The 121,896-nt window shown below is 38.7% G+C and overlaps 7 protein-coding genes and 2 long non-coding RNA genes across 32 annotated transcripts in view; 5 read left to right on the forward strand and 4 right to left on the reverse strand.

Annotated features, from left to right (window-relative positions):
• CFLAR (CASP8 and FADD like apoptosis regulator) overlaps window positions 1-17,290 on the forward strand; it is a 26,767-nt gene extending 9,477 nt beyond the window's left edge. For 3 of the 6 annotated variants that reach the window (XM_062579252.1, XM_062579253.1, XM_062579258.1), the window contains 5 exons: window positions 574-625; window positions 1,463-1,512; window positions 2,757-2,835; window positions 7,220-7,730; window positions 8,653-11,669. In XM_062579252.1, the coding sequence (XP_062435236.1) occupies window positions 574-625; window positions 1,463-1,512; window positions 2,757-2,835; window positions 7,220-7,730; window positions 8,653-8,791 (831 nt within the window). In that variant the 3' untranslated portion in view covers window positions 8,792-11,669. Of the gene's footprint in view, window positions 1-573; window positions 626-1,462; window positions 1,513-2,756; window positions 2,836-7,219; window positions 7,731-8,652; window positions 11,670-11,700; window positions 12,089-17,234 lie in introns of those variants that run through there. The other 3 variants (XM_062579255.1, XM_062579254.1, XM_062579256.1) reach the window with 3 other exon arrangements.
• On the forward strand, window positions 8,741-25,931 carry CASP10 (caspase 10). 4 transcript variants are annotated; one of them, XM_062579240.1, is made up of 11 exons: window positions 8,741-8,804; window positions 17,235-17,574; window positions 17,718-17,817; window positions 18,406-18,541; window positions 19,228-19,316; window positions 20,636-20,669; window positions 21,167-21,238; window positions 22,348-22,436; window positions 23,819-23,930; window positions 24,714-25,218; window positions 25,761-25,931. In XM_062579240.1, the coding sequence occupies exons 2-11, from the start codon at window positions 17,261-17,263 to the stop codon at window positions 25,921-25,923; spliced, it is 1,614 nt and encodes a 537-aa protein (XP_062435224.1). In that variant the 5' UTR covers window positions 8,741-8,804; window positions 17,235-17,260; the 3' UTR covers window positions 25,924-25,931. The 4 variants fall into 4 exon arrangements, with proteins under 4 accessions (XP_062435224.1, XP_062435225.1, XP_062435223.1 ...); XM_062579241.1 differs by lacking the exon at window positions 8,741-8,804 and adding an exon at window positions 11,868-11,935; XM_062579239.1 differs by lacking the exon at window positions 8,741-8,804 and adding an exon at window positions 14,680-14,739.
• A 4,267-nt stretch (window positions 25,932-30,198) lies between these two features.
• Window positions 30,199-38,844, forward strand: LOC134142320 (caspase-8-like). Its single transcript, XM_062579259.1, has 8 exons — window positions 30,199-30,290; window positions 31,653-31,982; window positions 32,606-32,711; window positions 33,702-33,840; window positions 35,435-35,526; window positions 36,177-36,288; window positions 37,369-37,855; window positions 38,691-38,844. The coding sequence occupies exons 2-8, from the start codon at window positions 31,672-31,674 to the stop codon at window positions 38,842-38,844; spliced, it is 1,401 nt and encodes a 466-aa protein (XP_062435243.1). The 5' UTR covers window positions 30,199-30,290; window positions 31,653-31,671.
• LOC134142322 (uncharacterized) lies at window positions 37,234-44,511 on the reverse strand. Of its 2 annotated transcripts, XR_009958826.1 has the most exons (4): window positions 44,284-44,511; window positions 43,432-43,483; window positions 41,900-42,089; window positions 37,234-37,424 (listed from the first exon to the last, which is right to left on the reverse strand). It is a non-coding gene; the product is annotated as an uncharacterized LOC134142322 (long non-coding RNA). The 2 variants fall into 2 exon arrangements; XR_009958827.1 differs by lacking the exon at window positions 43,432-43,483.
• On the forward strand, window positions 39,032-50,168 carry LOC134142318 (caspase-8-like). 8 transcript variants are annotated; one of them, XM_062579245.1, is made up of 10 exons: window positions 39,032-39,107; window positions 44,044-44,204; window positions 44,624-44,949; window positions 45,762-45,867; window positions 47,099-47,237; window positions 47,336-47,392; window positions 47,723-47,790; window positions 48,269-48,404; window positions 49,008-49,509; window positions 49,792-50,168. In XM_062579245.1, exons 2-10 carry the CDS (start codon window positions 44,148-44,150, stop codon window positions 49,925-49,927), a joined length of 1,527 nt encoding a protein of 508 aa, XP_062435229.1. In that variant the 5' UTR covers window positions 39,032-39,107; window positions 44,044-44,147; the 3' UTR covers window positions 49,928-50,168. The 8 variants fall into 8 exon arrangements, with proteins under 8 accessions (XP_062435229.1, XP_062435227.1, XP_062435228.1 ...); XM_062579243.1 differs by lacking the exon at window positions 39,032-39,107 and adding an exon at window positions 39,220-39,305 and having other exon boundaries at window positions 44,049-44,204; XM_062579244.1 differs by lacking the exon at window positions 39,032-39,107 and adding an exon at window positions 42,023-43,439.
• Window positions 50,169-50,772: 604 nt separating this feature from the next.
• On the reverse strand, window positions 50,773-61,904 carry FLACC1 (flagellum associated containing coiled-coil domains 1). Of its 4 annotated transcripts, none has more exons than XR_009958825.1 (9): window positions 61,765-61,904; window positions 61,047-61,067; window positions 56,715-56,767; window positions 56,109-56,208; window positions 55,408-55,511; window positions 55,043-55,105; window positions 54,035-54,124; window positions 52,778-52,933; window positions 50,773-51,115 (listed from the first exon to the last, which is right to left on the reverse strand). XR_009958825.1 is itself a non-coding variant. In XM_062579260.1 (9 exons), the coding sequence occupies exons 1-9, from the start codon at window positions 61,790-61,792 to the stop codon at window positions 51,055-51,057; spliced, it is 630 nt and encodes a 209-aa protein (XP_062435244.1). In that variant the 5' UTR covers window positions 61,793-61,904; the 3' UTR covers window positions 50,773-51,054. The 4 variants fall into 4 exon arrangements, 3 of the variants coding, with proteins under 3 accessions (XP_062435244.1, XP_062435245.1, XP_062435246.1); XM_062579260.1 differs by having other exon boundaries at window positions 52,778-52,887; XM_062579261.1 differs by adding an exon at window positions 57,617-57,897 and having other exon boundaries at window positions 52,778-52,887; window positions 56,109-56,767; window positions 61,765-61,775.
• Window positions 61,905-64,359: 2,455 nt separating this feature from the next.
• LOC134142272 (uncharacterized) lies at window positions 64,360-66,170 on the reverse strand. Its single transcript, XR_009958811.1, has 3 exons — window positions 66,065-66,170; window positions 65,013-65,091; window positions 64,360-64,425 (listed from the first exon to the last, which is right to left on the reverse strand). It is a non-coding gene; the product is annotated as an uncharacterized LOC134142272 (long non-coding RNA).
• A 2,114-nt stretch (window positions 66,171-68,284) lies between these two features.
• On the reverse strand, window positions 68,285-104,000 carry TRAK2 (trafficking kinesin protein 2). 3 transcript variants are annotated; one of them, XM_062578347.1, is made up of 16 exons: window positions 103,917-104,000; window positions 91,712-92,037; window positions 90,482-90,676; window positions 85,532-85,608; window positions 84,686-84,802; window positions 83,649-83,858; window positions 81,437-81,515; window positions 79,280-79,410; window positions 79,000-79,074; window positions 78,229-78,345; window positions 77,161-77,240; window positions 76,272-76,475; window positions 75,834-76,132; window positions 75,218-75,496; window positions 73,920-74,019; window positions 68,285-72,502 (listed from the first exon to the last, which is right to left on the reverse strand). In XM_062578347.1, exons 2-16 carry the CDS (start codon window positions 91,746-91,748, stop codon window positions 71,824-71,826), a joined length of 2,679 nt encoding a protein of 892 aa, XP_062434331.1. In that variant the 5' UTR covers window positions 91,749-92,037; window positions 103,917-104,000; the 3' UTR covers window positions 68,285-71,823. The 3 variants fall into 3 exon arrangements, with proteins under 3 accessions (XP_062434331.1, XP_062434332.1, XP_062434330.1); XM_062578348.1 differs by having other exon boundaries at window positions 76,272-76,367; window positions 78,208-78,345; XM_062578346.1 differs by having other exon boundaries at window positions 78,208-78,345.
• A 116-nt stretch (window positions 104,001-104,116) lies between these two features.
• STRADB (STE20 related adaptor beta) lies at window positions 104,117-113,559 on the forward strand. Of its 3 annotated transcripts, none has more exons than XM_062578983.1 (13): window positions 104,117-104,171; window positions 104,989-105,085; window positions 106,302-106,358; window positions 106,671-106,751; window positions 107,079-107,178; window positions 107,831-107,952; window positions 108,398-108,506; window positions 108,970-109,093; window positions 109,654-109,825; window positions 110,220-110,324; window positions 110,552-110,775; window positions 111,368-111,410; window positions 111,879-113,559. In XM_062578983.1, the coding sequence occupies exons 3-13, from the start codon at window positions 106,347-106,349 to the stop codon at window positions 112,029-112,031; spliced, it is 1,245 nt and encodes a 414-aa protein (XP_062434967.1). In that variant the 5' UTR covers window positions 104,117-104,171; window positions 104,989-105,085; window positions 106,302-106,346; the 3' UTR covers window positions 112,032-113,559. The 3 variants fall into 3 exon arrangements, with proteins under 3 accessions (XP_062434967.1, XP_062434966.1, XP_062434968.1); XM_062578982.1 differs by lacking the exon at window positions 104,117-104,171 and adding an exon at window positions 104,271-104,385; XM_062578984.1 differs by lacking the exon at window positions 104,117-104,171 and adding an exon at window positions 104,271-104,385 and having other exon boundaries at window positions 108,428-108,506.
• The last annotated feature ends 8,337 nt before the right edge of the window (window positions 113,560-121,896 follow it).

The following is a 121,896-nucleotide window of genomic DNA, read 5'->3' on the forward strand; positions in this document are numbered from 1 at the left end:
TGTATTTTTCTTCTTTGTACTTGTGAACTTTGCAAAATCTAGGGAAAGCAGCATTTCCATTTTGGAAGTTGAAAGTTATGATTTACTTTTTTAGGAAAGATTTTCTGGTTTTGTTTTAATCTCATTTTAGCAATGATCTCTGAATATGTCAAAAGTCATCTTCTAAACTATTCTGAATCAAATGCAAAAATTCCTATGTTTGGGTTAAGTTTGATGTTTTGAAATACGACCTTTCTTAAAGTCTTCAGCCTTGCAGAGAAATTTTTTGTCATGTTTACAGTATATATATACACGTGCAGAGCTTACATACAAAACATATTGCTCAATTTGTCTCTACTAACACAGTCACAACAGCTTTATTTTCCAAACTAGTGTTAGGAAAAAGTTTGTATTGGCTTTCTGCAGTATCATAATATTGTTATAACTTCCTTTTGAATTCAGTGAAAATTTGTCCTTGCTGGTATATATGAAACAAAATATGTAATCTTTTTATTGAGGAATAAAAGTATTAATTTTTGGTATTTTACAATACATAATACTAGTTTCTGAAAGTTTTTTTTTTCTTTATTTTAGATCCAAAATGTGAACCAGGAGAATATGCAAAACAGACAAAGCCTTATTCAGGGTAAGAATAATCTGTCAGAGTTTTGATTATCATAAAAAGCCAAATGGTGTATTCCATTGTATTGAAAGGACTGTTATTTAATGGTTGTGTTTATGGATATCAGCTGGAGATTCTGAATTTTTGGTGCATCTGAAAATTGAGCCCTGTCTTGATATTTCTGTTGTATTTGTTTTGCTGGTGCTGTCATATCTTAAAAATTTCTTGAAATAGGTAGAGGCTTCCATTTTCACAACTACTTACATGAATAATCAGATTATTCGTAGGAAAAGTTATGGAGGATAACTAGTGAGGATAACTAGTTATGGAGGATAACTATGCCAGTCCTAGTGGCCAGCATAGCACAGCTGTGGTTTTTTTCTCTCTCTTTCCCCCTTTCTCCCAACCCAGTGTGTAGCTGTGTCCATTTTGTGTGCCGTAAGATTGTTTGGACTAGGAAGTTTTTGTGGAGGCTTTTCTGTCAGTTTAATTTTCACCAGGCCAGCCAACATGTTGTCTAGTTAATACCAGCTTCCTAACATGACTGTTGTGTTCTTTCTGGAAATCCACTATACCTGTCAAATACGGTGATTTTTTAAAAAAGTAGTTGGCTGAATTTTCTCAGCATAGGGGAGAGTTTGTTTTTGTTGTCACAAGTAAGGTAGACTGTATTCTAGATAACATTTAATGTGAAAGTAAAGTTTTATTATTTGCTGAACTTCGGTAGCATGTATAGAAATCAGAAGATCTAGATGAGAGAACTTGGCCAAACTGAATGGATTTCTTTCTAAATTATTTGGTCTCAAAGAAGTGTCACTGATGCCTGCATGTTGAGATTACTTATATATGTTTTAACCACAGCAGAACCAGTCCGTATATCAATTCAGGAATCAGGACCAATGTCACAAAAGGTATGTAGTTGTGCTTATGTATATTTATAAATCTCCCTATATATTTACATTAATTTTCTTTTAGTTTGAGGTTTTCTGTAATTGCATGCAAACCAAATCTGTACATCTCTATCTTCCTGTGCCATAAGCAGGTCCTATGAATTGCTCTTAGAGAAGAGACTTTTAATATGAAATATTAGCTCCTAACATGCAATCAGCAGTGTGCAAAAAGCATGTATATATGATGTGCTTGCAGAACATGTATATTCATGAGTAGAGGCTAGGTCAAAACCTGATGAAAGTCAGATCTCTTGCATCTATGTTAGAAATAGTAAGGCTTCTTGGAGGGTGAGGAAGTGAGGGAAGAAATTACTGTTTTTCCCCTGGCCCTCAAACAGGGAAAAGACATGCTTTTGGCATTAACAGTAAGCATGGACTTATTGTAGCTTTTTCTAGCCCTGCTATGGGCCAAGAGCTGGGAGTTAACCAAACTCGGAGCAAATTGATTATCTTTTTTAAAGAGACAACGGATTGTAATAGACCCAGTCATTGCAGACTTTCTAGGAATGAGGAGGTTTTACATTGTCCAGGTAGACAAGGAAAAACTGTTCTGATGAATGGTACCAGCTGAAGACCTGAAAACACACAGGTTTTTATTGTGTTAACAGTATGAAAGCTTATACCTCCTAACATTACACTTAAGGAAATTAATTTCAAGGTACAATAGAAGGATAATATTTTTCATGGGCCACGTCTTTAAAAAGCCCGCCAATCCGTCTCTCTCGCTCCGTCTCTCTCGCTCCGTCTCTCTCGCTCCGTCTTTTTTTTTTTTTTTTCCCTCCCCTCTATTTCGTGACCCCATTTTATGTTCGGGCCCTGGAGTTAAGATTCAGTGTCAAACATGTTTCTCTGTTTCCTGATTCAGTCTTAGCACTTTAATCAAAGTAGTGAGACTGCATGATAAGAGGATGCCAGACTTACTTAAGTCTGTAATAGAATTAGGGGAAAAATCGTGACTGTATCCATGTTTTTTTAACTTTTTTTTTCTTGCACAAATAATACGCATTATATCCCAATACTTACTTAGTTGGGGTTTTTTTGGGTTTTTTTTTTTGTTTGTTTGTTTTTGTTTTTTCTAGCTTCTCTATGGGAAAACAGCAGAATAAGAGAATAAGTAGGTTTGGAGTGATTAAATTTGAGAAAAGAAGCAAGTCTGTGAGCTGAAGGAATGACACTAACTTTGTTTGCCCTTTCACTTTCCTCAGATTTCTGATGATCAATACAGAATGCAAAGTCAACCTTTAGGAATATGCCTGATCATAGACTGTATTGGCAATGACTCAGGTAAGTCTCTAGAAATTGAAGTTCCTTGTGTTGTTAATTACAGATAATTAAAATAACTTTATATAAAGAATATGATGTAAATCCACCAGTCAGATTGGTGTCATGTTGTCTTAGTCCGCTAGTCTATTATTTATAGTAAGTCTTCTAAAGTAGAGAGTTGAAAGGCCCAACCTGGAATTAAAACCAGCTGTGCTAACTACTGCAAGAAGTGTTTGTTTTTTAGGTTCGGAGTTTCTGAACAAAAGAATTTATAAGGGGATGGACTGATGTTCAGGGAAGGGGGAAAAACTGGTGTTCAGAGAGATCAACAAAGTAGTTTAACTACAGTCATACAGCAGGTTTTTGGAAGGTATGGTAAACAAGATGTTTCACACCTTTCCAAAAAAACGCAGTTGTTGATTTAAAGTATAATCATACTAGTTACCAAAGGTTTTGCATAGCTGACAATACCTGATCATGATCATACAGCAGCTAGGCCTCTGTTGTATGTTGCATGGTTTAATTGAAACTGTCGGGGAAGGAAAAGGTTTAGTTTCTTTCTTCTTGATTTAGTTAAAAATTGCATGTATAATTCAACGTAGTTAGTGCTGTGGTTAACGTTTGAAATTTTTTTGCTTGCCTTTGTAGAATCCAAAGCATTAGTTTTTTGCGTAAGCGGAAACGTCTTTAGTCAGTGGAGCACATGAGGCTAAAAATAAAAATGGAGAGAATGAGTGTTTGCAGTCAGTTCTGTAATAGGCTAGAAGATGTGTGGGAAGAGGGTTTGGGGCATATCTTTTCTGTTTCTTGTAACTAATGTCCCAGACAGACCAACTTACAGTTCTTAATATCATAGTTGGAGAACAGTAGATGCAGAGCACAGACACAACAAGGAAACCTTTGCCATTTGTTTCACAATAGTATTTAAGAGAAATATATGAAACAAGATACTTTAGCTTTCTAGTAGGGTACCAGCAACCAGACAAATTCACAGTCCTGCTATAAATAGAGAAGGAGAGAGGGAAGGATTGAAGTCAGCTACATGCAGTTCTCTGGCAGCATTCTCTGGGATCCCCTTTTCTCTCTGTTCTGTCAGATTCATGAACTACCTCTGGCAAAAGTAAAATAAAAAATACATTGAAAAAACAAAAAGGGTGTAGAAATTAAATTATTCAAGCTAATATATGACTCCTACTGTCAGTAAAACTATGCCTTTTTTTTTTTCATTTTCATCTTGAGATCAAAAAATCTCTGAACTGTTGCCTCCTGGTTTACCTCCCAGTTCTTCTCTTTCATGTAAGGTTAGAGCATAAATGGCTTTTTGACACAAGAAACGTATTATATAGTCTTTATCTGGAAGGCAGCATTATAGGATCTGGTTCAGTACCAAAATACTTGCACAGGTCTACTGCTGCAAAGAAAGCAAATGCAAAAAGCTTTGCTAGAGAAATTTCGGTGTGGAGAGTTGAAGAGTACACAAGGCTTGAAAATGGCCTGGTCTTTAATGGATTAGATGTGAGCATGTGCTGACCAACTTTATTGAACAGGAGTGTTCAGCTGAGCCAAGCCTGAGTGTTTGAATGAAACAGTAAATATAAAAAGCAAGCAAAGCACGTGTACTTGAGTAAACAAGAAGTAAGAGGGAAGAAATTGTCATGTCAGTTCAGTCAGAACTGCACAGATTTAGATGTGTTCTTCCTTAAAATGCACAGGATCCTCTGCACAAGCAATACACTGTACTCACTGTTTTGTAATAGTAATTGCTTCTAAACACAAAGATGAACACACAATATTAAAAAATATGTGTGTGTGTTCTTTACGTGCTCATATGGGTGCTTCAGCATTTGCACGAGAACAGGAAGAATAAATGTGATTGTGGAAGATTCTGTTGACTGGAAAGGACAAAAATGGGTTGAATATTCAGCCTCTGGCATGTCAGATATACATGTAGATTATGGCCCTGCAGCTGGTGTGCTTGCTTGAACCCAAGGCAAGTCTTAGTGTGTCTCAGTCCCTATGTATGTCTGCATTGCATGAAGAACTGAGTACAGCATGCACGTATCTCAGATATTAATGTCACCAGTGCGTTGTCAGCATTTTAACCTTCTGATAGAAAGCCAGACTCACTGAAATATATTACTGTTCTAGTGAGACTGAAGCAGCATATCACATTATTTAAAAAGATTTTTAAAAAGCCATTGTCTATTTTAGAGTTGTGCCACACAACTTCTGAGTTCTGAAAATACCAAAGATAAAGAAGAGGACAGGCAGAATACGTTAGGAGTCATATCTGCAATGTGTGGAGAAGTAATCAGTAATCTGCACTAAGTCTATAGCTGTCTCAAGACTTAATCTGAGGAAGCTGAACCAATGTTAGATGATGTAGGATCAAGGATTGCCACGTTTGAAAATCATGCCCAGTACAAACAATGCAAATTCATCAGATATTGATAAAGTTCAAACTGAAACTGTGCTTGCTGTTTTGCAAGATGAGTTATTGGCTGCTCTTGACTCTGATTTCCACTTGGAAGCCAGTTTTTATCCTGTGTTGGAAATCCGTCTAAACAATCGGAGGGAGAGAAGGGGAATTTTCAGGTAAAGATGAGAAAATGCTTATAAGCCTGCAATGATTTGTAGGGGGATGATTGCTGTTGAAGAAATGGGTATTTTCTTATCTCAGGTTGCTGTATGTTGAGCTTTATTTTGTTGCATCTTAACATAAATTGCTGTATCCAAAATTTACAGTGTATAACTTCTGATTCATTGCTAAACAAAGATGTCAGCTGTAAGAGTTTGTTTGCATTTATTTCTTTGTCATATAATGTGTGATGGTTGTAAGTCGACACAGAGGTTTGTAATTTTGTAACTTCATGTACATAATACATGCACCAGTGATGTAAGTAACAAAAAGCAGTCTTGTTTCTGTAACTCTCACTTTTACATATGCACGACTGCCCTCTGATGGATGAAGTGCTTCAGCCAAGTATGTAACTGTTGAATGGTACTAATACTAGGTCACTCTTTTACACTAGGTAAAAATATCTTGATACCAGATCCCATCTTCCACATGAATTTTGAAGACATATTTTATTGTCATAAATAGAGGAGATTTTCCTGTATAATTACAAACCAAAAAATGTCCGGAAAAACTTTTGAATTACTTTACAAGATCTAATCAAACTAACAAATCAAGAAGAAAATCCTATAATCTTCATTTATCACCTCACTTTAGTGGTACAATTTGTAAAATTGCTGTCTATCTTGTTTTTGCTGCGGAAGTTTGAGTTCTGTTCTCCATTTTCACTGTTGGTGTTTCTTGAGGAGAACACCGTAGTAGTAGAGCGCTTATTTAGCTGCCAATTATCTCTGAAATAGCTCTGTCCTTTTTCCCTGCTAATTAGGGATTGTTAAGCTTCTAGAGTCTTGCTTCCTGTGTCTATAATGACATGCATTTTCTCCTGTCCTTATATTAGAAACTCTATAGGCAGCATATGTGTGTATATATATATATATATATATATATGTAAGTTTATAAGAAAGATGTGATGCTGCAGCTATAAGGCTGTAAGTCACAGTGGTAGCTGGTTGTTCACAGAACACTTAAATACCTGTGGTTCTGACCACCACGAATCTGGTTTCACTCTCATATTAGTAAACATTCAGAGTAGTTGCTCAGAGCATAACACGCTTTTCTGCAGTATAGGCTAACACAAATACAACTGTGTTAAATCTTGATCTACAGTTTTAATTTCTAACACATTTGAAATGGCTCATCAACAATGTTCAGCTTTTCATTGCTAAAAATATAATTCTGTCACCAGGCTTGTCACAGTCTGGACTCGAGTGTCCATTCTCCATCTATTCTTTCACTTAATGTCCACTTTATATAAGAGCAAGTATGAATGAGTGCTGCAGGTTCCTTTTTGACTGATGAAAGTTTTTTTCCTATCAGTTTCTGAATATCTGCATTAATAAGCGTTCAGAGTAATTTTGACAAATCAAACAGACTCCTGTACTACCCAGCTCATTCCTCACCATTACAAACCTGTTCTCTGAAACATTTTCTAATGTCTTCTCCTACCTGATATTTTAAGTCCTAAGAACAGTTTCTTGGGATACTGGCTGTAAACAAAAGTGTGCAAAAATTGGTGGAATTAGAAACTCATTATGTGCCACATATTAGTGTCTTTGTTGTCATGAAGTACATAACTGTTATTAAAGATAACATGCATGTAGCAGTGTGTGTACTATGTGATTAACATCAAGACTCCTGATTTTTCAGTTGTTATGATTAAATGAACATCTTGTTTCCATTAGTCAGCTATTGTAAATACTGTAGTCCTTCAGGATAGTTGAGATTGAGTCTTGCTGTGCCTTGATTTAATTATGTCTTGCTTTTTTCCAGATGTGTTGGAAGAGACCTTCAGAGACTTAGGCTATGATGTCCATTGTTACAGATATTTAAATATGGACGCCATGAATCAAACATTGCGTGAAATTGCAAGGTTGCAGAAGCACAGAAACTGTGATAGTTTCATCTGCGTATTGATCAGCCGTGGTAGCCCTCAGAGCGTGTTCTGTACAGACCAGACCTTTTCTGGATTTCCTTTGGAACGAATAAAAAAATACTTTACTGCAGACTCATGTCCTGAGCTCCTAGGAAAACCAAAGCTCTTCTTCATTCAGAGCTACATTGTGCCAGAAAGCGAGCAAGAATGTAGTAGTCTGGAAGTAGATGGGAATGATGAGAAGATCATTTCTAACGCAAAAATCCCATGGAAAATCACTATTCCCCAAGTAGCAGATATCTTTTGGAGTCAATGCAAGGTTGATGTGTCTACACTAGAAAGGTCTCCAAACTCATCCTCATATTATCTGCATTGTCTGGCTGAGCTACTCCGCAATCCCCATAAAAGGTAAATAAAAGAGGAAATTCAAGAACCTTTTTTCTAGGGCAGCCTACTGTCCTAGAGGAAGAGCTGTGTAAACTTTCATCCCTTTTGGTCTGGAGAGGTGTCTTCATGCTGCGTTGTAAGATAAAAGGCAAATGTACTTCATCCTGGAATGATGGCACAGGAAGGTGCTCTAGGAGTGAAGCTTCTGATTCTGGATGGTGAAATGAAAGTGTGTTATGAGACTGGGGCTTGCAGAACATGAGGAGAAGGAGCCTAAAGCAAGCACTGAAACTTTCTTCTCCAAAATAAAAGGTGCACATCAGGCAATCGTCAAATTGAGGTTTGCTTTTAAAGCCATTAAGAAGGGCTCTGTTTGCAAATACAAAAAGCCAGTGCCTGAGTCTGAAGGAAAAAGACAGTTGAGAGGGAAGGATTTTTTCTTTTCTTTTCTTGAGATATAATTCACCCTCCTTTCAGGATCCACAAGATTGCCAATTTATAATCTTGAGTTGAAACTATCGAAAGTGGTTAGTCTGTCCAAAGATAACAAAAGAAATGTGAGTAAAAATCAGACATACTTGCATATATAACTTTACCAGCAAAGCTTTTCATTGTATACTTGTTCTACCAGGCAGCTAGCAGGTAGACCAAGTGTACAATGGTTTTCCAAGGTAGCTGCAGGTCAGCAGTTGGTACCTTTTCACAAATCCTAAAACCACAGATGACTGTGAATGGAGAGCATAACAAGTATCATAATGATTTGGAATATAACATATACTCTCCAAAATGCATATTCACCCTTGGGTTTTAAAGATGTAATCTCTGTACTAAAGACTGAAACTTGAAACTTTCTTCATACTGAGTTTGAAGGTGTCTTTCATCTTGTGGGTTCTTAAGTTGTGTTCTGCTTCATTCTCTAAAGTGTTTATTTCTCTTGCTGCAGGAAACTCTGTATATTAGACCTCCATACAGAACTGAACAGAGAAGTCTATGAGTGGAACAAGACCATTCACCCAAGCCAGCAATACTCACTTCTGCTCCAGCACACATTGAGGAAAAAACTTTTTCTTTCTCCTACATAACTGCTGGTGGAAAGTACGTGTCTGAAATGGCTAAAAGAAATACTAAGGTCCATACACATTCCTACACACTTCAAGCACTGTTGTTGCCTGCATACCTCAAGTGCCAGCTGTTTCTAAACCTGGGGATTTAGAAGCATTTTTCAGGGTTGAAGGGACTAGATTTAGGTTTTTAATACAGAAGTTTCAGAAAACTTGGATAAGAATGGCAGCTATTGTATAAAAGTGCAACAGATCTTGCAACCAAGTGCAACAGGTAAACAGCATGGAAAGAGCTCTAAACTATAGCTATTGGATTTTTCAAGGTTCTGAGTTTTTGTTACTTTTTTTTTAAGTATACCTACTAGCAGTGCTCTGATCTAGGCTCTTTTGATCTTTAAGGCAAGGAAAAATCAGTGCGACGAGTCACTGATGCACACTCAGTACTTTCCCCAGCACCTAATAATGGAGAACTGGCAGCAGAGAAAGCCTTCCCAACAGCTCCGCTTTCCCTATAATAAAGTAGTTCTGGCTTGGCATGCCTCTGCACCCTGTAACAAAGCAGAAAGAAGAGAAAAACAATATTGTAAATAATTTGGATTCCATCTGCTTGGTGCATTAGAGCTTGTAATTCATCCAGAACCCTCTGTGACCTCAGTACCCTCTGCAGCATCTAAGGGTTGCATGTTTTTAAATCAGCCCAAGACATGGCAGACTGTCGAACTTTGCAGTCTGTGGGTATAAATATACAAAAAAATGAGTCTCCACATGGCAGGGCCTTAGAGTAATGAAGTTGTACAGTTTAAGAATGAGGGGTTTGGCAGATAATCTGTGAAAGCTGAAGCTTGATTCATACTTGCCACATCAGACATAGCTATAAAAATAAGCTGTTTATCACATCTGAACCTGAATGTCTTGTAGCAGCCACTGGCTCTTTAGACCAGATTGCATTCCCTTGCTCCTTTTGCTTATGAAAGAGGGTATATCTTTTATATATATATATTTTTTTAAGTTGCCTCTGTTCTTTTGAAAAAGACATGACAGAAATTTGCCTGAAATGTAGCAGTCTTTTCTCCAATGAGGCAGATGCCTAGCATCAAGAGTTCAGTTGATCTGGATGCTGTATAACACTACAATCTGGATGAGGTGTATTGAGATGTATTCTTGCTGAATTTATGGCATTCTCCTCCTTCCTAAAATAAGCCACTTGCGATCTTTCAGTATTCTTAATATAGTCTCCTGTCCAGGAAGAAAATTCAAGACTTTGGCTTGCCTTGCTTGGTTCCTGATGTAGTTATGCCATACATCCCTGTGGCTCATACATATTTTATGCGAGCAAAAAGAGAAGTATTTTTGCTTGTATACTATAGGCTAGTTTCTTGGGGGTGGGGGGAAGCAAAAAGACTTCTCCTAGTGTAGCTGCATTGGATTTGAGCAAAAATCAGATGTGCTTACCTGCATAATTTTGCCAACAATGCTTTTCATTGTCGGCCAGGTCTCACAGGCAGCTACCTGTAGTATATTGCTACTAATTATGATGGCACAGCAAATAGATTTATTCTGGTAGCAGTGACTTCTTTTCTCAGTACTCTTGTAGTTAGGTGTTGGCTTGATAATATTTTAAACCTTTTTTGGAAACCAGACTTCTTGAGTTTCATTAAGAAAAAACAAATTTCCAAGTAACTTTCATAACTGAAATTAAAAATCACATTTATTTGGCAAAGAGCAGATATCTATATCTGATAACAAGGAAGGACTCCTGAGTGCTTATGTGATACGAGTCCAGTCTCTTCCTGGCTTAGGAGGTTCCTGAATTGCTGATTGAGGACTGTTAGAGTATATCAAGAGAAGAAACCCACTAAACGAGTTTTACCTTCTTTTCTTTCCTTAAGTATCCATATACGATTTTAAGATTGAAAATACATATTTATTTATATTAATATATCATTTTGTATAATACATATATTAAGCCTTTTATATTATTACACTTAAATCTTCACTCTTGTTACACCTTTTTATTGTATATTCAGTTTTATTTGCATGTTAAATATAGGAAGTGAAATTTAAAATTCTGATCACAATTTTTGCACAAGTTAGAAAAATACTTCACCTATATTATAAAACACATGCATACTGTATTTTTTTGGTCTCTTTCCACTTTATAAGCTGGTGTATCTTTTTATTAATAGTATATATAAACTTTATTTTTTATATATAGTTTAGAATTGGGAAATGTAGCCCAAAATGTTTTGTTCTGTGTAGATACAGGCATAAGAAGAAAAAATGATAGATAATCAGCTTTTGCAAAATCCAGACATTCTTTAAAAGCTTAGTCTCTATAAGCGTTAAAGTTAATATAGTGAAATAGGATTTAGTGTTTTATAGGTCTAGAAACAATGTATCATGGTGGTGGTGTGCGGGAATTTGGTTCTTAACTGTTCCTCTTGCCTACTTTGTAAGAAATGGCCTTTTAAATTGGTGGTTCTTACAAACTAGTACCATATTGTTTCTGGCTTTAAAAATACTTTATGTCTTAAAACTGAGTTTGTAAGTATTTCACAGAGTTAACTAGAGAACGTGCTGCTTTGCAGCACCAGAAGGGTCTGTATTGTGTGTCATAGGTAATAAAAATGGTGTTCATTTCTAACCTCTGGTATTTCATAAACTGCCTAGCTTGGAATAAAATACAGCAAATGTGATTTTAAAACTAAACCTTGCTCATATTCTGTGGGGTAATAGAAATATTACAGAATAACTGATTTGGAAGTTAGTTCCTGTAGTATCTGGTAAATGAAGCAGATGTTACAAAACAAATGCACACTGTTCTGTGGCTGTAGAAATAAAGTGTGTTTCCTAGTTATTGTACGTGTGATAATAAATATGATTTCACTTCACAAATTAACTTAATTTTTTTCTTGCATTTTCTTTATTAGCCTTTATGTCATATGATGAGCACTCTTCTGCCTCATAGACGCCAAAATCAGGGAGAATGGAACCAAGAGGAGGCAGAGAGATGAGGGAAAGAAATCCTGAAAGTGCAAGCAGGAACAAGAAGGGGAATGGTAGGGAGAACCAAGAGAAGAAAAAGTAGGGGAAAGATCTGAAGGAGAAATACAACACCAAAATTGGAAAGAGAAAGAAGACAACAGGAAAAAAGGGAGAAAGGAAGTAAGAATAATAGTGGATATCCTTACAGCATCCAGCAACTTTTTTTTTTTTAGCGATGCTAAGTACAACTATTTGCTAAACTAGTAACAATAGGATATATTCTGTTTCTGCTAGTTTTATGACAATATAAATTGGAGAGGGGAGTTTCAAGAAGTGTACATATTCCTCACCTCAGTTTATGGCAGTGTAAGTAAAGTCTGTGTCCTATTCCGTAAGAAATGAAGAAAAAAACCAACACTCTAAAAATCTGAGGAGACTATTTTAAATAATCCTGGTAGTAGAAAAGCAAAAGAATCTCTTTGCATCTGGCCACTTAGATGCGGCAGTGATTGCAGTCCTCTGATGTCCCAGGATTTGTGGGGATGTTCCATGTATTAGGCAACACGCATGAATGTCAGATACTGAATTTCTACACTGATGTCTTGGTCCTTAGTAGATTCTTAGCCATCGCAGTACTTATTCTGTAATCATGCAAGTACTAGGCAGTATTTCTTGCCTTGATGCTGCCTTCAAGAGTTCAATATGGAGTAGATGCATTTGCTAGACTGTTGCGAAAAACAATGTTATTGAAGTTGGTATTTGCTAACAGGCAGAAAATCTGTGATGCAAGTTGTCTGTCACTTTTCCCATAACTTTCTGTGGCCCTGGCTATGTGTGTAGGGATGGTCTGGTTTTGCTTTACTCTGTAGCTGAAATTTGAGCCTGGAAACTGACCTGATGCATGGCCTGGATGGCATTAGGCTGTACATGCATTACAGATCAGTTTTACTAGTGCAGTCGTTGAATTGATACCAAACTCCCATTTGATAGCCAAAAGGGAAAAAAGACTCCACGATGGATCCAGAATTAAGCCTAAGATTAATTCCAGTGCTAGGAAGTTAGCACTGGAACATAGCAAGTGAGAGATAGCGGTGGATTTTCATGGTCATGATCTGCCAAAATGTATAGTTTTCTGAACCTGCTGTTGAACAAGATAAAGCATGCTGCTCTTTCCTACCCCTGAATTGTCAATGCGTGGAATGTCTGACTGTGTAGCACGGAACTTGATTTTCAGTTTCCAATAACTGTAATAGACAATTCTCGCACTTCTGTTTGTGCCATGTATATGGAAGACATGCAGAATATAGATGATGCTTTATCACTGCCTCGGAAAATGAGCCTCTGAGGCAGGAGATTCTATGCTGTTTTGCACTAGCCTTAAGTAGCATGAATTTCCTCATCTACTTTTATTGCCATGACTGAGCAGTGATTCCAGTTTACTTTTTATTGTGTTACATATTTGTGCACTGAATTATGATAGTTGCCAGCTTGTGATTCAGGAAAGAAGTTAAAATCAAGAGGATGTTATGGTGCTCACACTTGCAGATGCAGTGTACTATATGTCTGATACGTAGGCTCTTTCAGATCTTCATAAGTAAGAATGACTGTTACAGATATCTGGGTCAGTACCAGCTTTAGATGACGTTTTATCAGAATTCTTTTCTGATATGCAGAGCTTTAAATTTCTAACGTGCCGTATGCTTTTGCTCTGAAAAACTGTCTGTGGATGACATTCTATAGTCTGCCTGCTGTCTTTGTGATTATGTTCCTTTTAAGTTTATCTTCTATACTGAATTACTTGACAGCTTCACTGTGTGGCTGCATCAAAAATTCTTCATCTCTTTTGTTAGAGGATCAGTAGGACATGGCCGATCTTCAAGGAACATTGTTTTTCTGGAATTTGTCTCTTTCTGTACATGCTGTATTTTTAAATACGTATTAGTCTGACAGTGTATTTTGTGTTTAATTTGCAGAAACATAACATCGTAGGAAATATGATTTCAATCAGTGCCATTACTGAAATAGGATCATAGTTTAGCAAAACTGCTTAGTGCTATTGCTGCTAAATTATAAATGTTAGGGTTTCACTTTACTTTTTAAAGAAAAGCACATGCAGTCAGGCTCATCGTCTCCCTCCTGATCCCAGAGTAAGCCTCGACCTTCTTTGCCAACTTATCCTGTAGACAGCAGCCACTTGTTAAATTTGACTATTGAGTTTCTACGGCTTTCCCCCCTCCCCTTTAAGAGCTGACTGAATAAAGGACAGGGAGCATTTTAGTTTCAGCAGAGATCGCTGCTGCTGCATGTGTGTTGGACAGCTGCTCTTTGGCTGGAGCAAGGACAGTGGTCACATCTCACTGCCCTGACTGGAGGGTGGGGGGGGATACTGGTGTCGCAGAGGCTGCTGAAAGCGAGAATCCTGCACTGAGCAGGGGCTGTTTGCCCCCTGCTCCCCTTACTGCAGCAGCAGCGCCGAGTAGGAGGTCTTGCATAAAAACTCTACTTGCAGACATTAGCTTCAGGGCATCTTTTCAGGTGAAAAAAATCTTCCCCAAATGTTTGGGTCTCCTTTTGCCATGTAGCTAGCTTTAAAAATAGCTTGAAGCTGAGAGAGAACAGTTTCATCTTGCTTTTCTTTCTTTTATTCTATTGGGAAGCGCCGCTGGTTGTTTTTTCCAGACTACTTGGCGGCGTCCCTTGGCGCGGGGGGCTAGGAGGAGGGGGAGGCTGGCAAGCCCCGAGGGCGCCGACCGCTGCCCTCCCGGGGTCGGTCCCCGGCCCCCTCCCGCTTCGGCCGAGCCCCCCTCTCCGCCCCGCTGCTGGCGATGCCGCCTGGCCCCGCACGGCGCCGAGCGGCCAGGCCCGAGCCGTGACTCAGCACCGGGCCGCTGGGTGCGGGCCGGGGCTGGCCCTGAGATAGCCCGGGCGGCGCGGCGCGGAGGAGCGCCCGGAAAGAGGGGACGGGAACGGGAGGTATTTCAGAGGTAAGAGGGAGTGAAATGGAGAGGGAAAGAAGGAGGGGTTCCGCGCCCGAGCCGGGAGCCCAAGCCCGACCCTCCCTTCCGGCATGGTGCGGCTGCCGCTGGGAAACCGGCGGGCTGGGGCTGAGTGCCCCCCCTGCTCCGGCGCTCCTCAGGGCCCCGCGGTTTGACTTTGCTCTTAAATCTTGAGGTCGGGCAGTATCCCAATCAATAAAATGTTAAAGGAAAAGCTAGTAGATTGATAATCCTTAGTTCTTGTGTGGGTTTTTTTTGTTTGTTTTTCTTTTTCTGTCCTGGAGGAATTGGGTATGTTGCAACACATACATTAGAGACACTAGTCATGGTCGCTGTAGCTGTAAATGGTGAGCCCCCAAAAGCCTGGGGAACAAGGAGGTTGGCCCCCAATATGTTAGTTTGTTTGTTTGTTTTTAACAAACTAGTTTCACTAGAATAGGGAGTGTTTGCTGTTTTTCCTCCTCTGCTCCAGGAGTCTTTTACCATAACATTTTTAAGACTGCCTTGAAATGCATAAGGTGGTAGAGCATTCTAGAAACACAGTAACAATAAGGTGAGTGCTGGCTCAGGCTGCAAGTCTGCAGTATCTACTTTCACAGTAGTGCTAGGAGGCAGCTACAGCCCTGTCTGCCCTCAGTACAGAGGAGAGGGAAGAGAGGTCATGGACAGCTAGTAAACACAGCACAGGCTGGGTGGCCTTGAGAGTATTCAGGACTTAGGCAGGAAGAGTTTTCAGTGAAAAGCTTTCCAAAGATAGCTGAAATGCATATTATAAAACTGTTTTAAAGATAGATGAAGAAATTAGTGCAGGATTTTGTTCCAGTTTAATTTGCTTGTGAAATGACTACTTACGCCTACTGCACACAACTTGTCTCTATTCCTCTAAACCTATGATTTTTAAACTCAGACATTGTCTTTAAATTCTGAATAGACATCAGTTTGAACTGATTTATGTAGACAAGAATCAACCTAAATTAATCTGCTAAATTTAGCTGATAAAAGTATCTAAATAGAGTTTGAAATTAGCTTAGCTAAATTTATTTAAGCCTGATTTAATGTAAAGTGGCATAATTTGTAGATAGATGACTGAGATATGAACCTTTTTTATAGCAGCTTGTTTCTTATGTGAAGAAACTGTCATACAGGATTTCGTTTGAGGAGAGAGGCAATGTGAGTAACAGAATTAGTAAACTATGGGAGAGTAAGCTTGAATACAGGAGAAAGTAATATGACCTTTTTTTTTCTTGCACAGTCTTTGACTTGTGACTAAGGGGCAGTACAGGATTCAGGATTCCTGGCTTCTATCAAACCTGTTGTTTGAAATATGAAATAGTGCTTGCATCCTTAACTGGATGTGAGGATTTGGGATTATATTTCTTCTGTGGTCCTGAACACAAAACTGCAACAATCTCTTGCATCTCCCATATGCTGTGATACTTTCTGTGGTTTATATGCCGACCTGTCCTCCCAGATGCTTCAAAAGCTTTGAATTCAGAGTTTCTGTCCATATACCCACTTCTTTCTTTTTCTTTTCTTTTCCTTTTTTTCTTTTTTTTTCCTTTTGCTGCTTCTCCCTCATGTAGAGAGCTTTGCTGCTTCCAGCTGCACTAAGTGGAAGGTTAAGGACTTAACTGACTCTTTGGGCAGAAGACATGAAGCACTGTCTTACAAATGAAAACAAATTTCTCTATATAGCTTCACTCAGGCAGAAAAGACCTGCCCAAGCTACCTGGAGGAAGTTTGTGTAGTAGAAAGGTGATCAGCCTCTGTTACACTTCATTAACATTGAGTTGCTTATACAGAGCCCTTTTAGATTGCTCTCTTACCACATTTTATTAGATGGTCCTGTAACAGAGGTTTTAGGATTTTTCTGTGCCAGATGGGGGAGACAGCCTGATGGCAGGATACGACTGGGAGTGGATGAGTATTCACAGCTTCAGCTTTGATATCAGGCTTAAAACAGAGGAGCACCTTCCTACTGCAGCCAGGGGAAAGTAGAGCCTTCAGACTGCAGATCAAGGAACATGTGTGATTTAACACTGCCCTCTCTGCTAAGAGCTGTAATAGAGTTATTGCAGGGACTCTTTACCAGCCACAAACTGTAGAGGAACAGAACTGCAGTTGTGAGGGGGAAGATAGTCGGGGACTCCTTCCTCTGAACATGAAAGTTGATGGAAGAATAAAGGATATAGAGGAATTTAGGTTGGAAGAAGAGACTTCTTCCAGATGACTGAGGTCATCTAGGTCAGCTTTCTGTTTAAAGCAGGGCTAACTTAAAGAGTAGACTGGGTTGTTCAGAGTTTCTGCCAACTCAGCTCTCTGATGCAATTTTTTGCTTGGAGAAGGAAGTAAATTTCAGATGGATTCAAAAGGAAATTCTTCTGCAGAGTATTCAGGGCTTCCACATCACCATTGGATGAAGTTCTTCAAGGATTTTTGTATTGAAGACTACAGTGTTACTAATGTTTGCTTTTTGTTTTCAGGCAGAGACGCTCTCTGCCCCAGTAACATGGGCGATGACATCAGCTTGAAGTTTCGCCAGCAGCTTCTACTGATTGAAGATAACCTGGAGACCGAAGATGTAGCAGCTTTAAAATTTCTCTGTATTGACCTGATCCCCTTCAAAAAATTGGAAAGGGTGCAGTCAGCACTGGACATTTTTCAGCTTCTTATGGCTGAAGAGTATCTAAATGAGGAAGATACTTTTCTACTAGCTGAGCTCTTATACAGAATTAAATGTCACTTCTTGCTCAAAAAGCTTGACTATACCAAGGAGAGAGTGCAAGAATATCTACCAGAGAAGGGAAGAGTGTCTCCATACAGGTGAGCTTTCAGTGGGATTCCTTTAGCTCTATTGCTGCTATCTATTACCTGCTGCATCCCTTTCCATTTTTAAATTCTTAGATTGCCTTGTGTTTCTACACCCTCTTCTGTTCTGCTTTGATCTCACTGGGTTTCTGTTACAGGCAGATGCTGTATGAATTGGCAGAGAACATTACCAGCGAGATGTTAAAGGAAATCATATTCCTCCTGAGGAACCATCTGCCAAAGCGACAGACAGCTATTGTATGTAGGGAGAGACACAAATGTGTGTATAGTAGAGAGGGAAGAATGGGGGCGAGGAGGAGCATGGGAAAGAGAATCTTGGCCAGAATAAGGTGTAATTGCAACTAGGCTGGTCAATATTTTTATAGAGTTAGAGAGGAGGAAGCTGGTGACAGGATTAGTGTGGAATTTGGTGCTGCTTTGTGCCAAGGACAGTCATGGATGGTCTACTGTCTTCCATTAGACCGCAACAGGGTGACATATCAATCTTTTTTTTTTTCCCTGCATGAGTTATGAACAAAGGACACTTGTGTCATATGTCATTGATACTATTTCACAGCAATAAAGCCTTCTCCAGGCCAAAATTCATTAATACAGTTTGAGTAAATCCGTTGAAGCAAGAACATACCAAGTTACAATTCAGTCAGTAGTTGCACATGGTGCAACATTTCACCTGTCCGCTGGTGATGTAAAATTGACTGTTTGGTACTCATTGGCAAGAAGCAAAGCAGAAGATACGTAATTATCTGAGGCAGAGAGGGCTGAGGAATGTGGTTTTAAATTTTAAAAAACGATAACTGCATTTTACTCTTTCTTTTTTGCTGTCAGTCTGCTCTGGAATTGCTAATTTTATTGGAAAAACAGGGCCTTTTAACTGAAAACAACGTACAAATGCTGGAGGAAATCTGTACGAGTGTTTCGCCTGATCTCCTGGAAACAGTAAACAGCTACAAAAGGGAAAAAGGTGAGAAATTCAGAGTCAGAGCTTTCTGCTAAAATGCAAGAAGCTCTGGAAATATATGGGCAACTGAAGTTGGCATCTGATGGTCCTGTGTGTGTACTGCTGCAGCAGAAACTAGAGCAGGATCACTCAGTACCTTCACACACAAGTTTAGCATGGTTGTCTTCAGCTTCCATTGCTTCCTAGCTGAGTTCCTATAAGGATGTGCAGCTATACTGTAAAAGGCACTTTGTGATTTACAGATGTACACTATATAAAGTTGCTCAGGAGAGTTGTGTCTGCTTATTAGCTGGCAAGGGAAATTGCAAGTGCATGTGTATCTGATAGGTAGATAAGCTTTGTTATTTAATAAGTGGTCCAGCTTCTAAGAGGTTAGACTATAGTTTGTAAACTTACTCATTTAATGTCCTGTAGAGTAATTATAAGCATACTGGGAAAAGGTTCTAGTTTCATTTATTTAATCACTGGGAAACAAATTCTGGGAAGTGCAATACTACATCTCTCCAGCAGGTGCAAGGACACTTGTTTGATGAGTTCAGTTTCCCACACTTACTGAGCATGTTTCAAAGTGGCTCTTTTTTTAATGCATTTCTAAATACAGATCCTCGTTTGCCTTAATGTGCAAATTCATTCTTGTTTAACTTAAAGGCACTTAGCTTCTCTCATTTATTGTCTCTTTCTGCTTTTAGTATCTCTACCTCAGCAGGAGAACATTTTGCCAGTCAAGGAATCTGCACTGCCTCACACTGGAGGTGTCAGATTGTTCACTTCACTACAGGTATACTGAAGTGTATGCTGCCTACTTGGGTTTTAGTGGTTTGGAGGGTTGGGATTTTTTTTCATGCCTTTATTTTGAAACCACACTGGCGATGAGATCTTTTGCTAAATCTTCTTATCTAATTTAGGAAAGGAGCAAGCATATTCCTTTGGCCTATAAGAAATACAGCAGCATATAGCATCAAATAATAGAAGTCAAAAATACCCCTGCTGATCATGTGGATTGGCAAAAGAAATGATATTAGGAAGAGAAGTGAGAGAGAAGGCTAGAAAGGTGCATTCTAGAGAATGGGTCGCTCAACTGGTGCTAATTTTTAAAGTTTCAGCTGAATCATCACTAAACTACCACCAAAGACTAACTACCGTAGTCTGAAGGTCAGTTCAAACTGCGGCTGCTAAAGAAAGTGGTCTCACTGTACCCAGCCCTGGGTCTTCCTTCAGCTGCATGATGAATCAGCCCAGCTTACCTGGGCTATAACTAACCTCTTTTTTTGGGGGGGGAAAGGAGAGGAAGGGAGAGTGGAGGGTGTTTTAACCCATATCAGTTCTAAATGAGTAAAGTCAATGATCTTTCTGAAGATAGTCCTCAGAAGTAAAGTCTCAGTAGACAAGAGCTGAGGAAAATGGGCTGTTTAGTATCAGAAGGGCTTATATTACTGCTGCTTGAGCTACATGTGCTCTACATGTATAGAGGATTTGGGGAAGCTTTCACACTTGGCATGGTCAGAAAATGAATGCAGTTGTATTAAGAAAACACAAGTTTTTTTAAAAAAAAAGGGAAAAAAACACACCCAACCTTGTTTCTATGACCTGTTTGATTTTCCTGAGAGACTTGCCTAACAAAAGTAATGAAAAGTTTTACACATTTTGCATGCTGTATACTAAACTGTTGACACATACTGCAGGAAGAGGTCACATAGGCCGGATTTGAATCATTATGTACAATGAGTTAGAATCAAATAATTGACCATCCAAGCAAATTGATATTGGACTATATTGGACCTTTATTTTGTTTATAATGACTCTCCACCCCTTGTGGAAAGGGGTGAAAGGATCATTTGGAAGTGAAAGAGAATTCTTTGCCATTTCTCTTTCTCCTTAAGAGAAGGTACAGTTGTTCCAGCTCCATGAAATTTGCTTTAAGTGGGGAGGTCTTTTGTAGTTCACTGTCATATGCTTTGCTACTCTTAGAAATTCAGTATTCTTCCTCTTGTTACTCAAACAGATTTGGTGTTCATTAACCTTGTTTTAGTTATCACTATGAAAAAAAATATATACACTGATTTTTAACATGCATTATTTTCTCCTGCCCAAAAATAGGAGACCTCCATCAAATCTGTGAGTTCTATCAATGGTAAGGCTTTCAGGAAAGTGTATTTTGTTTTGTTTTTTAATACCTTTATATTTAATGTTACGTGCTACTAACTGTCTTGCCTTATTCTGGGAAACTTCTAACATTTTGTTTAATGAAACCAGTTATCTTGCAGTCTTCTTGGAAAAGTCTTTTGCTTTCTGCACAAACTGATTTGAAAAATGCTTGTTCCTACATAAAAGAGGCAAAGTACAATTGGCAAATCCTGTGTACTTTGTCAGTCATTAACTAGAAACCAACTAATGTGTTCTTTGGGAACTGAAATATGGGCTAACTTGCTTATATAATTTTTATATAATTAAAATATAATAATGATTAAAAGCAAAAAGCTACTTTCTTTCCTGTGAATTAAAAATAAATTTTCTATTTGAATATCCCTGGGAGGGTAAGAGAATGAGACACAGTGATTCGAAACCTCAAATACTATTTTTTTGTGTGTACAGAAAAGCATTTTATCTCTGACTTCTTTTGCTGTATAGATCATTATGGTGAAGAGCCTGGGAGCCTGTGGGAGCATGTTGGGAATGTACGCTCCATACCTACCGGACAAGGTTGGTCTTCTCTTAGGGTTTTAATAGTAAGCTGTTTTAATTTTGGGCTGCCTGAAATCTAATGTGCTATTTAAGTTAGTTCTTGTAGCTCTTTTGCATGGGACCATTAAAGAGGAAATAAGAAAATGCCCTGGAAGCAGGATGAATTCTTGTCTCTGTATTCTAGTTCCCTCACTAAGGCAGACATCAGGAAGACCCATGCCTGCTCTTCTCAGGCATTTCCAGAATGACTGTTTAAATAAGCAGAAAATAGATCTGAGGGCATAAAGAGGAAAACGGACAAAAATTGCTTCTGTTCTTGGCAACTTCTGTCCACTAGAGAGAACATAATATATTAAAGTTAATGTTTGTGCATCTTCCAGTAGCTTGCTGGAGTAAGTGAAGTTATTGAGATTGCCAGCTAAGAGAGTTTTCAAGGTGTTGGGTGGTGGTGATGGGTGTTTTGAGTAGAACAAATAGTGAAAGATTTGTACAGAGGAAAGCAAGAGTTTTGGGTTAGTCAGAAGGCAAAATATTTCCTTCACCAATAAATACAATTATATTTTGGATCATATCTCTAAAAAAAATTCCTTACGAAGGGCAGCAAATCTTTTGCATCTATCTTTGTGTCTCCGCATCAGATTGGACAGCTGCAAAGTGTAGCAACACATCAGCTCTCTTCTGCTTTACAGCTCCGTCAATAACATCTTCTGAAAGTTTGTCTGAGAGCTATTGTAAATGATTCAGGAACAGAAGATTCTATAATGGGAGCTTCAGTATTAACATCACAGATCCTTCTTGCAATAGAGTTGATTTCTATGCTGATTTCCAATTGAAAAATTAATTTGACTGTCTTGGGTAGAGTCTGTCCTTGTACCACAGATATCTCTGTTCAACAAAACCAATGTGAATGGAAGCCTTGCTTTTGTCACAAAGGATATGCAAAGAAATTACTGGAGACATGACCTGAAAAGATTCTTTGAACAGGACAGTGCTATCTCATAAAGAGGAATTACTCCTTTCATGTAATAGCATTTAAAATAAAAAGTGCTGCACTGTAGCTGAACTCCTTGCAACATCCACCAGTATTAGTTTTCTCCTCATAAATACGTGTGTTATCTTTTTCCTAGATGACAAAGCAGCTAATGTTATACAAGGCATCTCTGAAGTAAACATGGGGCTGCCTGCAGAGTTCGTCAATGCAGAAAATGAATCCAAGGTTTGAGACAATCTCATCCTTCTTTTTGAGTAACCAAGGGTGTGCAGTCTTTGTCCCTTTAATGACATTTGTCATGCAAGGACTTGTAAGATGTTTGTGCATCTCATTAAGTCTTCTGAGTAGTCTGATCAATTGGAACATTTCAGGGAATATTTTAATGTTGGAGGCCAGAAGCTTACCAATATTGAAATGCGTGAAGGGGAAACGGCTTAATGCCTATGATACTACTCACACATCAGTGCATCTGCTTATCTTCCTGGTGCAGGCAAATCATTTGCCATTATCTTAAATTGCATGTTTTGGAGATGGTAGCAGAATATACAGGTGCACAGATGAACGTAGCTTAGCAGTTCTCCCTCTATATATCTGACTTAGAAAAAGTTTTGGGGCATTCTAAAATTAAAAAAAATTAAAATAACAGGTAGTATGCAGAGACCTTGTAAGGAAGATGAAAGAAGGCAAGTGTGTCCAGCAAGCTATTGCAGGCACGTGACTATCATAATAATCCAGAGGTCTTGGTTCAGAAGAAGCTCCCTTTTGTGAGATCCCTTCTTAGAAACTGTGTGTGTACTACTTTTACTGTTGTCCAGACTGCTGTAGCAAAAATATTGTTTGCTGCTGTTGAAGGAGCTTGGAAAGCTGCCCTTTGGTTGATTCCACTAAAATGCAGAAAATGAAGTGTTTCTTTGTTGCTCCCTCTAGTGAAAAGAGAGGAGCTGGAGTGTCTGATATTAGAATGGACTTGTTGCTGTTAACCTGAGATTGGACTTGAAAAGATGGTACTTGAAGTTTTGGTGACTTCTCAGTTTTTAAAACATTCTTACTGAAGAGTGGGAGAGAACTTTAGGTCTTAGCAAACCAGGTAGTGTCACAGGATTCAGTGCCTCTGAGACCTCTCTATTCTATTCGCAACCCTTTCCAGAGTATCAGCATGAACCACCCACTCCAGATACTCCTCACTACTCTACTTTGACAAATAAACTGAGCTGTCTAACATGCTGTAGTTTCAGTGTGAACCCTCTGCTATTTGTAATCAAAACCCTTTTCTGTCATTGGAAACAGCTGGGGACTATTATCTCCAATACCAGTTCAGACTGCAGAGTTTAATTGCTAAATTAAGCTGTATTTTTGCAGTTGCTAAACCTTTGTTCTGCAGTTTAATAGTATGGTGAGATAGTGTGCTTGAGGCTTCACCTGTATCTTTTCACATGAGGAGACACCGCTGAGTTTCAGCTTTTCAAAAATAACCACAATTTTAGATGCCCCTAATTTTGGATGCCCATTTTGAGACATGTTAAGGAAATATGATTGTTGGAGATCAAACATGAATATATTCATTGTAGCTGTAAGCTGTAAGCTTTTTTCCTCTTTCCTTTCTACAGAAGTTGACAAGCTACAAAATGGATGGACCACAGAGAGGATTTTGTCTTGTTATTAATAATGTTAAATTTGATGGGGGACTTCAGGAGAGGAAGGGTTCTTGCAAAGATGCTGGTAAGTTACGGAAGTGAGGTTTTTTTTATATTAGCCTCTTTATTTTCATCTGTGTTTATTGTCCATTTTTAGTTAATATTCTTAAACAGTAAGGTTTTTGTTTTGTGTTAATTTGTCACCTGTGTATCCTAGAGAAAGAAAGGCTAAAAGATACAACACTGAACACAAATGATACAAACACTGAACTTGCCATCGTTCGTAGTTGGATCATTCTTGAATCATTTTAAGAATTTCTTTTTACTCATTCAGTTTGGATCTATAACTGTAATAAAGAACTAAAACTAAGGCACCATTTCACATAATGTAATCCAAAATTGCTTATACAAGCAATTCTGTGTATATTTATTTAATTGATTATTTTTATTCTTACTGTCTTGTTTATGAAACTCTGTAGCAGTCAGAACTGAATTGGAAAATAATGACCTGAGGAAGGTTCTGAAAGAAATCTAACATGGAACTTTGGGGAGATTACTTGTATTTCCAGGTGCCATTCATGAACTCACTTAGTGTGTCATTGTACATGTTGCACCTGTCACAGAGTTATGGAAGTGCCTTAGGTCATATTTTCTGTAACTTGTTGAGAAAAATCCAAGGACTCTGTATTTAAGCTGATTCCATCTTTCTTCCAGAAGACGATCCTTTAGTTGATGCTAGTACAAGGATGAATTTGAAGAAGCATGAGAGTGGGAAGTTCTTTCGCATATCAGATTTGATTGCATGGTGACTTCATAAAGTGTTTTTCTACTGCCACAATTTTTCTTTTTATCTTTCTTTTAACTACAGGTGAACTGGAGCGAGTATTTACATGGCTTGGTCTAGATGTGAGGATTTACACAGATCTAACATCTCAGGAAATTAAAGATCTGATGTGGACTTGGCAGCATTTGAAAGATCACAAAGACAGGGACTGTTTTATTTGTTGTATTCTATCTCATGGAGAGTCAGGAGCAATCTATGGGAAAGATGGGGAGCTTGTATCAATTCGCATGATCATGTCCTGCTTTACTGCCAAACAATGCCCAGCACTTGCTGAAAAACCCAAACTCTTCTTTATTCAGGCATGTCAAGGCAAAGATATACAGCGTGCTGTCTACGTTGAACCTGATGCACGAGTTCCTCACCTGCCTTCTGTGCAACAGAGAATTTCTCCTTCTGAAAGTATTCCTGAAGAAGCTGATTTCCTCCTGGGCATGGCCACAATTGATGGCTATGCCTCTTTCAGGCATGTTCAGCAGGGGACTTGGTATATTCAGGCCCTGTGCAGCAAGCTACAGCTGTTGGTACCCAGGTAAATACTTGACTGCTTTACTTAGCTCTTTATTGAAGAGGTGGGAAGCCCATCCCCACCCTTTTATTTTCTTCAAAGGCAAGCTCAAATAGGAAAGCTAACACAGGCTCTGAGTTGGACAAACTTAGTTAAAAGTGATGATTTGGTTGTCTGGCTCTGGTAAATTTATGTTAGCACTGCTAGTACTGTAGAGATAGTCTGGAGAATGTGAAGTTTAATTTAAAAACTCAACATCTCCAAACCTCCCCTCTGCCTATTAGACAGAACCATCTGTTTCTTGAGTGGATTTAGGTAAAAAGTTCTTTCTTTCATTTTCCCTACTGATTGAATCAAGCAATGCAAAGTAAGAAAAGGTCTCTTGTTTTTAGTATGACCTAAATGAGAATACAAGAATTTTGGAGAAGAATGCCTATTTTCTGTCTTCTATGTATTAAATGTTTAGACTGTATCTCCTAGATGCTCTAGGAGGCATTACATGGAGAAACAGTGCCACCTGCCCATTAATAAATCAGTTTTTTTGTTTGCTTGCTTTCTGTCTGCAGGGGTGAAGATATTTTGTCCATTCTTACGGAAGTTAATGAAGATGTGAGCAGGCGTGCTGACAGCTTGGGAACGAAGAAGCAGATGCCCCAACCAGCTTATACTTTAAGAAGAAAATGTATATTCCCAGTGCCTAGAGACCCTCCTCCCTCACAGCAACACTGAGGCTTTCTGAATACATCCTTTCATGGGCACATTTTATTTAAATGCAGTTCATCACACTACCTGGTTAGGTCAATTACCCAGACTCCTGAGGACATTTAGCCTCAAGGCAAGGCCTTACAAATTTTTTTGCTGAAGAAAATATGAAACCTAAGGAGACATAGTTATCACAATCCATATGCCAACTATTCAAACTGTCTATATTTTCCGAGTAATTAGGATTGGGATGGCTAGTTGCAGAAGTATGCTTCTTTGATGTTAAACATTTTTTATACTTGCACAGACTATAGGTATGTAGCTATTTTTGTGTCAGCATGAGAGTTGCATGTAGCCTTCTATCTAAACCAGAACATTAATAGTCTGGTTTAGGCTCATCGTGTTTTATTTTTGCATGCTAAAAATTCTAAATTCTGCCTCTGAAACCACTAACTCTGTGGAAAAGTCTTAGAGAGAGAAAAGAGAAAGGTGGCAAAGTAGGGGAGAAAGCTTAAGTAGTAGTGGTGAAGGATTTCTTCCACCTGTAATTTAAGTTACTTTTAATTGTACGGGGAGTTGATTTAACTATTGAAATGAGTAATTTTTTCATAATGCTCAGTGATGTCTTCTGACAGCTGTCACAAACCTCATGTGCAGTGAGATCCTTTACAAAAATTGAAAAAAAATGCACTGCAAGAATGCAGTGTAGTGTGCCTTCTGTGAAGCTGTCTTGGTAACTAACATTTCCTCATCACTTTTGGGAAGAAAAGTTAATGTAGAAGGGTTATTTGGCACTCAGGAGTGTATCTGCATAGATTTATCAGATCGGTTTCCTTTGTAAGCATTAAATGCTCTGATAAGTCAATTCTTGTTTTAAGACTTGAAATGCAGCGAGATGGGAGAAAAGGGTCCTTCTTGATCAAGCTTCTGATAGAGCATGTTTGAGTTTAACTGAGATTTCATGTTGTTTTGTTATGAACATTTGCATATACTGTGTCTGTCCATGTCCTTCATGTTTGTTACTGCATTAAATTTCTTCTTTTTAAGAGTCTGGGGGAGATAAAAATGACATTCTGGGCTAAGTTTATTACTGTTTATAACTTGTTTATAACTGTCCCCTTGCACAATGTTGGGCTGCATGAATCAGTGGGTTTTAACTGCCTCAGAGTTCAGATGGAAGTGAAACTTAGTTTATTTCAGCAAAACACTAACTGTTATCTGTGCTTTCTAGACATAAAGCAGCCCCAAACTTAGGGTTAGGATTTGAAGGAGATGCCATCTAATGTTGGTGAAAGCAATTTTTAGTTTGCACTATCCAAGATTTTTAGAGGATTTTACATCATCCAAAGCATTAAATTACAGCTAATCTGCTGAAACAGTAGCAGTAGCTTTTTACCATGATAAATTGACAGTTATGTGACCCTTTTGATTCTTCTGGATTAGTATGACCACCATACTTGAAATCATATTTGTGCCACAGGCAGAAAATCTATTATGTCTGTTAGAATATGTCACATATTAGAATCATCAAGCATCTGGCATGCAGTTACTCTTGGATACATTTTTTTGTACATTTAGATAACAACTGAAGTTTTATGAATACGGAGTAAACAAGGGCAAAAATTTTGTCCTTGTTTCAGGAGGATCTTGGCTTCATTTCTAAGTGTCATAGATAAAGTCATTGTGTTCTCTTGCTGTCTGTGGAGGGGCTTTTTCCTGGTAAGCTCCAGTTAAATGATGAAGGTAGGTAATAGCAGTCAGCAGAGTCTAGACTGTCTTCTGTCTTGAGTTCCCTCAGGAGTGGGGCTTTGCCTTGGAATAGTGAAGTCTCCTTCATCCCTAACACCGCTTGTTCAAACAAAGGCTGCACTGCTGTAAACTTGTACTATTCGGTGTGAATATTTTGCTTGTGTGCATCAACAGTTTTGTTTATGTGGCTGTGCACTGTGAGACTTGAGTGCACACAGTGGTATTCTGTGTCAGTGCTAGCCCACAGGCAGGATAGGCTTGTCACTGTAACTGTAGCTGCTGTTGGGTAAGGTTGCTGGAAGTGTCCGTGTGACCTCCTGTGGTATATTGTAGGATAGCGGTCTTCAGGGAAAGTGGGTGGGTTTTATCCAGCTTGGATATTTATCAGGGTTTGCTGCACTCCTTCAGTGTAACTGTACTAATACAGAGTTGTACCAGATAGAAATCAGCCTAAAACACCAAAAAATAATGGTTTCTGTAAAGGTTTATTGGTGGCATACAGAGGCGTATGCATGCACACTACCTCCACAGCGAAAGAACAATTACCACTTGTGCAACTCTCGTTTAGACAGAGTTAAGTGGAACCAGTGTAAAAAGCGTCTTCCTGTTGTGGAAGTTATATCCTGGGCAGATTGTGATCTTAAAGTTGTATTGTTCACCCAGTCTCTGGTATGCTGACCCTACTGCCTGCCGATTTTTGTGCAGGAGCTGTATATCCTGGCTGAACCAGTAGAGGCCTTAGTCATTCCAGTTGCTCAGCAGTCCTAGCCTCAGCGTTTTCCCTTTCCGAACCACACCCTTTCTAAGAAAAAAAAGGGGGGGGGGCAGGCTGCTTACAAGGAGGTGGCTGGGTCACTGGAAAAGGTTCTAGGGGAAGGCAGAGGGGCAGAACCTGGGTAAAGGAGAATGGGGGAACTGGAGATAATCCAAATAAACAAACAGGAACATTTCAGGAAAGGACAAGAGAGGATGAAATGAGAAGTGAAACAAAGACAAAAGAGGAAGAACAGCGCTGGGAGGGCTGGTCTTTGGAGCTGCTGTGTGTTGGAAGAAGCCTGTATCTGTAAAGAGCCAGCCTAGGGTTGGCCCTGTCTGTAAGTAGTTTTCACGCCATACTGAAACACCTGTGTGTTTATTCTAGCTTGCAGCTGGAGTCTCAATTTTCGTTGAGACAGAGGAACGGATACAGGGAGAAAGATGCTGAGGCATGGGCTGACATGGAGATAGAACTGTTCGTTGCTGAAGGTTAGAAAGGAGTGCTTGTGGTGTCTCTTTGTGCTGTTTATTGCCTTTGCATAAAAAGATTTGTATCAGTGAAACTGAATCAAATGCATTTTCTGAGCTGTTAACTATGGAGAGGGAGTGTGTGCTGGTTGGGAGGAATTTGTAGGCCTTCTTGTATATGCCTCATTGTATCAGAGGGCATTTTACAATTTTGAGTTTATAAAGGTAGACAGGTTGAAATCAATGAAAGATTGTTTTAATTGCAAATTTTCAATAGATTTCAGCTCTCCTAACTGTCTCTTCATAATACTGACATGACGAGCTTCAAACATGGATGGAGAGGTCTTGCAGGTGTGTGATAGCTGCTTATATATTTCTTGCCACAAGAAAAGTATCAGTGACCAGTATAGCATACTGGGTATCTTACCATTAAAGGCTGAGTTCTGTGCTTCAAATTGAATAAAAATGTCAAAAGTTAAATACTGCTTAATTCTTTTGTAAAAAGGGAAGTATATTAATAATTGCAATGTAATGTTTAGACCTTCAGTTCCTTGTATTTACTGACTACTGCTCCTGAAGTTGACAGTGATAGTTCGCTTTTTTTTTTATATATATATAGGAAATAGTCTTCCATTAAAATGCATGTTAGAAATGGGTTGGGTGAGTTGGAGAAGGACTTAGGAGGAAGGAGGGTAGGACATGGAAGATCTAGTAATGCCACAGGTCAGTGGGGTTGTTAAGCCATTTTTATCACAAGTGCTGTAATAATTCATTTGCTGAAACTGGAAGAACAACAAGTAGGGAACTCTGGCCTTATGAGCTCAGCTTACTGCTGTGGCATACGTTAACTTTTTGTAAGTCATGTGACAAAATAGGCATGTCAGGAAAAGCCAGTACTTTTCCTGGAACTTCAGAGCTCATGGCTGTCCGTTCTTTCACTTTTTTGAGAGCCGTTTCAGCAGTGCTTCAGCTTGTCTTTCCATGTAAGTGAAGTAAAATGGATTATTTTTGTTGTGGTAGAAGAATTTGCTTGTTAAATTTGCATCAGTTGCATCTTTATTTTAGTAGTGGTAGGAAAAGATAGAAGTAGTTAAATTTTGATTTAGTATGCTCTCTGTATTTACAGGGAAGCTTAAATACACTGTGTAGATGGCATATGTTTTAATTGCAATAATTTTGTGGTTCTGAAATTTACAGCTTTTCAGAAATGAAAAAGAAGATTTCTCATACCGGGAAGACGTATTATCATGAGCGCATGCCTTGTATCTTCAGATGACGGCATGGTGTATGTGAGAAAGAAGATAATTTCGTAATCAGCTACAAAGAAAGTATACTCTTTATATCCTATGTGAATATGAAAATACACATTCCGATACCTGAGATCATTGAGTCATCAGGTTAAGCACATATGATTCATTCAGGTATCAGTGGTTTTTTGTTGATCTTGACTGAATGATACAGATTCTTGTCTGTTCAAAAGTTAATTTTGAATGGATTTACAGGAAGTGATATTTAGGGGCAGAGCTTGAATCATACTTCATGACAAAGACTGTTCTGCTGTTTTGATTTGTTTCTGGCTAGACCAAGGTTAGGTTTCTGTTGTCTGTTCACTCCTGCTCACTGAGAGTGCTGACCAGAAGTGTGTCTTCCAAGGGATGCTCTGCTACAACGTGGCCCTTGCATGAGGGACAGTGCAGTGTCTGCTAACTGTCTGGAGTATTTACAGTACTAACTAGTTTAGTTAGCAGTCGGCTGAGCTGCTTTGGAGTTGTTACCCCAAGTATTAGTACACTTGCAGCATCAGTAACAGTAAAACAGATAGCCTAAGATGCTGCTTATGTAGGAGTAGGAAGTTTTGCTTTCAGAACTTAATTTGTTGTTAAATTTTCAGTCTCCCAGTGAATCCATTGAGACAGGAGATGTCCACCAAGTGCATCCCTATGCAGTTTCATTTCAGAGATTCCTGGACATTTTTGCTCTGAGGCAGAACAAAATACCAGCTGGGTCTCTTGCAGTGGGGCAGACTAGGTATCAGGGTGAGGTAGCATGGGAGGCTTGCACTTCATGTTTTCAGACTTTCTCTTATGCTCCAGGGGTGGATCCATAAGCCAAGGTTGAGATTTAAAATATGTGCGTGTGTGTGCACGCGCGCGTGCGCATGTGGTGAAGAGGAGAAAGGAAATAATAATTCAAGAGCTGGTTTTGCTTGATGCAGACAAACCAAAACAAAAAGGTGTTTTGCTTACAATGACATTCTGGATCAGAAGCAATGCCTAAGGAAAGCAGAAGCCATATAGTTTAGAAAAGGCCCTTATCTTTGGTATGATGCAAAACCTGGGGGTCTTGTTTACTATACAGCCAGTATAAAACAGTCTCTTGCTCCCAAATTGGATCAAAGCTCAAAAAAAAAAAAAAAAAAAAAAAAAAAAAAACTAGGAAAGAGGCCAGGTAGATGGAGCCATCTGCAACCTGCAAGGACTGCACATCCCATGTGTCTGTCACCCTGCTGTCTGCACACAGAATCTGTGACTTCTCACTTACGTAAACTTACGTCACTTATGTACTCTCTTTACACTTACATAAAGTTTCTTGTGCTCCTCGTGAGTATGATGAACTGAAAGAGTTAAATATGAAAACTATAATAGCAGGAGATTCTACTGAAGTATTTTTGACTGCATGTATTTATTTTGGGCTATTCTACATTTTTATGTATTGTATTTTATTTTTATGATCTTGCGTTTGCACTAATTACTGACAAATCTGGACAACTTCTGTCTGTTTAGATCCAAGTCCTGATAGAAAATGAGTACAGATATCCACAAACTCCTTTTTGGCATTTCTGATGCACTGGCCAAGGACGACCTGGCAGCTCTGAAGTTCCTCAGCCTGGAGCACATCCCCTTGAGGAAGCAGGAGGCCATTCAGGAGCCCAAGGCCTTCTTCCAAGTGCTGCAGGAGAAAGGCCTGATCGAGGTGGGGAATCTGGCCTTCCTGAAGGAGCTGCTCTACCGCATCAATCGCATGGACATCCTGACCTGCCACCTGGGCTCCAGCCGAGAGGAGATGGAGCGGGAGCTTCGGATCCCGGGCAGAGCAAAGGTGTCACGCTACAGGTAAGCACAGTAGTAGTAAGCCTTTGCATGGAAAAGGTTCAAGCAGAATGGTTTTGCTGTGTGCCATCTTTCTTGCTTTCTCTCTCTGCTGTCATCTTATGTGTATCCCAATATAACTGTATTTATTACAGCATGACTGTCTACCTTTGTGAGTTTTAAGACCAGGATTTACATTTTTCAGTTCAACTGCATGGCTGTGGTGTTTCTGAGACAGACACAGCTTCTCTATTTTCCTGATTTTTTGGGACAAGATTTTTTTCCACAGTTGTTAGAAGGGTTGACTGTGTTTGGCCTACATCACAACTGGAACTACAGGCAGAAGATAAGTCTTTCCTTAAATGAACTGTGACGATGTGAGCCAGACCATATAATGTTTTGGGAAGAATATTCCTAAATGTAGTGTTTCTATTGTAGCTATTAACTGCACTTACTCTATAATGCTCTTCTTGAATGACCTTAGTGCATTAATGGACACACTATATACAAATGATTGGAGCTGTTATCAGACCTCTTTCAGATACCTGTAGGTATTTGGGTGGGGAAGGTGAGAAGGGCTTGTCTCATACCCTTTAGTTAATTGTCATAACTTTCTTAAACAGTCTTTATCTATCCTTTTTTGCCAGACAACTGCTATATGGAATTGCAGAAGACTTAACTCCAGAAGATGTCAACAGTGTGAAATTCCTGCTGCAAAAACAAATACCAAAGAGCAAGCTCCAGGATAATGCTGTAGGCATAGTGATCTTGATAAGTTTAATACAAGGCTAGTTCAGAATCTGCCTCTTGTAAGGAGAGAAGAAAGAGCGATTCGCTCTTGCTAAAATTCTGTTGTTCAAAGAATGATGATGTTAGCTAACAGCTGCTCTGTGACAGAGTGGACCCTTTTTTCTCTGTCTTGTCTTCTCTCTGCCCTTCTTCACTCTCCACCTTTCTCCGCATCTTTTCTTCTTTTGTCCTTGCTTGGCATTTTTAAAGACATTTGTGCATATGCTGTATCCAGGAGAAATGGTGGATGCTGGAGGGAAAGGGTGTTTTGGAGTCAGGAATCTGAGTTCTAACCTGAGCTCCACCACAAACTTTTCCTGTGTTCGTGAACACATTTATTTCTTCAGTGTAATTTTGGATAGCAACACTTTCGTTGGCTTCTTCTCAAAAGTATTAAGAGATTTGATAAGCTAGTTGAATACCTGTGTTGTAAATAATGAACAGTGTTACAAAAATGTTTGATATGGTTAAGAATCTTCCTATTTGTGTTGTGGTACCTGTAGGAAAATTGGCAGATTTACTTCCAATTTGATGAACTAATTAGCTTTAAAAATGAAACTTTTTCCTGAATACCTCTTCTGTATTAGAAAACGTATAACATTACAGCTAAATAGTTTATAATAATTCATCTGAAAATAGTGACACTTAACAAGATTGCCACATTAGTATCCACATAACTGGTTTGCACTGTTGAAACAAAGCAGGCTGACCCAGGTAAATGCAATTTCTAAACATCCTGTCTTATCTTACTGATGTGTTTCTTCGGACACATTTCACCCTGATCCATTTTTCAATAAGATTTGAAGGAAAAAGAAACTGGTCTTTAGATGACCAGTCTCTGGGAATGAGGATGTTGCCTTCTACGCTGTCCAGAAATGCAAGGTATTTTAAGAGTTACTTGATGCAATCATTGAAGGTCACGTATGAATTTGGGTTGTATTTTTGTTTCACCAGTCAATGTTGATGGTCTTACTGGAAATGGAAAGAAACGGAGTAATTAAAGAAGAGGATGTAACAATGCTGAAGGATATATTAAAGGGATTTAGAGCTGACCTAAAGAAAAAAATTGATATCTATGAAGAAGAAACAAAAGGTAAATTATATAATCAGGTAATTTAGCATGGAGTTGAGTTAGTTGAGGTTTGTCATTTTGCAGCTCAGTTCTTGGGAACTGAGGAGTCTGGAGTTAAGGGAGACACTTTAAAGTATCCTAGGAGAGGCATAGTGGCTCTTGGTGCCTGTGATTTCCTAATTTTTCTATTTCCTTGTCCCATCATATCTTCTTGTACCTCTCCCTGAATTATATTTTGTGCCTTGTAAATAATCTGGATCTCCCTCCTCTTTGCCTTAAAAGCAGTCTTAATTCCCAAGAGACAGTGTAGTGCTGGTTTTGGACCAGTATAGTTTTTCAGTCACTGAAAGAGAAAAGAAGTGACAGATAATTGCCTTGGGGAAACTAGTCTTGTGTTAGGAGGTTGTCAGCCTTATTTTCTGTTAGCCAGGAGGCTTGCTCTTAGCAGAAGGAAAAGTTACTGGAGACCAGATACTTGGATAAAATTCAATTATTAGCTTTCTACCCCAAATGTGAAATTTCATGAACTTTGGTGTATATGCAGCTGAGGTGTGTCCTGTGACACCACAGATGGACTTAATCTTTGGGAAACAGTGTGTCAACCATCAACAACTGAGACCTGTTAAATTTTTCCCCACTTTCCTCCTTTCAGTTGACTCAGTTTGATGTGTTTCCTTAGACATACCTGTACAGCTGTGCCATTTCCTGTGGAGATATGAATTAGTTGCCCCAGGGTATATCCTTGTGCTTCTGAGGTGTGCTTCTCTCTCTGCAAGAGTGGAAGAATTGCTAAGGGTGTCCAGCATAGACAGCTCCTCTGTCAGGAGTATTTTATTAATAGTATTGTTACTCTTTTGTCCCCCTTGATAAGTAAGTACGAGAAGAGCATACTGCCTTTAAAACCAAATTTCATTTAAACATGTCTGAATAACTTGTAAAAGGGTTAGTGTGATTTATATCCTTGGGCAGAGTCTTGGGTATGAGGGTTTATTCATTTATTTCAGGCAGTTGTATTCAAGGCAGTGTTTTGTTGCTTTGAGGAAGTCTTGGTGTTCTACATCATTGGTTTGTCCACCCAGTTAAAATCCTTTGGAGATGAGGTGACAGCCTCAGAAGTGAATGTGCTGAGTGTAGTATATCACTGTACAAAAATAGGTCTTCTTGTTCACTTCTGTATCTTGTAGTGGAGATGCTAGTGAATGGCTTGTCTGGCATGAGTGCTTGTATCCAGACTTGGATATCTGCATCTTCCTGCCAGCCAAAGGGCAGGGAAGGACTGGAGTGAGGTATGATTGTTGTCAGACTGCAGCATACGCTGTCTGTCTGAGGGCCAGACCTTCACTTCTATCTGATGACTGTAATTTTGGCAGTATTTGCCTGGGGGTGTAGACACAAATACATCTTTTGTTGCATTGAACACTCTGCACAGTTTCACTCTCCAGCAATCTGCAAAACTGGAACCTTGCTTGATATAACCTCTCCAGAATGGTGGTATTCTGACAGTGCGGAAATGATTCCCTACTTCACTCTTTGCATTGTTCTTCTGGTGCTGAAATACGCTATATGGAAGATTTGTTCTTTTATTCCTGAGGTGTTTTGTTTATCCTCCTCTTAGAGAATGTTCCTGAGGAAAAACTCTGCTATCCAACATGCGTTCCTGTGAATCCAGCAGAACAAGGAGCAGAGGGGGGAACACAAACACACCTGGTGAGCAATACCTCAGGATTGCCCTTAAAGTGTTCATTCCAGCTCCTGGGAGCACAGATACCTAAAACTGAGGGGGGTAAAAGGCAGGGGACCTGGCTTTATATGTAGGCTTTGGATGAATTCCCATTTTCAAAAGATGGCCAAGCCTTGTCTCTTGGTGAGGACCTGGCTGTTACAGCCTTGTAGGTAAGAAATGAAGGAGTAGCTGTCATGGGAAGAAAGCCGATCTTAAAGATGACAGAGATGGGAATGGGCAAAGGTGAGAGTATCCCATCCTTTTCCAACTCAGGCTCAACAGATGGGGGGGGGACCAGCAGCATCTGCTGCCTTACAAGAAACCCAGCAAGACTCTCAGAGGGATTGACATGGTGCTGGAACCTTTCCTCTGCACATGTGTCAGAATATTCATTTGCTATTTCAAAATCATATCCCGGGGGGGGGGGGGGTGGGGGGAGGACTTCAGGGAGAGGAAGCAGCATTCTTTTTCCCTGTTACCAGGGCTGGTTTGTACTTTTGGCCTTTTCCTTTCTTGTATCTTGGCTCTCATGATTTTTTTTGTGTTTGGGCATGGAGAAGCAAAAAGCTCTGTATAGCATACATCTCTTGGATGTTTGGCACTGCTTTCTTACCTACTTTCTGTGTTACTACAGCTTGTGGAATCATATAAGATGGAAAACAACCCCCATGGTTACTGTGTGATTCTTAACAACTACATTTTTAAAAATCCTAGAGAAACTAGGGAAGGAACAGTGCAAGATGGAGGTTAGTACTTTTTAAATACAACTTTTGGGTTGTTTTTTGTGTGTGACATCTGAGAGAATTATCTAATATTTTCTGTGAGGCATGGCCACTTTAATTAAGCTCCTTTGCCTCCAGGATAAGTAACTGGAACGATAGTCACTGCAAAAATTGTAAATATGCCACTTCAAACAGTTTTGGTGATAACTCGAGGAAGGTTGAAAGAGTCTTAGTTGTTTGCATGTGGAGCAAATTATGAAGGAGGGATTACGATTCTTTTTACTTTTTAACTATCATAAAGTAACACTTTTCAGATCCTTAAAGTCTCTTCAGTGATTTCTTTGCTTAATTTACTGACTGAAAGGTATAGTTTTGCCATGCCGTCAGCTGAGAAAGCATTTGGATTTAGTCAGTATGTGCATCTATTTGCAACAGACCTCAAATAAATGCAATTATTTTACTGCTCTATCATTTTCTGTATAGTCTTTCTTCCTGCAAAAAAAGTTTATCCTGTCTGGATAAACTAAAATCTAATCAACGCATCACTAACATTTTAACCTTAAGCTTTGTACAGGGCTTCTTGTTTCCCAGCTCTCTTTGCTCTGCCAATAAAACACGAAGTCAGCAATTACTGATAAGTCTGCATGGCACCTTACCTTTGTTAGTGGCCTTTTCTTTTCTGTGCATTGATCATTCTCACAGAATAAGGAACTACATCATTTAAGAGCGGCAGAATTTGTCATGCTAAAGGAATACCTCTTCTTTATCTATCTAAGGGCTCTTCTTAAGCATATGAGATTGCTGTGCAGTGTACAGTTAAACACACTGCATAACATGCTAAGCGTCACCAAATTGTACTGATTAATCAGATAATCTGAAATGCACTTTTGTTTTAGACAGTGTGATGTTTAACTGTGTTATATTAAAAAAAAGGCGTCTGTGATTTTCTTAACACTTGACAGGCTGAGAGTCAGTGAGATGAGTTTATTGGTGAGATCTGAATGCTTCTGCCAATACCTGTTGTACTGTGCAGAGCATGGAGTTTCCTCATCTTCCTTATCATTGTTTATGTTTGACAAGTGTCTGCTGACTTTCTTTTTCCAGAGGCACTGAAGAGGGTCTTTAAGTGGCTTCAGTTTGACACAGTTGAATACATGGATCTAGAAGCAAACCAAATATATGCAAAAGTTAAAGAATACAGCAAAAAAGATCACAGCAATATGGACAGTTTTGTTTGCGTCATCCTTTCACATGGTGATAAAGATAAAATAAAAGGCATTGATCAGGAGTTCGTAAATATTAAAGATTTACTCTCTTGCTTCACGGGATCTAACTGTCCCTCTCTTGCTGGAAAACCCAAGCTGTTTTTTATCCAAGCTTGCCAAGGGTCTGCAGGTCACCCAGCTGTCACAATAAAAGAAGATTTTTCTGGCTGTCTTGAGACAGATGCTATCCCTCTGACTTCCATACCTGACCGGGCTGATATTCTGATTGGGTTGGCTACCATGGAAGACTTTGAGTGCTACCGCTGCAAGAGTGGCAGTGTTTACATTCAGTGCCTCTGTGACAAGATGGAGTTGCTTTGCCCACTGTAAGTATTCTTTTTAACCCAAGTACAACTAGGGTATTGTTGACATACATACTTAAATATGCTGTGGTGAAACAAGACTGTTTTGTATTTGCTCTATATAATGCTTTTCACCTGCAGAGCAGTGTCTGATTAGTAATTATTCCAGAAGTAGGCACTATTATTTTTTTTAAGTTCAAGTGACTTAACCTAGTTTGTTTGTTACAGAATCAGGGTTGTAATGTTACATGCAAGCGTGTGTTTATAAATACATATGAACAAAAGCATAAAATACAAAAAGCATGTAAAACAAGTGTGTAAACAAGTGTGTAATACATAAAAACAAGTGTATATATGTATCTTTAACATTTTTTAAATGACAAAAATCTTTCTTCCATTGATACTTAATGACAGGCAATTTGTTGGCTAAGTACACAAGCAAAAAATTAGTATTCTTTGTCTACCTGTTGCCTCACTCATGTCTGCCCCCCCCATCTTCAACTTGATATAGAAGATAAGATTTCTCTCCAGACACTGCTTTCTCATGAAGTCCAGAGGAGAGCTTGGAAAATGCCTAAATTTGATTCTGTGTCATCTTAGTGCTGACTTCTAATCATAACCAAGGTAGAGGACTGTGTTTGTAAAGTGATTCTACACAGAAGTTGCTTTTATTCCCAGTGCATAGTGGATGTTGTGGTTACACAATGGGGGTGCACAATTTCAGTGACAGGCAGGGAGACAGGAAGATACCAGCCTTCCCTGAGATGTAACGTTATTGGAGCAAACATCTAGGTCAACATCTTGGCCTAGCCGAAAGTATCATGTATTTCAATGCACCTTTTTTTCATTTTTATTCAAGCCGCAAGGATCTTATTACCATCCTGACAGAAGTGAACAAGGAAGTGGGAAGAAGAGTACTAAATGGATGGAAGCAGATGCCAAAAATATCATCAACCCTAAGGAAGCAATTGATCTTTCAAGTTCCACAATCCCAATCAACAGAAAATAAATAAATAAATAAATAAGGACACAGTCAATTAGGAATCACTTCTGGAATGGACCTCCACATGGAATTCAAGAGAATTTGCAAGAGAAATTGTGTGAATCCATGTAGTTTACAGTCCTGCAAGGGGCCATGGGCCTCAGTTTTCTAATTCCCTTGCTTATTCAGTCTCCTGGCACCTGGATCTGTAGCAGTCTGATAGGGCTGTGGAGAAGTACAGACCTGCTTTCCTGTCCTGCAGAAGCAGTGGAGTTTGTTCAGTCCTTGTTTCAAGTGAGGAAATATTTCAAAGCAGTATGATTCTTGAGCATTGTTGGAAATGCCAGTGGAATTTCGTATTTCCGTATGTGTTGTTAAGAGGATACATCCTTGAAATCTGAAGAAAACAGCCATTACATGCAGAGTGCAAGAATGCCTTCCCAGGGAGTGTGTGTGAGATTTTAACAGATTTACCAGAAGGACCAATAAGAGGTGATGGTGAAAATGGTGATGATGATGAAACAAGTCTGCATTTCTGTGGTTCTTTCCCTCCAAAGTTTCATTTGCTTCATTTGATTAATTAACTCAGCTAAACAGCACTGAGATTTATCACCTTTTTTGACAGTAGGGATTCTGATTGTGTTTTTTTTTTTTTTTGTCAGAGCACTTACGGGCAATCTGTACTGAGTAGCTGTCAAAAATGTGGAAGGAAGGTCTCACTCCTTCAGAACCACAATTCTGAGATGCCTTCTTCTCCAGGCTACTGACTTTAGGTCCAGTGGGGTTTTTTTTGTAATAAATACTCCTGGTTTCCATGTCACCCTTGCTTGTGGTATATCTGTCTCTTGGATGAGTGGACTGACATGTTCAGCGTGACAAACACCTTTACCTCATTTGGAAAAGTTATCTTTGCTCTCATTGAAGTGTTCTGTGGCAGTCACTCTGGGAAGTGGCATATTGATATTGCTGCTTTAGCAGATGGAGAAATAATAGAAAACAGTAAGCTAAAGTTCAAGACTTTTGTGATAATAGCTGCTGCTGTTTTTTTTTTCTTGCATCTTCAGCAATGTGTGGGTGGTGTAGGGGAGCTGTGTGGGATTGTAAAGGCTACATCCTTTTTGAGTTTTACAAGATAAAGGATGGATTTGAGATACTTCCTAACTTCTGCTTGTTTGAGATTATATATTTTGGAGTTTCATGTCTAGCTATAATACAGAGGTTCTTCACTCGATCATGTTTGTGTTCTTGACATGAGACTTTTTTCTTTTTTTCTAATTCCAGGCAATGTGTTGGCAGTTGCATTTTGCTCCACTTATTCTGTTTCACCTCTGAAGTGAAAAGGAGAATGTCCATTCTTAGAATTACAGCTTTGTTCATTCAGGTTTCATACGCAGTAAATAGAAGTTATGAACACTATGTAAATGAGTATGCTGTTTGTGGCAAATGTTTGCTGAAGGAGTTGTTACTTACAGTACGGTTTTGTGGTTGACATTTGCATCAATTTATTTACCTTTTTATAGTGTTTTCATAAATGAGGCCTTGCTATGAAGTTACTAGTTAGATTTGTGAATGTTTTATGGTACAGAAATGTATCTTAAAAAACAGTAACTGCATCCTCTGGGAGAAGCGTGCTAGATGATGACAGCTGTTCCACTAAGATTAAGAGAAAATGTCATTGGTATTAGTGAACTTTTGCATTTGCAGTATTTCTTTTTCTTTGTATTACTCTCCGCATCATCAACCTTGCATGGTATTGTGTTCTACCTATTAAACTGTGGCCACTCACCTCCACAGCCAATTTCATTACCTGTCCATGAAGAGCTATTAAAAGAGAGAAAACCCAGTCAAAATCCTCTAATGCAGCATTTCTCTTGTACCAATGAACTGTTGCCTCATAGTCAAGCTTATGAGTTATTATCAACACATAAACAAGTCCAAATGAGCTAAGAAGTAGAATGGCTTTATCTCTGAAAGCATCCAGGTTAATATTTGCAGTTAATTTCATTAATGTTTCAGAAGGCATTTCAAGCTCGTACAAAAGGCATACTTGCAATGAAAACTTCGGTGTAAGCATTACAGGTTTTTTTAACGTTGGCTTGTGCCACTGACTGTATTGCAGTATTTTTTGAAGAACAAAGGTCAACAAAAGTGAGGGTGGGGGTGGAGGAAGGGGGAAAAGAGTTAGGAGCTAATTTATTGGGAGGATATTGAGAAAAGAAAGTGATTGTGGCCATACAGGCAAGAACTGGTGGCAGAGGAGGATTCCTGTAGTGTGTTCTTGGACACACTGCTGGATTTGGCTGTTCTGTCCAGGCACAGCAATGAGAATTAGGGGCTTTGATTCTTACAGACTTTGAACTGTGGCACTGGTACAGTCTATTATTTCTATTGCCTTTGGCCCATGCCTATTGAAATTGTCCATCAAGAGTAAGTTGTGAAAAGAATCATAGTCACAAGCAGTTGCAGGAAGTAGCCATACTGGGAATTTACATGCCCACTGTGGCTCGTGCAGCGATCAGGGAGAAAACACACTTTCAGTTCTGTGGTCCCGAGCAAAGTACAATTCACAGACTTCTATGGGATGTTGACTGATACGTTCTTGCACATGTTTGTGGCCCTCCCATAGGACTAAGAGACAAGAAGGAAGTTGTTTCTACAGTTTTCTGACTGTTTTTCCTCTTTCACTTCCTTTTCTGGTAGCAGAACTTGGAGAATGGTGAGCAGCAATTGCCTCTCCTCTCCAAAGGCCCTCAGCTACAGTTTTCCAGCCTGTCTTCTGTTTTGTTTTACTCCTGGCTGGAAGGCCAAGTGCTGTAGTAAAACGATGCTGGGACTCAAGTCTGTGTTTGTTTGCAGTCAGGAGAGGCATCATCACTAGAAAGTGGATTTAGAAAGCTAATAGGAAAGTAAAGCTGGTGAGTTGAAGACCTACAAGTTTTAGCTGAAATCAGACAAGATCAAAGTGGTGCTGCTTGAAAGGGGGATTGATTAGAGGAGTTGGGGAGGGACATTATCTGCAAAGGCAGAAGCAATATTAGGGGGCGGGGAGAGAATCCCTGCCCTCTCATTTGCATCTTGCTACTTACTCGTTCAGTTTACAACATCAGTTGCCCAGAGAGCTGTTGGCGCCCGTCTTCCTGGTGAGTTTGTCGTTCTCTCCACTGAAAGGGACTTTTGTGACCGGTTGTTCATCAGCCGCCGGCAGGATGGGTTCCTAGCGTGTGCGAGGAACCCGCTTGTGGTGCCGTCGCTGCCGGCTTTCCTCCATGGCACTGGCTGCTGAAATACGTAAGTTCCCACTGCCTGTACAAGGGTTCACTCTCAAATCAGTGAAGAGTGCAGCTACTGCAGAGTTTTGATTAAAATGTTGCTTATGTCTGTGGTCTGTAGGCAATCTTAAAGCCCAGAGAGGAGGTTGAATCAAAATACCCTCACTTTAGATCTAGCTGTGCAGCAGAGAGCTGGATTTTCTTGAGAAATGTCCAGTGTTCAGCCCTTGCTTGTGACCTTTTTGTTTGTTTTTGACCTAACTAAAATGGTGACAGTGCTCTCAGAAATTATTCAGCTCTATCTCTTTTTAGCTAGACAAAGAGACATACCAAATTATGAACAGAGAACAGCATGTTTAGTCTGAAATGACTTCTGGACAATACGTTAAAAAATGTGGTTTAGAGCTTAGGGAATTCCCACGTATTCATTTCTGTGGGTATTTTTTTTCTGTAATTGTACTTCTACTTATCACTAAATCTGTTCTATTATTGACAGGCATAGGAATTCCCCAGGCCCCCGAGGTGACTGGCTGTTGTAGGTGCAAAATGTAGTGCGTTCTGACTAGGTGGAAAGTGATTCTGTATGTTTCTTCTGAGCTTGGCTTATGTCTTTTACACTAGTTTTATGTTTGTGTAACTGCTTCATGTTCAGGCATTTATACAGCTGTATCAGATCCATACCTCCATCAGACTATTTACTAGAAAAAGCTTGTTTCAACTGTATGACTTGGGGCAGGTTAACTGTTTTGAGTGTGTTGTCATTATCATGTTTTGACCTAATTTGCCATGTGTACAGTAATCAGATATCTTGTGTAGGGTTTTGAACATTAATAAGGCAGCCTCTGGGATAACAACCTATTTCTTGTTAATATATTGCTATGCTAAGTTGAGTTTTTAGGGGAAGGGAGTGTTTTTAAATCCAATTCAGCATTTAGGGAGAGCACGTTGTTTATTTGGGGAGTGTGGATAGCGGCAGGGTGGCACTGGGGGCGGTGTATTGGAGCAGCAGGTGTAACACAGAGGTGAAGCGCTGTCCCGGGGGTGCACGCCGTGGCCCTGTGCTGCCGCAAGCGTGCTGCGGTGCTGAAAGGTTCTCGAACGAAACTTGAGGGTTGGGAAGGGAGCGGACGCGGCAGTCAGGGCCGGGCAGGGTGCAGGATCCGAGCAGCCGCCGTAAGTGTGCAGCGTTTCCTGTCACCTGGCCTGCAAACTGCTCGCAATGAGGAAGTCGAGTAGATTACCTTCTTGCGTCTTTCAGTTTTGTGTTAAAATGAGAATGACTTGTCAGTGGCTCTAAACTAAAGAGAGGCAGTTGCAGCAAAAGCCAAGACAGAAGAACAGCTTTGTACCTTCAGCAGTAAGTTGAATTTTCTCAAAAGAGGGCTTTGAACGCTCTTATTCCTGTCAAAGATATGGTTGGGATACATGTGAAAATAATGGAGTGGCTGAGAAAAGCTTTTTTTTTTTTTTTTTTTTTTTTTTTTTTTTTTAAGTTGTGATTAGAGATGAAGATTGGAGATGAGACAGATAACTAATAGGAGGGCATCCTCAAACCTAAGTATGTCACACTGGCAGTTAGTTTTGAGATGGTCTCAGCGTGCGTTTTTCATGAACTATTTCAAAATAGAGTTAAAAGTCTTTCATTTGTCTCCACCACTGTTTTCCACTTGCTGATCTCAGTGACAGGTGGTACGAGTTTCATGAAACAAAAAGATGAGAGTTCAAAAAAGCAGGGTGCAGCTTTTATGTTAAGAAACATTGTATGTATGTTCTGCATGTGGTGTGAGATCAACCGTGGTACCTAAGTATCGCTTGCTCTGCCAGTAGCCTGCTTGCTTTCGAAGCTGTATGAGAAATCCCTCCATCTGAAAAAAAAAATTTTTTTTTTTTTTTTACAGCGGAGTGAGGTGTAATATTATTTCATGGTAATTGGATCAAAGTTTTGAAATGTGTCTTCCTAGGCCAGATGGAAGAAGGAGCGCAGTAAGCGGCCTGTAGTGACACAGCTGTTTTGTGCGGAGGAAATGGACTCGCTCGCGATCCGCGCTGGAGGCGGTTTGCTCTGATGCGATCAGCGACGCTCGCAGCGCCAGGTTCCTCACATCGTGGTGTGAAATTTACAGTAAGGATTTTGTGCCCCCCCCCCCCTTTTTTTGGGTGGTGGTGGTGGTGGTGGTGGTGGTGCAATCAGTGGTTCGTACCTGCACACCGAAGCCCGCCCGGGCGCCGTCCCTGGCGGCAGGAGCGCGGCCGTGGGCTGGGACGCCGCCGCCGCCGCCGGGAGGGTGCGGGTGGTTCCGCTTTGCCGGCCCCTGCTCTCGGGAGGCCGGGGCACTGGAGTCGCGACTGAATGCGGGCGCCAGGAGCCCCCCGAGGCGCCCGGCGCCTGCCTGCGGGGCGGCCCGGGCAGAGCGGCCACGCCGGCGCAGCGCCCGCGGCGGCGGCGGGGCGGGGACTGCAGCGCCCAGGGGCGCGGGCGGCGGCGGCGGAAGCGCGGGGCCGGGGCGGGGCCGGCGAGCGCCTTCCCGTCTCTCTGCCCAGGCCCGGAGCCGCCCGGGGGCCATGGAGTTCTCCAGGTGCCTCTACGTTATCAGCGAGGCGCTGGCCAAGGACGACCTGGCGGCTCTGAAGTTCCTCAGCCTGGAGCACATCCCCCTGCGGAAGCAGGAGGCCATTCAGGAGCCCAAGGCCTTCTTCCAAGTGCTGCAGGAGAAAGGCCTGATCGAGGTGGGGAATCTGGCCTTCCTGAAGGAGCTGCTCTACCGCATCAATCGCATGGACATCCTGACCTGCCACCTGGGCTCCAGCCGAGAGGAGATGGAGCGGGAGCTTCGGATCCCGGGCAGGGCAAAGGTGTCCGCGTTCAGGTGAGCGGCGGTGGACATGGCCTGCCCTGGCAGCCTGGCACGCAGCAGCGCGAGTGCTGCCCCGCAGGTAGCAGCCCGGCTGCTGTTTATCCGGGACTTTCCTCGCTAAGACCCGTTTCTCTTCTCACGTGTTTGTGTAAGTTTTACCAAAGACCTGAGCACCAGGCTAGGTTTGGAAGTGCACAGACTTCTACACCTTCCCAAAGGAAAACGAGTACAAATCTTGAAAAATACTGCCAGTAAAATTTCTGTAAAGGGGAGAAAACTAAGCTGCACCTTAGTGAAATACTTAACGGCCTCCCAAACAAGTCTTGCTTTTTTTTGTTATTCTTTTTTAAGCATATTTAAAAACGTAGTGAATTGTGCTTGCATGAGTTTTTCCAGCTCCACCTCAGTTCTCCACAGTGTCTTGGAAAGAGCTGTTCAGGCATTTACTTCCTCTCCCAAAGTGTGCTGAGGTACAGTTCTACCTGATGTGTCTCACTGCACGGACGGTACAGTTGGCAGAAATTTCTGTGTTCCTAAGGCACTGTGTAGTGTGAAAAGTCATGGCACTTTCTCTATTCTCGGTTCCAGAAAAATCTCAGCACAGTTCTGTTTTTAGAAAAACACCTCTTCTAAACTACAACTGAAAAATGGTTTGACTGTAGACTGTCCTGGAACTGAAGTCCCATCAGGTGTTGAAAAAGTGTGTATAGCTATTGTTTTGGGTTGGGGGGGGGGTGGAGCACAGTTCAACAGTACACTGTTAAATTTTGCTAAAGGATGTGCTAGGGAATACAATGAGATTGTGTCCTCTACGCCTTTTCTAGGTACCTGCTCTTTCAGCTGTCTGAAAACATCACCACTGATGAGCTGGAAAGTTTCAAATTTCTTCTGGGAAAAGACCTACCAAAATCCAAGCTGAACAGCAAGAATGTAAGAATGATTTGAATCTTGTTTTTATCATTATTTTAATCTATAGATGTATTTTGTTATCACTGATGGGAATAAAAGTGCCACTGATATACTGAAAAAATATCAGGAAAGGATGCACCTGGCATGGAACTGGCCTCCCGTGAATATGAGACTTGGTCTGTGCTAGTGTCACTTCTTTTAGCCCTTGCAGTAGTAGTACAGGCCAGAGAGGTTGGGCCAGTCCTGTGTCAGGTGCTGAGGACTTAGTGCTCAAGCTCAGTACAGAACAGAGGGGACTTAGTGGCTTTTTATAAAAAAAAAGTGGAAATCAGTGATGAAATCAGCAGTGATTAGTATATGGACTCATCTCCCAGATGATTTTCTTTTGGCTGCTTTCTATACCATTATCAAATATACAGAATCATTGCAGCTATCAGCACTTCATGTTTTTGTTCCATTTATTTCCAAACTTACTTAAAAAACATGGAACTAGGCAACAGAGCCTTATCAGAACTAAGGCACAGGAGCATGGGGTTCACTCACTCATGGCCTTGTAGGAGATCCAGCTGCCCTTAGGCTATGTCGGCCTCTGGGTCTGACTGCTGGATACTTGTAGCAGATTCCTTCTTTCTCAGAGGAGATGGTAAACATTTGGTGGCAGCCATTCTAGGAAATCCTTGAGGTGACTCTCACTTTGCCACTCGCTGCTTGGTGTGAGCTTATGACCATCAGGTCCTTTGCCCCTTAAGAGATGGATCTCTGTACCAGGCTTGCATGGTTAGATTCATTTTTTTTCCGCTGCCAGAGGCAGTCACCAAAATGATTCTTGTGTTTTAGTTAAAAGTGCATGAAACAGCCACTGGAAAGCAGCTGAATGAAAGGAGGCGTCAATGTAAAAATAAGTTGTTATTTTTTGTTTTTTTTTTTGTTTTTTTGTTTTTTTGTTTTTTTTAAGAGCATGCTTTTGTGTGATCTAATACAGGAGATAGATAGAGTGGTGATCAGCATCTCTGAATAGCAGGAGGGAAATGAGCATGTCTTGAAGATGCTTGTACTTGTAAGCAGAGTTGAATTGTCATTTGAATCAGCTGAGATATCGACAAGCTGAACTGACTCTTGGGGGGATGGGGGGGGTCACTTGTGCTGTCAGTACATTTAAAGCTGGCTTAGGTACATCTATACATGCTGCAGCTTCCCTCCCCGTGGCAGCATGGATGTGCCCTAAGAGGAAACTGCCTTTCTGATTGCCCAGACAATGATCGACGTTTTCATTGAGATGGAGAAGAAGGGGATTTTGGGAGAAGACAACCTAAAGTACCTGAAGACTCTTTGTGAAAAAGTTGACAAGAGCCTGGTGAAGAAAATTGAAGAGTATGAATTAAACCTATGTGGTAAAAAAAACAAAAAACACAAAAAGGCCTCTTTCACATCAGTTACTCTTGACGTGACAAGTAGATGTCATGTAGGACTAATAATGAATGCGTTTCAGGTGAAGAAGAGATGCTCATCACAGAGGGACAGAGTGGCAACATAGGAGTCACTGAAGGTAACAAATGCCTCAAAAAAAATTTTAAGCCTTTTATTTTTCTCAACCTCTTGGACTCTTTATGCCACTTGTATCTATCTCACTTTACACATGTGACTGCTTAAACAGTGACCAAGAATCCACTTACTGACTGATCAAAATAGTCTAGTCTCTTTAAACTGCTTTTTTTGTGGTTTACAACTAACAGAAACAGCCATAAAATTACAATTTAGTATTTCCAAAGAATGGTTACCCTTGGAGATACTCGTTGAGAAGGAGCATAAAGCTTCTCCGCTTTCTCCAGTGCTACATACTCTGCTTACACATCCCTCTTTCTGTGTGTATGTTCAGCCCATGCCAGATGGCTGGCCTCATCTGTGGCACCGGATTCTCCTGACAACCATAGTGAATCTTCCCGGGTAAGTCGGTTTGTTTCCTAGAAACATCATCATCTTGTGTGGGAAGAAGTCACCCCCCACAACTGTTAAAGGCTCTGTCTAGAACTTGGGTGGGGGGGGAGCACCACTTGTGTAATATACTTTTTATTCTGAAGCTAAGTTACAGGCAGCAGCTGCTGCACTGTTCAGGTTTCAGAAACCTTTGCTAGGGTAGCAAGATGGGTCACGTTTCTTGTACCAGGAGATCTGCAGATTGCTGGGCGTAGAGAAGCGAGTGCATGCAGTATCCTTGATGGCTGAGCATGATGATGTGGCAGGTCATGCTGTGCAGACTCCCAGAGTCAGTGGGGCAGTGCATTGCCATGTCCTAGGAGCAAAATTTTCTGGGGAGGACTGTCCAGACATGTCCAGCGGCTTCTTGCCCAGCTGTACTGCCAGCCAGGGCTGAGAAGCACCTGGAGGAAGGTGCAGTAACTTCACCAGTGGGCTTTTGGTCCAGCAGCTTGAAGTTTACAAAATGACCAGCCGACCCCGTGGAGTGTGCCTCATCCTGAATAATCACAATTTTGCAAGAGCCAGGGCAGAAGTGGCTGAACTAAAGCTGAATGATCGGAATGGGACAGACATGGATGCAGGTACAGTGAACATTAAAGATGAGCTTATATTGCCGCTTCATGGAAAGCAGACTAGTTTAAGAATAGAAAATACATTTCATGTTCTGCCCTAAAGGTCTGAATGCCAAGCTTCCCTTTCTAGGCTACTTTCTTTGCAGCAGCTGACTTAGCTCTGCTTCCTGTCTTGACAAACCCTGATCAACTCCTCAAGGGTTCACTGGTTAGCTAACAACAACAGCTCACTAGCATTTTACTTAGTTTTCTGCAACCTTTAGCAGCAAACTCAGCTTGGGCTTTAAGAGCTCGGTTAGCTGTGAAGTGGATAAGGAAATAACGCTTTCTTAATAGCGCTGTACACTTTCCAGATAGAGGAAATAAATAATAAACAGCAAGGGTGGCATGGAAGCCTTGTAATGAGAGCTAAGGGGACTTACTTACTTAATACAGATATGGCTAGCAGTCAGACCGCTAGATGATTTTCAGAGCAGGAATGTAACTGCCTGGATGGAAGTGTAAGAAGTATAGCTGGATTACAAAATAGCCAGATTATCTATAGAAATGTAATTTGAAAAAAAAATACAAGTTTTATGAAACAGCTCCAGTTCTTCTTCTGTTTACTTTCAGCGGCTCTGAAGAAAGTCTTTACCAAGCTTCACTTCAAAATAGCAGAATATAAAGACCTCACCGCAGAGGAAATACGTAACACTGTGAACATCTATCAGTGCGAGGACCACAAGGACAAGGACTGCTTTGTTTGCTGCATCCTTTCTCATGGAAAAAAAGGCATTATATATGGTGTTGATGGGCAGGAAGTACCTATCCAGGAACTGACTACTTCTTTCACTGGGCGGAATTGCCACTCACTTGCAGGAAAACCAAAAGTCTTCTTTGTTCAGGCCTGCCAAGGTGATGCTCGCCAGAGAGGTGTAACCATCGAAGTAGATTCTGGAGCTCAAGATTCTTCTGTAGAAACAGATGCAAGATTCCAGCTTGACTGCATCCCCTCGGAAGCAGACTTCCTCCTGGGCATGGCTACCCTGCAGGATTATGTATCTTACAGAAGTCCAAGCCAGGGGACCTGGTATATACAGTCACTGTGCCAACACCTAGAGAGCAGCTGTCCTCGGTAACTATGTTTCCGTAAGCTATACCTATATTTTCCTGCTGAATGACAGGAGTTTGATTTGGATGCAGAGGTGGATGATGTCTGGTGGGGAGGTGCTTGCTCAGATTGAAAACAGTGACAGAGCAACAAGGTACACAGATTGCTAAAAGCAGTTTACCTGACTGCGGAAGCCTTTTAATGCATTCTCCTGTATCTTGAGGTATAGCAGCCCTAATGAAGCCTGTTTTAAGTTTTCTGGTGTTAACCATTTCTCTAATACAAAACATTCCTGTATTTTTGCAGAGGAGAAGATATTCTCACCATCCTGACAGCAGTGAACCAAGAGGTGAGCAGAAAAATTGACAAGCAGAATGCAGGGAAGCAGATGCCACAGCCCAGTTTCACCCTGAGGAAAAAGCTCATCTTTCCTGTCAACTGAATGTGAGGGAACTGCAGAGCAGCAGCTTGGAAATTGCTGGTATCAGTTCAGGCTTTGGTAGAACGTTACTGACAACTTTCACTGTCTGCTTTTAGCACAGCAGCAGCCGTTTTATTGCTCCTCAGCTATATCTTCAAGCACTTAGTGTTCATTTGTATGACGTTTTATACTTGAGAGCATCTCTGAGCTGGTCTCTGATTTGTAGTTTGCTAGCTAAAATACACTCTTTTTTCTATCATCAGTTCTTCTACATTGCTGTTTCTTTAGTAAGATACTTTCCAAAAAGCAATGGAATATATTTCCAAATTTAAAGAGACAACTGTTAAAGAAACTTGTGTATTTTATGCTTAGCTTTTGCAAAATAAAGGGGAGGGTTTGCAAATTTTATTTCCCCATTCATTTAATTAATTAATTATTGGCCTGACTATAAGGTAAAAGTTGTAGTCTGAGAATACCCTAGAATTAGTAACTGAAAACATAGACCACTTTCCCTCAGCACAGCCTGAGAGCACCACAAACCTGACTGATCATCGTAGCAGCAGAGATGCTAGAATAGTGTCAGAGGCACAGCACAGGATGCACCAGCTCACATCAGTGTTTTTGATATTTTTTTCCCCCTTTAACTCATTCAGTTTTAGAGTCTCAGTACATCCCAAGGCAAAGTCAAGTGCTTGTCCTCCAGCATCCTCAACAGGATGTAGAGGTGCTCTGTGTTTCAGAGTATCCTCCTCCTGAAGCAGTCCTAGCATTCACATCCATTGTTTGGGTGCAGCCTCATGCCTGAAGATGGCCTGTTGCCCTGTTTGCACTTACCTTGGTGGCCTTCAGATCTCAGCTGCAGGTGTAACCAAAGAGGAGTTTGCTAGGTAAGTGACAACTCCTCAAAAACATTTTTGTAGTACATCCTATGATGAGTATGCACTAAGAACTGGGGATGATACAAGCTCTGAGTAGAAAGTAAAGCTTTGTTAGGCTCCAATTTTTCACCGTTTTTATTTTTTTTAATGAAATGTTTGTTCTGTTAAAATGGCATTACGGATTTCAGCATTAGCAGTGATGCCGATGTAGGTGATGGTTGACTTACTTCACTGAACAGATTCGGTCTTCACTACAATTATTTTAGGAGCCTAAATCCTTCCCTGGACTCTTCTGCTGAATACTTCTTCATTCTTTTCTACTAGTTTGTGTCTGTGAAGATAAAGGCAAAGAGATTGTTGACAGTGAAAGTGTTTAGAACATTAATAGATGGCAGAGGCAGCAAGCAGTTACAGAAGCAGACAAATCTGTGCTTCTAAGTTCTCGGGGTTATTTTCCTAGATACTGGTTGATACTTGCTTAGAGATTCAGCATGAAACCAATGAGAGCTGAGCTGAAGCAAGGACGGAAAAACTTCTGTATATGACCTGTTTCTTGGTTTCAGCAGGATTGCCTATTTTGGGCAATGTCCAACACATTGTTACTTTTCTTGAGTACCAGATAGAAACCGAAAGCAAAGAATCATAATATTCCACAGGCAAAATAACTAATGTAGCCTGGTTTACTGTGGATTTACGCCCTAGATATGCCTCTCTCTGTACATACTTCTCAGCCCTCTTACCTCTTCCAGTCACCTATGTTTTTCAGCAACTTTCAGTTCTCTGCACACACCCTGGCCTTCCTTCCTCCTCCTACTATACTAACTGCCTGGGCTGCCACATTGCTAATTAGCCAGTGATTTAGAAGCCCTGAACTCACACAGTTCCCTTTCCATTCAAAGGGGGGGGGGGGCTTTTCCTTTTTATAAAGTCTGCACTTTTGACAAATTTTAAGTGCACATAGAGATTCCCAAGTCAGAGGAGTGTGAGTGACAACATGCTTGCATTGACAACTTTTTCTGCAGGAATCTAAACAAACAAACAAACAAAAATACATATACATAATACATACACTTGGCTACAATAAGTACCATTGGCTACTCTGAAGGAGCTAGTTTCCCAAGGACTTCCTGGTATAGAAATTTGGGCAATTTTTTCCAGCAGAATTAATACATGCCATAACCAAGGGTGTATTAGGCATCTCCTCATCTAATTATGAGTCTGATTAGGAATGCTTCATCAGCTAGGAATCTAATCTGTCAATTACAATTCTCTTCCATATTTAGTCTTCTCATATAAAGCAACTGATATCTGGCCAATTGGCAATGACCCCCTAACTCCTTCACAAAAAAAGCTACGCTCATTCACATGAAGAAAGAAAGAGGGCAGTTCTGGCTTACACTGACCTGGGGTATCACATCCCTCCTCTTCAGTAATTGAACAGGAAGGATGTCACTGCCAAAAATCAACAGGCAGATGATACTAGTAATAGAACAGGATAACAGGAATAGTAGCTATGAAATTAGAAAAAAACTTGAAAACATTAAAATTATTTAAGCAAAATACTAAATATCAAATATTATTATGAACAAGACTGAAAAAAAAAAAAAAAGAGAGACTCTTGGACACATTTGCCTGGCTTGCAGCTAATGGATGTAATAAGCCAAGCTTCTAGAAGAAAAGGGAAAACAAACACCGCTATTTCTAATGCTCCTGGTCAGATGGCAAAAGCATAAAAGCTACGTCAGTCATTTGTCAGCCTTCAAAGGGCCTGTGCATACTGCTGGGATGCTGTATCATACAGTCACAGCTACAGACATTCCCCTTCTGTTGTAATGGGGGGTGACAGGCCCCATACAACGATGGGCAGCATACAGATGGGACAGAACACACATAGGAAGATAAAAATAAGCTAATGTCACAATATGTTACCTTTATACTGGCTTAGTTGTGCTCAGTTTTGTGTTTCTTAATTTCTTACTAATTTTGCACCTACCTCAGGCTAACGTTTTCCTCATGCAGAGAAGCTGCAGTTATCTGGTGTTTTTCTTCAACTGCTGCAATTCTCTGCTTGATACTTCTCTCCAGCAGTAAATTTTTTGTTTTCTTGGTGGGAGGAGGAAAACACGGTTAAGTTTTCTTCTTTGCAAACCTGGACAACATCACAACTAGAAAATATAAGCAGCAGCAAATTGCAGAACTTGGCTGATGACAAACACAAGTTTTACCAAATACAGCTTGTCCTCCTCAGCCTCCACTGCTCCGTTTTTCTAATTTTGGAGGAACAGGTTATTAGAACTGTCAGATCAGAATAGCTGTAATTTCACAGTAAGTTAGGACATCTCTTTATCCTCATATATGCATTTACAGTTAACATTATAGTAATACAGCACTAGGTAGAATACCACAGTCTCTTACACCAACATCCAAGTTTCTGATAGGTAGTGGGAGAACAGAGCACAATTGCAAGCTGACAGCCTTTCCTCTCTTTGGCAGACTTCTCTGAGGAAATCAGATTATTGGCAATGCAATAAATATGCTACACATGGAAACGGAAAAGGAGATATACAGGGAAATGCAGAGCCTCTCTCACACATGCAGAATAGAGTCAGTCCTACAGGAGGCTAATATTTGCAATGCGACAACTCCCAAGATTTCCAGAAGCCGGATAAATGTGCTTATGCCAAGTGCTCTAGTATCTGCAGTCTCCACAAGAAGAGAATGCTCAGATACTTTCCCAAATGTAGTGAGCCACAGGTAAAGAGTAGGGATAAATAAAAATATTAAAATATATAAACAAATCTTAAAATATAGAGCAGACATGCCAAGTATTAACTAACACAGTTATAATCCCCTTAAAAGTATCAAGGGTCATTATGCTACTCCACATTTTCAGACATCCTTTCTAGTTCTGCAGCTTTCTATCTGGCCATCTGCGATGGTCTGCCTTGATCCCCTGCTAACCCGGTGAGCGCGGACACATTCGTTTCCCAGCCTGGCCTTGGCAGAGTGACCATGAACCTAGACACTGGCTTAGTTAAAGAGTAGCAACATTAACACATCAGATGAACGAAACAATGAGTAAGGTCTCAGTTGCCAACGTGCAACATGCCATCAATAGGGAAGGTATTTTGCACTAAAATTTGAAAGTTTGAGCATCACAGTAGCTTCCCTCACAGTCCAAAGACAGGAGTGGAGCCTCTGCATATGCTTTTGGCCGAAGTCACCGGGTGATCTCACATGCTCTCCCCACCTCTCTTTGAAGTTCATTCTGGGCATCCTGCAGACCGGTCATGGCAGCTTCAAGTTTAACTTCTTTCTCCCTGATACCAGCCTCCAGCTGCTGCAGTGAATCACACAGACAGTCATGAGGGGACAGTGTTACCACTCAGGCCCATCTCTGCTGCCCTCCCCATTGTTCCCTCAGGCCTGGCACATGCTCAGCCCTGCAAGGTCTGGATTAGCTCCTAGTCCTAACAACGTGCTTTGTCTCCTTTGCTATCTTGGCTCTGCAGGAATACAGTGTAGTTTCCGGCCTAAGTGTTTAGTTACTCTCACGCAGCACAGGAAGTGCTGACAGTCTCAGCTCACAGGGGCTGATTCGAGGAGACAGCCCTTTGTGGAAGAGAAGGCGTGAGACTGCTCTTTTTTTTTTGACTGACTGGGAAGTCCAGCTTCAAGCTACAGGCAGGGATCTGGCCTGCCCAAGGCGCGCACTAAGCTACTGGATCCTTCAGAAAAACCTAACTGTGCTGCTCGGTCCTCAGCCTGGCTGGCTGGGGTCTGCCTATATCCAGCCAGAATGATACAGTTTCAGGCTCACTGTTTCAGGTACTCTAACATACTTCCATGCTGCTGGATTTTATTTGGGCCGTGGTGTAAAACTTTTTTTCTGAAGAGATGTTACACGCCAAGTAACACCAAATTACAGCAGCGCATGTGGTGAGGGACCTGATCAAGCTGTAGCATGATGTATTCAAAGATAACCCACACTTACGGTAGCTAGAAAGAAAGCCATAACAAAAGCCATTCAAACCAAAAATCCATTTTTGGCCTATAGGTGCTTTCTAAGGCCTGGGCATGTTAAGAGCTCTAAGGCACCTTGCCCTGCCTCCCTGCCTGGGAAGTTACAGCTTGAAAGCCCATTACCCACTACCACATCGCGCACACACTTCAAGCCAAGTATCCTGTAGCCAACTGCTAAGGGTGCACCACTCACATCTGCACTACAGACACTTTCTGCTTTCACAACCAAACTTGCCTCTCTGCACTTCTGCAACTCTGCTATTTTCTCCAAGTCTTCTTCATGCTGTTTCATAAATACCTGAGAAAAAATAGAGTTTGGAAAAGCTTGTGTTCAGCATGCCCACATGAAGCCATCTGCTATCGAGCACACACACAAAAAAAATAGGCATTTGAACAGATTGCTTGTCACTCTTTTGAACAGCAATGCAAAGGGTGTTCAACACTTTTTAAATCCCTGGGATTTAAAACAACTCTGACCAAAAAAGAAAAAAAACCCACCCCAAATCAACCACACACAGTCACCCTTCAGTCAAGATAGTGGTGTGATGCAGACAGAAAGACAAAATGCTCTCACCACATGATTTCCCCAGGCCTAGTTACCTCTTTCTCTTGCTGGAAAGATTTCTCCATTTTAGCATTTCTATCTTGAAGATGCTTTGATAATTCCTGAAGTTCTTTCTCATATTTATTTGTCAGCATCTGCTCTGTAGAAAGACACACACCAAAGCCTCTCAAGCCTTCCCAGTTCTGTGCAGTGAAATTAGGCATATGGGGCAATGTGGCATGTTTTCCCAGATTTTCTACCAGAACTCTCTACCACCAACTTTTGTAGCCCCGTGTAGCATCAAGTGGCAGGAAACGAAGACCTAACAAATGCTAAGTCCACCCTATAAGCAGCTGTCACCCTATAAACTCAAACAATCTGTATTTCTGCCTCCCAAAACATACTCCTCTTCTTCCACTGGGTCCTCCTTTGGGTGGCAACTCTGATGCAGTCACTGCTAACCCTTGTGATTTCTGCATGTACTGCAACATGGCACATCTTGCTGCTGGGCCACAAGAAGCCTAGCAGGAACATGATGAACACACTGCTCCAACTAGTTATGATCTCTTAAATAAGGTTATTATTTTGGGGCCATTTCCAGTCCCAGAAAGTTTTATGTTTCATTTCACTTATTCCACTTCATTAAATTTCAAGCAAATATTGTTCTTTGGTAGCAGTTTGCTGTCCTGAGACAGTCTCAGCCAGAGATCCCTTCTGGCAACCTGAGCCTGCAGATACAAGCTCCCTCTTTACTTACTTTGCTGTAACCGTGCTTTCTCCCACTCAATCCTCTCACTTTTTTTCCAGTCTGCCTCTCTTCTAAGCCACTTCTCTTCCATCTCATCAGCAATGGTGTTCTACACATGAACAGAACAAAACTGAAATAAAACACTCATGCATACAGACCAAGAGACCTCAGAATCTCCCACACTAAGCTACAAATATACCCCTTGACATAGCTCTTGCCATTCACAGTTTGGAAAACTTTTGATAAGACTGTTCTTAGGAGCAACAGCAGAAGAAGCAGTTGTCTTCACAGAAGAGTCTCTGAACTTCTATTACTCCTCTGCAGAAGCGAAGGAAAACTGTTAAACGTCAAACTACCAGCTTCATGACATCCTACCACTGTCTCCATAAGACAAGTTCTGCTGTGTTGTTCAAAAGGGTATGTATCCCTCTCCCAGATTGCAGTGGAACCAAAACAAGTCTTCTGTGCCCAAGTCTTCCCACTTATTCATTCACTATCTATTCATTCTATTCATATCTATTCAGTCTATTCATTCACTGCATTGCCATTAAGCAAAATACGGAATTGAGTGTCATCCGCTTTCGAAGAGGACTGCAGGACAGAGAACACCTTTACCTGGTATACTTTGAATGCATTCTTCAGAAGCCTATATTCTTTCTGTAGTCCCTCTGAGAAAGGAGGTCAGAAATACTTAGTTAACAAGAAAATGCTAACACTTAGAACTGCAGTAACATCTTAATCCACACCTTGCAGGGCAGGTCTATGCTATTTGATTTTACATTAGTGGTAGAATGTATAATTTAGAAATCAAGTCAATTTCAAGGAGAATTTGATTAAAGGCAATATAACTCCATTGGAACAGTTGTGCTGCCTGACCATCTCACCTAAATACATCCATTTCACAGGGAAAGAAGGAAAAGCAGTCACATCTCAAACAGCTAAGTAGTCCTGCCATTATCATTGATCAGGAAAACTTCCTTGACAACCAATGATTAAAGAAAAACAAAATGAGAAACACTGTTAATCCTACCAACCTTCCCCAGAAATCAGTATATGGTGAGCCTAGGTAGCTCACTACACAAGAAATCTGATGGATATGTAGAAAGTTCTGATTCCAGCATACTTTACTTCACCTCATGCCCAGATCTTACTTTAAACCTAACTCAGGTCCTAATCAACTATAACAATCTCAATACACTAATACTTCAAAGGAATGCAATTCTATTATGTCTAGATCCTTTTCCTTAACAATTTTGCCTCTTCCCACAGTGACAGTTCCGACAGTTTCTTCTCAAATTTTCCTCAATTTCTAAGCAGAAAAAAAGGAGAGGTGTTTTAAGTATGTTAAAAGGGGAGGAACCTTTGCAGAACTTTCTAATAGTAACTAGTTTCAGATTGGTGCTATTTTTTTCAGCTCAGAGTCAGGATTGTAGGAACAGATTCTCAGATAATTTAACAACCTAAAATCTTAATTATAAACACAATTACACAACATTCTTCACAAAGTCTGCCAATACCCAGTTTTTCTTCTGCAGCTGTTCTCTCAAGCTCCAGTAACTTCTGGAAATGTTCTTGCAAGCCAGCAATTTCTAACCTATGAGCTTCTTGAAGTGAGCTGTGGAAGAAAGGTATAAGGAAAACGTGTGCATACAGGTCTCTCCACAGCACAGCTCTTGCCTCTCACCTCATTCTACCACTAACAGCTACGATGACAGTGTGATCAAGAGGGGGGACACAGCCAAATGATGCACTTTTATTCTTCCAGAAATTTGTTTGCCATTTTTCTCTCATTTCAGAGCTGAAAGAGATCAGAAATACCTGGTGTCTTTTCTCCTGCAGAGTTTGTACTGTTCTTTCAGTCTGGCTCACTGTAGACCACCAGTAGTCAAAGCATAAAAAGTATATTTTTATGCTTTGACTTTCTTCTCTTCTAGTCTTGACATTACATTATATGCTTTTAGTTTTTTCAAACACAAACATGTTATAGAATCTGCCCTAACAAGGCCATTTAGAAGCTTTGCAGCACATCTCCTTTTGAGGGGATACAATGTGGTTCAGGTATCCTCTCTGTTACCTGTTGTTTGTGACATTTCTCTTCAAAAAAACAACAGTTTGGCCATGTGTTTGTTTTATGTCCGTTTTTAATCACTTATTTGGGATGAACCATACATATCTGGCAGTCCTTTAAGTAGGAAGATGTTTTCTTTGTTAGCTTGAAATGCGTAAGAACTTGAGAGATAAGAACCTGCTCTGGGCAGGGATGTTGAAGGAAGTCAGGTGTTGGTAGAGTTACTTTACCACCACTCCCTGAAAATGATTCTCACCTTTAGAAAGCACTCAAACTAGTTACAGAGAATCTTGAAAAATCTTCTAATACCACTTCAGGGAGAGAGGGTGAGGAGACAGGGAGAGAGGGTGAGGAGACAGCACCAGCTTATGGGTTAGAGATAGGTGAGCACAACCATGCTCAGAGAAGCCTGTCCTTTCTCTTTCAAGGGACCAGGACTCCTGCTGTGCAGAATTGCCAAGTTTCATTTTCTCATAGACCTGCTTAACAGGCTGCAGGCTAATCTGACAATCTCTTTTCTTCTCAAACATTAAAGTGAAATCCTGAACAACTCTGTTAAAATAAGAACAAATGAAAGCATCAAATTGTTCTATGTGATATTAATCCAAGACTGTATGTTTGCAAAAGGAAAAAACAAAGAAACCCTCATGCCTAGCAGACACACTGCTGCCCCTTTTCATCAAGTCAAGAAAACATGCAGTCCAGGACCTGACAGCTGCCTTTCATAGTAATTTTGGCCCACAGGTAATAAAAACATTTTAAAGAAAAAACAAAATCTCACAGGGCATGGGAATTTACTTCCCAGTATGGAAAAAAGATTCTTCAGTCTGGCCTGATCTAAGAGCCAAAATGAGTTTGAATTTCATTACTGTAAACTAGATTAGTTGAAACTTAAGTTTAGGCTTTTTTGTCTCTCTCTGAACAACCACAAGGAGGCAGAAGTAGGAAACAAACACCTCTCCCTTCCCCACCCCAAACCACCACACCACATACATAAATCTTTGCTCAGCTCCCGTCTTATTCAAAACTACAAGAGTCAGAAGTTCTGGTTCAGTTCATCCTTGGACTTTTGCCTTGAATATCACAGAATTTGTACCTGATCATACACTCGTACTCCTTTTGTATTTCCTTGCATTTTTCTTCCATGTCCTTTTCCAGCTGCAAAGAAGAGATGCTCACTGAGCCGCCAGTAAAACAAAAGAGAAAGAGGTTTTTTGTCTTTCCCATTCATTTGAAAATTTGTGCTGTAAGTAGAGCTTCATTTGAGTTATCCAAATCTACTGAGAGCTCAACTGCAAGAGTAACAGAAACCTTCAAGCTGAAACTACTATCAACACAAAAACCTGTATTTGTATTCACTTCTCCATTGTATAAAATGCTTTAAAATGCAATTAATCTTTAGAGACTGGCAAAAATCTTTCCTTTATCAGTGCCAGCAGCTAAAAAGCAAATAAAGTAGCTCAAGGCACTTCCAAGTCTCATCTGTAGAGAAGAACCACTCTGGAATTTTTTAGAATTGCCAAAGTCCCATTGTTTTAGGTGACTTAATTAGGACAGTTCTCCAGAATGCTGTTACTTCCCCAGGACACATGCATATTCACAGCAGCATGGCAACAGCTATCTAGGTACGCTGGTTTCCAGCTCTCTGTACTATTCCCCAGAAAACTCTTCTAGTAGGAGCCCAACAGACTGAACACATGCTCAGCAATCTCTTGCTCCTGATCCTTGGAAAGGGTTGAGCTATTGTTTGAAGCCAAAACAATCCTTTCCCCTCCTGCCTATCTCAATCAAAATGACCTTTTTAACCAAGGCATGGGAAAACAAAGGACTTGCCTGGTTGTGTGAGACCTTATAATCTCTCTGCAATTGCTCCATCATGTCTGTCATCTCAGCGATCTCTTCCTGCAAGTCAGTGACAATATCCTCCCTGCAAAAATATACCATCTCTGCATCACACACAGGGCTTCTGCACCCATAAGCTGGTGCTGTCTCCTCACCCTCTCTCCCTGAAGTGGTATTAGAAGATTTTTCAAGATTCTCTGTAACTAGTTTGAGTGCTTCCTAAAGGTGAGAATCATTTTCAGGGAGTGGTGGTAAAGTAACTCTACCAACACCTGACTTCCTTCAACATCCCTGCCCAGAGCAGGTTCTTATCTCCCAAGTTCTTACGCATTCTAAGTTAACAAAGTAAACGCTTGTAGCTTCAGAAGGACTCAGCTAGAGATGGAGACCACAGTCCAAGATCACAGTTTAGTTATTACATAATTCCACATTGCTCTTGCTTTCCATCAAAGGCAATGAGATGCTAAGAACTTACAGAGGACACAGGTTATGGAATCAGTACATTTCAGTGAACTGAAGTGAGTAATCAAGTTTGAAATTCAGTCATTCAGTTCTAATAGATACAAGTTTTTGGTTCATAGCAATTTAATCAAGATAGACCCAGCATACAATATCTGGACCTGGATTCCCAAGAGATTTAGAGACAATTCAGCTCAGCACTGTTATTTGAAAACATGGAGCAGAGAAATAACGATAGTTGGTTCAGTTGCATTTAAATGGCTTTAAATGGCATAGAAACAGCTCTTTCAGTTTAGGATTTTCTGAAATCTTATTTTATGCAAGATTCAGATACTATTTCTTGATCACCAGCAAGAACAATAAATGCCCCATCTTCAAGCAAATGATAATACAGATTGAATGCAGAGCACATTTTGCTGACACTAAGAAAGCAGAGAGCAATCTTCCAAGCAAAATATGAAAGTAGGTGCCTTAAGAAAGGAAGACAGATAACATAGGCTGTATCAATAAAAAAGAGAGAAGGAGTAAAGGATACACATTTTTTGACTCTGACCCCAGAACCTATAGCTAATACTTACGTCTCATTCTTCTCTGGGGCGCTGCAAAAGAATAACAGAAGCAATCAACATTAAATGGTGCAAAAGATACACATTACATCTAAGAAGTAAGCCATTGCTGGACGGGCTTTCAAGCCTTTTTTCATTTTCACACCTTCACCCCCTTATGACAGTGTACTGGCATGCCTACATGTTGACTTCTAAGCATAGTGCACACACAGAGCAGATGTTAAAAGGATGACAAGGAGCCACTAGGAAGGTTACATCCTTTGCTGTGACTTCATCGCATCTGAGCTTTGGAAGGGAGACCATCAGCCTTGCCATTCTACACTGACAGCTGCAGGAATGCTGTATATGCAAGTGTGTATTTCAGCTTTGTTCAGGCAAGCCAAAGATTGAGTGGGGAGAAGATCTCCCCACCAACGAGATCCTGGTTTTGTTGTAGAATTTTGGTGAAATTAATTAAAAGGAAAGGAAAAAAAAATCAGACTGCAGGTTTCCTGTAACTCATACCAGAATCTGATCTTACCTCCATTCTGCAGTGGCATGAGTCAGGGGGTTGGTCAAAGCCCCACTGCATTTCAGCCTGTCTTCATCAGGGGAATCTCCCCTTGCTCAAGCTTACCCAGTTTCACAAGCTTTTTTGTTTTTATGCGTGGCCATGGCAGGGACAAGAAGTGACAAGTAGATAGCAGCTGACTCTCAAAACAATCCTACTAAACACACATTTTCAAGTTACCAGGGAGTGACAGGTGCAACTTGTTCATCCACAGATGATGATTTTCTGTCAAAAAATTTATCCTCTAGGACTACAGATAGATGGTCTTTAGCCCGCCTAAGCTTGTAGCCAGGTGCAATTTCCACAGCCTTTTCCATAGCCTGGGGAATGAAGAACGAACAATCAGCAGCTAGACCTCTTGAATTCTATGTGCTAGACTTCAGTTATTAATCTTTATTTCAGCAATGAGGAATGTAAATTAATATAAGTAAACATGACATTCAACCTTTAAGCTGGAAATCACATTTAGCCCCCCCAAAAAAGTAAGGAAACTCACCAGCTTTCTCAGGAATTACTCAACTGCACCTGGGTGACATTGCAAGGATTTCTATGCCCTGCTGTTAGGTCCCAAGACGAGACCAGCACACATCTCAGCAAGATGGAATATTTTGTACCAGATTCAGCCTCTATCACAGACTGAATTTGTGAGCCACAAATATAGTTACTTGATTAATTTGGCTGCTTCTCCCTCATGCCTTGCTAGAGAAGAATGTGAGACTGAATATAATGATCACGTAGTGGCATGCCACTCTGGGTGATGAATCAGAGGTACGTCTCCCTCCGACACCAAACAACCTGTATTCTCCCACTGTAACAACACACAGAACGGTGAAGTGCAAGAAAACCCTATTTCCGGGTAAGCTTCAGCAAACCAAGAGTTAAATATCAGTTATGAAGAGGAACAGTCAAAGTAAGTAATAATAATAATAATAATAATAATAAAATAGCTGCCAAACTGTTGACTTACTGGGAACCCAAAGCATCAGCTGTTGTAGATGGCAAGGAGAAGAAAAGTGGCAGCACAGGCCTGAGTGTATGGCAGATTCCCCAAAATCCAGAACAGATCAAAAACTTAAGGTTACCGCCAGAAACCACTCAACAGGGAAACAAAATAGGGCACTCGCGCAATCCACGTGCTGTCATGGAACCGCAGCTGGAGCCAAAACCTCCACAAGCTGACCTTAATGCACTCATCCCCCAGGCAGAGAGTTCATTCAGGTAAGAATACTTCATTCTAGAGCAGACTGCTTTGTGCCACTGTACTCACATGAGGGGCCTTTCTGCTTTTCTGCTGATTGCCGTGCCTCCTGGAGGGCGGTACACCTCTACAAATGAAAAAAGTTCAGAGTTGCAGACAGTCAAAAGTAGCTTAGTGACTACGTGCTTCAAATCTCAGAACCACGAGCCTGTTGCTGTAGTAAAGCCTCCTGTGCTGCCGGGCTAGTGTGACCAGACATAACACAGGGGCTTGCAAGGCACTAAGGATATGATTTGTATTATCTTAATAATTTAATCCATGGAGTTTTGGCCATCATTGATTATAAGCAAAGATCACTCAGCACCTCACAGCTTCAAAAGATAAAGCAACATTCAAAAAAGGTAAGCAGGCAAAAAACCCCAAACCAAACTAAAAAAAAATCCCACAGCAACAAGAAAATTCGGTGTCCGGACTGAGGAGAGCATTTCAGTTTGCTAATTAGACCAACTGCGATACAGGTGTTTGAGCTCCATTCCTCTCTGTCACCTGCTGGATGCCAGTATAGTGATTATTTAGGAAACATGGACTTTTGAGGAGACTGCAAGGGGACGGGATGGATCATAAAGCAACAGAGAAGCATGGAAGTCTTCAGTGCCACAGCATGCCTGGCACACAGCTGTTGGCATTGAGAGAACTCACAGCTGACTGCATGTGGCTCATAGGCCCTGTAACAAAAATCTCCATTTTGCTTTTTTCCTCTTCACTTACTTGTTTCTACATACAAATGCCAAAACTAGTTCTTTCAGATATCTTTGAATGAGTTGAAATAAAGACAAGTTGTAAGATCTCTATATGACAGAAAACAAACAACAAAAGGGTCTTTCTGAAGAATTTTGTGTTCCTTTTGAGAATCCCTCCCTAGACCTAATTTAACATGGATGGAGACAGAGACACAATTAACTTTCGGTGGCTTTTTAAAGCTTACATAAAAGCTGAAGGTTCAATTGTCAGTACATGGAAGTCATGAACATCATTAAAATAAGCACCAAATAACAGTAATGGTTCTAGATCAATAATAAAATTATTTCTAAAATAATACAAACAGCTCACCATACATGCTGTATGAATTTGTTACATTAAGCTGTAGTAAAAAAGAAATTTGTCAAAGGCATTTTTTCTACTGGACATTTTCTAAGGCAGCTAGATGAAGATTTCAGAGGAGTCGTAACGAATTAGCGAGAGCTGCCTATGAGGACAGAGCTGTTCCCCCCCAGCCCTCATTGCATGTCCCTCGTGCATGCCAGAGCTGCCGTGTTTAGTTGTAGCTCTTTCCCTGGAGCTTTAAAGAGGTTACAACTCTTAATAGCTATCAAGGGAGGTGTCATAGGATATAGAGATGCAGAACTTCCACAAGGCAATTCTATTTTAAGTAGGCTTCCAGTTACTAAAGGTAACCGCAGCTTTTAAGGAAGGCTGTCAGTTGTTGTGGAGAGGTATAAAATTTCCATTTTCTCAGTCTAGGAAAGCATTTTGTCTTCTATACTGAAGTCTCTCCCCTCCTTTAAGAAGATACTTACTTGGACATCCTGGAAGGTTTTGCACCAAAGTTATTTTGGCTTTCTAAAGTTCTTAGTGAAGGGTACCTGATTTTAAAATAAGCAATAGTTGAGTTATTTATGTTAGGGATATGTCACAATTCCCAGAACAAACACATACTGTTTCCTGATTTTACACCGACAAACTTTTTAACTACTTTGTTTCAAAATGGTGCAAGTTCTCTTATCTTTTATAACCTGAACACAATAATTATAATGCAACTCAGATACTTGATTTGACGGGATGATGTTAAAAAGGCTTAAGTCACCACCCAGCATGGAGCTTCTGGGGCAATCCCATAACAATCATGAGATAAAATGTATTATCCAACTTTTTATATTTTATATGCACAATACTAGACATCAACATGGATACTCAATAGTATACAACTACATGAAGTGTCCAAAAAAATCGTAACACACACACAGATGTATTATTACTTGTTTAACTATGTGCCACTGGGTAAACAAACTTCAAATCTGAAACAAACTGAAAAGAGATGGAAGACAAGATGCTGCATTTTGAGAACAGCATGTTAGGAACTTAAGAGTCCTCTTCACTCTCTCTCAAATCTATCTTCCTTACCTTGCTCTGAAATTCTTTGCATCTAACAGAGATTTAATAAATCTCTTACCACTTTTGTTGCAAGGATCCTGGCAAGCATAGCATGTAAAGGGAGTCATGACTGCACACTAGGAACACCGTTCAAAGTGCTGAAAAGCAAGTGAGGAACATTCAAAGTCAGATCTACTGTTAAGACTTTGGTGGATGACATACATCTTCCTCTATTTTCTTATGAAACCTAGGGTTGCTACAGTAAGTATAATACTGAAGATCCAAGAAGCCCCAACCAACCAACCGACAAAAAATAAAACAAGTATTGCAAATACATCTACAAATCTTATTTGAGTTCTCTAAGTGCTGTGTATATATGCAAAACTTCTTCAAAATTTCTTCTCACACACAGCAAAGGATCTAATAAGATGTTTTGGGCTTGTCCTTAGGTACAAGTAATAGAGACTAGTCTTGTCTGCACCATTTACACAACTGTAATGTCATCTACTTTACAGATATATCTGATTTGCTATAGACAGGCATACATACAATGGTATGCATGAATGCACTAGGTGTTTTAGAGGTTCTGCAAGCAGCTGACTACTTTCTAGTGGTCATAAAAATTAGCAACTTTTCATTTACCAATGCAGATGATGAATCAAGCGTACAGCTAGATATTATAGCCCAAATAAGAGTGAAAATACTCAAACTTCTGTAGTTAAATATCTTCCTTTAAACATGACCCTCAATTGATTTCAAAAAAAGAAAGCTGGAAAGGCAATTCAACTCACTACAAGCAGTAAAGCCTGCCAGTTCTCCCCTACCCGCACTGCGCTAGAGCTACTCAATACACAGAAGTTCACTGAAAGGTTAGTGAGAGCTGCGGGTGCTGATTTAGTAGAGGAAAATTCTCACCTTCCAATTATTACTGTAATATCAGATCCCGGCAGGAGTTTTAACCTTAAGTCCTGCCCTGCTGATATAGTTTTTATAACTGATCTCTATAAACAGCTTCAACTTCTTCACTTCCCAGAAGAAGAATCTCAAAAAAAAAAAAAAAAATCCAATCTTTTCCCTTATTGCATCTGAAATGCTAAGAGAACAGGCTGAAAAAAAACCCCAGATTCTTACACTTCAGGCCACTCGTGCGATGTGGCAGTTGTCCGAACTCCTCAGGCTCAGATGCTTCAGGACAGCAGAGATCTTTCCCGAGTTCAACAGGAAAGAGCAGCTGCTCTTCAGGATCTCTCTTCCTGCAGATTCCTTTTGCCTCCAACAGCAGCTGGGGAGTTCTTGTCACCATGGCAACCAGCCAGCCACATTTAATCAGCTCCTGCTACCCATTCCACTTTAAAGAGAGTGCACACAATATTTTGCCATGCTTTTTGAAGGACACAATAAACATCAGCAAATTAATATTTATAAACATATATTCTGTCAACATGACAGGTTCTGCATGACTGCAAAAGACACTCTTTTGTTTGGCCAATGCTACAACGCAGCACAGAACCTATGCAGGTTTGCCCCGATGGCCTGTTCTTATAGCTGCAAGGATGCTCTGCTGTTGCAGAGACCATGCGTCACGACTGCTTCAATCCTCTGCCACTTTGTCAGTGCCAGGAGCATGACAGGCATCGCTGTTTGTGCCTGAGTAACTTCCAGAGCAACAAACTCCATAGAATTTGTATACCAACAACATCGATTTTGTCTTCAGACACACTGTAAACAGCTCTGATGCAGAAAGAGCACATAGCCAGAAATCCCAACTCCACCAATATCGGAGGTTCCTCAGGTTATGGCTATAATGCTTCTCCATCACAGGACAAACACTTCTGCAACATGTCAGAAATTAACCTTAAGGAATTAAGGTTAGTAACATAGGCCTTCGTTCTGAAGGCATGCAAATAATAAGATAAACATGTTAAGTACTCGCATAAATACAGTGAATACTAGACAACAGTGTAAGTTACGTACCTGTTAGTGAAGGAAACTCAGCAAACATCTCTTGCAATGCAGAGGCTGGAGTTGCAGCTGGATCCTGCCTAACCATTTAGAGGCCTGACGACGACCAAGCGTACTAGGAAGACAATCTCTCTCAAAAGCTTCTCCAACTCAAAAGCTTCAGCATATGAAATGCTGACCTGAAAAGTCAGCCTTGGTCTGACACGGGCATGAGTCCTTCTCCACCCTTCCATGCCAAAAAAGTAAGAAAGCTAAATAAATACAGGATATTTATCACAGAATAATGGTGGTTTCCTGTTCCTTGAGATGTCTCATACACAGACTGCTGGAAAAACTACTATCAGCAGTTTATTGTACTAATGAAAGTGAGAACCTATTAATAGCAAATCAGGGTTGTTCCCAATCGGTACCAAGAAAGGAACTGAATGCTTTGGAGATGATCCAAACTTTTGGGTTGGAAAAGCAAGCTCAGGGGCTTGCCTTGCAGGAAGCCTGCACAGCCCCAGGCTGATGTGATTGGCAAGAATTCAGCACCTCTGTGCAAAGGGAATTTGAGTGAGACCTTCTCAAAGGGAGTATTATTCAAGGGTAAGGTGCTTGGCTGCAGTCTATGCTCCCATCTTATCACAAAGATTGAGGATAGCTGACATAACATCAGCTACTACGACAGAAAAACAACATTGTTGATCTCACACTTTCCTGTAAAAGCCCAAAACAATCTTCCCTTGAAGGTCAGAAGAAGACAAGGAAAATAGAATATATGCTTCCAAACAGGAGACCATAAAATAAAGGCCACAAAAAAAACCCTGATGAATACTTACATCTAGCAGAGAAGTCTTTTTTTTTTCTTGCTAGTTGTTACCATTATGCTAAAAAATATTATAAGCTACTGTAAAATGACAGGGGAAAAAAAGAGCAAGAACCAGAAAACATGGACTATTGCCACATATTCAAAGTGAGGCTCAAATTCAAATACTCTGTTCAGAGGCTGATAAGCTATTCTTTATTTGTGAATCTTTTCATTCTTAAACAATGGTCTTCTAAAACTGCAGCAGAAACTACTCTATAAATCTTGTTTTCCAATTTTAATCATCATACATTTATATTGGAATCACAGTCTGGCTGAAGTTTATATTGCGCATTTATACTACCTTTAATTGCTTAGGTATGAGCACAACAGCGGTCTGGAACTGCCTGATCAAGTTTTTAATTGATTTCTCAGATAGCTTTTACAGCCAGCACGTGCAGATACCAACTTACTAAGCTTGTGCACAGTATACCAGTCACTAAATTTGTAGCTAATTTTTAAAAATGCCTAATTTCAATTTATTAAAGAGCACTGCAGTATAGAAATTTACATCTGAAACAAACCACACAAGATGACCAATATAACGAAAAAGGGCATGTTATACATGTTTATTATCAAATTTACACTCCACCATAAAACAACAGGAGGTGCCAAAAGCAGATGAAAAAAATACCAAGTTCCCAGACCATTTAAATATTGTGTGTTATCCCCTTGTGCAACAGCCAAATGAGGTTCAAACCCCATTTTCTTCTTCCTCCTCTTCTGCTTTTAGATTACAATAGATTTTCCACTTTATTGACCACAGGTATTTTGAGCATGCAAATATCACTGAATTTATCAAAGCCAGTGAAACTACAGCTTGCTAGTTCTGTAGGCATAAAGTTAAATTTGTACTTAGTTTAAGCCATCTTAGAATCTGAATAGGTAAGTACTACAAGTATTTCCTTCTCAGCCTCTTAAATTTTCACATGCATGGATAATTCCTTTCTTTGTATCATCTGGTTTTTTTGGTTCTGTCCCAAACCTGCAAGATAACAGGAATTTTCCAAACACAGCTCTCCCTTACTTCAAGTTCGCCTTCCCCCTCAACCAAGTCACACTGATCTGCATCAAAAGATCTCGTACACAATCTCAGCTATCAGTCACACAAGTTCATTTCCTCTCTGGTGGGAAGCAACAGAAGCCAAATCAGTTCCTATAATGATGACAGCTATGCCATGTGCTATCAGAAACACGTAAGTCATTAAAAAAACCTTGTCTTCTGGGTTTTGGCACGAAACAGTAAATTTGGAAGAAGTAGCAGTTTACCCTGTCACTGCAAGTTAGGTACATGTATACACAACAGACATCATCGTCCAAAGGTATAAAGGCATGACAGTTTCAGCAGCACTGCACCGCAGCATCAGCCAGCTGCACAAACACACAAGCACAATGGTATAAAAATTATTTCCTCTTCTTCCTGCCTTGTGTAAAGTATCTGATTATACATCATCCTACAAGAAGCTTTCAGATATATCCATAATATTGATTGAACTGAACCACATTATACTGTTAGGTTGTGGAATATGAAAGTGTCCTAAAGACAAGCATACATTTCATTAATGTGCTTTTAGATGAATTTTAGCAGAAGCCTGGTCTGCCAATGGAATTCTGATTTAGTTGATTTGTTGCTTCTGCTGCTAACACACAATGATCCAATGGCTGGAGTTACTTAATGAAGTTAGTTAGGAACACAGTGAAATGCCTTTGAAAGTTTAACTGTAACTTACATGGTTCCTGTAATAAGTGTATATAAAATGGACATATATTTGACACATTATACACTCCTCTGTTTACTCACACCTGCTGTTTCCCTGGGAGCTGCAAATACACAATAAACATACCAGTCTTTTAGTTCACTGGAGAACAAAATAACCTCCACTCCTTTCGTTCTTATTCTTACTTAGCTAAGTAAGATCCTGTGCACAGCTAAGGAAGTACAAACATAAATACTTACAATAAGAAATTAAACAGTTTTCATTTAAAACAAAATTAACCCGTATATAATATTTTAAATAAAATTCACCTTTTAGAAGTGTAAGATTTTGCTTAGAGAGTGAAAGGCAACTCCAGGAGTTCCTGCATATTTCTGTGCGCTGCTGATAAACAAGCTTCCGCTGAGAATCCTTGTGCAAGTTTGAAGTGGTTACTCCTTTTCTTTTAGAAAAGCCTACTGTATCACAAAGAGTCACTGTAAGATCTATAGGGCTGTAAAAGTAGAAAGGCCACATTATAAGTTACCTATAAACCAGTTTATGAAACTATCTTTTCCTGTCCTGCTCCAAATAACCCTGCAGCAACAAGGGCCCTGGTTATGATGGGTGCCTCCTGCCAGGTTCAAATCAGTGTATTTCTACTGATGCTTCACCCCATGATCCCAGAAAGGTACCAGCTATGTTCCATATACATTATAACAAGCAGGGTAAACTTTGACTGTTTTAGCTAGTTGTATGGAAGTGGACCTTAGAAATTACTTCAGAACACTGAAAAGTACAGTGAAAAAATTATATGAAGAGTAAAAATTTGTTTCTGTTCTGGTCATTAGCAAAGACCCATTCCTCTTAGAAATTTCAAGCAAATGTATTTTCTTCTGTAAGTTATGCTACAAATTCTGATATATTGTTGTTCACTCAGTTATGGCTAGAATCTTGGACAGGATGATTTTTTTTTCCCTGATTTAAAAAGACAGCCTGGGTTGTAATATTCTGCAAATTACCACTAGGACAAATCAGATTTCTCCAACAGAGTTGGGCACTCTTTTTGAGGCAGAAAGTCTGCTTCAGTTTTGTTCAGAAACAGATTCAGAATCACTATGCATTTTCAAAACACAAAATTCCAATACAGATCAAACTGATTTATATCCATTAAAGCACTGCAAAAAACACTAGCTTTTACTTTCCTTGTTGTTTCAGAATGTGGAATGCTAAATTTTGCTTTAACCACAGATCCAAAATGATTTCCAAAAATTTTCTTAATGAAATCTTTTAAACAGAATCCTGCCTAAAATCAGAAATACCTGAATGAAATGCTTTTAGTTTACTACAGAACTCTCAAATATACAGACTGCTACCTGTCAAGAGAACATTCTGATCACAGAACTTCCAACACTTGTCTTTAAGTAAATGCTCTCTGCTTAGGTCAAATAAAAGCAAAACCTGAATCAAGCACCTAGGTTTTATTTCCCTTTGCAACACTGACATGTGCCTGAGATTTTTCGTATGTGCAAAACTACCCTCATTAAAAAAAGATGCACAGCACGCTTTGGAAAGTTACCTTAGTGCGAAATAAAATACTTTTACATTTTTTGTATCTAATACATACTTTTCCTGCTTTTTAATTCTTATTCATTGCACCTTCTTCTGTGTGCTTCAGAACCTCTGGAAAGAGATTAACTTCCGTTAATACTTCACTAGCACAATTGCACCCTTTCAAAATACAAACCCTAACCACCAATTTCTGTGTTCATAAATAGAAGCACTATTTCCTTACAGAGCATGAAAGGTTCTCTCCCCTGCCTCTCAAAATGGAGAGGCGTTCAAAAGAGTTACAAAGGAGTGCAGCCTCTGAACTGGAAAATACATGAATCAAAAGAATCCAAGTTTCTGTATTTGTTTGCTGGAGAGAGAATCTTGAACCAATGATACTAATCAGACTGATTGTTATTTTAATATCATATTTAGATGGCATGGTCTGATTGCTAACAACTAGTAAAACATCATGATCATATGGTGGAAAAATAGAACAGCACCTGCAGGACAGTTCTAAACATATAGATTAAAAGATTAAAATACTGAGAATATCTACTATGGTCTTTTATTTTTGCCTAAGCAAGACAGATCCTGAAAAGGGCCTCAAAACTAAGCTTTGGTTTCTTCTTTCTTTTCTTATGTTCCACAAAACCCTTTTTCCTCAAACCCAAGCAATGCTCTTTTCTCTTTAATCCCAACATCTCTCTCGCACATCTTTTAACATGCACGCGCCTTCTCCAACTCTTCTGTAACACGTTTAAGCCTGTCTGCGCTAAATGTTCACCTGTCATTTATTATTTACCATGCTACAAAGGAGCTGTTTTTCAAACCAATCATTTCTCCTTTAGGATATCCATTTTTGATGACTGTGCACAAGCTGGAGCTCCCAGTGCCCCTATCATAACTGGAAGGCTCTGATTTCTTCTCAGTCCTGCCATTAAGTTGCTACTTGCATTTAAAAATACAGCCGAGTCCTGTCTCTGCAGGCCAACCTCTGGCCTCTGATTTCTCCTTTGATCCTGTGCCTCAGGGGGCTTGACCACTCTGGCAATTCCCAGCCTCTTCAGCCTGTCCACCAGGTTCATCTTCAGTTGGCCTACGTCTGGAGCATTACGGGAGGGCTTTAGGCCATACATTTCTTGCAAGAATGTTTCCGCTGGTCGTGAAGCCAGAAAGTTTTCTAAGAGATGGGCTCGAGGCTCGAATGGTGGAGGGGAAGGACAAGGTGAATGTGAGGGAGAATTTGGTGGAGTAGAAGGAATAAGAACAGATCGAGGGGGATGTAGCAAAGGCGGTTTTTCAAAGATGGGGCTATCATAAACCTTGGCAGAGATGCCTCGTTCTTGCAAAAGTTTGGCCAGACTTCTGGTGCTGCTGAAGGTAGTAGTTGCATCTCTTCTGTTAGTAAGGAACTCTCCAATACTAAGCCTGTAAGACATGGCTGGAGTGCTCACTACTGTGTTTCCAGTGCTGCTAGCACTATTTCCAAGTGAAAATGGAGTGCACATGGAGCTGAAACAAAATAAAAACATGACAAAGATACACGCATTAGACATCTTCATACTTGCTCTGCTCCATATTTGCCTTTTTGCATGTGGAGGACTCGAGAAAAAGTAAGCTATTGGTATTAACTTTGATAGAGTCGACTTTAACAGATTCAGAATTACTACTCTGCAAAATATTTAGAAAATATTATGTTGACAGAGAAGTTCTGCCATTATTCTAATAGACAGAACAGTAAGTACTGAAAAAAAAATCTTTTGTATACAATTTTAGCTTCTGCATATAATTTTTAATATATAGTCATGGAGGAGAAAAAAACATATTTTAAAGTTCTATTAAAACACTTCTTGGAACAATCTTGCCTTATAATCAAGCTCATTGTTGTGTTATGCCTCCTATTTAGCTTCAGAAAGTAAGTTCTAGTCCAAGATTAAACAAGAGAGACTAAAACTTTCCAAGACTATTGTCACTCAGGAGTTTTTAATTGCATGTTTCATAAAACAATTATAAGGCATATAAGGTGGTGAATCATGAAAAAAAAAAACTTACTCTGTTGAAGAAAACATTAGTTAGCGAAGGTTTGCTAAATTTCCAGACAACTGAAACCTGAATTCCCTAGACAACCTATGATACAACCTTGACAGGCTGCTTCTTATCAGCTGCAGAATATCATACTAATATCACATTAATACCAGTCTTTACTTCCCAGGCACAAACCCTGTAATCTCCTCTGCTCCAACATTAACTCAGATTATGCTTCCCAAAACTGATTATAATTATTCTGTTTTCTGAAAAGACATTCTGGATGGATACTGGATGTCAGACACACTTAAACTCCTCTACTAAACGTGACCTAACAGCCAAAAATCCTCACAAAAAAACTCCAAATATTTGAACAAGAATATTAAAGTGGGTTAACACTTCTGAATCAGACAACTGATCCATAGGTATTCTACTATAAAAAAGACACAATCAACCAAGCCAGAAAGTAACACTGGCTAACTGCAATGAAAACCTTTATGATAAAGATTTTTAAAAAAATCTTATAGAATCTGAAATATAAACTATGATCATCTGTACTGTATTAAATCAAATATCTACACAAACAGCCAGCAATAACTTAGTTTTTAAAAAATATGACCAAATAGGTATCAATTGCTTCTTATAATGAATATATGATAAAAGAAATTTTCTACTTAAGAGTATAAATTTACTTTCTTCTAAATCACCCTGACCTATTCCCTACTCTCACTGTGGGAAATTTTAACTATTCCCTTAATAATTACAGCCATTTGTATGAGTAGTATCCTACATGCTGCCTAGTTGCCTCGCTATGTTTTTAAAGCTGGTCCATGTGTTAAAAGCTGGAAAGCAACTGTTTAATCCTGTGCAGCAGCAGCTCCTAGAATACCAGGAGTCATCGTACCTGGGAGTAACTTGGGTCACATCAGATGGATGAAGGATCCTACAGGTTGTGAAGGTAAATGTGGAATTTGTGGAAGACAGACATTTCCCTGGATTTGAAGCTGCAATGTAGAACATTTACATCCAGTGAGGGTAAAAATAAAGATAGAAAAGGACTAATCAAAGCAAAGACAATACTATTACCACTGCTATGTATATTTTTGATAAAGAACAAAGACAATGAAAACAGCATTGTCTCAAGGGCAAATACTTTCCATTGAAAAAAGATATTGTCATCAGTTCATTTTAAAATTCTTTTAGTTACCTCCTTTATGTTTTTTCCGTAAACGATAAGCTGAAACTACTTTGTTCAAATGTTAATAATCTCAAAAAAAAGTAAAAGCTAACTAGCACTGCAAGAAACATTAACACCCAAACTGAATCTAAAACCAAGGATCATTCTGCATGGATGCAGGTTGCTAGCATTTACAAACACCTTTGCGAAGAGAACTGAAAGCGACTGCACCTCCTGTACTAAGTTGTATTTGAGGTAGCTCTTCCAATTGCACTTTGGAACTCGGCAGAAAACTAAGTTTTTGGAGGTAGATTCTTAGACCAAAATAAAGCCTAATAAAAGGTAGAGTCCTCAAAAGAAGCTTGAGGCCAAGATCCCAAACTGCAGTCACAGAGAAATCGGCATATAAACAGTGAAGGAGTCCTTGCAACAAGAAAAACAAAACTGGAACGTTTTTCCCTTTCTGTGACCTCAGCCTTACCTATGGATTTGTATTCCAACCTTACCATTCTATGAAACACAAATAAGATCAATATTCACAATATAGCATATTCGCCTAAAAAGTTTACAAAATTAACTCCTTCCCGTCTTAGCCTACTCATTCTCATCTTCTACCAGGGCATTGTTTTCCACCGAATACAAGTTTAATGCTTTTTACTAACAAAAATAGCACACTTTTAAAATGGAGCAGAAAAAGCCAGTCATCTTTAATTGTTTTAATTTGACAACTGATTAGCATATAGTAAATAATTCAGATTTTGACCTTATCACAGTTCTCCAGCAACCATGTTCTACCTAACTACAAACAGACTTGGAAGACAATCATCACCATCTGAAATCACCAACATTACATCTGGTAGAACCCAGATGATATTGGCAATGTCTCCCCATCAAATTCACTTGGTTTAATGCTACTTAATTTTAATAACTTAAGACTTCAGGGGATGAGGGATGGAGGCCAAAAACAATAAGGGCTCAAACAATAAGCATGCAAAAGGAGGAAAACCACTAACTGTGGTTCTTACCAGTGAGTGGTACAGTTGCTGAAGTAATAGGTGGCAGGAAAATCCCTGCGACTGGCTTTGCCACTGCACATTTCCTTTTCTCCAGGAAGGAAGGTTGCACTTGAAATGTTATACCTCCTTCCCCTTCTTCCTCATCATCCTCCTCCAAGTCAGAGATGTGGTACACAGTATCATCAGACAGAGGGGTAAAACCTTTTGTAACAACACCTGGTCTTGGGTCAAGAATGGTGCCTAGGTTTGGTCGAGCAAGCTGCTGCCAGTGAAAAAGGGTCTGAGATCCTGGTGTGGCAAAAGAGAAGTGTCTCAGAAAGCCATTACTTACTATTTATTATACGGAGTTACAAAAACACATGATCAAAACAACTTCAGCAAACTATGGTACATGTGTGTACTTGATGGCAACGCCACAAATAACAAAAAATCTAACCTTTAGCACCATACAGGAAAACCAAATAGAAAGTGATACTCATGAGCTAGCTGATACCTAGCCGCCAAATACTGTTTTTTCCTCTTACTGCATATCATACCTACTTATACACAGAGCAACAAAGATTTACCTGACAAATTAATATAAAATCCTCTTCTGCTAAAGAGAGAAGGAAGATCATCCTCTTACCTTCAATGGGCTTGACAATTTGTAATTTTTCTGGTAGGAGGAGACGGACATTACTAGAGCTGGCAGAAAGATCTGTGAATTCTGAGTTGGTACCCAGGGAAAAACAACTTTCTGTTGGTGTACTACGGCCACTGGCCTCTTCTTTCTGCTCAGTCAGCAAATGCATCTTTCGCTCCCACTCCTCCTCAAAGAACTGCTTCTCGCTCAGGTAGTTTTGACGACGGAGGGATAGCCTGTGCAGAGCTGTGGCTAAGTCACTGTCTCCAGTGTCTCCTTGCTGGTCCAGCTTATGAGCATCCCTGGGATAAAAGAAATTAAATAATAGTATATATTAAGACCATTAAAGTAAATATTTCTCTCAGACACAGTAGAGATCCTGTCTGGATTTAGCTTTGGATCAGTTAATTCAGAAAGATAATAACAGACTATGTTTCCTACCTCAAATTCTTCTCAGAGCTACTTCTCTGGGTCATCTGTATGTGGCTCTCCGATGGGTGTAATCCAGACTGAAAGGGCTTTGCTGTCATAACAACACTTGACCGATTAGATCCAGGGATTGGCAGTGGAGCAGGAAAGGAAGAAGAGCGACCACGAATGACATTAGCAACCTTGACAGTGTCAAATACTCGTTTCTGTTGACCCCTGCAGGCATGCAAATAAAACAAACAAACGTGTTTTTCAGAAGCATTTTGGAAAGGATATAATGAAGGAAAAGCCTTTGAACAACAGACTTCTCAAAGGCTGCAGAGACATGACTAAAAAGATTTAAGCCCAGAACAGGATTGCCTAAGATATTCATGTTGTAAGGAATACTGTTCTAACAACAGAATCTGTTCTATCAGAATTACCACTCACTTTGACTTGAAAGACAAAATTTTCCGCTTAAAACCACAGGATAACCTTCAAGGGCGTCTATTTAACCTCAGAATTAGGGGCTCCAGGAATAGGCCTTCAGGGCTTTGGAAACTGCTACCAGTCTTTCGGTCTAATTTCATTTGCCAGAGAATTTTTCTACAAGGATTAAAAGGAATGAAACTCGTGTTGTGCACTGGAGAAGCTGCATCATAAATATGACAAATTCAAAAAGGAAATAAAATCCTTTTAGCAAATTCCCAGCTTTCTCATAGAATCAAATAAGAATGGTCAGTTTCAATGATGAGAAAACTATCAAATACAACAAAGCGTTTTTTTATTAAATTACAAAGAAGACTTATCAATGAGGGAACATTCAGGCTTACAGATTTTCAGAAATCAGTTTCACCTCATTTGATATAGGCATATGGAAAAATGTCAAAGTAGCATATATAGATGAAGCTGATAAACCTACTTTTGCTTAGAGGGAACAGATTCTTCACCCTGACTCAATTGCTTCCGCATTGTTCCTTCGATTTCTGCTGCAAGGGAATCCTAAAGAAAAATGCAAACCAAAATAATTGATTAGATTCAAGTGTTCTTCCTAATAATTTTAGCAGAAAAAATTTCCTTTTTTTTTTTTTTTTTTTTTAAAGAAAAACCTCAAAATCTGCATGTCTCTCTCATATCAGTAGCTTTCAGCACAGTGTGTTATGCATAAAGCTCTAGGTCTCTGAAAGGGGAAGGGGGGGGACTTTCCACCCCTACTACTCCTACATATAACTAGCGTGGGTTCAGTTTACATCAGCAACAACTGCATTTCTGGGGGATTCTTCATGTTGCTTTCTTAAGTTAAGCTTCAATTGCAAGATCACTTCTTCCAAAGCCAAAATATATGTACATGGTGGATACTACACAGAACAGCCACCCAAAATCTGACAAATTTCCAGGATGGCCAGAAACTTATGAGAATGCACTAATTAGAACAGACCTGACACTAAGAACAGGAAGAAAATAAGTTTTTAAAACTTTTTCCATTGGTTTAGTCATCCCTGGCAATTCAACTAATGTTATGCATTTCTGATGATGTTTAAATTTATTTCACAACAAGATAAGGACATAAAACTGTATCACAAACCACATAAAAAATTCTTTTGGAACTCTTGAAAAAAATACTCTGTTTTATTTCTTGAAGAAATACTGCCAAGATATAAAATTCATATCAACCTTGAATGACATACTAGCACAACCAAACACTTCAATTCCCATATTTAACAGAATTGTCATATAAAATAGAAAATCAGCTTTAATATCACAATATGACTAGTGAATGACTAAAGCATAAAATTCTCAGAAGTTAATATATTAAATAATTGCAAGAATGTAAGATCAGCCTGTTTGCCTATTGCACAATAATGTTTCTCTCTGCAGCTCCAGTAACAGCTGTTTTTTTCTCATAGTTCTAGGCTACTGTGGACCATGTTTACCAGCAGGTATATACCAAGCTAGTGGTATTTATTACCCCAGGAAATGCTCCACATGCCTGGGGGCGGCTGAGAACAGCAGCAGAGCTGGCTCTGCTGCGCAGCAGCTTCACTTCTTCTTGTGATTCATGCAACATCCCCAAACACTCTGCGTTCCGATCTTGCAGCTCATGTAGCTGAAAGAGGAAAAGACGACATCAGTGCTGCCAATAAGGTTCAACAGCAGCAAGGAAAAGAAAGAATGAAACTCAGTTTATTCCTACAGAGCCTCATACAGAAGAGGCTGATTCAACACCACCATATTTCTCCACATACACAGCACATGCCGGCATCTGAAAATGGAAGCACTAATGGTGCTCAACATGGCAGCCGCATTGATTTTAGTGGTAAGGCATGAAGTGCAAAGTAAAACTCAAAAAGAGGAAAAGGTAAGATAGAATGTAAAAGAAAATGTATCAAAAAGCTCTGTAAATATAGTGACTACAGATGCAAAAGAAGCATAAAGGAGAACTTTTAAGATATAATGAGCTAGGGTATTGTTGATACATTCAGTAATGGTCACATTAAAGCACTCTTCTGAAAACAACTGAGAATAGTAAGATCTACCTACTTGCACACCTTCCTTGCCTTTCAGACTCATGTGAACTATAAAAATATTTGTAGTTGAATTATCTAAGAAATTTTGCTATTTCTCCAACCATTTGGTTAGAAGCACATTGAAAAAATGAATCAAAATAAAACAAAGAAAACACCAACCAAACCCATGTTCTGTCTCTTTTATTTTTTTTGTCATGTTCTATTACAAACATACATAGAGAAGCCTTACGTACTTCTGCTGTCAGTTGTCTCTGAGCATCTTTGGAAGCTTGTAGGTGAAGTTTCAGTTCTTCCTTTTCAATCACATGCTGAAAGTACAAAAAGGCACTAATTATTTTCTCAGCTGATTACCCTGAGATCCTCTCCATATTGTTGTGAAACTGCCACTCTCTTGTGGTGTATTCCCTTGGCTTGCAAGCCTATTCTCCTCTGCTGGAAGCACAGGCGCACACATGCGCGCGCACACACACGTGCGTGCACACACACACACACACTTCACCACCACTCCCTTACTTCTTTGAGTTTATGTTGAAGATCAACAATCTGAGACAAGAGGGATGAAATCTCTTCCTGGTAGCGAACCAGTTCCTCACTCTTTTCTGACAGCTCCTCTGTTATTCTAGAAATTTGAGCATTGGATTGCCCTACAATACATAAAAAAGAACTTAGTAGAGAACTTTTTCCAAAGCAGGACAAAAAAAAAAAAAAAAAAAAGAGAGAGAGAGATCTGTGAAAGACAACAATGTGCAAAATGACCAATAGTTTTTGGGAAATCAATTCACATTTCATAAAAGCAGGAGCCCTGGAACATCTGCAAAATACAAAATAAAGGAAAGGGGAGGGAAGCAGGAGAAAGGAACAGGCTTAATTTTAAAGGCAGGTTAACATATTAAAAAAAAAAAAAAAAAGTAAAAGGTAAGACAGAATCCAAAGGAAAATACACTAAAAACACACTGTATTTTAACAGTGACATACATGTTACTGTTATGTGAGAAGACAGAAGTTCTTCAGAATGACCATAGCAGAATCCAAGGTATTCCACTATAAATGATTTCAAATGACAAACTGGCTCATGACCTAGGCCAGTCTTATTAGAATATGCTGAAGTAGTCAGACCTAGTTGATCTCATTATTAATTACCATTCTTTGTATGCAAAGAGATTTTATCAGACCTTGCCAAGCATAACATATGACATATAGCTATTTAGCTCTTGATTGTGGTCACTATTCCCCAAAGACCCTGTCTCCTTTTTTTTTTTTTTCCCCTCCTTTGAGTGAGCAACTTCACCAAGATAACAAAGTATCTCAAAAAACTGAAATATTTTTAAACAATGACAGTTAAGAAACTGTTTACCTGCCCTGAAAGGATAATAAAGTTACAATAATGTCTGCTCAATCCTGCATAAAGAACAGACTACAAATTTTCAAATATAACCTCCAAGCAACACAGTGTCTACCTTATTTATTTTTTAAACATAGAAGATTTTCCATGAATCATAACAGATTTTGATTCTGATTTAAGAATCATTAGAAAAATGATTCTTTCTGACAGTGATAAGTATTTATTTTATTATTAGGAATACCGTAAATTTGCTAGATACATGTTTAATTGATAGCGGTCACAGATCTACTGCAGGACAGAGCTTGCACCATGGGCCCGCTGACATGTAATCTCACAGTTAGAAACCTTTTTCCTGGAGGTATAAATTTTAAAGCTGTAGACTAGAAATCCTTTGGGAGAAGGTTCTTTCTGAGAGTCTAAAGTGCCCTGTGTGTTTACATGTGCTATAAGATTAGACAAAACAGCAGTTATTGAACTTCTCATTGTAGGAAAATAGGAGAAGTTACATGAAACAACTTCATTTGCCAAAGATTTACATTTTTAGAGGAAGTACAGTAAGTCACAGCTAGGTGCTAATTCCAGATGGTTATCTGGAATAAAAAAAAATAAAAAACAAGTAGCAACTCAAGCTTCTCTACAAGAGTGGCATAGAATAAAGCAATCTTAAAAGATAAGCTTAAGGTTATCTATATGACATAAAGGAGGTGACACATATCAAATAACTATAGATAAAATACTGTACCACCAGATTACACAACGACCATAGAAAACAAGGATTGTTCCTTAGTATTTCAGGATGTTTTTGTGATTTGTGATAGCTCCTGCTCTTTGCAAATAAGGATCACTGTTCCAGACAGAACACTTACCAATTTAAACACTTTTTATAGCATTTATATAGTGTATAATTTATATTTTTAAAATACACCTATATGTTTTGAGAGAAATGATAATTCAGAATGAGTATTTAAGAGTTTATGCACTGATACATTTCAGTGTTAAATGTGCTGAATACTCTTTTCAAGAAGCATATTTTGTTGATTTTCTAGTTTCTCTAGACTTCAGTTTAGGAGGTTTCATGAACATTAGGTTTGGGGGTCATTTTCTCTCTTGCCTTCTCCCTAGAAACAGTACAGATAACTGAAGTTGAGTGCCAGAGTGAAACTTCATGAAGTGCAAAACAGCTCTACACTTCAGCAAAGAGCAAGTCTCAAGTCATTTACAGAAATTACTGAAGCTCATTTTTGAATTCAGGGATAACTACAAGAAATTGCAGGCACTGAACACTTAAATACCTTTTTGCCATTACAAGATACCAGCTGGATACTCACGTAGCTCTTTGACACAGTCATTAACCAGCTGCTGTTCCTTTTCTTCATAGGTAATGGTTTCTGTCTTCAGATGGCAAGCCTTCAAGAAAATTATAGGTTTTCCAACTTACATTTATATTTGCATCTATACAAACATTAACATTATAAATTTTTTATTTCTGAAATTATTGTAACTGAGGAGTCTCCCCTCTCTGTATCTTTGCAATTTCTGTGCATCTGGCCATCCTTCCTGTCCATTTTTTCCCACCACAACCTGTTTCCCTAAATTGCATAGATCTTTCAAATGAAAGATGCTCGCACAGATGTCCACATGCACAAAATCTGCTCTCTCCTGTGTCTAATAAAAAAAAAAGTTGCAAAATACGTAATTTGGTAAGGAAACGTAAACCAGAATTTGCTTCAAAACTTCATAAAGCAAAAAAATCTTGACAAGTAAATGATGTTAGTCAAATCAACTATGGCAGTGAAAAGCTCTCCACAGAACAGCACTTCGCACCTTCCCCTGACTCATCCATTTAGACTGTAAGTTTTCTGGGCCAGAGACTGAGTCTCACCACAAGTTTAAGCAACATTGAGCATACTGGATTTCCACCTTCATTTGGATTTTCAGCCTGATTCCATAACACTAACCCTTGCACACAATGGTCTTTGTATTCAGGACTGCTTGCCAGTAAGTGACTCAGAAAACTTAGTGATTGGGTTTAAAGATTATTCAAGTGAATAGAAGTATAGATACACAAGCGCAGATAAACATACTTCTTCACATAACCCTATCATAAACATAAATAGTTCAAGGCTGTTCTTAGGAAAACAAAGGCAAGCAAATACTGGCTCAGTATGTTTGAGACTATTTCAAGGCAAGGAAGGTGATGATATATCACAGAATGACAGCAACCTCTTTTTAACCCCAATGCTACCTACTAGGGTGGACTGAATTCATTTCTGGTCTGTTAAGTTTCATAATCATATGCAGAGCTGACAGCATAACAGCAGTATGACACTCCCTCATCCTTGTGTCACAGCACTATCAAAAGGGATATACTTCTCTGGCTGAGTATGCTGGAGACAAAACAAGGGGGGGAAATACACTTTGTTCACACTGAAAAATTCCGGTCCCTGAATTGTAAGCACTAGATAACACACAAGAAGAGATGTAACAAATCAGAAAGAGCATCTTAACATTTCTGGGCAATACAAATCTTTCTTTATAGATTTTCAATTCTCTTCCCCATTACAATTATTAAAGTTTTTGACACTGGAAATACAGGTCTGAGAGAAAACAGATGGAGATAGAAGAAGAAAGAAAGGATACTATAGAGAACTGGAATTATAAACAGCAAAACTTTTTTCCCTTCTTCTTTATTCCACCATCTCATATTTCCAGGCCAGATCAACATTTTATTAAGAGAAGTGTTGTTGTAACATGCAATCTCAAGCTCATATTGGAAAAGGCTTACTTAAAAACAACAAAAAAAATTCTTTAAGAAAGACTCTTAACCAATTTCCTGTTTTACAAATTCCTTCTCCACGTCCAGAGAAGAAACAATTAGCATCTGCAGATTCCAATTCTTATAACCTTTGCCTTTTGTTCCATGACTTTTATAGCCATTTATTTTGTCTAAGCATTTGGTGCCTAATCTTGTAAAGGCACAAAGCCTGTGTTCATGTTTTGCACATCAGAGATACCAATTAAAATACGGAGACTAATCACGTACTCAAAACTAAGTAAGTATTTAAGGGATTTAAAGCTTTTAAAGTTTTAAGAAGCTTATAGACTCTTAATATTGAATACAAATGGACAAAAATGTTATGTCAGTTCAATGGAATTCCGGATAGAATACATGTTGACAAAAATACAATGTTAGCTCCATGGAATTCTCAAAAATATACATACATATAATAAACAATAAAATAAATTGCAGTCAGATTTACACCACAACAGGTCACACAAATCTGAGAGCCTCAGAGTTTCAAGAAATTTTGCTGGGTGCTCGCATGCATGCCTATATTCTTTCACTATCATAAAGGTATTGAGAAAGGAACATTAACAGACTCTGAAGATAATTAGGAGTATGGCAGCATTCTGAAGGAAACAGAGGGATGGGGAAGAGTGAAGGGAAAGTATTTATCTACAGGAATACAATACAGTCATTTCAAGAGAAGTCCAGAAGCTGTATTTTTTAAATCATCCTGATCTATCTCATATCTGTACCTTTGATCGGAGGGCTAGGTTCTCCTCTTCCAACTCCCTGAGTTTATCTTGCAAGATATCCAGCTGCAAGAGACTGTGTGACACATTGAAAGATTCATTGGAACGAAGCGGGGTGGAACAGCTGGAATCTGTTTCACTCTCCTCAGAAGCAATTGACACAACACGAAGCAGGTCATCCTTCTTTGACAGTTCATGCTGCAGCTGGTTAACCTATGACAAGAAAAAAAGATCAGCTTGTGATACATACTTAACCTATACAATATAGCAAATTACTTGTGCAGCCTCTAGACTCTGGGAACATCACAGGTCCAGTATAAACTGAGATTAAAAACAACCCACAAGTCACAACCAATTTATACATATTTGCACAGAAGATTTAGGTTCTATTTATTTTATATGTAGCTCTCAAAATCATAACTTTAACACTGTAACTGAGACTGAACAAGGTAACACAAGAATGGACAATTAACTTCAAAACAGTTTTCCAGCTTCTTTGACACGTCTTTACATTTTAACTTGCTAACATGTTTCTTCTGCACTATAGCTTTCTGGAAAAAAGAAAAATCCTAGACATCTGTTCCCCAAGTCCACACATGAAATGAACTGTGGCCAGACAAAAACATGAGAAAAGTAAGCAATTTAGCTACATTCCATTTTGCATATCCAAATTTGTGTGACCATATAAGTCTATTCTGGCTTTCAGCTGATTACGAGTATCTATTTATTATCTGCATACTGTTTTATATAAGCAACTGAATCCATTTCACTATAACCTAGAATATGTCTGTGTTATCCAGAGATAAAAATCTGGGATACTTTATAGGTTGTCAACTTCTTTTTTAAGCAAGAATAACCAAGAAAAGTTTACATAAAGTAAAAGACAGAGTGAGCATCTTGAGAAGAATTCTGTTTCTGTGTCATCTTTTTAATATATTTTTAATGTAAATATCCATTAAATCAAACTCATTCTCTGGTTGTTTCCTCACTTGTGAAGTTGTTTTGTAAAAGGTTTGGTCAGTTGTCAGTTCATCACTCACTTGGTCTAGAGTTTGTCCCAGCTGTTCTTCTAGTGCTTCATTCTGTTCTGTCAGAAGATGGTTTCGCTTAAGAAGGGCTTGTCCAATTCGAGCTGCCAGTTCCAGGTCCCGATCCCTCTGTTCACAAAATGAGAACAAATTTCTGGTTTTGATCAGATAAATTTTAAATTCAGAGCAACTTTAGATTTTCCTGGCTATTGCTCAATATATCATAACTTTGTGATCCCCATTTACTCTCAAATGGATTGCTTCAGCAATGCTGAACAATGCTGTTCAGCATTGTTCACAATGCTGTTCAATAGCATTGAACAATGGTTAATGTTTCATCATTTGGATCCAAAACACATCCATAACTGTGTTTCTTGATATAGTTCATTCTCTTCCACAGTCATTTGCAATAATAGGGAAGGTAAAAACCCATCAACTACCTAGGAAACAACTTAGTTTTTTGTGCCGAATACTGGAGAGGTATATGAGTTCCTTCATACCATTCCAAGAAGCTACATATACTTAGGCCTGTGGTCTTTGAAGCATCACCTTCTTCAGGACAAACTACTTGACTGAAACAGTGATGGAAGGGTAGAAGCTAAGAAGAAATATGAAAGCAGAAGAAAGTTGTTCCTTTCTTGTGCCTCACTACCTCCTTTGAAGCATCCTTAGCTTTGTTAAATTTTGTTTACGAGATAGCGCAGCCCATGGGCAGCTTTTCATTACCCCCACATATTTCACTACTTGATAAGCAACTCCTAAAGGTAACTGAACCAGAATTCCCAGTAACTGAATAAAATCTTTCCCCAAATACATGTCCTCAAATATACTATCAGAGCATTATAGAGATGAGCATACCTCTGCTAGCAAATGTTTGACCATGTCAGTATCACTGTAAGTTTTCGCTATTTGCTCCACATTATCTGTGCCAAGAACTGAGAAGAGAAAAAGAGAAAAAAAAAAACTTACTGAAGTAGCTTAAGTACAAGAATAATGTTGGGAAGGGAGAGAGCTAAAACTCAGAGGATATTCTTTATATAAGTACAAATACAGTAAATAGTTGAGGATACCAGTGGAGGCTATGAAAATGCATCTTAACTTCAGAAACATGAAACAATACTCATTTGGGAGACAGAGCCAATTAGGTCTTAAACATGTATAGCTTTCAGTAAGATTAGCTAAAAGCTGAGGTGCTCATGTATCCTTCAAATTTATGAAAGGGAGAAAATCTCCTAAGACCAACTTTTTGAATACAGTTAAACTACTGAATCATCCAGCTTGCTGAGGAGAGGGAAAGAGGGGTACTGCATATCTAAACAAATCATAGAAATCATAGACTGGTAAGGTTGGAAGGGACCTCTGGAGATCATCTAATCCAACCCTCAACATAGCTTCATCTGGGGATTGAACACACGACCTTGACATTAGCAGTACCATGCTCTAACCAACTGAGCTAAACCTGCTGTCTAAAACAAAGCTGAAAACATTCACAAACTTTACCCTCAGAACAAAATCCACTTTAGTGTACATGACAGCTATAAACAGGAAGTATGGAGACCCCAGCCACTGATCATGAAACCTTATTTATGGAGTGCTCGATCATCTTAGAAACAGCTAAAAATAAATGGGAAAACAGCCTGTATGTCTGCAATTCAGATGCAGTAGTAAATCCTATCTTATTGATAAAATGACTTAAAAGTTTGAAGAGTTGGTGAAACCACTAAAAAAATGAAAACAATCAAGACTTGAAAAGAATTTGAAAAACAGGTTTGAGTCAGGAAGAAACAAACAGCATGGAGAATTTATGGCAACTCTGGAAAAAGAATCAGTGCTAAAACAAAACATAGGCCCCTATTAGCTCTTGTCTTGAGAAATAAAATATTCTAGTAAAGAAGGAACCTTAATTACCTTGTGCAAATTTACGAGATTCAGCCAAGGAAAAGGGAAGATATTTGATAAGAGTTAGAATGACAGAAAATTAAAGCAGAGGAAAAAGAACCAAAGAGAGAAAAAACCTAAGGACACAGATGACTGATTTGCATGCATCTGCCACCACAAAAAATTGCAGCATATGTAAATGTACACTTAGTACTATTAAAACTTTCTTAGAACTTTGAAAGAGCCATTTAAATATGAAATACCCTTCAGGAGTGAAATTATACATTTTACTTGCAAGAGATGGGTGTTTGTGCCGGTGTAAGTTCAGTAGAACGTCATCATTTTTGCATTATGGAATCAGGATTATGGAAGCAAAGAAGGCAGCAATATAAATAGAACAAACGGAAATATCTGTTTCAGCTGAATTTCTAAGTTAACCAGTTTTGAAACTAATTCCATTAGTATCATATTGCAAGGTGAGACTGTAATAGGATTTTGTCTAACTTTGCTTCTGTAGAACTGTTTGATTGTTCTACCATGTTTAAACCTGCTTCATACTCTGAATAGAGATACTGGTATTGGTTCCGTTTTTTTTTTCCTTTTTCTTTTTTTTTTTTTTTTTTGTGTTGTTGTTCTCAGTGAGGGCTGCACATTTCACTCAGACAATGAAGCACTAACTTGAAGCGCATGCCATCTTTATTTATGTATGTTACATAAGCTGTGTGTGCTCTTTACTTAGGTAACTTCCACACATAACCTTGCAGAATATAACACTAAGGTTATGCTAGGAAAGAAAAATAAAAAAGTTGTATTTCAGTTTGAGCAGAAACTTATGCAGGCAAACAGAAAGAACAATATAGAAAAAGGAGGTATGCTCAGCTATTTCTCTAAAATAGTTTACAACAGAAAAATAAATCAAACTATCAAATAAAACACTCTTCCCTCAAGTAAATCAGTAGGAAAAAAAAATCCAAAGCATGCTATTTGGATATTTAGAAGCTTTGAATCTACAGCAATGCAATTTACTAATTATATTTCCAAGCAAGGAAAAAACAGAAAATCCCTTCACAATATTTTAGGTACCTATCTATCTGTGCAAGGCAAACACTTGAGAAGTCAGCTTTACTGTACTACTTTAAAATAGTTGCAAATATGTGTTGAAAGCAGACTCCAAACTCACTAATCTGAAAATTCACTGCATATATATAAAGAAGTGTCAACCCTTACAAGCAAAAGATTACAGCCAGATCTCCTGTGGTAAGAGTTCCCATCAGATGATTCCATTTATTCAGTGCTATGTCACCTTAGTGAACTAATTTATGCTAATTTCATACATAGTTACTCAGGCAGGTTTTTGATGTCTCCTTTCCTAAAAGCAAAAACAACAAAAAGGTTGTCCCAAAAATATTTGCTCTGATAAAAGAAATCAAAGAAGTAGCAGCTTTAAGACTTAGCTCCATACAACTTTTGTTATTTTCACACAGTACAGGATCACAATCACATTCAGTTTGTTATAATTCTCTGTCATGAACATATGCCTGTGCAATCTCTCCTCACTCACCTGGCCAAGTGAAGGCTGTAAAGAACTCTTCATTTTGGTTAATGCTCTCGTTATCCATCGCCATGTCCTTTTATTCACTTTTATAAAGGAGCTCTAATGATGGAGTTTTGTAACTCAGGGTTCTTTAACTATGCTACCACAGTTGAAGCAAAAGATATTCTTCTGCCTCGCTGAAAACATGGCCAGTGAGACTCAATTGTTCATTGGATAAATCTTCTAAGAGGCAGCAGCAGCCATAAAAAGAGGAGGAGCTCAAATGCAATAAGCTGGGTTTTCCCTTAGATGCTGTACAAGGTACACATTGACTCACATTATGAGCCTTGCATCCTATTTTGAAAAAAGTTATAACAATTTTTCCATAGATACACACATACACTCATCAGAAACAAACTCAGAGGTAAACGAACTTATGCTTCAACGGTGCGATTTTAATATATTGTCATATTCTCAATTACAATCATTAGTAAGAGAGATATAAACTTCATCTAACAAGGTGTACCAGTATAGCACTTACAGACTATAACTACATCCTGAATTGTAGTTCTATCTGTCTTCCTACGAATTACTAGGCTCAAAAGGGCTAATATGAAGACTGCTACAGTCAAACTCTTTGTCTAGACAATTTCTAGGAGAAATGTAAACCTTATTTATCCTGAATTTATTTGACTCAGCAGTTACAAGAGCATTCTTAAATGATGATATTAGTTGTCTGTTATACCTACCAGTGATCTTTTACAGTAGCATGAAGCACTTCACATCCCAGTTGTGTGGTTAAATTTTAATCTCACATATAGAAACATCTAGACTATCATAAAATGCAAAGTTCTAAGAATGACTCATTCTTAAGATTCACTTTTGCATGGAATTCTAACAGTCATTTTAAGAGGACATTTTTGAGAATGTCAAGAAAACATCTATGGCAACTGTTCAAAAACATCTCAAAAGCAGTTAAAAAGTATTTCTCACTGGATGAAAAAGCAAGGCACCACCTTCTGCAGTCCTTGGATAGCTAAGTAACAAATAAAAGACTTCGTCTTTTAAAACCCTGCCTCTCTTACCACAGTTTGGAAACGCAGGTTCACACTGCCAGGAGGGCCTTCTTTTAGAGAGCTATGTTCTTAATCACACTGGAAACAGCCTCAGCAGAGCTGCATTTTATGTAGACTTGCTTCCAGCACTGACAGATGCTGATCCCACCTCTTTAAAACTAAGCTTAGAGGCAAATACATACCTCACTGACTACACAATTGCTCCAAGGGAACTATAAAAGTGTTCACTCAATTCAAAACCATTTAGGCTGGCAATATTATTATCAGAAATAGACAGAGTAATAAACATTGACTAAGTGGCTTTTTAAATACTTCCCATGATTAAAAAGAATTCCAAGGCCACAAGCTCAATGGAGAATAAAGATCTCCTTAAATTGTGGGACATTGCATGCTTAGAAGGTAATATTTTGTTTACTCTTTTGCTATTTCCTGGGTGGAGCACCAAAAAAGAAAAAAAAACCCCACACACCTCTTTCAGTGGTGGAACATAAAAGGAATTCTCTGTAATGATTACAGAGGAGTAATAAGTCGTATCTAAACACCAGCTTCACTCTCCAAGTGGTTCTTCCCAATATACAGAGAAAAACAGGACTCTCCCATTTCTCTGAAAGTATTACAAAATGTTCTCCTCTTTTCACATGAAAATACAAGCAAATAAGTGTTCAGTTCTTTGTTAGCTTTCTATAACATTTGATTTTTAATATAGTCAAGGGGAAAATTTTTTTCGTATCATCTGAAGTTGGCATTTTCTTTCTAAAGACCAGCTAGCTTACTGTTTGTTTTAAGAATTGCTGTAATCATAACTAACTGATAGTGATAAGTTACTTTTTATTTTTAAAACTGGAAGGCAGTGATTAATGTTGATCTAGTACCAAGTTACTAGGCATTCACAAAATTTCCATCTCCAGAAGAAACCATTAACAGCATTTCAAAAGAAACATTGACACAAAACAAATGACAAACATCTACAGAACCAGCACAGCATCATTAACGTTCCTGAAAACAGAGCTGCTGCATACTCTGTACCTTTCATGTCACATCAGAGCCAGTACAATTATAGGTTTGTGCCTCTTTTTCCCTACCACAGGTTTCCATTCTTACCTCTGTGTCAAATCAAATGATCGTGCAGCCATGGGACATGCTAGGTCAGCTCTTAGAATTGCAGAGCTGAACTACAAGCACTTCCTCTGAACTCAGCTTATTGCTCCTTCTGTGCAGAATTTTGCAGATGTGAATGTTACATTTTAATATTAATCAGTTCATATTTACTTTTTTCTCCTCAGTAAGTGCAAAGAAATCCTTAGACCTAGAGATACTCACTCATGTAATGGAAGGTCTCCTCATCATGAATCGGAGAAGTAGTTTCAGGAAGATGACCATGGCAAGTAGGGGTCTGGATCCAGTCTTGATTCTCATACAGGTACAGAGAGTCTACTCGTAATTTGTACTCTGGCAACTGTTCTTCTAGCATGCTCACCAGCTCTACCTCAGGAAGATCTTCACTGGAGCAGACATCTCAAAGCAAGCAAATGCCATGTAACCAAAACTAAGTAAACTACTACTATTAAATATGCTACATACACACCATAGTAGTATAAATTCCATATGCTAATAAATATTTTAGTATCCTTCAGCAGATTTTTTTTTTTTGTACTGGACAAATTATCAGAATATTTGCTGAAACAATACTTGGTTGATACTGTAATATTTGCAAGTTCTTCATCCTCAACTGATTCCATAACTTCCTGGAATGGTAGTCTAGCCTCAGACTTCTTGAATATGATGTATTTAATAAGTTTCAACTTCTATCTTTTCCGACTTATTCTCAAAACTAAAAAAGCAGACCTACATTTTACCATCTATGGATTTTGTAAGGTTCCACTGGCTTTAGCACAGTTATAGTTCCCTTTTTTGAAGGAAAATCCTTTTTTTCCTCTGTTCTTCTGTTTCTCCTTTTGTTTGGTATCAAATATAAGTTTGAAAAACTAATCTTAAAGTAGCTACCAAAAAAAAAAAATCAACTGAATACTGCCTTGAAATTAGGCAGCTCAAATATAAATTCCATTCATCCATACTGAATCACACCTTATGTGAATATAGTACCCAAAATAGAAAAAAGGAAGCTGTGCGCTTCCTATTTTCCCTAATCTCTTCATGATTACTTGTGGGGGAGAAGGGGAGGGGAAGGTGAGAGAGAGAAAAAAAAATCAGATACAAGATGCTGAAATTCTCTAGAGAAACCTATCAAAGGTATACAATGATTATCTAACATTTCCACTGAAGATGAAAATTATCTTCAATATCTCTAAGTGGAAAAATATCAATGTTAACAATCAACACCGAGTATTTTACAAACAACATTTCATGATGGAAACTGAATTAACAAGCTAGTTAAGATGACTCACTGGTTTTGTTCATGTGCATTATCAGATAAGCAATATAAAGATATGAAATTGAAATCTGTCTTCAGGTAGAATGAAAAAATCTGTACAGGAGGAAAAAACATTAGATTTATCCAGGATTTATAATGGAATTATTTTTCCAACTTACCAGAGATGCTCTCCAGGCCTCCGTGATCGAAATTCATGAGTTCCTTCTTCACAATTCACTTCTTTGGAAACAGCATTCTGTAGTCAGACTGTGCACTGTCCCTTTTTTCGCTTTGGTAGAAAGATGGCTTTGGTTTAGAGTCATTGAGAGCCATCAGTCTACCTAGACACTAGCTAAACGGATGTCAACTCAATCCCATAGACTGCTGCATACTCAAGACCTTTTGCCATCTCTGAACATGCTTATTTTATCTGAGGTACAGATCAGCAGAACTATCTTTTGAATATTTCACATAAGCTTCATGAGATTCTCAGCTCAGCCATCACCTAGAAATAAAACAAACAGAATGGCAGTGTTTCACAGACGCCAGACTTTCAAGCCAGACAGGTCAGTTAATTGGACCTCATCTCTTTCAGTCTATTGAATTTCCCCCTGTACTATCATATTTATCTCAAAAAATTTAGACAAACATTTTAATCCTCAGTTAACAAACTATACACAGAATGTAGCATTAAAAATATGGCTTTTCCCTGCAGATGTAACAAATCTCAGCTTTACCATGAACTTTGTCACTTACTATTTACCTGTACCGTTATTTCTTCTCTATATAATATTTAGTGTATGACAGGTTCATTCTCTGACATGGGGCATTTACATTTTATGGTAGAAGGTAGCAGCTCCAACTACACAGAAATTTTCTTCAAGCTAGTAAAGTTATTTAAAATGACAGATTCTAAAGGTAGAATTTCAAAACTGATGTAATTAGCATTCTGATTGTTACAAAGAAATTTTGGGGCTGTTTTCTTTAATCTCTTCCCCTTTAAAAGTCTGATAATAAAGAACTGAATCTATCAGAAAAGTTACCGTGTGGACGATCACAGAATTTGTGGTTCTTCTTCAGCAGAGCCTCATTAAAAACAATGTAATAGTTTAAAACATAAATGAAGCTATAACATATAATTGAGATTATTTATCAGAACTATTTAAGAAAGTGAAAATTGTGCTGTTCTCTTGCCAAGGCTAATTGATCATCCTTCACATAATACACAGAGTTAGTCCTAAGTAACAGAAAAAAACCAAATGCAAGAAAACAAAGCCTCATTTTCACCCCTCCTATATTCAGTAAATATAAAATTCTCTTGAAACCTCAGAATAGTCCCAAATTTGCTCTTAACAGTTTCCCCAAAGTCTCCCACCACCAAGCACAGCAATTATAGGTCTGTCTTACTGTCATAGTAACTTCTCATTTGACAAGATCAAAGTGGACAGTGCAGGAACTTTTTAAAGCAAGCCTAGAGCTTTCTAATTCATCTACTTGTAGACTTTGGCAGGAGATCAAAAAAGATCTTTCTTCCATTAAGGTCAGCTCAGGCTTGCCAGCAGTATCTTCTTGCTTTGTCATTTCTTTCTTTTGATATGTGTTTTATTTACCAGTTTTAATTGTTAACTGTTAGACACTTACTAAAAATGTTAAAACTAAGATTTCAGAAACATTATTTGACTATTTAGCCATTTCTAACACTAAAGGTTATGATTTTTAATGAGACTATATTCAAATGGATTGCTGAAAAACACTAAATACACAGACACATATACAAAATCTAAAGCCACTCAACACTGCAGAAGAATGGACTTCATGGCCCCTGTCCAACATTTTCTATACCTCAATCTAGGACTTCACAAACTCGATATAGTCAAAGATTAGCTCGTCAGTGTTTTCATAGAGGTACTTTACCAAAAAATACAAAATAGTCTCCTTAGCCTGGACTGTACTATTACACTGTTATGATAACTGTGTTGACTATTCACCTTATTTCAGACTAAGCCTTTGATCTTTAATCATAGTAAAAAGATGCATTAAATTTAAAAAACAGTATGCTTTAAGCACTTATTTTCTTCAACTGTTTTACAGTATTTGGTATATTGTATTTTTTTTTTGTTGTGGATTTTTACATGGGACTTTGATTCTTAGTAATATAAGACTGCTTATTCAGTTTTTACACTGAGATTTTTCCTGCGTTCTGTATTTCTATCAATACTCCAGAAAACATCCTCAAAACCTCTGTCAGCAGTACTTCTCAAGATAAAGGACACTTTGGTTACTTCAAGTGAGTATTATCAAGCGTATATTTGACTTGGATGGATGAACAAAACATCTAGCTGCTGACTTTTTCCCTGTACCATTAAAAAAAAAAAAAAAAAGGAGAGAGAGACATTAATACAGAAACATGCATAAACTGAAAAAGCTTGATAGGTTTCATACCACCAGTTAGCCTGAAACAACTAAATATATATGGATTACATAATACACACTCCACTTAGGCCCTAAATTACAATCATAGCTTTAACCCAGGGCTTCTAACAATTCCTCCAGAGTGGCTTCAGTCACACAAATGGGAATTTTCCCAAATCCATAGGATCAGTTCACCTCTGTGCAAGGAGCATGGTTGCTCTCAGAGCAGAGAGAATCACACAATGGCTCACGTTGGAAGAGACCTCTGGAAATTATCTAGTTCAAACCTCTGCTTCAAAGCAGGGTCTGCTACAACAGGTTGCTCAGAGCTGTGTCCAGTTGGGTTTTGAAAAGTCTCAAAAGCATGGACACACTACAACCTCTCTGGGCAACCTGTTCCAGTGTTCAAGCACTTTCACAATAAAAGAAGTTATGTTTAAATAATATTTCTTGTACTTCAATTTTCTGCTCATTGCCTCTTGTCCTATCATCAGTCACAACAGAGAAGAGTCTGATTCCATTTTCTTTATACCCACCCATCAGACATTTATACACATGGATAAAATTCCCCTTCTCTTCCTGAAGAATCTTCTCTTCTCCAGGCTAAACAATCTCAGTTCTCTCAGCCTCTCCTCAAATGTTAGATGCTCCAACCCCTTGATCACCTCCAGCATGTCCACGTCCCTCAAGCACTGGGGAGCCCAGCACCAGATGCAGCACTGCAGATATATCTCACCAACGCTGATGGGAAAGATCACCTCCCTTGAGCTGCTCGCAAGGCTCTGCCTAATACAGCCCAGCAGGCTGTTGGCCTTCTTTAATGCAAGGGTGCATTGTTAGCCCATGTTCAGCTTGGTGTCCACCTGGATCCCCCAGGGGCCTTTACTGCAAAGCTGCTCTCCAGCCGGTCAATGGGGTTATTTTTCTCCAGGGAAGGACTTCGCATTTCTCTTGGAAGTTCCTGCTGATCCATTTTTCCAGCTCCCTCTGAAAGCCAATACAACCACCTGGTGTTATCAAATACTCTCCCTAGTTTTATATCATCTGCAAACTTGCTAATGGTGCTCTCCCTCCCACCACCCAAGTCATTAATGAAATGTTAAACAGTACTGGACCCAGAATCAAACCCTGGTGCACACCACTAAGGAGGCCTCTAGCTGGACTTCGTGCTGCTGATCACAACCCTCTGATCCCAGTAATGCAGTTAGATGGACAGTGAAACAGATTGAAAACTAACCTATCTAGCCTGTACTTTACTGGTTTGTATATGAGTATGTTATGGGTTACTGTGTTGAAAGACTCGCTAAAGTCAAGATAAACAACATATACTGCTCTCCCCTCCTCCACTGAGCCAGTCATCTCATCATAGAAGACTATAGGGCTTACAAAGTGTGATTTTTCTCGTTACAAATCTGTTGTGCTGATTACTTCTAGTCACCTCTTGCCCTTTTCATGCTTAAAAATGGTTTCAAGGATTATTTGCTCCATCATCCTTCCCAGGGATCAAGTTGAGGTTGACTGGCCTGTAGTTCCCCAAATCTTTTTTCCTGCATTTCTTCAAGACAGGAGTGACATTTGCTTTTTTTTCCAGTCCTCAGGAAACTCTCCTAGTCACCATGACCTTTCAAAGATGCCAATGACATTGGCCAACTCCCTCAGCACTCATGAGTGCACTCCATCAGATCGCATGGACTTGTATACATCCATTTTAAGTGTTCCCTAACCTTATCCTCCTCAACCGAGGGTGAGCCTTCATTGCTCCAGACAGTTCCCTGCAGTTCTCAGGGACCTGCTGAAGACAAGACCTATCAGTGAAGATCAAGGCAAATAAGGCATTAAGTATCTTTTCCACATCCTTTGTCACCAGGTCCCCTGTCTCATTCAGCAGCAGGCCCACATTTTTCCTAGTCTGACTCTCACTGTTGATGTACTTTTCAAAGCCCTTATTGTTGCCCTTCACATCTCTCAACAGATTCAGTTACAGCTGGGCTTTGGCTTTCTTAATGCTATTCCTGCATGTGTGGACAGTGTCTCTGTATTCCTCCCGGGTCATCTGACCCTGCTGCCACCTCCTGTGTTATATTTAGTTTTGTCAAGAGCTTCTTGTTCACTTATGCAGGCCTCCTGCTACTCTTTGCTCGACCTCCTGCTCATCACGATGAGCCATTCTTGAGCTTGGAGGAGATGAACCTTGAAAATTAACCAGCTCTCCTGGTCCTTTCTCATCTCTAGGGCCCTATCTCATAGGATTCCTTCAGGCAGATCCCTTAGTAGGCAAAAGTCTGCTCTACTGCAGTCAAATGTTGTGATCCTGCTATTTTGCCTTGTTCCTTCCATTTAGGATCCTGAATGCCACCATCTCATGATTGGCTGCCTCTAATCTTCACACTTCCAAACAGTTCTTCCTTGTCTGTAAGGATGAAATCCAACAAAGCACCTCCCTCAATCAACATTCTCTTGGACAGGAGAAATTCTAGCCCAATCATTGCAAAATGCTCACAAGATTCAGGATTAATTAACAAACTATTGGAATAGTTTGATTTTTTTCTTTCAAGTTACCAGATTCTCTGTGGGCAATTTTCAGTAAACACACTTTTAGAACAATGTTTTGACCATCATTTTAAATATAAACCACCACTAGAATTGAAATTAGCTCTATATTTCATATTTTCTCCAGAGGTCCCTTTCCAACCTTACTGATTCTATGATTTTTCAAGAAGCACTAACAATTTAACTTTGGTGACATTTTTATCATGCTAAAATAGTGACATACAAAAGATTAGTTATTCTAGTTTGTCAGGTCTTTTTCATTCTTATTCTGTCAGGAGAACTGGGGAAGAAACAGTATAAGCTTGTTGAAACGTGTACTTCTTTGCTAAATTGTCATTGGTGTTATAAGAAGAAATCACTCAAGACAGACATTCAGATTCATAAGAAATGCTTCAGGTCCCCACGTTCTTCAACCTTTATTTCTGAATTAAACAAGTGCTTAAAAAGTAAAAGCCTCAGAGTTGTTCTTCCTCTGTTTATGATGCAAGCCAGGTTTGACAAGAAAAACTTCCTCACGAGACACAATATTTTTCTTCTCTCTGTTTTCCATTAGACATGGCGAAGTTTTATCTCCTACCATCCAAATCCTTTTGAGGGATTTTAATATGATATTAAAAATTAACGAAAGAAAAAAAAAGACTAAAGTATGTAGTAAACAGTTAATTAGGTAACAAATAATAGTAACAGGAAGAAGCCTGCAAAATATATGAAGCTTATCAAATAAACATGCACAAAAATGCAAAAATTAGAGTTTCCTTTGGTTAGTTGAGCTTTGATCCAGAGATTGTTCCACTGTCGCATGAACTAAGGTTACAGTCTCTATCCTTGGTCATAGTCAAATGCTGCCAATTAAACAAACTCAAATCACTTCAAAGGAGAAAAGATTAGATAGTTACAAGACAACTCAGTATCACAGCACTTGTGCCTACAGCTAGAGCCTGAAGCTGGTAACAGATCTGTTTATGAAGGCAATCCTGCCTCAGGGATGGGATATGCCAGCATCTGCATGCTTCTTCCCCCCCCCCTCCCCCCCACATTAATCACACAGAACACATGTAATATATACAGCGCAGTTACATAAAGTATTAAAAGCACCACAAACAGCTGGATGGCATCCCAGAAAATAATCACCTAAGGACAGATGAAATAATTTCTAAGCAAAACTCTTAATGGAGTACAAGAACTACAATTCTTCAACAAACAACTTAATCCTACATTCCTTTTTCATGGATATCTCATGAAAGCCTAGTATACATTTAACATGGAAAGCTGTGGTCTCTAGATCTGATAAAGTAAATGCATTGGCTTGTGCCACTTACAGGTAACAGCTCTGCTATGTAAGTGGCAAAGCAGTGAGCTTTTGAGAAAAACTTTCAGAGTCAAGGACTTGCATTGCCGTTCTTTATTACTAACTTCAGCCTGTAAACTTGAATAAGTGCTCTCTGGACTAAAAGATTATATTTCTTAATTCATAAGTATTCTTTAGAAGTTAGCTCTGATAAGTACTTCAGAGACATGCAACTGAAGGAATTTGCAACATGTAACTTTTTCTTGCTCCTTTGTTTTCTCACGAAACTCAAACCTTTGTCCAATTTTACAGGTGCTATCCAATGGAAGGCAGAATTTTTTTCTTAATCTGGCACTTCTCCAGCTCTCTAGAAAGGCAGTGAGAAGTCCCAGGAATTTATTTATAAATTTTGCTACAAGTTTTATTAAACTTAAGAGAACGTCTTTGACTAAATTTATTGCATGCATACAAAAGTTATAGCAGATTCACAGTTACACAGTCATTCTCAGAAGAGGTTTAAAATGAAAGTCAGGAAGTTCTATCCACTAATACAGCATACTTATATTTTCAAAAATCTTTCAGTGGAAGCTTTTCCAACAGACTCATCAGAGACTTTCTCATAGGATATGTGGAAAAGTTTTTAAACAGTTTATTGAAAGTTAAGAAACGGGGGAAAAAAGTGCTTTCATAGCAGAGAGATGTTTTCAGTGAGGTTTCTTCTCAACTTATCTCATATCACATATTTGTAAGTAACGTGAAAAAGAAAAGAAAAGCAAGGTTTAAGAGTTTATAGATGATGCAAAATTTCTCAGGTTAATCAAACAAAAAGCTAACTGCAAAGAATTGAAGGACCTTTCTAACACTTTTTTGACCAAATAAGAAAGTAAAAGAAGAAATACATATTTGGGAAAATATTTCCCAATCAAGTTAGTTGAAAGCAATCAAGAAACCACTACCCAAGTTACTTACTGTTGGAAAAGAAAGCAAAGGGAAGAATCAACCTCTACTTATATCATTTTTTAGTCTTTTCCACAAGTATTTCTTCTTATTTCTTGTCACTTAGGGGAAATGGAGCTTTGCCCTTACATGGTATATTTGATTTCTGAAGTTGCACATCTGTCAGCACTATGCAAGCCAAGTTCACTTCAGGGGGAGTGCAACATTTCTAATCAGATTTATAATCAGCTTGAACACTCAAGCTTTTATGGATATATTTATTTAAGGGAGTTAAAACTTGAAACAGATTTTACCTGAGAATTACAGTATACCATTATTTCTGCATTTAAGTGACATGTAACAAAAGACAGAAATCACCAAGACAGATGCAGTTAAAATACCTGAATTTTCAGGTGCATGTGTGTGCACATATATGTAGTGGTCACAGTTCTGAACATGCAAATGGCTTATTGATTATCTGTGCTTAGATTAACTTTCTGAAATTGAGCAACCAACAGCAATGTTCATAAGGTTGAAAATTCCTGTTCTACTTGATGAAATCTAGAATTCTTGAATACTTATACTAAACATCAATATTTCACTAAAGCAATGTAAGAATAATGACACTCCATATTCTGTAAGAACAGAAGCAACTGGTGTTTTTACACAAAGATTAGATTAACTTTATTTTGAAATCCATACAAGTAAAACAAACTGAAGAGGAAAAACAATTGGGTCATTTCTATCTCCAGTTTCTGCTCTATACAGTTAAGTTAATATCCATATGGCACAAGACACAGCTCAAATACCTGCGCAAGTGGTTTATGTGAAACAAAGCAGAATTAACAATTCATGTGCCACAAGCAGGATGCAGGTACGTGCTGATGAAAAATTAACAGAATTCATAATTGCACACATCTGAGATTAAGCAACCTAAAAGTCATTTGAAAGCATACAGTCTCATTGTACCATTTTCCTCAGCATTTCCTAGTTACGCTCTCATATTTGCATGTATTCATATTGGGTATTTATAACCACTTTGCCCTGTGTTTCAAAGCATCATGGGAGAAATTTGAGATAATAGAGCAATACATTTCACAAAAACTGTTTCATAGAAAGTATTTCCACTTTATAACTACATGACATTGGTCGATATTATTTAAAAGTCACTATTTGATTTTGTAATTAGTTTAATTATCTGACAAAATATTTCCTCTGTATTTTTTTTTAACCAAAAACTCAGTAGTCTATATAGGAACTAAATAATGTTAATTAAAAAAAAAACACTATTTTACATAACTGTAGAAATTTACTATCATGTAAACATAGAAACTTTTAGTTTCTATAGATCCACATAGCCACGAAGGTTTTAATTTGATAATAAAAGGTAGTCACTGTAAAGTGAGATAAATTCAGCAGGAGTTTCTTCACAAAAACTCTCGAGTCTTTTCCATTTGTTACTAATTTATTAAAACTCAAATGTAATTTCCTTTCAAATTCGATTTAATATCTCTTCTAAATAGTTGAAAGCAGAACTACTATCTGTTGTGAGTCAACAGCAGTTTAGCCAGAGGGAAAAATAATAATAATAAAACCCTCAATCATTTGGATCAAAGCTTTCTAGAGTACCAGGCCAATATCAAGCTACTGAACTGAAAGGGCAACCTCGTTAGCAGAGTCCTTGAGAAGCTTGCTAGATGTCAGCATTAGCTTTTATGGTGTTTGCACATCTACAATGCTTCTCATAGCTTTATTCCTATATGCCATGGGGCAGCATTTCTAGAAATTACACCAGATATCACACAGTGCAGTACCACCCTGAAGATGACTCCATGTCCCTTTTACTCTGCAACACTGCAGCTATAAAACTGTTCCCAAATGCAGTTCCCTGCTGTAAGCTACAACTATAATACATCTAGATAAAACCCACAAGATTTACCACATAGCTTTAAAATACATTATCTGGCTATACAAAGATCATTCAGCAATTCAAATGAAGCTGTTAAATCAGGCAAAAAGACACTCACAGCTAAAAGCATAGACTTTCTCGGGTATTATTTTATTCCTAATTTAGAATCGATAGTCTTCTTTCTGGAAGCACGTGACACAAAATACATATGTATATAAAAATTAAACACCTTTCCATATTCAAACTGCCTTCTCCAAAAACTGTCACATAATTTAGGCGCACTACTTGCACCATCAAATGAAAAGGATTAAAATATTAAATTTGTAACACGCTTGCCTGCACTGAAACATCGAATTCAAACTAGCTCAATTTTTTTAAAAACAGAAACTGACTTTGGGATAAAAATTTTGTGATTAAAAACAGAACACAAGAATAATTTTTAAATTATTTGGAATACAGAAACTAAATGAAAGCCATAACTAAAACATGCTCTTTTTTTCCACACAGGTTTTCAACTTTAATAATGTAAGTTGTTAACTAGGGAAATAATAGGTAAAGGACAGAAAAAGCATTTATAAATTGATTATAACTTTTTATGTTGTCTGTACAAGCAGACAAGGCTGCCTAGAAAGCAAAATTACATTAGAAATGTTTACTTAATATTTTATACGTGAATAGAATGTAAAATACAACTCAGAGCTATTGAAAAACAGAAATTTTACATTAACTTATTTTAATTGATCTATGTGTTTTTTCCTAAGTTTTCTTCAATTAAAATTCTAATTTGCCAACTGGATACTCAAAAGAGCTAGTGGTATCAGAGACATTGAAGAAAACATTTCCTTTTCAGTATAGCTTATTGTCAGAATTAGTTAAACTTGCATTTATGCAGAGACTAGCCTTTTTTTTTAAGGAATAATAAAAAAGAAGAAAATCAAAATTAAAACTACTTGTATATCATATAAACATAGCTCCATCACACTGTCATTTTCTGGCTAGTAACTAAAGGACAGAAACGTTAAGCATCACGCTTTTTCTAGTATCATGTGCCCTTCCGGGAATTTCAGTCATAAAAACTTCTCTAGCAGATACAAAGTAGCCTCTGGCTGTGCTACTACTTTTCCATGTGAGCAAGGTACCCTAAATGTTTACTTGACAAAGTTTCCTTTGATTAAATATTTTAAATTTTGAATAAAAGGAACTTCTTTGCATATTTTGGAATCTTTATCATACAAACACACAAAACTCGTAATAGAGGGGATCAATTTAGTCAGCATACATGAACTCTATATCAAAATGTTAGTTTTAAAGTTAGCTGTAAAACCCATGCTATCCCTTTATAAAGAAGGGAGTAAAGCTTTCAGTTTCATGTTGGACCATTAACAGGAAAAATAGAGACATTAGTGATGAAATAAAAGACAACGGCACCTTTATGTTCGTCCTTACTTTGTTGTACAAAAAGATGGCCTTAAAACAACTTATTTTCTCCCCATTCCTGCTTTCAAAGTCTCGTGTTCCTTTTTTAACCATGGAACAATAAGGACTGTCAAGGACTAGTGCCCTAAGCTCTGTTACCAATAGCAGAACAGAAAAGCCCTATTATAGTGCACAAACAGGAATGGCTGTCTTATAACTTAAAAATTTCACGTTATTTTTAAAGCTACAAAGCTTCAATTCCACAAATTAAAACTCTTGCTTTAATTGTTTGAAAAAATCAGTTAATTGTTTTGTTTCCCAAGCCTTTTAACAGTTACAATTATGTATTTACTAAAATAAACCAGACGGATTTATAAGACCTAGTCACAAGACTGTGGTCAGCAATCTATCTAGATAAAAGTAAGTCATCTCTTTTGTAACCATCTCTGTGAAAAAACTATTTTGTATCTTCCTGGAAAACTATGCATTGAATCATTGGTCTGTTCTTCCCGCAAAGACAGTCTTTCTACCATGTTATACTCATCCCACCAAGTCTCTGTTATATTAGAGGCAAACCACCATCAGAAAAATCTGTGGTACTCACACACTGTACTCCTTAAGACAGTGTAGAAGAGTGAGGAAACAGAATTTAAATGCCTGACAAGCATTATTTATTAATTTTCACACACTATTTACTAGCATTTCCCTTCTCTTCCCTCAGTTCCTCCAAAACAGTTCTCTTTCAGACAGATGAGTTGATGTTTGCTCTACCAGTATCTGTACCTGTACAGTCTGCACATGTAATTGGACAATATTAGACATGGAAGGTAACTGGAAGGGATGCAAAACAACAAACAGGTTGTCCTTTAGACTGGAACTAATGAGACCTGGATTTTCACAGATTTGTTCTACTTTCCTCAATCCTCCTTTCTTCATCACAATAAACCTCATTCTAGGTCTGCTACAATTTGTGGTATAACTGTAGGTATGGGACAAGAAAGGAAAGATCCTTTGCATGTAAGGATGTCAATATCTACTCTTAGTCTTGTTCAAACCTCACCACAGCCTGGCGTATGCACAAACTACAAATGAACTCTTTCAAAAATACATTTTCCACTAACCTTTTTTTTAAAAAAAGTACAAGATAACAAGAGATTAACTTCAATGCTTTCTATATAGTATTGTTAGCCAATAAGCATAAGTAACCAAAAGATAATTACGTAGTGCCACCACTAGTGAGCGGTTATCATTGCAGAAGAGTTCCAAGCCATCTGCCTCTTTCTACTCAGAAATACGCCTCTTGGTCTCAAAGAAAGACTGCAGGGCAATATACTCAATTTTAGGTTAACCTTCAGATACTTTTCACGCAACAGAACACCTAAATTCTTTACAGTATATTAAGTATTTGTATCACACTGTCACAGTCAGTCAACAACTGTGAAGCACTTTTTCACTAGTATGGTTAACAGGAAAAGCTATTTACTAGCAGATACTCTTACTAGAGTTTAAATAGAAGATTAAAACGCACTTATAATTAAGAAGTTGATGAGGCCAAAGTCTCCTGCCCTCAGACCCGCGAGTGAGCGGCACCACAGCTTCCACGGAGCTCTGCTTTCTAAAAGCAAAAACCGCAACCCGCAGGCGGAGCCCGCTCGCAGAGCGGCACCCCTAACGCACGGCAAAGCTCGAGAGGCCGCTCAAGGGCACGACACCACCGCGCTGCTGCAGCAAGAGCCTAGCGAACCGCGCGAGCCCGCGGCGCCCCCGCGGGCAACGGCCCCCGCGGCCGGGGCGACGCGGCCCTGCTGGGGCGGCGAGGAGGGGGCTCGCTGTGGCCACGGAGGCACCTCGGCCCGGCGCCGGCCCCTCTTACCCGCTCCGCGCTTGCCCGGCTCACGAGAGCGGCGGCGGCCGCCGCAGCGCCGCGGGAAGGCCCGCCGACTTCCGCCCGCTTCCCGCCGCCGCGGGCCGCGGCTCCCGGCGAGCCGTGCGGCGGGGCGGCGCCGCGGCCGCCGTGAACTACAAGCGCCAGGGTGCAGCGGGGCCGGGGCTGCGGGCGGGGCTCACGGCCCAGCTGCGCGGCGGCGCCCGCGCCTCGGCGGCGCCGGCCCCTGGCCTCGGGCGGCGGGTAGGAGCGGGCGGCGGCGGCGGCAGCCGGGCGGATCGGGCGGGAGGAGCGGCGCCGCCGCTGCGCGCAGGCACGCCGAGCTCGGGGCCGCGGCGGGCCGCCGCGCAGCCCGGGGCCGGGGCGCAGCGGCGTGCGAGCGGCAGGGAGCTGCGCCCTGCGGGGCTCCCCAGGAGCTGCTTTTCGTGTACCGTGCTGTCGCCATTTAAAAATCGAGGTCTGTCATCAAGAACCGTTTCAGTCACTCAAAACGTGAAAGTAACTCTGTGAGCTACGGCCCAGCGTTAACAAAACTAGATTAAGGCACAGTCAGGGTACCTGGGCTTTGGTCCTCTGCAGTCCCTGACGTTCACAGGTGGCTTTGTCGGTCCATCAATTAACTTCTTTCCTCCTTGCATCACACGCAGTGTCTGAAGCTTTGGCCAACTTGAAATGAATGTATCAGATCAGCTGTGCATCATTACCACAGTCTGCAGTATACAGGAAGGCTGTGATATAAAAAGAAAAATCTGGAAATGGGGAACAGGTTTCCATGGTGACATGATCCAAACCACAAGAGAAATTAGAGGCAAAGTTAAACTATAAAACAAAACAAACAAACAAAAACATCATCTTAATAATGTTACCTGAACAAATATGGATCATGGACATCTGTGTTCACTGACTGTAACCTTTCATAGCTTTGAACTAGTTCTCCAATAACTTCAGTTCAGTGTATGCTAGTTACTAGGACTTTTATTCAGCTTAGCTTTTGTAGTTTCATATTCCAAGCAACAGAGTAACTTATCTCAAATAATGGAGTGAGATGTTTTCTTTCCAGCTCAGCAGAGGATGCTCTAGCAGTGACTGTGCTGGACCATGTCTTGGAACATCGGCATCGTCTCTGACTCCGCCACAGACTTCCTTTGTGAAAGTGGGTAAGTCAAGCCCAAATCTTCTGAAGAATTTAGGCAGCAAAATACCTGCTACGGGTCTTCTTTTAGCTTTCTTCTCATCTAATAAATTGGAGTTACAACATTTCCTTACTTCAAATAGCTGTTGAAGGTAAAGAGGATAAGAGATGCCCATCAGATATTCTAGCAGAGGACAGGTGGTGGGAGCTTGTTAGATTTTGAAGAGTGTTGCCAGGATTAAATAGCATCCAAAGCTTAAATGGTGTGTATAATCAAGTTTAGTGCCTTGATAATCAAAATAATCAGTTATTCATATAGTACTTCACCTTTTAAAATTAACTTTCAAGCAATAATTACTTATTAAAAAGGAACTACCTCCTGTAGCTGACTGTCAGCCACCAAAGATTCTTCATGACAGAGGACAGAAGATGCATACTTGCAGATCAGTAAGTAGCTAAAGGAAATTAGCTACTCCCACTCTACACTTCTGAGGCTCTAATACGTTTATCAGACATAGTCATCTTCCTCCCTCATCATCTCCTAAACTTTCAGTGTTAGAAAACAAATCTGCTGGAAGACTTGGAGTGGCTAGATGGATATGCAAGGGAGTTGGGATTGAATGCTGATTCTATAACCTAAGTAATGCGAAAAATGATCTGAGCTGCGTCTTTTCCTTTTTCACTCATGTTCTTTACAGTAGTACTTTTCTCTCTTGCTTGTGAAATACACAGTGCAATTGCTTCTGGCTTGCTTTTTTCATGAGCTAGTTCAGCTGTGACAGCTGAGCTGAAATCTAACTAGCACAGTTGTACTGCTTTAAAACAACAGCTGATTTTTCTTTCCTGCAAACTGCTAGCAATCCATGAATCCATTCTTTTATATTTTATGCAATTATGCAGTTGACTTGCAATTCATTTTTTTGGGAATGTTAATAAGACATCCAAAATCATTAAACAAAAATAAAAACATTATTTGGAATGTACTTTGCATATTTTCAGTAACAGTTTGAAATCCATGTGCTGCCTTAAGACTCAGTACAACTAAGTAAATATTCTCATTTTTGTAGAAGTTCTTTGGAGTTTCTTGCATGTGATGTAAACTTTTGTAACAGGTATTTTGATAACTGAGAGAAATGTCTCACAATTTTGATTAAAAAGAGATAGACTTTTATGCTTAGGATTTGTTAGTGCTGGGTCACACATCGATGTACAGTCTTACAATGATACTTTAATTTTTCCAGGATAAATGGATGTATATGACTTTTCATCTGATCTAAAGCGGTTCCATGTCTTGTTTGGTAAGTTTGTATTTAAAAAGCACTAACAGTTACACCTTGTTATCCAGTCATATCTTTATGTGAAAAAGTTCTAGTGACATGTTTTGCTATGTAGTTGAAACACTCGAGAGGATTGCCACGGTGATAAAATGCTTAAATTTCATAACAACTTTTGGTTATGGAGAATATTTAGTGTTTCTTCTATGTCTAAGCTCTTACCTGACTTTCTGAACTACTGCTCATAGCAGAGGGAGTTACTTCTGATGTTTTCCCATTATCACATTTAATAAATTACAGCAAGTCCACTAACATTCACTTGTTTGTGTTTTCAAGGATTGTTCCTGTATTCTACGTACACGAGTTGAATCAATCAGACTGGAAAAGCAATCTCAGAGCAGCATCCATGAATATCTGGTAAGAAGAAAATAAAAATGTTAACTGGTGAAGTTATACATGTTAAAAATACTACATACCCAAAACAATCTCATTAAGTCAGATACTTTTTCAAATATTAACTTAGAAAAGTAACTAGAGTACTTTGGAGCTTCCACTTTGGAAGAAGAATACAAGTTACTAAACTAAAGTGGCTCATGTAACTAAATCTCAGGGTAGTAGTAAAAGCACCAGCTTGAGTGTTCAGACTTCAGCACTTGATCTTAGCATTTTCATTAATGCTATGTCTCTGTTAAATGTGCAAATGTACATAGTAATTTTGAGAACTGCTTCCCCCCTGCCTTTTAGGCTGATTCTGATCAAGCCTGGATTCCCCCATCTACAGGAAAGAATGAAATGATATTTTGCTCTTCCAATGTCTCTCACTATGAACTCCAGGTGGAAATAGGTAAACTAGTTGTACCATAAAATACTTGTTGTTTTTGCAGATGCATTCTCTTGGGTTACTGCTTGCTTCAGTGAATACTTACTAGGGTTAGAAAATGCATAACCTGATAGAACCATTTTGGGGTCTCACTAGTTGAAAAAAGTGCCAAACATCTCTCATATTTTTAAAATAAGTGATAACAGAAACAATATCATCCATTATCTGAATTTTTCTCTTGAGGCGTATATATGCATGTCAGTTTTCTACATCTGTGGTTATATGGGCAGTAGGTACAGCATCAGGAAAACTGTCTTGTCACTTGGCTACCTGAGATGATTGTCATAAAGATAGCTGCTCGCAATCTTGCTGTGCATGCATCGGTTTATGTGAAAGCGCATGCTAGAAGTGTTCTTCAATTAGATATGGAAGATACGTAATTGATGCTGAAAATGTTTAAATTCTTCTGGTTGTTCTAAAAAATATCAGAGCCGCATTTTAACTAGTTTGCTGGATGAATTTTGCTGCAGCTATTTAAGTAAGTTCTTGACATGCTTAATGAAAGAGTCATGCTGCTAAATCAGAATTTTTAAATGATCTTTAAATATGAAGCAAATTATGGGGTGGATTATTATGCTCTTCTGATGCTAACAAAGGTAGCCAATTCTGGTTTCAGGAAGGAGATTCAACAACTTAACTTCAGTCTACCTTGCACGACATACACCTACAGGGATGCAAGTTGCTGTAAGAATCACGGACCTAGAAAGTTGCTCTGAAGAGCATTTGAAAGCTTTGCAGGTAAAGCAGCAGCACTGCTGCATCAGTGAATGAATACGTACAATGGACTAATGAATATATGCAAGGTTACAAAACAGAGATAGCCCTCCTATTTGAAGTTTTTCCTTCAAAAGAGTAGAAGGCATGTGTAAATTTGAAACAGAACTACTTTCTGAAGAAAACAGTTAACAAGTATTTTGGAAAGGCTTCTGTAATTGTACAAGTGTTTTACTTTAGAACACGATTTGTATTCTGCATTCACATCAAAACTTCAAACTATGTTTATTTCAGACAAATGCAGTTACAGGCAAGTTATTTCCATTTCTGTTGCAGGCTGTGCATATCAGCTGCAATATAGCATAACTATAGACAGGGAACAAATCTTTCCACTGATTTTTGATTTTAATTAATCTCTTAACAAAAGTTGTCTTCTGGTTAACATATCCACTTTTATTTAATTCCTTAGAATGAGGTGGTTTTATCCCACTTTTTCCAGCATCCCAACATAATGACGCTTTGGACAGTATTTACAGCTGGTAGTTGGCTTTGGGTCATCTCTCCATTCATGGCGTATGGTAAGAACTGTTAAGAGCTGTGTTCAAATAAGAGAAAGAACTGATCCAATTCGGACCACATAGTCCATAAGAGATTTTTCTTCAAGCGTCTTCTGTTTTGTAGAAAAAAAAAACTTTCCCAAACCAGAAGTCTTCCGTACATGTTTTTCCTCCCCAGTGAAGTTTGGCATTCAAAACACCTTAACTTGCATTTCACATCCTGACATCCACTGCCTGAGGAATGTTACTTGGGGAGTGCATTTGACTTGATATAATTTTGAATTTGTCAACAGAAAATTTGTCTGGATTGAATATGGGTTCAATTATAAGAAACATGACTTGAATGTGGTCTTTGCCTGGTGCAAGTTGCTTCCATATAAGCATTCTTGATGTACCATAGTCAATATAAAAGTGAGGATACAGTTCTTCATAAATGTATGTAATGAAGACTTGTTATGCTTAGCTAGGTTTTCTTCTCTTCCAGGTTCTGCTAGACACCTACTGAAAACTTACTTCCCTGAAGGAATGAGTGAAGCTTTGATAGGGAACATTCTGTTTGGTGCAATCAGAGGATTAAATTACATGCACCAAAATGGCTACATTCACAGGTAGGAGAAGGTCAATAGCATAGGTAAAAACCAGATTACAGCAAGTAGTTTACTAAGAGCTCAGTTTCCCTTCAAAACCCATTTTCAGCTTTTCTTAAGTGTTGTCTCTTTTCCTCCTTTTATATGCTTTTTCATATTAGATAGTACGGAACCATTTTTTTTTTTAATAACAGAGCAGAACTTACTTTGTAGAATCTTAACAAGAATGGATCCAAACATTATTTAAACCCTTTTTTTAAACACCAGTCGTATTTAAATCAGTGTGTACATCTGTCCGGTTCTGTCTCTTTGCAGCTGAAGAGAATTAGTTGTAGAAAGTGCTTTCTTTACACCCTTTGCAGAGAAGGAAAGTCCTTCTCCAGTATCTGGCAACCACTTCTCCCCTTACTTGAGGTTGTATTAAAAAGATAACTCATACTGAATGAAGAACTTCTGTGATAATAAACTGATAAACAGAACTGTATTTTAACATCTTAGTATTTTATGAATTAATTAAATATGAAAGCTAGTACTGTTTTTGAGTGTTTCATATAACTAAAATTTACCACTTTGTGTTACAGGAATATTAAAGCTAGCCACATTCTGATTTCAGGGGATGGTCTGGTGTCTCTCTCAGGCTTAAGCAACCTCTACAGCTTAGTTAATAATGGACAAAAGTCAAAGGTGGTATATGATTTCCCCCAATTTAGTACATCTGTGCTTCCTTGGCTGAGTCCTGAACTACTGAGACAGGTCAGTATAAATTGCACTTCAGTTTTGCTATCCAAAGTTACTGAAATATTAACTTTTGGCTTAAGTTTGCTTGTAAAAGGGCAATTGTGACTGCTGCTCCACAACTTTTAAATTAGACAAAGATGTACTAAAGTTATTAAAATTCTCCTCTAGAGAAGAGGTTTTTAAGCTGTTGGTGAGATACTGCTGTTCTACCTTCTTTTTCTGAAAACTACTGCAGATCCTAAAATTTGTCTTCAATACAATTATTGGCTCAGGTTTCACAATTCATTAATTATTTGAATCCTGTGTAGACTATGGGATATTAGAATCTTGTCTTGATACAGGTGTTTGTATTTTTGTATGTACTGATAAATAGCTTCAGTGATTTAGGCTGATTCTCTTTCTCCCATAGGATTTGTCTGGATATAATGTGAAGTCTGATATTTACAGTGTGGGGATTACAGCATGTGAATTAGCCAACGGACACGTTCCATTTCAAGATATGCCTCGCACTCAGGTTTGATACTAAATTCTATTTCTACTTCAATACACTCAGAATTTTTTTTCTTTTACTCAGAGAAATCAATGCTATTACTATTGAAACAGTAGTTGCTCTTTGTTATTTCAAATGTGTGTGCTTCTTCCTGGACTAAACTCCAGGAATGGAAAGAATATTTAACAGCTTAGCCTGAATAGGTCTGAATAGCTGTTGGACTTCGTTATACTGCCATTCTTTTCTATTAGATGCTGCTGCAAAAGCTGAAAGGTCCCACTCCTTGGGATATAAATACCTTCCCCCGTGGGGAATCCAGAATGAAGAATTCCCGATCAGGTGTTGATTCTGGAATTGGTGAGAGCATGACACGTACAATGACTAGTGAAGGACTGCAAATTCCCTTTTCCAAAACGTTTTCTCCTGCTTTCTACAATTTGATAGAGCTTTGCTTGCAACAGGACCCTGAGAAAAGGTAACCTCCTGGTGAAAGCTCGTTTTCTGTAACTTCAACATAACTCTAAGTAAAGTTCACAATTTAGGATCCAGTAATTAGTTGAATACTGTTAAAATTAGATTTTTAGACAATATGTACTATACCAAGCAGTACACTTACCTTTGGTTTTGTAAGAATTATCTTGTCTTAGGAACCATGCTTTTAAAATCCTGTCTGATCCTTGAGATTAACTTTCTTATAATATGAGTGTATTTTGTTCTGTGGTTAAATAAGAAAAATTAAATTTTAAACATACATTTTGTCCAAGATAAAACAGCAAACTGAAGTACTTGGCTTTCAATACAACGTCCCTTCTGAGACATTAAATTCTTTTCTAAGTAGAAAAAGTAAAAAGCCTTTAAAAATAAACAAATTGCCTTTAGGAGCACCATTACTCCTAAACAGAATGTAGGCATAGAGTATAGGAAACCTGTGCTGCTTTTTTCATGCTTTGCATGTGCCGTGTGGATAAATAACCACAGGGCTTAGACTCACTTGTCAGTTCAGCGCTTTTCCCAAAGGCAGTATTTATTTTCCAAAACATAATTATATTTTTCATTTTATGATCCAGGCCATCAGCAAGCAGTTTGCTTTCGCACACATTCTTCAAACAGGTGAGTTTACTGAATTCTCTCCATTAGATGGCATAGTTATACCCTAAATAAACCACAAAATATTAGAGTCGAATTACAAAATAATAATCCAGTCAGCTGGAACCTAACATCATATAGCATTTTGTAAAAAAGTTGTCTGAAGCAGTTTTGCTATGATAAGAATGTAGGAAGCATAGGAGAAATCCATTTCCCCTTTGATAAGGTTAACTTAACCGAAATTAGAGAAACAAATGAGAAAATTGGTTAATATCCTAAATTTAAAGCAGAAGACAGCCAAAGTGGTTAGTCTTAAAAGACTACTACAACTTACTCTGCAGTGATGAAAACTAAATCTCTTATCCTGTTATTTTCAGAATTCTGCATACAAGAAGGCAGCTCTATGATTCCGTATGCTTTTAATGAAGTCTATATACAATGTTATATATAATTTTATATGCAGCTGTATTTTAATTTTCTTCTTCTTTCTAGATAAAAGAACAAACACGGAGCTCATTACTATCCCTATTACCACCTCCAATTCAAAATAATAGATCAGCATTGTTGGCACTGCCCTCACCAGCAATTGAGACTGAACTTGGATGTATTACTACAAATCAAAATGACATAGACTGGGAATTCTAAAAAGATACCAAACCATCATACCTCTCCCATGTTTCAGAAAAGGAAAATGTGATTTCTACTTGCTGCTTTACTCTGTATGGTTAAAATACAATTAGACAACGTATACTTGAAAATGCAGTTGTAGTGGCCCTATTTCATTAACTTCTTTCTCTATTGGCACCATAAAGTGCAGTAAGCCTCACCTTTCTCTGGTTGTAAGGACAACTGTATATAGAGAATGACTGAGCTCTTATTTTCCTTTTTCAAAATATTTCTTAAGAGGGCCCCTGCTGTATTCCTACTCTGTACAGTACTGAAAGTTTTCAGCTCATATTACTACAGTCCAAGTTGCTTTCTAAGTTCAGCCTTGGGTTTTGTCTATGGCCTTACTTATTTTGACAGCCTGATCTGTCTTTTCATTCTCATGCAAATTATTTTAGTAAGAAGGAAGTCTTCACTTCCAAACCTACATTTAAAATTGCACAAATTAGTTGCTTGTTTATGCAAATAAATGTATCTCTTCACACACTTGAAAAAGCACTATTAATGTATTTTTCTCAGCTGATATGCTTTAATACTTGCCAAAAGTTAGCTATCCATCTAGTCTCTCATATAGTTCTCTAACTGCATGATGCCAAAAGAAGTTTTTCTTCTTTGCAAGCATGACTCTTGCATTTGACTACATTCTTAGTACAGATCTGTGCTTTTAATCTCCATTTACTGTGTCATCTTAACAAATGATATGAGAACCACTTACGATATAAAGCAAATCTGATGTTATAACAGGTATGGGTTAATGCTGAAGCATCATGTTAAGAAAGACAAAGTTAGTGCAAGTATTTTTATTCATACTGAATTCCTGTTCACTAAAGTTACCTGAAGCTAATACTGTTTTCTCAGAAGAACTTGCAACACCAACTACTTACCAGTCAATGTGCACTAAGCTACACTGGTATTACCACTTGCCTCTTACGCCAGTCCTAGTTTAATTCCCATAGTTACTTTCAGCCATGACATGAACTTTAATTAACCAGAATCTGTGGGGTTTTATTGTTTAAATCAGATAAAAAATATCTCAGTAAGTTCTCATCTCTAATACTGCACCAAACAACAACTCAAGCTGACCAAGCAGGTTCCTTTTAAAAGAAGTCATATGTTGTCATGTTTTAAAAGTTGTATCCCCAAACCACTAGGACATTATTGACATAAGTTCTGACTATAGTGAAAATGTATAAATAGATGTGAAATGAATTGATGTATTTGAAATTTTCAATATATATAATACTTTACATGTGAGTATTTAAGTCTTAGAGGGGCTGGAGCCTGTCAGCAAACAACCTTGAGAATATCACACTGCTAGCAGTTTCAGTGCAAAGCAGTGAAGGCTGATTGAGCAAAAGGCAAGCCAGAGAGGCATAGAAACAATTTTAGATGACCACATTAAAGTATTAATGAAAGTCTTGATTCTACTCATTATGCTGTGAAGGCAGCCCTATATTTCAAAACCTAGTAGGTGAAATTAAGATTAAACACCTTCCAGTAATCTTAACCTTTCTGCTTCTTGTTTATTTCTGTAATACTTGCATTTCCACGTTAATCTCAGTTCAGTCATATTAACAGCTTCTTGTTACTGCAAGACAGAAGCTTCATATTTATGTTACTGCTGTTTATCAGGTAAGAAAATAGCTGTCTGAATGAGAAAATTATTTTAGCTGATCATAAAAATATTAATAACTGTGCACTTTTAAAGATACTATTCTCATGTGAGCCTCAAAGTTCTTAGCTAAAATCTGTTATGCTGGTTAGGAGGCATATTTTCAAACCAAATATGTTTTATAGCATCTACAAATAACTTTTTAACTGTACATGCAATACTATGCCAAATCAAGTAAGTGAGAAAATACATGAAACTCTTACTATTTTTTTTTAATTATAGAGCTCTGAACAAACATCAGTACTCTTTAAAAAAATTAAAACTGCTGTAGAAAAATTCAGACAGCGTAAGTACTAGTATTTGAAATAATAGTACTCTGCACTGTAACTATAAAAATGAACTTGAGTACTAATAATGAAGTGTAAGCGCATTTAAACAACTAAATGCCAGGAATGTGCTATTTCAGTGGAAAAAATAAAATGGCTTATTTCTAGATATTTGGTCAGCTGATGCACTGACGTAACTTTTAAGAAAAAAATGAAAATTTTAAGTTAAAAAGCTCACAAAACCTTATTGTTGAAAGTATTGCATTTCAACAACTGTCATTTTCAAACAAGCAATTAAGAGTAACATGACTACTTTTGCTATTTTTAAAAATAACCAGAAAAACATGTTTAAAAGCAGTTTGTAGATCACGTGTGTTGAAAAGTATTGTGCAGTTCTGCTTAATTAAGATATCTATATCACTCTTATAAGGAACAATGCAAAATGAGAAATGTCAGTTATTACCAGCAAAAAGGTATAACTATCCTATTGCTGTATAAGTTTAAACTGCCCAGCATTGAAAACAGATACTTCTTGGAAGCAGAGCTCTATTCTACTGAAAATCTGAAACACAGTGCTACAAGAAACTTTCATATGCAATTAGTGTTTTAAAAATCCTAAATGCATGATCTATATTGTTAAGAGGCAGGTTGTAGCAACTTTATAGTCTAAGCTGATACTGTTGTAGGTACAATAAAGTTCTCTTTTCACAGAGAACTTCCTGATACCAGTTACATATGTAATCAGCATATGAATTAGAACTAAACCAGGTTAAATAATTAATTCCATCTTTTTAGACTTGAGCTTTTTCAAGGGATCTTACATTTAGGCCCATCTTAAAAGGGGCTTTTATATATAAAAGCTTATATTTATATATAAGTATACAGTTGCAGATAAAACAGCACAAAGAGTTGGTAGTTTACCTACTTTTGTGAATTTTATTCTTGTTGCAGCAAAGAACTTTTGTCATGTTTCCACCTTTCTTTGTGCTAACAGTACACCAAAAACTAAAATATCTGTCACAACAGAGAACTACTCATGTGAAGGAATATTATCCTGATTTTTATGGTCAATGCTATTGAGTTTATTACAGTCTTGGTCTACTAATACAGCAGTTTGTGAATGACTTAATAGATGAACATGGGGAGAAAAAGGTGATTCACTTAGAATCAACTTATCTGCTGTATAAACTACTCTAAAGATTCTCAATGCAATAAACTCATCAGGATGATGCTAACTTATTCCACCTGATAGTATTAAGGAACAAAAATAAACATGAAGAAAAAAAGTATTATTTAGGTTTATCTTACCTCTCTTTTCATCACTCCTTCCTTCCCCTCAATTGCTATGTAGACAGTTCTCAGTCTAGAGGACAGGGTGAAATCATGGGAGAGCATATGAAAAAACTACTGTTCTGTATCTCTTTGACAAGAGGCAGGTACCTAGAGTAGGTGATTTATGTACCCTGCCTTTAACGCTATCAAAAAGCTTTGCTAAAGTATATTAGGTTGGCTAAATAAACTTCCAAAACAGCTAAGTTAGCTGTCATGACCTGTCCTGACAGTTTTCCCTATCCTGTATGAATGAGGAAAAAATAATAAAACTCAGAGATACTGAAGAACATAATTATACCGTACTGTGAAATAAAGCTATCTGATATGACAGACCAGTAAAAACTTATGGATTTAGAAAAGAAAACACTGAGAAACTGAGGAGGTCCACCGATAACCAGGTGGTTAGTAAATACACCTAGTAATTAATATAATTAATCCATCAAGAAACTTGAGATAGGATGAAAGAAAAAATACTAGGCTTAAAGAGGTTCCTGTAGAAACCGCTGCCATTCCCAAATGAAAGCAACTGATTCTACTCTTATAAACTAAATACATTTATATAAAAATATCACTTCACAGTTAAGATGATAAATACCTTAAAAACCAAACAGCTTTTCAGTGAGTTGCTCCTATGCTAAGGTTCTACATATAACTCAGTAATTTCCAGCTTTAGATGTAAATTCGTCATTCACTAAACAAATCTATAAACGTCTTGGTAATTTATCAAGCCATTACAGTTACACAAACATATCTTTCTTACTTACCCGAAAGTCCCAGGTGGTTCCTGAATAATGCCAAAATAAGTAAATAAATAATGAGCTTCAATTGTAAGTTGTTTTGCTTTTGGTAAAATATGACTACAGACTAGGCCACTGCTACTGGATATGCCCACAAATCCAGAATTTGTCCTATAATAAAATCCACCCACAACAGTGAGACCATTAATACAGGTTGAAATCCTGCCTATTAGACTTAACAGGGCTTTCAGAGTTATAGGTTATGGCAAAAACAAATGGACACACTAGTAATAAAAGTAGTAAATAAAGGAATATTATATCAAAAATTCCTAGAAAAGAGCTTTATGAAAATTTAGCTTGGCTGCTTTCCCTAATATAATGTGGTTAATGTCCACATTGAAACATACACTTGAAAATATTTCCATCTTCTGAAATACTAAAGTTTTTTTTCCTTTCCCATACTTGCACATTTCTGAAATGCAGGAGACTTGTTACACTGTTAATGTAACTGATAGCAAAAATACGTTTTTCAGCAATTCTTTCTTTTTGTCTTGTAATAATGTTCACTTTTATACCATTGTAGAAGTCTGGTCTCTTTGCCTAATCCACTAGTCTGTCACATTAATTACTTACAATTCTGACTGCACCATGGACACCACCTTATTTCATAAATCAAAGCCAGAAAAGCTATATAACCTGTTACCAAATTCAAAGCCACACTGCAATATAAAAACACATTTAAAGTTAGTTAACCAAGTAAATTAATAACCTAAAGTCTAGAAGTGAAAGATGCAGTAAAGATGTTGCAAGAATGTATTTTTTTTATTACTGTTACTTCAACTTTTTTCATCAGAAGGTGGGAACATTATCTTCCTAAGCTAGATTCCAAGTAATCTTTACGCTGCCCTCTTGCTTTTCTTTGGAATGGCATTGACTTCATTTGTCATCACTTTTGAGCATCACATTTTCCAGTAATGTATCCTTCAGAATTTCACAGAAATTTATTGTTTTCTTAGGACTTGTTTCCACTTGCTCTGCTTGACTGCTTTGATTCTCAGTCTTCAATCTGGTAGTATTTCCTGAATCTTTACTAACAGAAGAATCTAGTGATGCAGTGAAAGAACCTGCAGACTGTGTTCTGGAGGTCTCTTTAGCTGACATACAAACAGGAGGAACACTGTGTGCTCTTGCAGAATGTAGTGGCCGACACAGGCATTCTTCTGGAGTCCCCTGTAAATCCTGCAGAGTGCTCTCTACTGCTTTTTCGAGATACTTGCATAATTTCATTTTTATATCTTCTTTACTCGCATGATTCTGAATATTAAGATGAAAAGAGTATGTTAAACTGATTTGATTCTTGAAAAAAATTAAAACTATAAATGGCAGCTAACATCAAAGAGATTACACTTTTTGTTAATCTTATTAAAAAGGAATCTTCAAACATCACAAACAAATTAAAAAGGTCTTCTCAATTAAAATGCATCTGTGCCCAAACTTATTGGCTCTAAAATAATTTATCTAAAACCTTTGGCCCTTTATCTGTCCCATTCTTGATAATGGCTACACACTTGCAAGAAGAGGAACAAGTCAACACATATTTTTCAAAGATCTCAGTCTTTGCCCATTATTTTAGCAATTCTTTTATCCAGAACTTACTTCAGTCTACCATCCTAGCACCTGAACCAGAGAAACAAAACTTCACGCATCTTGGAGGGTTAATGAGAAATTTCTTTTACAAAGTATCACTGATTTAAGCTGAGATTTCTGCACAAGCTCTGCCTCCACATAGACACTGAAGTTTACATTTACTTTGTAATAAATGCAAACTTATTTTTGTTCAACAATATGCTAGAAAAAAATGGAAAGAATCCTGTAAGCAAAAGCAAGGAATAGAGAGATGACTGCCAGGATACATAGTTTTCCCCCTATTTTGTCAGCATTACACCATGTGAAACATGGTTCAAAATGTTCAATTCTGAGTTTATCTAGTTTACTAAAAAAAAGAAAAAAAAGTTCATCTATTCTACATTTAGGTACAATTGTCTTTCTAGTTCACATGTTTGATGTGGAAAATTCAAAGAAAATATTCTTACAGGCAGATTTCCTTTTTCACATGGCATGGATCTGGAAGCTGGATCTGGAAAGCCATTTGGGGATGAGTTTTCTTTACATGCTTTCACAATTTGTGATGGCTGTTGCTCTGAAATATCTGATGGAGCTCTCATGGACTTACTGGATGATTTCTTTGGGTTGTTGTCATGTTCTTTTTCCTGCTCTGCTCTCTGCTTCAGATTTTCCTTGTTATGGGACAATACGGATGATTTTGACTCCTTGGATCCCACAGCAGGTGATGCTGAAGGAGTTGGTTCAGAATACTTTCCATGTTTCTCCTTTACACCCTCCCTAGATTTCCTCAAATTAGTTTGTTTCTCCTTCTTACATTGCGTACCTGTTAGTATTTGACCCAGATGCTCATAGCATGGCATAGCATATTTCTTAGGAGCCTTACCACATAGTTTCTCTCTTGACTTCCTGTCAACATTTCTTGATGACTTTTCTTCTTCCTTAGGCTCTGCTTGTAAAAAGATAGATCTCGGACAACTTGCCGGAAAGGACGGCTGTGGCTTGTAGGAGTATTCTGTCAGGTCTGTTTGAATAATAGCATCACAAGCATTTGAAAAAGAAGAAGAATTTACAGTTTCAGATGTTTCTGTCTCGTCATTGCCCTTCTGATTTAATGATTTTTCAAAATGTTTTTTTGATTGAACTATTTCACCCTTTATGTCTTCATTTTCTTTTTCAAATGTATTAATTATTTTTTTAAGAAAGTACATTAAACTATTAGTTTGTTTTTCATTATTTACATTAATCTCTGCATCTGCTAGTGAATCTGGAAATTCATCCTCATGAAAATCTTGTTTTTCATTTCTTGTCTCTGTATCACTATCTGTTTGAGGCCTCTCTGTGTCACTGTCGTCTTCAATTTTATTGAGTATTTCAGTTTCCAAAATATTTTCTTTATTAAGATCTTCTAAGGTGTTGCTTAAAACAGATTCTGAACTTGTTACTTTTGTTTCAGAAACATTACCTTTAGAATTTTCTGGGATTTTACCTGTAAGAGACTCTAAATGTTTTGTTTCTGAAGGTTTATCTTGAAGATTTGGGTATAGTAAAGATTCTTCATCTTTTGACTGTCCTCTACGAGCTCTTAACAGAAGCAAGTTCTCTTTCACCTTCCTTAATTCTTCTTCTGTGATTAACCCTATTTTTGCAAGTCTTTCGACAAGATGATCCTGGATCTTTTTACTTAAAACTGATTTTAGAGTCATAATTTCTTTTTCTGGGAGTAGCTCTAGAAGAAAGTTTTGCATGCTCTCACTTAATGCATGTTTTCTTTTTATTATAGATTGTTTAGCTAGATTCTCACTACAGTCAGCATGGTCTATTTCCAGTAATTCTGTCTCTTGTGTCACAAGTTCTCCTTCTCTAGCATTCAGTGAGGACAAATTCTGATGTACTTTCTTCAGTTTCTCTTCCATCATTTGCCGTGAAAGCTTCTCTGTAAGATGATGTTGGAGAAATTGATTTAAAAGAGGCTTTAGATTCATTATTTCTGTTTCCAAAACTCTTCCTATAAGCGTATCTTGAAGAGCTTTGTTTGAAACAGATTTTACTTCCAGTTCTGAAGGCTTCTCCTGGTGATGATCTCGTCCTACCCTAGGCAGCTCCATCTCCACATCTATTGGCAATCTATCATTGATGATGTCCAGTGATGTATTCTGTGAATCTTTTCCTAATTTCATTTCTGAAAGTCTTTCTAATGTATGTTTTTGCAGATTTTGAGGTAGTGGAGGTAAATCCACTGCTGTTTCTACTAGTTGTGTTCTTGTAATACTTTGCAAAGGTATCTTTTGACATTCATATTCTGTATGAGTCCCTTTGACTAATCCAGTTTCTGAAATTCTCTGAATAGAATGATCTTGCAGGTCACTACTGAAAGCTTTTATTACTGATATTTCAATTTCTGATTGATTCTCTTTCCTTCCATCAGAAAAATCTTCCTCATCTTTTGGTTGTCTCATATCAACATTTGGCAGAGAAGAGTGCTGATGTTTCTTTTCTAACTCCACTTCTTCCATTAACCTCATTTCTATAAGTCTCTCTACAGGAAAATCAGGCTGATTCTCATTCCAAACATATCTGAGACTTGTTATATCTCTTTCTGAATTTCTCTCCTCAAAATTGTAAGATCTGCCAGCTAATTCTGTCTCTGAAACCACTGATGATCCCTCCTGAGTTTCCTGTGATGATAAATCCTGGTGCTTCTTTCCTAATTTTAAATCTGGGATCATACCTCTTTCAAAAAATCTCTCCATGGGATGATCTTGTAGGTTTTGACCTACAACAGAATTGAGATTAACTGTTTGTTCTTCAGCAGGAAGTCTTTTCCTTGAAATATTTTGTCCTTCATATATGCTGCTCTCCAAAGCAACAGGTGATGTACCTGTAATACTCTGCAGATTCTGATATTCCTCTCCCACTTCTCTTGTGACCACTGCCACTTCTGAAAGTCTATCTTTGATAACTTCCTCAAGGCTTTTGCCTACTACTAATTTCAGGATTATTAAGTTGATAAATGTGTCTATAAGAGATTCTTCAAGAACTTTAGTTAAAGAAGAGTTTAGATTTATTAGTTTTGTTTCTGAATGTGTCTGTTCTTGTTCTATCGCAAATACATCTCTTTCTATAGCTAGTGGCAATAGTTCCTTGATATTTAGTGAATAAAGTTTCTGATATTCCTCCACTAAATCCATAGGACTTAAAGATTGACAGTGGTCATTCTCACTTAAAGTAATATGCAGATTATTTACATCTTCTGTTAAAGGTGTTCTGACAGGTGGATCTTGGTCTTCTTCCTCTCTCCCTTCAATCTCTTCTAAAAGAGTAAAGAGAGGCACCACCTCATCTTCTTTCCTTTCACTTAACAGAACAGCTTGTGATCTATCCACAAGTCCCAAAAAAGGTTCAAACTTGTCCTTCCTTGGAACAGCTGCCTGATACTGTAACATAAATATTCAAATCAATTCAGAGATTATCTTACATTTTTTTCAAATAAAATTTTAGTATTATGTACAACCTGAAAAAATTCTCAAACCAGCTTAAGAGTACATAAACAATAAAAATGTTTCACAACAAACTTCATTATGACTAATACTAAAGAGCTGTTTAAATATTAACTCTAGAACAGTTCCGTGTAATAAGCGTTTACTCCCGTTTTACAAATAGCACTCCTGTGTATGTAGGAAACCTACAGTGTAGGAAACTGGAAACCTAAATACTTGCTTAGTATTTAGCAAGTTCAGTAGCCTTTTAATCTTCAGAATAGCCTAAAGTAAGCCAGAACTGCTTTGAGTAGAAGCTGTGGGCATTATGTAATTAGCCAAAGTAGTCCTGGCTCTCCAGGACTTTCCCAGCATTTATACAGCCTCAGAACACAATCCTCAAACTTGCACTGCTCACAAAGCTTCTAGAGAAGGACAGTCTATTTCCATTGTAAGAATCAGTCTGAGAAACTGCCTTAGCCAAGAGGACTCTGAAATTACAGAATATTGAGAAAAATATTACATCCATTTAAAATATAGAAATAATGCAAATAGTTTTGTTCACTATGTAGGGAAAACGAGAATTTCTTTCTTTTTGCTCAGATTTCATATTTAGATTGGAGCTGCTAGATGGGGCATGCATTGGCTGCCACTACCAAAAAAGATGGGATGGAACAGGCAGCGAATACAGCTCTGTTCCCATTAAGAGGGGAGTCAATTCCCCTTGAAGGCTGA

The sequence above is a fragment of the Rhea pennata genome, chromosome 6 (assembly GCF_028389875.1).
Source record: "Rhea pennata isolate bPtePen1 chromosome 6, bPtePen1.pri, whole genome shotgun sequence".
Classification (NCBI taxonomy): domain Eukaryota; kingdom Metazoa; phylum Chordata; class Aves; order Rheiformes; family Rheidae; genus Rhea; species Rhea pennata.

Excerpts from the sequence above, each read along its gene's own strand:
- CASP10 (XM_062579240.1), top strand. The coding sequence starts at position 17,261 with ATGGGCGATGACATCAGCTTGAAGTTTCGCCAGCAGCTTCTACTGATT. Across the intron at positions 18,542-19,227 it reads CAGCTACAAAAGGGAAAAAG|TATCTCTACCTCAGCAGGAG; the intron begins GTGAGAAATTCA and ends TTCTGCTTTTAG. Across the intron at positions 19,317-20,635 it reads GATTGTTCACTTCACTACAG|GAGACCTCCATCAAATCTGT; the intron begins GTATACTGAAGT and ends GCCCAAAAATAG.
- LOC134142320 (XM_062579259.1), top strand. The coding sequence starts at position 31,672 with ATGAGTACAGATATCCACAAACTCCTTTTTGGCATTTCTGATGCACTG. Across the intron at positions 31,983-32,605 it reads GCAAAGGTGTCACGCTACAG|ACAACTGCTATATGGAATTG; the intron begins GTAAGCACAGTA and ends CTTTTTTGCCAG. Across the intron at positions 32,712-33,701 it reads GCAAGCTCCAGGATAATGCT|TCAATGTTGATGGTCTTACT; the intron begins GTAGGCATAGTG and ends TTGTTTCACCAG.
- LOC134142318 (XM_062579245.1), top strand. The coding sequence starts at position 44,148 with ATGCGATCAGCGACGCTCGCAGCGCCAGGTTCCTCACATCGTGGTGTG. Across the intron at positions 44,205-44,623 it reads ATCGTGGTGTGAAATTTACA|GCCCGGAGCCGCCCGGGGGC; the intron begins GTAAGGATTTTG and ends CTCTCTGCCCAG. Across the intron at positions 48,405-49,007 it reads TGGGACAGACATGGATGCAG|CGGCTCTGAAGAAAGTCTTT; the intron begins GTACAGTGAACA and ends GTTTACTTTCAG.
- FLACC1 (XM_062579260.1), bottom strand. The coding sequence starts at position 61,792 with ATGAACAAGTTGCACCTGTCACTCCCTG. Across the intron at positions 61,068-61,764 it reads GTTGCACCTGTCACTCCCTG|CGCCCCAGAGAAGAATGAGA; the intron begins GTAACTTGAAAA and ends ATTCTTTTGCAG. Across the intron at positions 54,125-55,042 it reads AGTTGCAGAAGTGCAGAGAG|CAGCTGGAGGCTGGTATCAG; the intron begins GCAAGTTTGGTT and ends GATTCACTGCAG.
- TRAK2 (XM_062578346.1), bottom strand. The coding sequence starts at position 91,748 with ATGAATTTCGATCACGGAGGCCTGGAGAGCATCTCTG. Across the intron at positions 83,859-84,685 it reads TGGGACAAACTCTAGACCAA|GTTAACCAGCTGCAGCATGA; the intron begins GTGAGTGATGAA and ends TTCTTGTCATAG. Across the intron at positions 76,133-76,271 it reads AGCTCTGAGAAGAATTTGAG|GGATGCTCATAAGCTGGACC; the intron begins GTAGGAAACATA and ends CTTTTATCCCAG.
- STRADB (XM_062578983.1), top strand. Across the intron at positions 107,953-108,397 it reads AGCATTTGAAAGCTTTGCAG|AATGAGGTGGTTTTATCCCA; the intron begins GTAAAGCAGCAG and ends TTAATTCCTTAG. Across the intron at positions 110,776-111,367 it reads CAACAGGACCCTGAGAAAAG|GCCATCAGCAAGCAGTTTGC; the intron begins GTAACCTCCTGG and ends TTTATGATCCAG.